Raw genomic sequence first — 144179 nt, forward strand, 5'->3', positions numbered from 1 at the left:
TTCATTCAGTGCCCAGACTGAGCCACATTCAAAGTCATAAGGACCAGCGGGTGCATTGGGAGCCCACAAAAGATTGAGAGAGAGAGTGGGTGGGAGCATCTCAGGCCATTCAACTGGTGGGGGGGGGGCAATGACCAGCACGTGGGGGTATTGGGGGTGGCAGCAGGAAGTGCTGCACTGACAGAAGGGCCTGGATCAGCAGCCCCAGGTGTTGGGATGCTCCTATACTAGCCGGGCATCATGGTAGAGTCCTGAGCTAAGGAGCCTGGGGTTCTCTGCCCAGGTCAGTTTTAGACTGGCCTCAGGCCTGTAGCCTATAGAGATCAGGAAAGAGAGAGGGATTGGGAGTCAGGAGAGGCCTGTTACCCACTCTAGGTCAAGATTATCCCTTCTTTCCCAATATTCCCGGAGGATCTCAACAGTGGGGTCTCTGAGGCCAGGTTTCTCCTTTGCTCCTGGTCATGTTAGGGTCCGGCGGAGCGTCGGAGGAGGGAGAGACCACCCAAGAGACTGACTCCATGCAACTGGCAAAAGGGGATTTATTGGGGATCCATTCCAGCGCGCTGGGACTCTGTGCTCACTCAAGAAGGGAGAACAGCCCAGAGCCCAGAGCAGAGTTCAAGTGGAGCTTAAGTACACTTTTTGGAGAGGGTGGGGGGCTTTGCATACATCAGAACAAATCATCATGAGGAAAAAATAAAAAATTAAAAAAAAAAAAATCATCATGAGGCGCGGGAAAATTGAACAACAACCCTAAGTCAGGATTAGTGCATACATTGGCGGGAACAGATTGGACAGGGGTGATTGGTGCTCCTAAGTGGGGTACACATTTAAACTGATTGGTTTAGGTCCCGCAATGCCTACGTGCCAAGCAACTCGGAACCCTTAGCTATTAAACAACCAGAAAGTCAGTGGAAATATTTACTGGGCAGTTCCAGTATTGTCCTAACAGCTACAGGGATTACAGGTTTTGGGGGTAGCAGAGGGATTTTAACAATACCTAGTCTTTTACTTTTTAACCCAAGCCCTGCACTTTGGAAACTTTAGGATGCCTGGTCTTCTTACACTTTAACTCAGGCTCTGCGGCTTAGAATCAGCTTGGAAATTTTACCTTTACAGTCACTTGTTCTCCTAATTCTGACACTCCTGCTGAAACTGGGTAATATATTATGAACAGAAATTCATTTTCTTGTAGTTCTAAAGGCTGGGAAATCCTAGAATTGAGGGGCCAGCATCTGGCAAAGGTCTTCCTGCTGTGCCATCCCATGAGAGAAGTAAAAGGGGGCCAAACTGCCCCTTTTATAATGAATCCACCTCTGTGATAATGAAGCCAGAATTAGGCAGTCAGTGTAGATAGGTAAATAGAGTCAGGTAGATAGAGTCAGGTCGGATCTAGGAGGCCAATTTTGAGTGAGTCTGGGAAGTTGGAGACTGTCCCCTGAGGGATCTTATCAAAACCCTGCCCCCCCTCCACCCTGTTGCCAAGGTAACCTGTCCCAGGAATTGCCCCTCCCTATAGGGAGCAATAATGTTGTTAATGTGTCCTGGTCTACTCCATCCTGCCCTTCCCCCTTCAGCCCACCTGTTTCCCACCTTTGGGCCCTCCCACCGAGCATTCCTGGGCCTAGTCACTTATGCAGGAAGGAGAAAGATAAGAGGGGGAAAGGCAGGAGAACAAAGGAAGCCTAGGACATATTAAAAAGGGCAGAACACCTCGCTTCTGGGGATACCAGGTTACCAGCAATGGCCCCCTTCTCCCTCGCAGGAGAAGTCTATGTTACCTCCTTTTAAATAAACCCGGCATGCTTCTCTAATGTTCAAACTTCAGTATGTGGGGAAGTTAAGACTTGTCACCAATCACCAGCGGTATATCAAAACCAAACCTGCTTTCATCAGTCCATTCATGAGGGCAGAGTCCTTCTGGACTAATCACCTCTTAAAAGTCCCACTTCTTAATACCAATGGCAGTTAAGTTTCAACGTGAGTTCGGGAGGAGATATAACCTATCATCAACTGAGGCTTCTTTTGCTCAGTTTTGACAGAGATCATGATTAGGCAAAGCACAGATCCCTTAGTGTTGTCAGCTCTGAGCTTTGAATGCCAGCAGCTCTCAACTCTTAGTGTTAGCAGCCCTGATCCTTGAGTGTCAGTGGTTCTCACCTCCCAGTGTTAGCAGCTCTCCCCGTTGATCTCCCAGTAGCCAAAGCCAGCAGTTACCGATGTAATGCCAGATTCATGGGTCCCCAATAGACCTCTAGGAGCCGAATCCGATGCAATCACACAAGAGTCTTTATTGCAAGCTCGAGCCTGGACTCACAACCGTTCCGATGCAGCGGTCCCAGGGAGTGAGTCCTGGTCCTTTGTTCAGTGAGATTGAAGTGGCACCCCCTTTCTCCACAGAAAAGCCCTCTTCACCATGGCTGATTTTAGGACTGTCAGCAAAAGAATCTCTGCAAAAGAGTTCAATGTAGATAAACTTCCTATTTTCATGTCGCTCTGTTTACTTGGCCACTGGCTGGGAAGATACCAGTGCTCCAGGTGCTGGGCACCCCCTTACTAGTTTTTCACAAACGTTTTCAGTATAGTACTTTGTAAAAATGTGCAAACAAGGCCTCTGGCCTTGAGTGGGCTTCACAGAAATATCTACGTTTTTAAGATAAGTTACAAATGGGCTCCATGGTAACAGCTGGCAGGGGAGGAAAGAAAGGGGAGAAGAAGCTCTCCCCTTCTCAGGTGTTTCCTTGAAGGGTTAACTTGCCCAGAACAGTGAAAGAAAAAGCTCCTTTTATGTGAACTTCTGTAGACTGTGAACTTCTGAGCCCCTCCCCTTACATGCTGGGTATAAAACCCTGAAACTCCCTGAACTCGGGGTTCAGGGGATTGATTGATTACAGCAAAAGCTGTGCCCCCTGAACCTGGCTGCAGCCAAATAAAACTGTTTCCTGCTATCTTCAGTGCCTTGCCTCATTTGTCCCTACAACAAGATTTTATAGGTTTTTGGGGGGATATTCTATGTGTCACAACATCACACAGCAAATCATTCCATACCAAGGGAAAATCAAACAACAACTCTTAACATTGATTAGCACACTCACTGGTGGGAACAAGTTGGGTAGGGGTGATTGGTTAATACAAGAGGGGGGGTTCGTTTGAACTGATTGGTTTAGGCCACGAGGGGTGTATATGCTAAACTACATGGTTTCCCAACATGTTATCAACCACCATAAACTACTGGGGGGGTCATCTGGCATCCCAGGTATTTTCCCTGTCTCATGTTGATTGGTGGTTGCTAGGGGGTTGCTATGGGTCCTCACCTAGCCTGACTGAGTCAGGGGCACCTGGCGCCTCAGACCTCTCCTGTTATTTGCAGACAAACAACTCAGCAGGGTGGCTATCTGCCAAGAAGGCTCTGTGGGTTTTTCCAAGGACAAGGGTCACACCCCCTTCCTTAGGACAGGCCTTGAGGTAGAAGCTGCTGTTATTTATTTATTTTCAAAAATGGAGTCACATCAGTTTCTCACCCACAGCTCTCTGGAATCCAGCTGCCCTCAGTGTTATCGGTTCCTGCTGTTGGCCATTTTTAGTACCAGCAGCCTCAGTGATACCAGCTCAGCCTGTTCTACTCAAGATAGCAATCATGAGTAGGCAAAATAAAACTATCCCAAAGAGGTTTTATTAGGATTTGTGCTGCATCATAAGAGGGAGTCGCACAATGAACTGTGCTGATAAGGTAAAGAAGACTGCTTAAGTTAAAACAAAACAAAACAGTGTGGGCTCACACACATGCACACAGTGTCCTTAGTCATGGATGGGGGAATGGCTCCTGGAAGTCCCGGGTGTGGACGGCTGAAATGGCTGCAGAGGGGTGGAGTTCTCCAGAGACACCATAGGGCAGAGCTATCTGAGATGGATATGCAACTGAACGTTGCTGCAGCCAAAGCAAATGTTTCCTGGAGGAGTCATGGGTGTCTGATGTAACCTGCTGGTTGTGAGGCAGATGTCAAAGATGGAAAAAAGAGGCTGGTATACGGTGATACATGACTGTAATTCTTGCTGCTTGGGAGGTTGAGGCAGGAGGTTCACAAGTTTGAGGCCAGAGTGGACAACTTAATGAGACCCTCTCTCAAAATAAAAAATAAAATGGGCTAGGACCATGATAGAGTCCCGCAGCTGCGTGGTAGAGTGCCCCTGGGTTCAATTCTTAGTAACAAACACACCCCACATGTGCAGGCACTCACACACAAAGATGGAAGAAAGAAAAATACAGTATCTTTTGGGGAATATGAGATCCTTCTCCTCTGTCTCAGGAATAAACCTTCAACCATAACGAATAGCAAACTGATCTTCTCCAGCTTGCTATTTCTGCACAATTGGCCGCATTGTCCAGTACTGCTGTGCTGTGAACCTCTGATAATTCAGCAGAAAAGTGTGTGGTGATCAATTTTCAATGTCTGCCCCAGGCGCAGGATGAAGGAGTAATGCACGAGTGCTATGCGGTAGCCTCTCTAACCCGCATCACAACGAGCACCAGCTTAGGAGCAGAAGCAGAAGGAAAACATATTTGTTTTGGTGTAGTCACTGTTGGCCTGATAAAGAACTCAGTGTCAGGATGCGCAGGAAGCCTGATTGTCCTCCTGCTAGGTCATCTATCTGGATCTGGATCTTCTCTGCCCTTACCCCTTTGCCTTTCTTGAGGTAAAGATAATGTTACTCCAGTTTCTTCCATTTACCAACCCTGTAATCTCCTGTAAAGCATACGAACTTTAGAAAACAGGGTTCTTTCTCAAGCCAAACATTTACCAGCACAAACATTGATTTCCCAGAAGGCCACATGAGGACTTGTGAGATCATGTTTGGCTCCTGCTCAAAGGAAAGATGTTCTGTGAATGCAGCAGCCTGGGACCAGCCCTGGGAAGAATTCCCAGGAGGGGCAAGGCAGTTGCTTGTGAAGCTTGGCACCGGCTCAGCACCATTGTCATGTGAGAGAACAAAGGCTGTGAGCTTTAGAAGTTTGGGACAGTAAGGAGGAGACATCCTCTCTCCACTTACCTGTCTTCCCTCTCCAGCTGAAGTGCCTCCCACTCTTCCTGCTTTGCTAAAGAGACTGAACCCTGTCTGAAGTGTTGGGAAATGCCTAGAGAGATCTTCCAGAGCATTCTGAGCCTTCCAGAGTATGGCAGAATACAGGGCTGCCACCAGGGCAGAGAACTTCAGCACCTGGCAGAGAGTCCAGGCCTATAGTGAGTGTGCGTGGAAGCCGTGCATCCACGAGTACATGGCTTCCCCCAGGCATTTCAGATTTTGAATCTTGGGACCAAGAGTAGGCTGAGCTAGAGATGACCAGGCGCTGCCTGTGCTAGCCCTGGCTCTGGGCCTAAGCAGATGCTTTGCACATGCCTGCCTTACTTGCCCAATTTTTGTTGACTTTAGGAATTAAGCAACTTAGGCCAAGCCCCGTTGATGTTTTCAAATTTTCCTGTAAACAAAAAATGCAGCTTATATAACATCTCTGGCTGGAGAGTTTGCTTTGCCTGGCATGACTGAGCAGCTGCTTGGGAGGAGCTCAGGAAGCAGCCTGTCCAGAGAGGCTCCAGATGACCCAAGGGCCTTGGTTGTCCCTGACTCATCACAGGACCACCCTCTCAAGCCCGCTTTTTCTATATCTTCTGCAAACTTTCTACCAACCGAAAGACATCTGGAGCCTATTTCAGATTAAGGTGTCAAGTTAGGAAGTATCTGAAACAAAAATATCAAAAATATCTCACATTCATCATCTATTGCTAAGGCAAGGTGCCAAGAGGTTTACGTGAATGATCTCATTCAATCCCCACATCACTGCTAAGAGTTAAGCATGCATAGTGTAATCAATTTGTAGAACAAGACATGGGCTCCGAGTTGCTGAGCCATGCACTAGACCTTACTCACCGCGCTGGATGTGAGAATGGGCTCCAGCATCATTCCCCATTTCTGTTCACAGCTCTCTGCGCATCAATGGTCAGAAAGCTAAAACCCACATTTCTCATACTCCCTTAAAGCCAAGGTTCTAGGTAAGAGTTAAGTTCTGCTCTTTAGAGGCACTTTTGTGAGACTTGTCTTCTCTGAGCGAATAAGGAATGGAGATGCTCTGGTCTGAATGTGGGGATCCCTTTATCCAGTCACCTCTTTTGTTGGAGTCAAAAGGAAATTAAGATGATGGTGTCCGATTCCCAGTCCCAGTTTATTGATCTTTGGGTAGTGAGTTCTTGCACTTCAGAGTTCTGGATGAACTCTGGTGGGTAGTACTGGTACAACCCAGGAACTATTCTTGGATGCCCAGCCTAGAACCTGCTGTGCCAGCCCTTCCAATGATTTTGCAGAGAGCTAAATTCCTTTTATTGAATCTCTTTCTGCTGAAAATACCTAGAGTGGTTTCTGCTCCCTTGGTGGAGCCAAGAGAACCTCAGAAGCAGAGCTGGAGATCCATGTCTAAGAACTGGCATCTACCCTCCCTCCAGACTTCTGGAGCATGAGGGAGCTGATATAGTCATAGAGCAGAAAAGAAGCACAGTTGGGAATAATGTAGGGTCTCCTAACTACAAATACCCACTGCCAGCTCTCCCATTGGATCAGAGTAAAGAGCTTGGGGGTGGTCTGAGAAAGGAGCCAGAATCAGGAGGCCTCAGAGGATACCTCCTGAGCCTGCAGGATTGGGGAAGAGGAGTCTTGGAGGGAGGACCCCCTGGGGAGCATGAGCAGAACTCTCAGAAGAAAAGTGAGCACTGTTCGGAGGACAGCAGCATAAGGAATGGGCCAAGAGGCAAGAGGAGGGGAGCAGGATACCAGTTCAGGGGAGACAGGAGATAAGAGGCAACATGTTGGCAACATGGTTGATTCCCTCCATCAGTTAAGATTCTTTCAAATGTAAATAACCTGAAAACACTTCAAAATACCTTTTTTTAAAAAAAATAGTAACAAAAAATTCAAAGATAAGGCAGTTTCAGAGCTCAGCTCTATCTTCAAAGAGCTTTGTTGTCTCCATATCTCTATCATATTATTCCCAGTTAGATCTGCTTAACCTTGGAGGTGCTGTCCTCATTGGCATAAAATGGCTGTGCTATTCCAACTGTCACATCCAGACATGCCAATTCCAGTAGAAGAGGCACCATGTTTTCTTATGCTTCTATTTTCATCAGATGCAATGGTCTAAATGTTTGTGCAGCCCCTGAAATCCATATTTTGAAGTCCTACCCCCTGATGATGATACTCAAAGGTAAGGATCTTTGTGAGATGATTGGTGTTTTCATAAAAAAACACAAACCCAAGAGAGACCCTCTCACCCCTTCTGCCACATGAGGACCCAGCAAGAAGGTGCTGTCAATGTACTGTCAGGAAGAGAGCTGTCACCAGCATACAAATCTGTCAGCACCTTGATCTTGGATATCCCAGACATCAGAATTGTGAGAAATAAATTCCTGTTGTTTATAAGCAACTGGTATAGAGAATCAGATGTAACTGTGTTACTATTACTGTCCTTGATGGAGTCTGCCTGCAATCGGGATATTCTGTCAAGATATAGATAGTAACAGCGGACATGCTTGAAAACGAGGTGTCTGCTGTCCTTGGGAGGGCCTACTTGCAAACGAGAGGCTCCTTCAAGGTTTAGATATGGTAACAGCGGACATGCTTGAAAACGAGGTGTCTGCTGTCCTTGGGAGGACTTGCCTGCAAACAGGATGTTCTGCCAAGTGGGCTAAGAGGGCACTGAGAAAAATTTTATTATCTGTGGTTAACAAAGAGCAGAGCTCAACATACTCCGAGCCGAGAATAGATTAGCCATGAGAAGCGAGTCACTTCTGATTAGAAAGTAAAACTTCTGTATGCTATGTTTAATTAGCTGAAAGACCTGATTTATTGATGTTGGAAGGCTGCCTTCTTTGTTCACAATACTATAAAAAGATTGCTTGTACACAATAAAGGACTTTTTTTCTGCTGCTGCTTTGCTTGCTCTGCTTCTTCTTTTTCTTCCTTTTCCCATGCTGACCTGCAAGTGAATTACTGCAACAACTGGAATGGATTAAAAAATTGGAGGAAGGAATCTTTTCAGACTAATCCACTACTCAAGGTGGTAGGGATTGAGACTGAAGGAAAAAGGCAGACAGATCCAGGATTGCACAAAGTGTGCAATTTACTGGGCACTTACAGACAGAAGTGCATCTTGGGCAGAAACAAGTCAGGTGAGTCCCTGCACCCCAAGGGAGGAGGAAGGGTTTAAGAGGTGCAAAAGTTGGTCACAGCCAATCAGAATGTACCTGGTCTTTCTTAAAACCTATTAACATATTTAACGCCTGTTAAGAAACAGTCTGGGCATCAGTGGCTGATGGGCACAGCACACTCAGCCAACTATCTTAATGATATTTTTGCTTTGTAGGGAAAATCCATGATCACCTGGTCTGTAAAATGGTGGTTATGACCAAGATGGCTGTAGTCATGTCAAGCTAATCTCCTACAGAAGTTTTTCCAGAATGCCTCAGTGGACACCATAGCTGGGTCATGCACTCATTTTAATTCATGAGTGGCTGGAAAGCACATTGAATTACTGACTCATACCAATCGTGGCAGCAGGTTAGAGTCACTTGAAGAATAAAAACCTCAGGATCCTAGGCATCATCGTTGTTAAAGAAAAATTCTCAAAACCGAGTTCTGTTAGCAAAGAGGAAGGAAGAATGGATTTGGCATTGACAACACTGATATCTGTCACACGCAGCTTGTCCAGACAGTCAATCCAAGCCTGTCACATTGACTCCAAAAAAATTCTGAGAAATAAAAGGATTCGGGAGAAGAGGCTACCCTGCTGTCACCCAAGGATAGTGCTGGCCCCAAGAGAAACGGAGCCGAGAAAATCGCAGAAGCAGAGCAGGAGACCTGGGTCCAAGACTGGCCTCCACATTCCCTCCAGACTTCTGGGGTGTGAGGGGACACACGCTCTCATTGTTTAACCTTTTGGAATCTGGATTTTCTGTTATTTCCAGCCTGTCCTGAGGCGTGATGATTGGGATCCCTGAGGACTCCAGTGTGGGCACAGAGAGATGACCGGGAACTGAAGTGGGCCCTGGTGGTGGTGCGCAGAACTCTAGATGTGGGCCTCCCTATTCAGAGGAGATGGTGCGGGGATGACCTGGGGTAACTGTAATGGGCAGTGAAGAGGCCAAGGTCATTTCAGGTGCATGGGTCACCTCCTCTACTGGTCATCACCATGCCAGCAGATTATTCTCTGCACAGTGTTAGGGTCTGGCAAACGTCGGAGGAAGAAACCACCAAGAGACTTGTCTCATGCAAAAGCAAAGGGTTTATTGTGGGGGGGGGGGGCGGGAACCAGCATGCTGGGGCCCAGAGTTCTCCTGAGAGAAACTGGAGCCCTGAGTACAGCTTAAGCAGAGTTTTTATACAGTGTTTAAACAGGGAAGTTCATATGGCAGTTAGGGTGCCAGAGTGCGATTGTTACAAAATAACCATTACAGAATAATCATGCGTTTTGTCAGGGGGTGTTGGGTTGGGTCAGGGTACATTTTAACATAAGTAACTGTTTTTAACATAAGTTTCGGGTTCCAGGAAAACAGAACTTAAACTTACAGAAAAGCAAAACTTAAACTTATCAGGAGAGAAAAACTTAAATTTAACCTTTACACACAGCACTGCATTTTTTGAAGGCTGTTTTCTTAACTGTCTATTTGTGTGTTCATTTCTTCCATTAATTTGCAGACATTCATTTGCTGCTCATCAAATTGCTTCTCCACATTTCCTAGCACCCGTTCAGCTCTATGGGCTGCGGTTCGGTCCTTGGGGTGTCAGTGAAGGTGACATGGAAGTGCACCCCCTCAAATTCTTCCTTCCCTTGTTTGGGTGAAGTACCCAGCCCTGCATGGAGATGGAGCCTCTAGGTGACTTGGTGAAGCAGAATTCCACCAACCTCCTGATGAAAGAGAGGAGGAAGGGCGGAGTCTCCCCCAAAGGATGTTGTTGGTGCCTGGGCCTGGGGGAGCACGCACCCCTTTGCCTGGTGTCCAGCTTCTGGGCTGACAGCTGCCGTGGTTCCAGAGTGCAGCCAGACTGCCACACCAGTCTGCTGGGCCAGGCAGGGATGGGGATCTGGCTGCCACCTGCAATGCTAATGGATCACTCAGGACCCAGATAGGGCAAGAGGCTGCGGGGGAAGCCACCATCTCTCCACCCTGTCCTTGCTGGAGACGCTGGGCACCAGAGAGAGGCTGCTGCTGAGGCTGAGGCAGCAACACTGTCATTGGCTGTGTCAGCTGCTGCTGCTCGTGCAGCTAGCCCAGAAACCACTGCTCTGACCACCACAGCCGCTGCCACCACCATGACACTTCCCCTGGGACTTCAGTGCGCTGACAGCTACTGCTGTTTCTCTCCTGCTCCCAGCTGCTGCTGCCAGACCCCGTGTGGATAGTGGTCCTCAAGGCTTGACAGGGCATCTTTGATTGGCCTCCTGGTGGTGACAGGGATCTCCTTCACCATCTCATGACAACTGAAAGCAAAGAGCCGAACTAGCATGAAGGGGCAGGCTCTCGAAAACACAGTCAGCTATTGTTTGCAGAATTTCTGCACTGTGGGGACAAATGCATGGAGTACTGCATATATGGCATACGTTAAGGGTGTCTGTGTGGCAGGCCACTCCCCCACGCTAAGTGCCAGGTGTGTGAGCCGCAAATCGCTTACCCTGTAGGCACAGCCTTGGGTGTGAGGCCACGTGTTGCAGTCCCTGACCTTGCTCCACGGTGCACTCCTCAATTGGTTGCTGTGTTGAGAGCCACAGCCAAAGGGGCCCCAGCAAACTTCCAGCTGCCAGCTGATGATTGGCTCACAGCGGCCCCAGCAACATCTAGCTGATTGGCTCCTCCACGGAGCTGCTCATTGGGTGACTTCTTTGGCTCTGCCCACGCAACCCAGCCAATCGGCCTCAAGAGGAGGAGGATTGTGGGAGGTTGAGAGGCGGGTGTGGGGGAGAGAGGCTTGTGGAAGCCGGTGCTGGCAGTTGGGCTCTGAGGGTTTTTCCCTGGAGCTGTTTTGTTTGGCGTTTGTAGTTCTAAAAATAAAGTTAGTTTCTTTTTGACAAGTGGCTCCTGATTTGTGCCAAGCCAGACTTCGGCATTGCTGCAAGGGGAATTGGCCAGAAATTGCACTGTGGCTGCCTGTAATCTGCTTAGCTGCTGCCTGAGTAGATATACATGGTAACTGTGCAATAGAATCAGCCCTACTTCCTGCTTGGTCTCTGGAAGTCTTGATTAGTGACTCCACAGCTACACTCTCCTCTGCCCGGTTCTGTGGACCTCCTCGTTGGACGAGAGAGAGCCCACACTCTGCACTATCGTTCTGCAGAATGAGCCCCCCAAAAGTCTCATATGCATGGTATTGCTTGGCCTTTTTGTGATTTACACTTTGAACGGAGTGGAGTAGCCCTCAGCTGAGCTGGTAGCTCTAAGGTCTGGTAACCTGACAGCTGGTAACACTGAGAGGGGCCAACATTTGCAGCTGAGAGCTGGTAACACCATAGGAACTAAGTTTCATTTTTTTATGATCTAAAGAGCCCTCTATTGATTGCTAACACTACTGTGTTAACCACAAATATTCTAAGTTGAACTTGTTATGACAGTGTAACTTAGCCTATCCTGACTAAATGATAAGGTCCTCAAAATGATAGCTTGTTTGCCATCCCCAGCACCTGGAACAGTCCACCCAACAAACTTTTGTTGAGTGAACAAATAAAGATGAAATCTTCCTTTCTGTTCTATAACAACAAAAGATAAAGGGTACCAGCAGAATGTAACAAAGATGGAAGCCTCCGATGGAGGGAAACTTTGCTTTTTAGTTTGTAAATTGGAAGAGACTATGATTACAAAAACAAAAACAAAAAAGTTTTAATCTGAGAATCTAAACACTAAAAGCAACAATGGAACAGTAGAATGATTTGATGAGGTTGTGGATCCTGGGCTATGAATTGGGATGATGGTATCCTCCCGTGCACTAGGCATAGCGTGTCATGGACTGTGATGGGCAATCCAGGAATGTCACCTGCTTTCCCTGGAGACTCACAGATTATGACAATTCTTGGCCATTTATGTTTGGTTGATGGCCATTGTTTAAAAGGGTGGAGTCCTAATTGTGCACATAGCTTTTTAGCCCATTCCTTAACCATGTAATGGAAAAAACAAATAGTAGTTTGAATCAGGGTACTGGGGGTAGGCTAAGTGTATTTTTTTCTCTTTAATTGTTTTATGTTCAAATCTACTTTGGAAGTAGGGATTAGTGGAGAACAGGTCAGGTTTGAAACTTTTTGACTAAAAGAGTTTATAGTATAAATTGTGTTATAATACTTATGATCAATAGGAAAAGAGAAAGAAAAGGAGGAAAAGAAGAAGAGGAAGAGAAGAGGGAGGAGGCGAGGGGGGAATGAGAGACATCTATAATCACCACCCATAGATACTACAAAACATGCAGAGGACACCCTTGGAAATCCTGAGCCTTCTCTTCTCCAGGGTGAGTATTTCCAGTTCCATCAACAGCTCTTCAGGCAGAAGTGTTGAGGAGCCACCAAGGTGTCAGCAAAGAGCAGATGCTCCTGAGCCATGGTCCCTGTGTCCAGCACAGTGAGACTGTGGCCAAGTGGCATGACTTCCTGAACCTCAGTTTCCTACTCTCTCACTGGGTCTATGTCCTTGCTGTATAGAGCTGTTGGGGGGTGGGTAAGGGTGGGGAGAGAAGGTAGAGATACCAGCCGAGACTTTCGCCTTCTCCCCATTCGACTAGGGGGCAAGTGTCATTTATCAGGGTGGTGCCTCTGGGTCTCTCGCCATGGATGGGCCTTGAGTGGCTCTGAGGAAGACAATTGAAGTGGCACCCCCTTTCTCCACAGAAAAGCCCGCTTCACCACGGCTGAGTTTAGGACTGTCAGCAAAAGAGTCCAATGTAGATAAACTTCCTATTTTCATGTGGCCCTGTTTACTTGGCCACTGGCTGAGAAGATACCAGCACTCCAGGTGCTGGGCACCCCCTTACTAGCTTTTCACAAATGTATCCAGTATAGCACTTTGAAGAAATGTGCACACAAGGCCTCTGGCCTTGAGCTGGGCTTCACAGAAATATCTATGTTTTTAAGATAAGTTACAAATGGGCTCCATGGTAACAGCTGGCAGGGGAGGAAAGAAAGGGGAGAAGAAGCTTTCCCCTTCTCAGGTGTTGTCCTTGAAGGGTTAACTTGAAAGAAAAAGCGCCTTTTATGTGAACTTCTGCAGACTGTGAACTTCTGATCCCCTCCCCTGACATGCTGGGTATAAAACCCTGAAACTCCCTGAATTCGGGGTTCAGGGGATTGATTGATTACAGCAAAAGCTGTGCCCTCTGAACCTGGCTGCAGCCAAATAAAACTGTTCCCTGCTATCTTCGGTGCCTTGACTCGTTTGTCCCTACAACACAGTAGGATACATCATCTTAGATTAAGATGTTGCCTTTTTTGTTAATATAGCTCCAAACTTCTGGGCTGGGGCTGGGGGTTTACCTCAGGGGTAGAAGTGCTTGCCTAGTTTGTGTGAGGCCCTGGATTCAATCTCCAGGACCACACACACAAAATAAATAAGTAGTAAAACGTCTGGGTTGATTCATCCCACAAAACTGGTTCATATGAAGCTTGTCATCATTGAAAATTACATAATTTCATAAAGGATGATGACATGAGGTAGAGGAGAATCAGAATAACAACAACAAAAAAGCCCCACTAGTGATACCATTTAAACACATTCACTTCTTCCTTTACTCCACAGATATGTATTAAGCACCTACTATGTGCTAGCCATAGTTCTGGCCCTTAGTTTGAACAAATCAGTATGCCAAATTAGCATATGTTTGGGTGGCATCCTCTGAACTCCTTGAGTGGTATTGGGGAAATATAATTAAAACCACAATCTCCCAACTCAGCAAAATAGTTTAGTTATTGAATAAGCATTAAAGCAATTTGTTAAGAATTTGCAAAGATAGAAAGGAAGCGTATCCCCTTATATATCATCAATTATAACCCCTTCATATATGTTTTCAAGGTGAAAAATAACTAGCCCTCAGTAAGAGGACGTAACAACATCATTTGTCACACATACTTCCTCCTGACTGATATGGGCTGAATCCTGGGATCCTCCCCCACGCCCTTCCCAAATCCATATGTTGTAGTCCTAACTCCCAATACCGCAGAATATGTCAAAATAAAATTTAAAAACCCCACAATGGCTGAGGATGTAGCTCAGTGGTAGAGCACCCTGGGTTCAATCCCCAGCACAGCAAAAGTAAATGAATAAACTGAACTCTGAAGCAGGCCACTTTTTAAAACAAACCAGGAAATTCAGAGTCACCAATCAAAATGGGCCCAATTTTCCCAACCCTTCTATAACCCTATATTGTAGAATGAGGTGTTGCCCGATTCTAGAAGTGCAAATAAAAGCCAACCAAGACCTTTAAACTTTACAACCTTTGCTTTAATTTCCTCTTTTGACACCTGCCACGGGAACTAGGAGATGGGGGCCAGTTCCTTTAATGGTTGCATTTTAAGCAAAGACTTTTCCCTGCAAGTCTCCAAAATTTGCATTTTAAAGAGATGACTCCCAGACCCTAGAGAAAGACATTAGTGGCTCTTAAACCAACCAGAGTCTTCTCTGGCTTCTAAAAGGTGTGTTCACACATTTCAAAGAGAAAGTGTTGGCAAAGACAGTTTTCCAAAGTAATCGATCCAATACAAGGCGGGGAGATCTCTTGCATTATTTTCAACAGGAGGATTATGCTTGTTACTTTTAATTTTTAAAATTGGCCCTCAGGATGTCATGGCCTGAGTTTTGTTTTAGGGGTTTCATCTGTATTCTCAGTGAAGAGCGAATCACAGGGGAGCAAGACTAGAGCAAAGATGTCCACTTGGGAAGCATGGGATGGTGCTCAGGCGAGGATGTGCTGGGGAAATGCAGAGAAGGGCACATCTTTCCTGAGAGTTTCTGAGGTCCTGGTCATGAAGGAAAGCAGTGAGGCAAGAATGACTCAGCAGCTCTCTGAGGATGGTGCCATGTTGGCAAAATGAAGAATTCTCTTTTGGAGGTAAGTGTGAAGTTCCTGTTCAGAATCCAAGTTCATATGCCAGGGAGGGAAGTTGGGTCTCAGAGTCAGGAGCTCAGAGTCAGGGCTGGAGACTTTAATTTGGCAACAGAAGCTTGTGAGGGAGGAGAATTGAAGTGTGTGGGATCCAGGAAATCAGAGAAGAGAATGTTGGGAGGAGGTGGGAAGAGGTGGCTGAGAGTATGTTACAAGGACCTAGAGTCTGCTTTGCTAAAAACACCGAGTCTTTGCTTTGACCTCAAGATGCCCAGTGGGTAACGAAAATGAGGATGAAAATTTGGCAGCTCTGCTTGCATTTTGCATCTGTCTCCTTTGCTCTGAGTCATTTTCACCCACAGTCACTTTGGATTCTGGGAACAGATCTGATTGATAAATAGCTTGTGATGAGTGGAAATTACACCCCAGGCAACAACGACTTTCTTATCTGCTGACAAGGCCCCTCTGGACCAATCCTGAGATGATGATCAACTCGACTTCAGTTTGACCAAGACTGCTTGACTGTGCATACTTCTGGCTCTCTACCATATATGACCTGGGAGCTCATGCCAGTAACCCAGGATTATAGCTATGTTGATTCACATTCCTTTCCTCCCTTCACCACTTGTTATGGTTTAGATATTAGCTGTCCCCGCAAAACTCATGTGGGAGACAATGAAAGAAAGTTTAGAGGTGAAGTGATTGAGTTATGAGAGCCTTGACATAATCAGCACGGTAATCCCCTGATAATTAATCCGCCATAGGGATTAATTTGGTGGAGTGCTTTGATTACCAAGTGTCAAGGGCTGTGTTGTATGTGAGCTATGCACCTTGGAGCGATATGAGGGGACGAGTCTGGTGCAGCGCACTGATTGGGCTGTGCGACACAGGTGTGCCTTTCCTCTTGCTCTGCCTGTGATCCCACACAGCATCTGAGATGGGTGACTTGCCAAGATGTCAATCAATCTGCTGACCACAAGGCATCACAAAGCAAAACTCCACCTTCGAAATATTATCCCCTGCCTTATCTGGCGAAGAACATTCCATCAAAACTCCTTTGTGTGTGTCCCCCAGGTAGAATAAAGAGATTCCAGGTGCATGCTCTTTCCAGCATGGTCCAGTATGGAAGCTGACCCTTAAGGTTGCAGAGCTGTCCTGCCCTTGATCTGAGAAACTCATGTCTGTGTGTTGCAGGATTTCTGCTGTTTTCTTACTTTTATGTTACAGCCAGCTCTTTTGAATCCAGCTCATGAAGATGGTGAGAACCAAGATTACCTGCTTAAACTGCACCTCCCAGATGGATGTTAATGAAGCACCCCTGAACCAACAGACAGCAGCTAATGAATGCCCCCCTGGGCTGCCACTCTCTTCCTGCCCCATCAGTCCACCTTGGCTCTTCCAGCCCACTTGTTTCTCACCTTTTGACCATCCCTCTGGCATCTCCTGGGCCTAGTCACTGCACAGGAAGGAGAGAGATTAGGGAGAAGAGAACAAGAGAACAAAGAAAGTATAAAATATATAAAAAGTGTAGGATGCTCTCACTTCTTGGGATACCAGGATACCAGCTATGCCCCACCTTCTCCCTTTTGGAAGAAGTCTGTTACGATTTTTAAACAAAACCTGCTTTATACACTTGCCTTGGGGCTTCTCTAATGTTCAAAATTCAACATTTTTCAAAATTCAACATTTGAGGAAGCAGAACTCGTAACTGGTAACCGTCACTGAGAACTGGCAGTATCAAAGCAGCAGACAAGTGGATCCAAACACCATTGTTTGTGTCTTCAAAGAGCATTTTAGGATGGATGGCAGAATTGTCTGTTGGGACCCCTGAAGCCAAATTCTTTGCCCTACAACTCCAGTAGCAGGTGCAGCAGCTGAAGGTGGCCAGGAGACTATGGGACACCCAAGCAGTGCAACCAAGGGATAACTAAACAAATCCTCGAACTTCACTTGCTTTTAGTTGACTTTTAAAAGCACTCATTTTTGAAGTCGCACAGCTGAGAACTATGTTTTTTGTTTCCCGATAGCTTTGCTGTAGATAACACTTCTGACCTGTGGGGTATGGTGATTGCTTAGGTTACTTTTCAGGACTTGAAAGTTGCTTTTGTCCCAATCCTTGACTCTTCACTTGGGTCTGCACAAGTGTCCAATTGGTGAACTTTTGAAATCAGGGGGCTGAAAATTCTATTCTCACACCATGCCAATGCTGTCATTTTCAAGAACATGAGTGCCATGAAGAGCCAAGGAATTTGATTATATGTGCACAGACTGAAACCAAAAGCTTGGTCCTTGTCCCAGATGCCCATCCGGTAACAAGGACAAAGTTTTGAGAAAAAGGAAAAAAGAGGATTTATTGCCTTTCTGGTGAAGGAGAAAGACAATGAACTCATGTTCACACAGCTGACTGCCTGTGGGGACAGAGGGCTTTAAAAGAGGGCAGTTTTCCCACATATCATTAGTGTTAGAGCTAATTAATGTTTTAACTTATATCCTTGAAAGAGCTGGAGTTCCAATTTGTAGATCCAGAGTTTTATTATTCTTGTAGAAGGGCAGATAACTTGGCTCAGGACAGGAAGAACATTCATATTGTTCCCCTCAGGGTTGGGAGGGAAAGAGGGAGAACAGGGAGCAAAAACATGTTCCTTTAAAGTTGCCCGTGGTTGAGCAGCAAGGTTATATTTAAAATATGAAGTGAACCCGTTACAATAAAGCAACCCCTGTAGCAAAACCACTGACTTTTTCACCACAAATGCCTTTCCTTGTGCCTAAATCTCTTTTCTTTCTTATTCCATAAGTGTCCTCATACCCTGTGTCAGGTCGATGGCAGTGACTTAGGAACAAAGCACCAAGCAGCCTGTGTGCGCGAAACACTGGTCAGGCACTGATGGAACAGCCTGTCAATCAGCGGGGACTCCTGGCCAATCCTGGATCTCAGCCAGTCCCCCCCACTATCAACTCCAGTGGGACAAGGGACTCCAAAAACTCCCTTTCCTGTCCCAAGCCCTCCCTTCCTGCCTATGCCCAATAAAAATTCCAGTCCGGTAGAGCCCCTGCCCTCTTCTTACTCCTCAGACCCTCTTCTTACTCTGCGGGTCTGAGAGTTCCACCTGGGAGTGAAATCTCAATAAAGCCCTGTTCAGTGGCCTTTTGGTCGCTGCTGCTGCCTGACCTTACACCCTGTCCTATGACAGGGTCTCCCCTTCCACTCTCAGCCACTTTGTGAATAAACTGCTTTGCAATACGGTGGTCTCGGTGATTGGCACACCATGCAGCAGGCAAAGTGGGTCTGGTTCAGTATCAATGGGGGTTGTGGATACACTGGGCAAGAGTGGTTGGGTAGGGTGGAGGAGATGGAGCCTCACCTGGCTGGGCTGAAGTTAGCGGAAATAAGCAAGTGACATCCAAAAATAGACCACCATTCAGTAGATTCTCACTGGGAAGGGGAGAGAGTAGAGAAATGAGGCAGTAACCAGAGGGGACTGGCTTGTGAGAAGACACTGGTTTTCCTACTATGATTCACCTTCCTGGGTATGTGTTCAGCAAGTCTCAGGTGCACATAAAAAACATTCCAACAATCAGGGCAGTTTGCTCTCTCTTACTAGAGGGAATGGAGCACAGGTAACTGCTTAAGAGTTTAGGGTGTTTGGGGGCAAGGGGGTTTTAAATATGAGGTGTGAGGTGTTACCAACAAGGAATGATCTAGCACAGGAGAGGAGAGCAATGGTGCAGGAGAGAGTGGAGGGTCAAGGGTAGGAAACAGGGAGATGGGGATAATACCACCGGTTACTGGTGACATTCTGCTCCCTCACATGTTGAAGTATAACATTAGAGAAGCACACAGAGGCAAGTATATAAAGCACAGTTTATTCAGAAAGGGGTAACCGCCATAGCTGGTGTCCTGGAATCCCAAGAAGGGAGGGTGTTTTGCCTTTTTATATGTCCTAGGCCTCCTTTATTCTCCTGCTCTCTTTCCCTTATCTCTCTCCTTCTGCATACATGGAGATGCTGGGTGGGATGGCCACAAGTTGAGAAGCAGAAGGGCTGGAGGGGCCAAGTTGGCGTGACCTGGGCAGGAAGGGGGTGTAATTAATAACTCCCTGTAGGGAGAGACAATCTTTGACACCTGTTACCTTAGCAACAGGTTGGAAAAGGGAAGGGCTCTTATGAAATTAACATTTCAATTCCTCCATTCTCTGGATCTGACCCTTGCTTATCTGCCTAATTTTGGCTTCTGGGACTGGATGTGGGCCAGGCACAGGGTTGGATTGTCTTGGGAGCAGCAATGACTGGTGTAGTCACTGGAGGGATGGCAGCATAGGGCTGCAGTGTCTTCAGGGTGACAGCTCAGTCACAGTCATTCTTACCAGTTTGAAGGAGGGACTGGCTTCCGTGATACCAGGAGGGTCTGCCACAGAAGGTCCAGCCTCATAGGTTACTGCCTTATCTGCCCAACTCATCTACCTGGCCCAGGAGGGGCTGATACTTGACTCTTGCTCTGATCTGACTTTCAGACCTTCATCCCCCTTTAGTCTTTTCTCCATGGACTCTGATTCCCCAGGACCCTAAGGATGGAACCTGGGGTGAGCTACTGTGTAACCAAAACCCTGACTTTGTCTTTCTGCCCCAATAAGCACCACTTTGACATCACCAAGGGGGCTCCCTGTTGACCACTGTGTTGTTTCATGAGGGACCCCTTCCCTAGATGCCAAATCAGATTTAAGAAGTGTAATGTCAGATTCATGGGACCCCAATAGACCTCCAGGAGCCGAATCCGATGCAGTCACACAAGAGTCTTTGTTGTAAGCTCGAGCCTGGACTCACAACCGTTCCGGAGGCAGCGGTCCCAGAGAGTGAGTCCCGATCCTTTGTTCAGTGAGATTTTATAGGTTTTGGGGGGATACTCTATGCGTCACAACGTCACACAGCAAATCATTCCATACCATGGGAAAGTCAAACAACAACTCTTAACATTGATTAGCACATTCACTGGAGGGAACAAGTTGGGTAGGGGTGATTGGTTAGTACAAGAGGGGGATTCCTTTGAACTGATTGGTTTAGGCCATGAGTGGTGTACATGCTGAACTACATGGTTTCCCAACATGTTATCTGTCAGATCAGGCAAGGCAGGCGGCGACCAAAGGAGGCAGATTTAAAAGGGCCACTGAACAGGCTTTATTGAGATATCACTCCCGGGCAGAACTCAATCAGACCCACAGTGTGGACAGGGGAAGGGTCTGAGGAGAAACCGCGTGGAAGCTCTACCAGACTGGACTTTTATGGGGCTTACAGCAGGAAGGGAAGGGCTTGGGACAGGAAAAGGTGTTTTTAGGGTCCTTTGTCCCCTTGGAGTTGGTCAGGGGAGTTGGCTAAACTCCAGGATTGGCCAGGGGGTCCTGCTAATTGAGAGGCAATAGTCAGGAGATCACTGATTGACAGGCGTTTCCACCAGCACCTGATTGATGTTCCTTTCCCATGCGGGCTGCTTTGTTCTAGGTCGCCAGCAAGTCGCCACCACTGACTAACATTATCAACCACCATAAACTACTGGGAGGCGGGTCATCTGGCATCCCAGGTATTTTCCTTGTCTCATGCTGATTGGTGGCTGCTAGGGGGCTGCTATGGGTCCTCACCTAGCCTGACTGAGTCAGGGACACCTGGTGCCACAGATCTCTTCGGTTATTTGTAGACAAACAACTCAGCAGGGTGCGTATGTGCCTAGGAGTGCTCTGTGGGTCTTTCCAAGAACAAGGGTCACGCCCCCTTCCTTAGGACAGGCCTTGAGGTAGAAGCTGCTGTTATTTATTTATTTTAAAAAATGGAGTCACATCCGTTTCTCAGAAGAGTGTGCTGGTCTCTGGTTTTGGAGCCCCTAGTTGTCAAGGCTCTGCCTCCTTATTTTCTCCACCGATGGGCTGACACCCCAACGACTGAGTGAAATACACGCCACCCCCAAACACCATGACCTCCTGCCTCAAGACCCTGGGGATTGATGTGAGGCTGTGGGGAAGGGCTCACTGGTTCACTGGAATGACCAAGTCTCAAGAGGCAGTGGGATCAGGTGGGACAGGGCCAGTGGGTGCAGGATGCAAAAGAAGCATTACCAGCATGACTTTCCGTTCAGAAACCTTTATTGGTCCCTATGTGTCTTGCAAGGGGAAGGGTCTTGGAGCGCTGGGACCTGGGGTCCATCTGGGAGTTGGGGGCTTGCCTATGAGAGCAGAGAAGCAAGAGGCCAGAGTCAGGAGCTCCAGGAGTAGGAGAGCAAGCGAGGGTGTCTCATCCTCTGGTGGCAGCACGGCACAGATAGGCCAGGTGCAGTGGCCCTCTTCAGTGCCAGGGCATCTATAAGGAAGGACAAGTGGGGGCAGTAAGGACAAGCCCTCACCCTGTCTGGCACAGCCTGCTTCCCCTGGCAGCCCCACTCTCCACCTCTCACCTTGGCTGGGCTTGGTGGGTACCTGGCCTTGTGGGCATCGTCATTCAGTAAAGACCTCACCAGGCAAGAACGGCGGTGGGAGAAGGTCTCGAAGCTCTTCCTGCCGTGGTAGGCCCCCATACCACTGTGCCCTGTGGGAGGAGCTTGCTCAGAGCCAGGATTCCACCCCCAAGTTGTGCCTACAAGCCTCTAGGGCCCCTTTTCCGAGCCTCCTACAGGTGAACCTTAGGATTTCTTCCTGGGCATCCATACTGGGGACAATATAGAGAGTGCCAGCTATGCCACTAAAAGAGGTTAAGACCCTTGACTTGGGGTCTTCATGGAACAGATTAGTGCACTAGGGATGCATTAGTGCTCCAAGGCCAAAGTCAGAAGGCCAAATAGGAGAGGTAAGTGGGAATCTATGGCTCCTGGCTGCTGATGGACTGCCTGGCCTTGTGGGAACCCTGGGCAGGGGGGAAGCAGGTGGGCTGAGAGCCAGTCCTAGACTCACCCACGCCCCCGAAGGGCAGAGAGTGCACAGTGATGTGTACGATGACGTCGTTGGCTGTCACCCCGCCACTTGATGTCTCTGAGATCATCTTCTTAATCACCTGTATGAGGACCAAGCTGCTGATTATCCACTCCTGCTGAGAGGATGCAGAGCGCTTCCCTTCCTGTTCTGTCTCAGCCACGTTCTGGAGCCACAAGGTCAGAGGCAGCAGAGGCATAGCTACCTACTATCTCATCAGCCCTTCCCAAGTATCACATGGCCCTCAGTACCACCTGGGGAGATGGTATGAACAACAGCTCCGATGACCAGGTGATGCTACTGTCTTCCTAGATACTTCTTAAAGACAAGGCTAAAGAGGTTCAGAAGGTCTAATGTCTTTCCCAATGTCACACAGTCAATGAACTAGGAAGCTATAATTTGAATTCAGGCCGGTGGATCCCTGGATCCTACTTGCATGTGACGGCTGTGCCCAGAAGCCCCAGGACCCAGGTTGGAGGACTATCGGCTCACATTGTTATTGTTGGAGAAGACATAGAGAGCCAGGGGCTTCTCACGCTGGTTGATGAACTGGATGGCTTCCTCCAGGCTGCGCACGCACACGATGGGCATCACTGGTCCAAAGATTTCCTCTTGCATCACCTGGGACTGGGGGTCCACATCCGTGAGGATGGTGGGGGCTGAGGTGGGAGAGGAGCCAGAGTTAGTGCTGAGAACCCCCTTCCACCCAGCCAGCATGTCTGACTCCTGCTTCTACTCTTTCCCAGAGGATGCTGCCCAGTGTTAGGGAAGGGGATGGATGAGAAGCTGAAGAGCTCTTCCCATGATCCATGCACCTCCTGGGGTCCATCATTGGGCTATTCTGAATTAACCTACATGGGAGTAATGGGGCAGGCACAGCAGCTGGAAGGATACAAGTATCTCCTTCTGTCTCTTCAACAAATTGGGGTCCAAATGGATCTCATCTGGTGACCCAATCCTAGGCACCAGGGGTTCTTATTATGACCTCTACTGTCCCCATCATCGACTGGCGTGCCGAGTTGAGAGGGAGCTGAAGCCCCTCTCTCTGGTCTTGTGGGAGATGGGCTTCTGGGGCTGGAATGGGGCTTCTTGGGAGGCATGGTCAGCCTTGCCTACTGAGGGCACCAGCGTCTCCCCAAGCCCATTGGTGAGAATAATCTATGCTCATCAGAGGGCTCTGCCTGGTGGTCAAGTATCTGAGCTATTTTCTGTGAACTTAGTGGGAACCTTGGAGGACCATACGCACCTATGTAGCGGGAGGCCATGTCTCCAGTGCCTCCATGGGCCACTTTCTGGCCCTCAATTAGCCCCATGACCCTCTGGAAGTGCCGGGCATTAATGATCCTTCCATAGTCACGTGACTTCTTGGCATCTTCCCCATAGAACTCCTGAGAAGAGATGGGAGGCTTCAGGGAAGGACAAAGACCCTGGTCATAGTCAAAGGCTTCCAAGCCACATGTCAGCAGACTGGGTGATGGGATTCTGGGTGCAGAGGTTTTTTTTTTTTTTTTTTTTAATGCTTTTTAAACTTTCTGAAACGGTATCTATTGTGTGTGTGTATTCCTTGAATGATCAGAAGAAAGGAGCGATTTGCTCAAGTCGAGAAGTCATTCCTGGTGTCACGCCCACCTCCTGCCTCACAGCTCCCACGCTCAGGCTCCAGGGCCCTATACTCACTTTCAGAGACTTCTTTAGTTTCTCCACGATTTGGTGCTGGATTGAGGGGTCACAAAGGATGTAATCTGGGGCCACACAGGTCTGGCCACTGTTCATGAATTTCCCCCAGGCGATGCGTCTGTGAAAATTCCAGGGTGGATTATGTCCCGCAGGCCATGGGAAGATTCCCAAGAAGGCAGGCCTTATTCCGTGCGCGCAGGGTCAAGGCATAGTGGGCTTAGCCACAGGCTGTGGAGTGGTCACAGTGAGTCTTTCTAAGCAGCCCACTCACTTCTGGACACTGGGCTGAGAGCGCCTTCTGGAGCCAATGGGTGCTAAACTCATTGGTGGCAGGTGGGGAGTTTCTGGGGGATATCTGGGGTTGGTGGGCTTTGTGCCTCTAGGATCAGCCTTTGTGGCCAGGTGTTACCTCTACTTGCACCCCCCACCCCATCTCAAAGGACCACATATGTGGTGCACAGAGGTGGCCAGAGCCCTGGCTCAGGTCGGAAGGTCAAGATACAAGTCCTGCCTTGGACTCTGAGTGTCAGCCATTCTTCTCATGGGTCACAATCTCAGCTCAATTATGGCAGAGAGCTGGTCAGGGCCAACTTCTTTGTGCCCTGAACACCCCACACTTGTTTTTCTTACAGTCTCTGCTTGGACTATTGCCTTCACTATGATGTCCACAGAGTGGTCAGAGCTCTGCCTAGAACTCTCTTCCTCTAGGAAGCCTTCCTGGACTCAATGCACCTTTTCTGTGAATGAGGTTCCTTTCCAGCTTCTACTACCGCCCACCCCCCACTGCCCCCAAGCTCCTGCTGAGGACTACTGGCCCATTGGGGAAAGAGCCCATTTGTACTATTCAGAGCAGAACTGCAGTACTTAGCCTGCAGCCTGGATGTGCTAGAGACAGCAGAAGGAATGGCCTCCTCACCGGCAGGCCACATCCAGATTGCAATCCTTGTCCACATAGCAGGGGCTCTTTCCTCCCAGTTCCAGTGTGACAGGAGTCAGGTGCTTGGCAGCAGCTGTCATAACAATCTTCCCTACGCCCGTGCTGCCCGTGTAGAAGATGTGGTCAAATCTCTCCTTGAGCACCTCTGTGGTCTCAGGGACACCCCCATTTATCACTGGGTACAGTTCCTTTCATGCAAGAAGAGAAGAAAGGCTCAGCCAAGACCAACTCCCTCCTCACCCCTGCATGTAAGGCCATGGCTGAGACCAGTGGTCCTGTGGCCCAGCAACTCACACCCCACCCTGGCTGGCCACTGGCAAGTAGAGCTCCCCATGAGGGCTCAGAGACTTTCTGTTCATCCCAGCAGGAGAGGGAAGCTCCTGGGAGCTATCCTTCCCCAACCTGAGGCTTGCTCAAGCCCCAAAGACCTGACCTCAAACAGTTATCTTTGAGCCCTGGAGGGTCCCTTACCTTATCTATGTACTGAGGGAGGATGGTGGCAAGCAGGTTTGCCATGTTCTCACTCAGCTCTGAGGGTTTGAGAACCACTGCATTCCCTGCAAAGTAAACAGACTTAGCGCCACACCAGGCCACCCCAAATGCTCTTCTCTCCTATCGACCAACCCTGGAGCCTTCCTTCCAACATCCATGTCCTCAGAGGCGTGGAGGGAAGACTTGTAGGCACATGCACAAGCACATAAACTTGCAATACACACAAGGCATAGGCTGAGGAGCACGCATGAGCAGATGCCACAGGAACAAACACAGGCACACAGGTGCACACATAGGCTCATGCTGGCTAGAACTGCAGCACCTTCCCTTCTGCAATTGCTGGGAGGCTGGGAGAGGGAAAGGACAAAGGAGAGGGAGATGCTCTTAGGCTGGTTGGGAGAGTAGTGTTAGCCCCTCCTGGTCGATTTAGCTGAGAGTTACCCTAGCCACCCACACACATGAACAGGTGGAAGCTGTTCTCGTGGTCATCTGCATCTGACCGGCCTTGGATGCAGGTACCTGGAGGCCTAAACTAAATGGTTTTGTCTCCACAGCCTCCTGTGAAAGTCACATCAATCCACTGTCTGCCACCAGGTCTCCTCTTTCCCCAGGCCTGAGCCCCTCTTGGAACGGAGCCTCTAGTACCTGCAGCAATGGCGCCCGCCATGGGCTGGACAACGAGGTTGAAGGGGTAGTTCCAGGTGCCAATGATGAGGACCACTCCCAGGGGCTCCGAGTGGATGTAGGACTCATCCTGCTGGGTCTCAGGAGTCTTTTCCACAGGCTCATCCTTGACCCACTCATGGAGATTCTTGATCATATACGCAATCTCCTCCAGAACGTACCCCACCTCCTCACCGTAGGCGGTCCATTCATTCTGTGGTGAAGACACCGTGTAAGCTCCTAGCCCAGAAGCAAGGCCAAGCTTCTGGGAGTGCAAGCTAGGCATTCCCAGTCCTTAGTTGCCAGGGCAATGGGAGTTGTACACCATGGGTTCCCCAGCCCAGGTGGGGGACCAGGAAGACAGAGTACATGGGGGTTGGGGGAGAAACAGAGGTGAGGGTCTAACAGGAGTGGTGGATCTAACTTCTGCTGGATTGGGGGCTCTGGCAGGGAGAGGGCTGGTGACTGAAAGAAAAAGCCAGGCCTGGATGGAGGAGACAGATTTGAGGGTCATTAGTGAGTTGGTGTGTGTAGTGGGGAGAGGGGGAATTGAGCCATGTGTTGTGTTGTCTGGGAAAGTTTATGGGTCAAAATAAGACCTGAACCTAGGAAGGAGCCCTCTTAAGACCACCCTGAAGAAATAGGGACAGTGAGATGGCTTCCCAAGAGAGTCAGAAGAGAAGCCAGGAGACAAGGTGACAGAAGGAATAGGCCGGGGACCGAGGGCTTCTCGGGCAGCACAGAGTGAGGAGAGAGGAGGCACAGACAGAAAATATGAGCTTTGGCTGTGAGGTCAAGAGTGAGTTTTCTCGTTTTAGTTTTAAGATGAATAGTCCTGAGCCATCTTCTAAAACTACAGAATAGGGTGGTGGGAAGGCCTTGAGACGGCAGAGGGGTGAGCTCCAAAGATCTGCACCCTGCAGAGGCACCTTTTCTCTTCTCTCAGGCAAGAGGGTGGGTGGAAACAGGCTCAGATGAGTTCTGGGCCCTATGGCGAAAGGTTTGTGAATCGAAGGAGTCTCATTCTCTCAGAGTGAGTGAAGGAGCAGCCCCAACCTCCCTGCAGCCACAGGGAGCAGGTGGCCTCCTGGCATCAGCAAGCTGTTCCTTGGCATGGAGAGCCAGGTGTTCCCATGTGGGACTCAGGGCACCAGATGCTCCAGGTGTCATGTAGGAGGAGATTGGTTGGAATGGGTGGTCTTATGTTAAGATCTGGTCAGGATGAAAAAAACTGGTGAAGAAAATTGGTCAGGAGGTAAAAGCAGGTAGACGAGGATAAGGAGTGCCCTGCACAACAGCAAAATGCACTGGGGTACGGTGGAACCCCTCTGCTGAGAGTGAGAGGAAAAGAGAGGGTGGTATGCCACTTCTCAGCTGTTGATGAACTGGGTGACTCCAAGCCGTTCCTAAATCTTTCCAAGCCTCATTTCCCCTTCTATAATATGGTCATGACACTCACGGAGGGTTTTGGGGGCCGAGCCTAGTCCTTTGTAAAATGTTGAGCACAGAACCCCATGCACGCTAGCGATACCCTACACCAAACCATAACTGTCTCCACCCTCGTGGAGGTCTCCCGGGCAGCCCTGCAGCCCTGCTAGCAGGAGAGCACCTTGTGCAGATCAGCGGCCAAAGCCTCGGTGATGTCCGCCTGGCGCTCCTGGATCATGCGCCGCAGCGCCTCCAGCTGCTGGATCCGGAACTGCAGCGGGCGGGTCAGGCCTGAGTTGAAGGCGGCCCTGGCCCTCTTGACCACGTCGCTGATCTTGCTCATGGTACCTAGGGACAGAGGGGATCTTGCAGCAAGGTGGAGGAGGTTGGAAAGAAGGCCATGTCCTTGGCTCAGAGCTGCGTCTCGGCACCTACACCAGTGTACTTGCTCACGTTACTATTCCCCCTCCCCCTGTGTTAATAGTTATAGGAAGAGAGTTATCTTCTCTGGATCCATGAAAATTGTCATTTTTACTGCGAGGTCCCCTTTTCCACGGCAAATTTCAGGATCCTTCTGGTGTTTTGAGATGTCCCAGGGCAAACTGACATCCGCAATTAGGGTGAGGAAGCCCTGATGCTGATCTTAAGCATAAGTGCTCATAGTGGGTTCTTTCTTGGCAGTGTGCTGGGGACAGGACTCTTCCTGGCATCTCTGGTGTCCCACTCCCCCCTCTACCTGCTTGCAAAGCTGGTGACACACCCCCAGGCAAACATTCCAGGAACTGTAACACACTTTCCAGATGAGATTTGATGAACATTGGTCAAGAGTCCATGCTCAGGTTGATTAAAGAAAAACTAGCATCAAAATACCTGCAAACCCTTTCTGGTGGTGACTGGTCAAGAGCTAAAGCAGGCATAAGTCGTTAAATCAGTGCATGCTAAGCCTGGGAGACACAGATCAATGCTAGCAAGGAACTCGCAGGCTTTCAGGTTTCTGTGCAGAAATATGGAGGTAATTCCTGTTACTTGTTCAAGAAACCATCTTGGCAAATTGGACTGGTTCTTCTGAGGGCAACTGGGCAATATCTAGCAAAAGGCTTCCAAAGGTATTTTACCTGCACAAAAGGTCTATATTCAGAAATTTATAGTAAATTATTAGTAATTCCTAAGCAGTCACTGAAGTCATCACAGTTTGTATAGAATAAATACTGAAGATACTCTAAAGGCCCTAAGGCAGGAGGCAGTTCAAATGAACTATGCTGCATTCATGTGGTGGTTATTGGGCAGTATTTAGGAATGAAATAAAGTTATTCAGCATGTTAATAAGGGTTCTGTGTGTGCCAGATGTGTCCCAGGTTCTAGGGACAAGGAATAGGTTATGAAATAACAGGAGTGCTAGGCTTGCATGTGTGGTGTACATGCACTTTTGCAGGCATACAAGAGAAGACCAGAAAGATAGCCTCATCATGGGGGGAGCATTGGATGGAGGTAATATTTGGTGATCTTTGTTTTCTTTTCTTTCTCTTTTATTGTGTTCTTTCTTTCTCTCCCTTCTCTCTTTCTCGTTTTGGGGATCGGAACCCAGGGCTTCCCATATGCTAAACATTCTCTACCACTGAGCTAGACCCCTGTGCCACTGCTCCAGTGATCTCTGTTTCTTCTCTAGTGTAACCTTTTTTTTTTTTTTTTTTTTGCGATGAGCTCATATTTTTAAATGTTTGGTTACGTTTTTGAATAGGCATACATGTTCATTCAAAATTTAGAAGAGACAAAAATGTCACACAGGAAAGTGTCTCTCTCTTCCCTTTTCTACCAGCTGTCAGGTCCCACCCCGGAGGTGGCCACTATTACCAGTTCCTTGCTTTCCTTTCAGAGATATTTAATCCACCCACAAACATTGCCTAACATTGGGCAGCATGGTGGAGGGAGGGGAATTTCCATATTGCAAAAATAAAAGCAAAAAAAAAAATCACTGCATATCACACGCACATAATACTTAATCATATTAGATATAGATACAGGATCCTGCTTGAATTTTTGTTCCTGATTCCTTCCACCACTTCCCTTCCCCATGAGGTGCTGACCCCAGCCCCAGGTCCAGTCCCAGGCTTTCTGCTCAGGGAAGAGGGACCCTGCTGATCTCTAGGACACCACAGGCCTGAACATGCTACTGCTCGCTCCCTATGACTTGGCAGGAGGCTGGGGAAGCCTCCTTACTGAGACCTCTTGGCTCTACCTGCCTGTAGGGCAGGATCCTCCTGCTGAACCTGACTCTAGCCGTACAGCTCCCTCCTCAGCCTTGGATGGTTGAACCAGCCACTAGCCACTAAGACCAGGAGAAGAGCCTGGGGATGAGTAGGATGGTATTGGGCTCGTGCCCCAGAGTCACCACTCAGAAGCATGTGGGCCTCATTTGTGAGCAGCCAGGGATGACCACAGAACTGCTTCCCAGATACAAAGCACCTGTCACAGTGATCGGCACCCAGATAGGAATGTCTTTTATCGCAAACTGGGATCCTTCTCCCAGAGCCAGCCCACCATCTGAGTGACACCGTGTCCTCCAGCATCCCCCAAACACACTACCCTCACTTGTGCTGACTTTGACTTTGCCCTAGCATCCCTCATCTAGGCTCCCCACCCAGCCTTCCCTTCAATCACCACCACGCTCCGTAGTAAAGAGCCCACGAAGAAGGAACAGCTATGGGTTTGTCTCACAGATGAGGAGAGTGAAGCTGAAAACTGTTTAGTTCTCTACCTTTGGTGTCACAGTTGGCAATTACCAAGGTCAGGATTTGAACACACATTCATCTCTGTCAGCCCCACTGCCTTCCAGGGGAGTGAAGAGCCCTGACAGCCCACCCAGCTCTTCCACCCAAAGACCACCTCAGTTCCTCTGCTCCACGAATTCCCAGGACCTCCACCTCCTAGTGCTAAGAATGGCAGAGCTACCAGATACCTGACCTGGGGTCCTCAGTGCGTCCAACTGGGAGGATGCTCACTCCTAAGATGATGACCCTGGGGCAGGGACCAGCCCCACTCACAGATGGATGGAGGACTTTTCGCTCTAAGGGCCCCTGTTCCCTGTGCAGGCTCTGCCCAGGTATTCCCACCTTGGAGGGGAGGGTGAAGGAAAGGGAACCTGGGGGAAGAGGATTACCTTCAACACAGTCTCTCCTGAGTGGCTGGGCCTCCTGGAATGAACAAAACCCAAGAGGGGACATATTTAAGGGCCTTTCTTCCCGCCCATTTGGCTCTTAGAGTCCCTGCCCAGGAAGTGTGCGTGACAAGGAAAAAATAATATTCAAATGTGGGGTGTAGCACAATCTGAACCTCGGCTCCTACAGCTGGGGCTGGGGCTTGGGGGATTAGGTCGTGCGTTGTCTGTTTTTGTTTTATTCTGAAAGGCGAGATGATTCTGTGAAGCCTTGGGCAGGGCTCATAGCCCGCCTTCAAAAGGAGCCTGGGATTATCATGGGCGTGGGGGCCACTGACTGATTCAGCCTGGCATGGACCTTGTCCAGATTTCCAAAGTGTGTTTGCCAGATGCTGTTTTTGGAGTTTCCTGTTATATAAGGTCAGCAGCGGGTGAGCCACAGGTCATAGCAGTGTACCACGCCATGCCCTCCCCACAATTCACATTCCCCTCTGCCCGCCCCCCCCCATGTGCACAGGTACCACGGCTCTGTTGAGGCAGAGACCCCAAACTAAAGAATGGGGCTTTCTGTGGGGGGTCCTCACTGAGATGGGGATCTGCTCTCTCATTGCCTAGCAAAGAGGGCCAGAACCTTCCCCTGCGAGGTCACCTGGGAAGGCTGTATTCCTGGAAGCCCCTTTCCCGCCCTTTAACCGACGTTTGCTGGGTGTCCACTCTGTGCCACGCGTGGGGGCACTGTATCCTGTCACTTCTCACTGCACCAGACTCTGGGCCTTCTCCTACTTGAAGCTTCCCTGATACCCTTGCCCCACGTGGAGGCTGGCCTTGGGGTGTCTTGGTCTCCCATTTACTGAGAGGAAAAGATAAGGTCCCCATCATGGCCTGTGAGCCCCTGAGGATATGGTCTTCATCTCTCCCTCTTTCTACCTGGATCAGCTCGCAGCATAGATCCATCCAGGTGGTTCAGCTCCACGTCACGTCACAGGACACCACCTGGTCCTTGTTTCCTTTTTCTCCAGAGCATCTTGATCCTTCTGAGGTGCTATCGATCCACAGTGATGTGCCACGTGACCACAACCCACATAGGATGGTGGTCGTAATGGGGTTTTAAAGTCCTACCACCTGTAATCTCACAGGGCAACACCTTGCTCCAATGTCTGCTGGTGTAAACAAATCCACTACATTGCAGTTTTTAAAGGCGCAACACAAAGAACTATATGCAGGGCATGATATAGGATGATGGTAATGAACAACTGTGACTGGTGCATGTATTTGCTTATACCATATTTTATCACCCTTATCATTTTACAGTGTATTCCTTTCACTTACAAAAAAATTCTTTTTCCTCTGAAGAGTGCGCTCTGCTGCCTCATACGTCATATGTTTACAGTGTCTTTTGATAATGTCATTTTTTCTTGTGGGAACTTAATCATCATTGCTTTGCTCATTGCGGCCCTGGGAACAATAGGTCATACCACATATGGACCACATAGTGCAGGTGTGTAGTGGATGAGACCACCTGGTTAGTGTGAGTGTGTTCTATGGTGATCACATGGTGATGAAACTGCCTAAGGATGGCTCTCAGAACACACGCCGTCATTAAGTGACACATGGTTGTACTTATTTTGTTGGCTACCTGGCCTCCCCCTTGCTGGACTCCACCAACCAGAATGTGATTTGTTCACTGCTGAAACTCTCAGCACCTGGAATATGGTTGGAATTCAGCAGGTACTCAATAAATATTTGTTGAATAGCGCAATAAAGAAAAACAATTAAGAATAAAATGAAAACTGTAGTAATAGGGGTTTGTGTGGGATGTTAGAGGGGCTCAGAAGAGGGTCCTGTGAAAAGCACATCTGAGCCGAGTGAGAGGTATTCAGGCAAGGGACAGCAAGGGACCTTGAAACAGAAAGTAAAGGTACAGAGGCAGGAAACAAGAGAAGGCTGTCCATCACAGTTTGTCACCAATAAGGTGTGATATGTACGGTGTGGCCAGCAGGAGGAGAGGAGATGGATGGTGTTCTATGGGCACAGAGGCTTGTAGGTCAGTCAGGTCAGGCTGGAGAGGTGGTGAGCAACAATGATCTTATCATACAGATACGTCTTGATACTTTTTGTTTTGCTTTTGTCATAAGTAGCAACAATAGGGGGTTATCAGACAGAGCAAGAAGCCCTGAAAGGTTTTAAATAACAGAGAACAAAACTCCCAAGGTTGTTTTTTTTTTTTTTTTTTGGTTAAAATCTTCAGTTATAGGCTTAGGTTTAGCTCAGTGGTAGACTGCTGGCCCAACACACATGAGGCCCTCTGTTCCCCAGCACTGAATAAATGAAAAGAGTTTTAGCTTTGGCATAGCTTGGGTTGTAATAGAAACTCCTGCCGATACCTGTTCGTGAGATTGGTATCTCTGCAAGCCCTAACAATCTGTTCCTGATCCTCATCCTAGACTGGGCTCCTATGCTCTTCCTCTGGGGTCACTGTCCTCACTACCTGCCTGTTCTCCCTGAAGCCTGAAATTATCTTCCGTGATGTCTTCTTTAAAAGGCTGCCTATGGGGACTCTGGACAATGAAGAAAGGCCTGAGCATATCTCTTCCCTGATTAAAAAACTTCAGTGGCTTCCTATTGCTCACAGGGAAAGAATTCCATGGCCTCCGAGTCCTGTGTATCTTGGCTCCTGGCTGCCGCACATGCTTCACTTTATACCACCAGCTGCTGTTTTCACTACCTTCAGGCCACTAGCGTTCCTCAACAGGCCAGGAGATTTCCTCCCTCAAGGCCTCTCCCCGTGCCATTCTCCCTCCCTGGGACACTTTCCCTTCTACTCTGCACCAACCTAATTCTTACCTGTGTTCAGATTTCGGCTTTCCTGATCTGCCCCCAGCCAATAATACATCCCTTACTTCTAGGAGCTTGGCAAAAATCTGTGATCAAATCTTTGTGTAACTATTTTGATCGCTTTTCTTCTCTCCTTGTCTCTCCATGAACTGGAATTCACAGGAAGGCAGCAATCTCAGCTTTTGTCCAGTACTGTAGGCCCAGCAAAGTTAGCACAGTGCGTGGGACAGAGGGAGACCTCAGAAGATATGGAAGCAGCCCAATGTGCCAAATCATCCTACATGTGGGGATGCCTGGGGTCTAAGATAAAAAGAAATTATCCATCATATTAAAAATCATCTTTTATTAGAAAGATGGTTTTCAGCAGATTTACCTAGGGACAGGAAAACCCACACATGATGCTTCTTATGGGCAGACAGAGAATGGTCTGTGAGCACGTGGTGGGAACATTCAGGAACACCTGAAACTCCATTTGATGTGGAATTCCGACAAGTGCAGGCCTGGCAGATGACCCCAAGAAGTGGGAACTTATTGATCGCTTGATTGAAAAAAAACACATGGCCAGAAGGGTCTGTTAGCCTGGAAAAGCTACCTCAGAGGCCAGCTGGCTGATAGCACCCATCATGGATGCATGGATAAGCAGGCAGCCAGCAGCCTTGGTGGGGTCTCCCTATTGCCATGGTGAGGTGCTGATGGCTGTGGAGATTGATGGGATGAGGTGGCTCTCATCCTGATATGCTGGCTTCCCCAGCCACTTGTAAGCAGGAAGAACATGCTTTGGTACCACTGACTTGGCAGCTATTCTCGTCATAGTGAAAAAGACAGACAGTCCCCAATGATGGTAAGAATGTTGGGAGCCTCCTGCATCACTGGGAGAGTATAAAATGGTGCAGCTACTTTAGAACATAGTGTGGAAGTTCCTCAAGTAGTTATACATAGAGTTACAGTATGACCTACAATTTCATTACTAAGCATGGACACAAGAGAAAGGAGAACATCTGTCCACAGAAAAATCTGGGCATGAGTGTTCCTAGCAGCATTATTCATAATAGCCAAAAAGTGGAAACAACCCAGATGTCCATCAACTGATGAATGATAAAAGAACTGTGCCCTAGTCATGTACTGGGTTACTGTTCAGCCAAAAAAAGGGAACGAGCAACTGATACATGCTCCAACATGAATGAACCTGGAAAACATAATGGTGAGTGAAAGAAGCCAGATACATATTCACATATTGCATGATTCCCCTTATATGCAATATCCAAAGAAGGCAAATTCATAGGGATGGAAAATAGATTAGTGGTTTCTGGGCCTTGGGGAGGCATTAGAGGCAAGGAATGGGAAGTGACTGCTAAGGGATATGGGCTTTCTGTTAGGGGAGATGGAAATGTTTAAAAATTGATTGTGGTGAGGGTTGCAAACAGAATTTAAAAAATCAAGTTGTACACTTTAAGTATGAAGTATGTTTTTATTATTTTAATTCATTTTCTTTTGCAATGCTGGGATGCAACCCAGGGCTTTCCATTTGCTGGGCAAGTACTCAAACACTGAGCTACATCACAGTCCCCTTATTTTAATGTACCATACTAAACTATCATTCATGTAGATCCTCTGCCCTCAAGTATCACCCCCAAGTCCTTCTGTCTGGGCAGAAATAGTGACTTCCTTCCAGAGAGAGTAAGGTACAGCAAAGAACCTGACAAACATGACCTCATGCAGAGATCAAGGTCAACACCACAGTGATGTGTCACATTGCTCCTATATGTCCTTCATATGATGAGATAAAAAGGGCACCTTCTCTGTGATCTTCCTCCTTAAGCCACCAGCCCCAGCCCCGTCATGACAGAAATATCAGACACACTCAACCGAGAGCCACTCTACGGAATACCTGACCATCCTTCCTCCAAAAGATTAAGCCATTCAAAGCAAGGAAGGTCAGAGCCAAGAGGAGCCTAAGGGGACATGGCAGCTGAATGCAATGGGGGCTCCTGGATGGATTGCTGGGACATACGGGCACTCTACTGTCTGTGTAGTTTTTCTATAAACCTAAAGAGATTCTAAAATAGCTTATATTAGGGGTGCTGGATATTAAACCCAGGGTTTGTGCATGCGAAGCATGTGCTCTACCACTGAGCTACGCCCAAGCCCCTAAAATAGTTTATTTAAAAAGCTCATGTAGAGGCAGGAGCTGGAGTGAAGTGAATTAAGCTTCACTGCTCTCTAGCCATGTGACCTGGGAAGGTGTCCTCTCTGGGCCTCACTTCCCCATCAGCTAAACCCCTTCAACAGTGGATCTGGGATCCTAATGAGGCAATAAACACCAAAAAGCTTTGCAAACTAAAATTTCTTTAAAAACAGTTGATTTTAAAAGGTAAGCTCAATCAGCTGGAAAATGTACCCTTAGGAGACCATCATCTTATATGTAGCCCATCATCTACTGAAATGTTGGGATGTGGTGCATGCTTACATATCCATAGATATTTTCCACCGGACTGAGCCTCTGACTGTTGGTGGGTTACATTTCTCTTTCTTCCTACCCAGTATTCCCTCTCACTGTGCTCCCTATCATCATTCTGCCCTTCTCACTACCTGGTGAACCATCCCAATTCCCCCATCAAAAGCTCTCCACAGCTGGAGCCTCTGTAGCACCCTCCAGCTGGCTAGGGCTCCTTCACTCACACTTCCTGATGAGACACCAGAGGTGGGGCCCGATGACCTAGGAGGCTGATGCCAGGTTTGTCTGGAATGAAGACAGTGAGGGTAAGAGGGAGTGGGGATGGGGACGCTGAACCTGGCTTCTCCCTGCTGTACCTCACTTCTGACCCAGATGGACCCCTCCTAGGCACCCTGAAATCCCTGCAGTCAGTGAGTGGCATTCTGGCCACCAACTCTTTAATGATCACAGGAGCTGCAAGATGACACAAGTTTTTAGCAATGAGTCAACTAGAGTCAACCCTCCTCAGTATCTAAGGGGATAAATAAAATCAGGGCCAAAATTATGAAATTTTGAAATTATGAAACAAAAAAATTCAAAAAATTGATGAAACAAAAAATTGGTTCTTTGAAAGAATAAAATTTATAAACCTTTAGCCAAGCTAATAAAGAAAAAGAGAGTCAAAACTCAAATTACTAAAATTCATAACAAAAAAGGAAATATCACCATGGACACTAATGAAATTTAGATGATAATCAGAAACTACATTGAAAATCTATACTCCAACAGAACAGAAAACCACAAAGACATCGACAAATTTCTAGAGATATATGACTTGCCCAAATTGAATCAGGACACAGAAAATTTAAACAGATCAATTTCAAGCAGTGAAATTGAAGATGCCATCAAAAGCCTACCAACCAAGAAAACCCTATGACCAAATGGATTCTCAGCCAAGTTCTACCAGATGTTCCTAGAAGAACTAACACCAATACTCTTCCAATTATTCCATGAAACAGAAAAGGAGGGAACCTTTCCAAACTCATTCTATGAACCTAGTATTGCCCTGATACCAAAACCAGACAAAGGCACATCATCCAAAGAAAACTTCAGATCAATATGCCTGATGGTCATAGATGCAATCATCAATAAAACACTAGGAAATCACCTGAAAACATATTAAAAATATAGCACACCATTATCAAGTGGGATTCAATCCAGGGATGCAGGGTTGGTTTGAAATATGGAAATCAATAAATGTAATTCATCACATCAATAGACTTTTAAAGACAAGAACCACATGAATATCTCAATAGATGCAGAAAAAGCATTTGACAAAATACAGCACCCATTCATGTTCAGAACACTAGGAAAAATTAGGGATAGTAGGAACATACCTCAACATAGTAAAAGCTATATATGCTAAACCCAAGGTCACCATTATAAAAATGGAGAAAAATGGAAAGAATTCTCTTTAAAAACTGGAACAAGTCAGGGGTGTCCTGTTTCACCACTCCTATTCAACATAGTCCTTGAAAACTAGCTACAGCAATTAGACAAAGAAAAAAATTTAAAGGGATACAAGTAGGAGAAGAAGCACTCAAACTATCCCTATTTGATGAAGGTAAGAGAGACTGGGGACAGGGATGCTGAACTTGGCTTAACCCTGGTGCATATCACTTCTGATCATGGTGACCCATGATTCTATACTTAGAAGAGTAAAAATCTCCACCAGAAATCTTCTAGAATTCATAAATTCAGCAAAGTACCAGGATATAAATTATTACCCATAAATCAATTATGTTCCTGTAAACCAGTGATGAGTCACCTGAAAGAAAAATCAAGAAAACTCTCCCATTCACAATATCCTCAAAACAAAAACAAAAATAAAACCAAAAATTTCTTGGGAATCAATCTAACAAAAGAAGTGAAAGAGCTTACAATGAAAAGTACAGAACACTAAAGAAAAAAAATTGAAGAAGACCTTAGAAGATGGAAAGATCTCCCCTGTTCTTGAATAGGCAGAATTAATATTGTCAAAATTGCCATTTGATGAAAAGTGTTATACAGATTTAATGCAATTACTATTAAAATTCCAATGATATTCTCCTTAGAAATATTTACTATGAAATTTACATGAAATTCCTTTGGAAAAATAAGAGGCCCAGAATAGCCAAAATAATACATATGGAAAAAAATGAAGAAGGAGATATCACAATACCAGACCTCAAACTATACTGCAGAATTATAGTAACCAGAATGGCATGGTGTTGGTCCCAAATGGGCATGAAAACCAATGAAATAGAATAGAAGACACAGAGACAGACCCACACAAATATAGTTATCTCATACTAGACAAAGGTACCATAAACATAATAAAATTATCACTAATAAACTCAAACTCAACTCAAAGCTGATCATGGATTGAGGCATTAGACCAGAGACCTTGCTTCTAGATGAAAAAGTAGGCCCAACTCTCTATCATGTAGGCTTAGGTACTGACTTCCTTAATGAGACTCCTGAAGTGCCAGATGTAAAATAAAGATTCAATAAATGGGATGGAGTCAAACTTAGAAAGCAAAGGAAACAATCAAGAACATAAAGAGAGCCCACAGAATGGGAGAAAATCTTTGCCACCCTCACCTCAGATAAAAACATTAATCTCCATGATATATAAAGAACACAATAAACTTACCACCAAAAAAACCCCCAAAACTCAATCAATAAATGGGCAAAGGAACTGAACAGGCACTTCACAAAATAAGAAATACAGGGCCTGGGGTTGTGGCTCAGCACCACATACAAAAATAAATAAATAAATAAAACGAGTGAAATAAAGGGTTATATCCAACTACAACTAAAAAATAAAAAAAGAAGAAATACAAATGGTGGAACAAATATATGAAAAAATGTCCAATATCTCCAGAAATTAGAGAAATGCTCATATGATGCTGGTGGGACTGCAAATTGGTGCAGCCAATATGGAAAGCAGTATGGAGATTTCTTGAAAAACTGGGAATGGAACCACCATTTGACCCAGCCCTCCTTCTCCTCAGTCTATACCCAAAGGATTAAAAACAGCATACTACAGCGACACAGCCACATCAATGTTTATAGAAGCACAATTCACGATAGTAAACTGTAGAACCAACCTAGATGCCCTTCAATAAATGAATGGATAAAAATGTGGCATATATACACAATGGAATATTACTCAGCAATAAAAGAGAATAAAATCATGGCATTTGCAGGTAAATGGATGGAGTTAGAGAAGATAATGCTAAGTGAAGTTAGCCAATCCCAAAAAACCAAATGCCGAATGTTTTCTCTGATATAAGGAGGCTGATTCATAGTGGGGTAGGGAGAGGGAGCATGGGAGGAATAGACGAACTCTAGATAGGGCAGAGAGGGTAGAGGGGAAAGGAGGGGGCAGAAGGTAATTAATGATGGTTGAATGTGATGATCATTATTATTCAAAGTACAGGTGTGAAGACACAAATTGTGTGAATATACTATGTAAACCACCAGAGATATGAAAAACTGTGCTCTAACAATGTAATAAGAATTATAATGCATTCCACTGTTACATATAAATAAAAAATAAATTTTAAAAAGAGAAAAAAAAAGAAGAAGAAGGAAAAGACTCTCAGACACAATTTCCAAATAATTTCACACAAATTCTTTTCTGGGCAATGAGCACAGATGTATCCTCTCAAAGATTTTTTTAAGTAGTTGTACTCATTTATTTATATGTGGTGCTGAGAATCAAACCCAGTACCGCATACATGCGAGGCAAGCGCTCTACCACTGAGTCAAAATCCCAGCCAAAGGTTTTTAACTGACTGACTCCAGTCTTCAGCTTTCTTTATAGCATTGAAAAGAGTGAAGAACAACTGAACAAATACTTGCGTCAGGGCAGGGAGCACAGCTCAGTGGCAGGGGGGTTGCCTAGCAAGTGCAAAGCCCTAGTTTCAATTCTCAGTAATGCAAAAGAGAGGGGAAAAAAAACCTTGCTTTAAAAAATAGTAAAAATGAGGGTTGAGGTTGTGGCTCAGTGTAGAGCACTTACCTGGCACATGTGAGGCACTGGGTTGGATCCTCAGCACCACCTAAAAATAAATAAAGTAAAGGCATTGTGTCCATCTACAACTTAAATTTTAAAAAATGGTGAAAATGACAGAGACTTATGAAGTTCAAATATTTTGTAATACTTCATTCAATCAATAAACTATCATCTGGAATTAATAAAAAAAAACAACACTGAGATTCCACCTCCAGTCAGAACAGCAAATATCGAGAATACAAGAAACAATAAAAGTTGGAGAGAATGTAGGGAGAAAGGTTCACTCGTGCAGTGCAGGTGGGACAGCAAATTGGTACAAAGACTCTGGAAAGCAGCATGGAGTTTCCTTAGAAAACTTGAAATGGAACCACTATTTGACATAGTTATCCCACTCCTTAGTTTATACCTAAAGGCCTTAAAATCAACATACTTCAGTGATGCAGCCACATCAATGTTTACAGCAGCTCAATTCACAATAGCCAAGCTATGGAACCAACCTAGGTGCCCTTCAACAGATGAACCGATGAAGAAAATGTGGTATACATACATGATGAAATATTATTCATCCATGTAGAAGAATAAAATGATGGCATTTGCTGGTAAATGGATGGAACTGGAAACTATCATGCTACGTGAAATAAGCCAATCCCCAAATCCAAAGGCAGAATGTTTTCTGTTATGTGGATGCTAAGCCAAATCAAGAAAGGGTGGGCAAGGGAAGAATAGAAGTTCACTGGATAAGACAAAGGGGAATGAAGGGGAGGGAGGAAAATGGGAATAGGAAAGACAGTAGAATGAATCAGACACAACTTTCCTATATTTATATATGAACACAATGCCATGAATCAGTGTAACTCCACATCACGTACAACCGCAAGAATAGGATCTTGATTAAAATAAGTTATACTCCATGTATATAAAATATGCCAAAATACACTCTACTGCCATTTATATAATAATAATAATAATAATAATAATAATAATAATAATAATAAAACAATGAAGGGCAGCCCACTGGGGCAGAAAGCAGGGAATAGGCAGTGCCAGGACTGTCCTAGCAAAAACTGCCTACTGAGAAGGGTGTGGCAAAGTACACATCACCATGAGTTAGACACCAGCCACCTGGCAGCAGGAATGCCCGGCCCACCTAGCCCAGGCAGAGTCCGCCTGAGGTAGGCTGGACCCCATCCAGATGTAGAGCCCTCCACCCATTAACCCATGCACCTGGTCGTAGGCGGCGGGCAGAGCCAAGCAGGCTAGAATGCACCAGGACATGCTTTGGTTAGCACTGCTGATCTGCCTGGGTTTGAGCAGCCCCACCCTGGATTACAGTAAACAAGTGCATCCTCATAACTCAAAAATGAACTCAAAAAACGAAAACTTTTATTTCTTTGCAAAATCACCAAGATGTCAATTAACACAGAAGCAGAGAAGTGGTACACATTTTAGCTTGAGCTTTCGCTTCATACATACTTGGTTTGCTCCTTCCTCAGCATCAGCATCTCATGACTATTCCTCTGTTTCCCAATATTTTTCTCACCACCTGTATGTGTCATGTTTCTGAAAAAGGGGCCTGGCAGGTGATATCTTCTCATGGTGATCTGTGGATGCCACTGTGGACAGTGCCAAGGTTATGATAAGTGCTCCCAAAGGCCCAAGTGTTTTAACCCTTTCAGGCTGAGGTACTATCTGGACTTGGTAGAATCACTACCAGGGAGTCCTAATTGGAAACAGGTCAGTAGGAATGTGTAAAGGTAGGGGCTATTATGACTCCTGCCTTTCTCTTTTGCTTCCTGGCTATCATTATGTCAGCAGCTTCCTCTGTCCTTGTTCCTGCCATGATGGACTGCAAAATCCTCAGGGCCAACTGAACATGGACTGAGACCTCTGAAACCATGAACCAAACAATTTTTTTCTTTATAAGCTGATTTATCTCAGGTATTTCTAATAGTCATGGAAAACTAACTAACAAAGTCAATAATACCAATGGCTCAGCAGATGCCAGGGGGGAAAAATACAATAAATGTGGTCTTACCAGACTCACTTTTCTGAATCTTCTGTTCCCACTCTGGGGAGGGGGGGGCAATCCCTTAAATGTAGTTTCTCAGCTTGACTTCATTCCTTCTCCTGGCCAATATCAACATTAATGTACAACCTGCATGTGACCACAATGTTCCTTGCTGATAGAATAATGTGCTGCCAGTTTTTGACACAATGCTCCATAAACACACTTGAATGTACTGATGTTTTTATTTCTGTGTAAGAGTTTACTGGGAATGTTTGCATTTTTCATTTTCTTGGATGCTGCCACATGGCTTTCCACCTAGGCTGATCTTGTGAGCCTGTCGTGGGTAGAGATGGCCTGATGGGTGCACAGATCCTGTCTGGTATGTCTTTAATCATCCTCCCCTGCCTGGGGGAACTGGAGTCTTGCCCAGGCATGCTCTGGATCTGTACTTAGGTCTCCTTTCTCATGCATCATCTCCTATGTGTCTGCTATTCCCTTCTTCCTTTACAAAGAAAAGTGCAACTAGTGATGAGATTGAGTTTTTGCTGCTTAACACCAACCCACGGTGGGATTGCTCACCTTTCTGTATGAGGAAAATTAAAGGAGACACAGAGACAAGATGCAGAGGCAGGAAAGAAAGACGTCAGAATGGCAGAGAGGCCAAGCTGCCAAGATTATTTATATCAACAGGTTACTTTAGGTCATTGGCATCATTAATACATACTGTTCATTGTCTTAGTAGGCAGGTTACAGACTTAGCAACATTATGCAGCTTATTCCTCAGTCACATACTAAGTTACAATGTGCAATGTTAGGAGCTTTGTTTAGCATTCAAGAAAGTCCATTGTATAAAGTTATGTGGATGGGTTTAGGTTCAGTGAAACATTGTGGTGTTCTACCAAGAGAGTTTCTTTATTCCCAGGAGCTGTGTGCCTGAGATCAAGGCTGAGGCTGATAAGACTCAGAAGGACATTGCTGCCAGGCTTCCTGTGTCTTTACACAGAAGTTTTCCCAGCAGCCAGGCATTCTGTGTCTTTGCACACAAACTTACTAGCCATTAAGCATGCCACAGTCATGAAGCTATCAGAGACCTCAATCCCAAACACAGAATCCCTACATTTCTGACATAAACGTGAATATAGATACACTTTGGTTTCCCAGCTCATTAATTTGCTTTGATTTTTATCAGTTACTTCCTCCCAGTTTCCTTTGGTACTTAAACCATGTAGGTCCTGGTATTTTGTCTTGCTATTTCAATACAGAAGTCACATAGACTTAATTTCTCTACTAAATACTGTTTTGTTTATGTCCCAGGAGTTTGAAAACAAAGGGCTTTTCTTTTTAGAGCTTTCTCAACAGATTTCAAATCTGCCTCGACAGTCAGTCCTCTTTTTAGTCTGAGGGTACTCAAGATGTGTGTTTCTTGAATTTTCTAAATGAAAATGCTACCATTTATACTAATTTTATTAGACCTTGATTAAATATATAGCTTTTTCTTCTAACTTGGTTAAGGTTTCTTTTGTGGCCAAATGTATAATTAATTTTTGCAGTGATTCTGTAGACCTACAAATAACATGTTGTTTTCTGTTGCTATTAGCAATGACCTACATACTAAATCCAAGGTATTATTCTCTATTTATCTAATTTTGATAGACATGTATTGAAGCCCCTCCCTGTCAATGTGTTTTTACTGAGCTGCCTGCCATTTCTAGCAGCGTTGGCTTTGGGAATTTGGCAATCATCTGGCTTACTCCAGGCAGGCTCCTCACTTCTTTATTTCTGCTACAACTTAGCTGTCTACCACTGCATCACATCACATGTTGGACCTGTGAGTCCACCTGTCTGATGGTAATATTGCCCATCCTGCCTTGATTTAATTTATAACTCTCTGCAAACTTAATTACTGCCAGCCCTACTTCACCATGACGGTTCATGTGCATTTTGTAAAAGAAAGGTCACTAGCATTTGTTTTAACATGGCATGCTAACATTCTCTGTACGAAGGTAGATACTCTTTTAACATTTTGCTTTTGCTTAATTATGTACTTTACCTTGGTCATTTCCTCACAAATTAATATTTATTCCTTTTTCGTGCTAATTTGTACAGACCTCTCCCCTGTCTATTGCATTGGGAGGCACCTCCCCTTCTCTGCTCTTACAATGAACCTAAGAAAAACTTGAATAAGCACTCTTATTTCACATGGTTTTATGCCCAATTCTATACCTCATACAGCTAAAAAATACAAGACTCCCACTAGCTTTGCCATAGATAACAATTCAACTATGCAGGTCACAGGTTAATGTTTGCCTAAGTTGCTTTTGAAAAACTGGCAGGTTTTTGTTTAGCTCAAAACAGCTGAAATCCCCCAGTCTTTCAATTGGGCCTGCACATGAGTCCTATGGGTGAGCATTTGATGTCAAAAGGCCAAACATTCCGCCCTCAGATCATGCTACTGTGGCCATTTTCTGAACACCTGTCCCATCAAGTGATATGTAGATTCACTATGCACACAGACAACAGAATCCCTCACCTCAAATCCTCTTTCACTGGCTCTCTTGTCACATAAAACCCCTAAGCCTCAGGGAGATGAATTTGAGTCAGCCATCTTGTGAATGAACTCTCTTTCTAGCAACTTGCAGATTCAGGGAGGATCACACTGTGAGGCAGGCATGACAGGCCTGGTTTGGTGACAGATAAACCACTGCCTAGACCCCCAGAACACTCTGTTTCGACCCCTTCATCTTGGGGTTTGGGGAAGGAAAGAGTCTGCTCTTGAACACATGATTTTCACTTTGGCCATCTCTTCAGAACTCAGACTTGGTTTCTAAGAAGACTGACAGCTTTCTTCCTCTAAGATCAATCTCTGAGAAGATTGATTCTTTCCCTCTCTCTAGGGTAAGCTACTCTCCAAGCTACAAGGCTGTTGTTCTTCACCTCTCTTGCCGGTGAGTGACCAGAGTTTAAGCTGATGAGAAGTGAGCAGAAGGAATGTGGGGACTAGGGGATCCGCTTCCATGGAGCCAATAGAGCTGTGTGGCACTTTGTCCTACCCTTTTCCCCTAAAACCCTCTGAGTCCAGGGACAGAATTGGGGATGGAATTCAGCTACAGAGAGGCTGGGTCAGCAACACAGTGAGGTCAGCATGGAGGAACACTTCCATTTCTTTTATAGAAGGAAAAAGATCAATCTCTCTCTCTCTCTGATCCGTATCTTTCTATCCCTCCCTAAGAAGACTGACAGCTTTCTTTCTCTAAGATCAATCTCTGAGAAGATCTATATCTTTCCCTCTCTTTCTCAGGTGGATAGCTTTCTCTACAAAGATTGATACTTTTCTCTCTCTCTCATCCTCTCTCCTATTATCCAACAATGCTGAGATTTCTGCAGTGCGTGGGCAAAAATATCCAAACTGAGGCCCCAGCTCACACTTAAAATACTCTGTGAACTCAGGCCATACCCTTCCCTCCTCTAGGACATACATATTTCTGTCTGATCAGGATGCAGGGCTAGGGAGGTTATGCATGATTCTCAGGATCTGGTGCTTTCACCAGATCCATCCAAGCCCACTTCTTATAGACACAGCACCTCACATTCACTTTGTGGATCCACCCCTCCCCCCAACCTCCATGTAGCTGAGAGGGGACTTATTATACATTCTGGCTTTGGTACATGGGGTGTGATGCACTCTATTTGTGGCCATCTTCAAATATTTTAATTTTCCAAATTCTGGCAAGTGTGTGATGTCTATCTGCCAAATATGGTTAGGTATCAGTCCTCTAGGATTGACTCCAAGATTAACTTGTGGTAAAAAGGTCACACAATTTTGACATTGTTTTATTTTTTGTCTAGCTTGTTCCTTAGTTATTTTAAAACGCTTTTGTAAAGTATTAGCATTGACATGGAACTTTTTATGAAAATTTGTAGCTTCTTCTAGTGTAGAGAGAATATGTATGTCATGTGTAGTTTTATCTGCTAAATCATTGCCCAAACTAAGGGCTCCAGGCAATCCTGTATGTGGCCTGATATGTCCTATAAAGAATGGATCTTTTCTGTCCCAGATTAGACTTTGTATAGTGGAAAACAAAAAGAAAACAGTAGAGGAAGGGGAAATCCTACCAGCATCTTCAAGGGATACTATAGCATTAACTATAGACTGACTATCGGAAAATACAGAATCTTTAAACATCACAAAAGCTTGTAATACTGCATTAAGCTCTACCTTTTGAGCTGATTATTTGCATACTAAAAATGTAAAGGTTTGATCAGGGGTAACTACTGTTGCTATACCATTATTTGACCCATCTTGATCAGGGGTAACTACTGCTGCTGTACATTATTTGACCCATCAGTGAATATATTTGGAGCATTCATGATAGTTTTTTTTTGTCATTTTTGGAAAAACTACAGGATGAGAAGACCAAAAAGACAATAAAGGATTAGATGGTACGTGGTTATCAAAAGAAACATTAGATTTACACATGATTATTGCCCAAGTATTTAACTCATTAGCTAACTCATCAATTTAATCCATAGTATATGGAGTAATAATTTTATTGGGAGAAATTCCTAACACTCCCTTTGCTGCTTTTATTCCTTTGAGTATTAATTGTTCTACAGCCTCAGGATATCTAGTAAGAATAATGTTAGGAGAATTATATGTATCCATAATAATGGACCTTCTTGCCAAAATACTCCTGTAGGAAAATTTTGTGTTGGTAGTACAATAAATAAAGGCAAACTTATATCAATTCTATCCAAATGCATATTTTCCATATATGTTTCAATGATTTTTAATGCCTTTCTTGCTTCAGGTGTTAACATGTGGGGTGAATTTGGATCTGATAGGCCTTTAGGATATCAAATAAAGGTCCCAACTCTCCTGTTGGTATGCCTAGATAAGGCCTTATCCAATTTATGTCTCCTAATAACTTTTGAAAGTCATTAAGTGATTTGAGTTGATCTATTCGTATTTGAATTTTTGGTGGATGGACCATGGTTGAGGATAACAGAAATCCTAAATAATTGGAAAATTTAATTGTACTTTTACATCTAGATTATAATTTTTTAATAAATTTGTAAATGTGGCATAACATTCTAGCAATGTGCTTTTATCTTTGTGTGCTAATAATCCATCATCCATATAGTGAAATATTTGTAGTTCAGGATTTTGATTTCTAAGTGTCTGGATTGCTTTGTTAACATAAATTTGACACATAATTGGGCTGTTAGCCATCCCTTGAGGGAGTACTTTCCATTCATATCTCTGATCGGGACCTTCATGATTCAGTGAAGGGATAGTAAATGCAAAACGTGGACTATCCTCAGGATGAATTGGAATTGAAAAAAAAAAAACAATCTTTAATATCTATAACTAAAACATACCAAGTTTTTGGCAAAGCAGACAATTGAGGAATCCCCAATTGAGCAAGTCCCCATAATAACCATCTCATTATTAATGGCTCTTAAATCTTGCAATAATCTCCATTTACCAGATCTTTTTGATGACAAAAATGGGAGTATTATAAGATACAGAAGGTTGTGTATGTCCTTCTGCTAATTGTTGTTTGACCAGGTCATGGGCTGCTTGTATCTTTTCTTTAGTCAGGGGCCACTGAGGAACCCATACTGGTCTTTCCGATTTCCAAGTAATTTTTGTCTCAGTGGCCCTTTCTGAAAATCCAACCCATGTCTGTCTGTTCCTTGATCTATTTGTATTGGTGCTGCTATACCTTGTTTTTCTAATCTTTTTTTCTTTCCTAAAACCTTGTCTAGCCCTAATAGTGGGTGCATTTTGATTGATGTTATTTGTTAATGTTAGTCCTAATTGATCTAGGACATCTCATCCCCATAAATTTGCAGGGAGATGATCCAATACATATGGTTGTATAGTTCCTTCACATCTTTCAGGATCCTTCCAATCTAATACCATTGCACTTCTATGGGGATTAGTCGCAACTCCTAGGCCTCGAAGTGTTTGAGTGGCTTGTTGTAATGGCCAATGTTTTGGCCTTTCTTGACGAGAGATGATGCTAAGGTCTGCACCTGTATCCATTAGTCCATTGAATTCATGTCCTTGAATATTTAGTTTTAGCATGGGGCGAAAATCTAAATTTAAAGAAAGCATAGCCCAATCTACACCTGTGGAGCCTAATCCCTTGGAACCTCTTTCTACAGTACGACTGGAAAATTTATCATGTAGGCTGGCTATTATTAGTAACTGTGCTATTCTAATTCCTGGTGAAATTACTGATATACCCTTTGGAGAACTGGCTATAATTTTTATTTCACCTTCATAATTGGGATCAATTACCCTAGGACTGCGTCCCAATAATAAGCCTATTTTTCCTTTGGGAAGAGGTCCTTTTACCCCTGTGGGAATGATTTGAACTCCCATCTCTGGAGTTAGTACTGTTCTGGCGGAGGCGCAGATGTCCAACCCTGCGCTCCCTCTGATTTGTCTGATGAGGGATGTAGTGGACAATGTGTCCTGGGCACTACCCTGATGGGATTGCTGGGTTCCTCCAGTGCTCCATATATTTGTGGTTTGGGACCCTGGAGCATTGCGCCCCCCTCTCCATTTTTTGGCAATGGAGCCTGATGCCTTTCTTCACGATATTGTGGATAAACACCAGGTTCTTGTTCATTTTTTGATAAAGGAGTACCCTCTATGGTGGTTTGAGAATGGCATTCATTAGCCCAATGTCTCCCTCTATGACATCATTGGCAAATTCTCAGTATTCTACTCCTTTGATACCTAGTTTTGTTAAACCCTCTTCCTATGGGGCAATTCCTTTTAAAATGTCCTGTTTGTTCACAATTGTATCATGTTCTTGGCCTGGCATCTAAAGCCTGTTTTACTGTAGCTGCCATGATTTGCCCTTGTTCATTAATGTCTCTGGCATCTAAAACCTGTTGTACTGCAGCTGCCACGACTTGCCCTTGTTCATTAATGTCTCTACATAATTTAATACATGTGTTTCAATGTTCATGTTTCCATGGTCTAATGACTTCTCTGCATCAACAATTCCTTGCTCATGAGCCAGTTGTTTTATTAATGGCATTGCTTGTTCTGTATTCCCCAAAACTCTAGCAGCTGTTTGAATAAGCCTATCTACAAATTCAGCATAAGGTTCATTAGCTCCTTGTATTACCTTAGATAATTGACCTTGTAAACTTCCATGTCCTTGTAACGTCTTCCATGCCCTAACCGCATCTACAGCAATTTGTATGTATACGCCAGGAATTGTGTCCAGCCAGACTGCGGCAGCAGAGGGATACTGGGCAAGCCTCAGAGACACAGTGACTTGTCCAAGGTCATATGAGAGGAAAGGAGGAGGAGCTGGGTTGAAACCTAACTGTGTATCCTCAGAGCTGGGACCCTGGCTGCACCGAGGCCTGTCAAGGGATGTGGGTTGGCTGTGTACACACATGGTTGGCTGTTGGGTTTGGCTGTGTACACACATGAAAATGTCATGGGGCTGGAGGAGAGCCAAAAGAGGGACAAACATGGGTTTATCTGGAGGATGGGTTAGGCCAGGAACCCCAAGACATGGCCTCTCCCTTCCTTGGTCATGGAACCCAGTAACCAGGAACCTACATTCTAGCAACAGCCTCCTCCTAGCTCATTTGCTGAAATCCTTTGGATGAAAAAGCATGTTTTCATGCTTCTCCTGTGGAGGCTGACTCCTTAGGAGGCCCCGTCGCCAGAGCTCCCCCCATGGCTGCACGGTCCCTTTCCCAGACCCAATCCACTGGACACCCCAAAGAACAAAATTTTGGAAATGACTGTGATGTTGCTTCAGATCCTGCTGCCAGTCCCCTGCTGGTGGTACTCCTACAAGTGGCACTCCTACAAGTGGGAGGAGTAGCTTAAGGTCCACACATGATAGCCCTGGTGAGGTATATCCAGGAGAGAACATCACTGTGAGTAGCCCTGCAGAGCCCCACCACCTTGCTCCTCAGTAGGGGAGAACAGGGACCTAAGGCAGGAATAGGTGGTGGGAGACTGTAAGCCTCCTGTCCCATCATGGTCACCCCCAGGACAGGGCTAAATATGGGGAATGAATGTGTCCAGGGTACATCCTGGGCACCCAGTGTCATTTCCAGTCCTCTCAGGGTAGAATCCTGAGACACAGCGTCTATATGAGGTCAGGGGAGCAGAAGGTCACATGGGGCAGAAATACCCTGAATGGAGGCCAGCAGGGACTGGGGCTCCTGGCCAGCTACCAGGCACTATCTTCCATTCTTTCCACAGTTTATCCTCAACAAGCGATGGAACTGCAGCTTCAGCTCCAAATCCATGTGCAGAGAGGAATATCCAGGGACAAGCACCACTGGGCAGGAGCTGGGCCTCAGGGTGAGTGCGGGACCGAGGGGACTCTACCTGCAGAGAACAGAGCAGAATAAAAGTGAATAAGAGCACAGACACCACCAGGACCACCTTCCTGGTAGGATTGTCAGGTGGAGGGGCAGAGTCCCCACTGTGAGGAATCTGAACAACAAATCCTCACCCATCCTCCTTACCCTCTCTGCCTGCCTCGTTAATGGACTCATCCAAGGTCACTGTTCCCATATTTGTGAAAACATCAGAACAGTAACGTGGAAATTATTTCATTTTAATTCTCTGATGATTTGTACTCTGTTGTGGTGAGCCGCCTCTGCCGCTTATGCAGATTATGGTCGCCATTACAAGATGGCGCTGGCTCCCCTGTGGTATGTGACAAACAACTCCTTATTTGGGAGAGTTGGCACATGGTTTTTCAGCACCCTATGAGAAAGTTCCACGTGGCAGCTTCGCATTGGGGCTTGAGATGCTATATTAAGGCTGGGAGGGGCATCCGAGGGATTAGTAGAAGAAATATCAAGGGCCTGAATAAACTGCTGAAAGAAGATTCCTGAGTTGTGTCTTCCTTGCGGGCAAGGGGTCGCGACACTCTGTCATCCAATTGACTATAATTCCTACACCCAGGCGTTCAGGTGACAATGGCCTGATGGTCCTTGCACATACTCTCCAAGTCTTACACAGCATCAGGATTACTAGGGATGAGTTTAGCTGAAATACTACAAGGCTCATGCCAATTGGTCCATTTTTCTGGGACTTGCTGTCTCAAGGAACACAGAGTGTGAAAGCAGGATCTGGGCTCCCAGGACCTCACCACCTTCCAGGGGGACCCCGGTTCCAAAGCCATTCAGCCTTTCATGGCTGTGGGACCTGGACCTCATTCCATCCTGGATCCATTTCAACAGCACCACACAGAATGATGTCCTGGGTGTCCTCACACAGGGACCCTCCTGTGTGGGATGAGCCTGTTTTCCCATCTCCAGAAGGTGATGTGCTGGTGGGACTCAGGGGATAAGCTCCTAATGCAGGGAGCTGCCACCTCTGCTCAGCTAACAAACTGGCCTGAAGCTGCTGTATTTCTGACTATCCCCTCGGCAATTCCACTGTGAACTCTGCCAGCCATTGCTCTGATGGGGCTCTCCTGTCCCTTTGTGGGACAAGCCCCTATTTGCTTTGGCTATTGCACTGGACTCCATCCCCAGACACTTCTGGTGGATCATTTTGGCACTGACTATGTTTCCTCAATGTCCCAACCAAGAAGGTGGCTACAGAGGGGATGATACCAGCATTGGATATGTGTTCCAGGCATACTCCCTGGGGGACCTGGAGGACACCCTGGAGCCCATCTTCTTCTATGATTCTTTCTCTTAGTCCTCAAACATCTCGAGTTCCTCCATCCAAGAGGAGATGGGCCAAATGTTGGGAAGGTAAGCCCTGCCCAGAGTGACAGGGTCACATACAGCTGTGAGTCCTGATACTTGCCCTAGGCCTCTCTGAGCTTCAGCCCACTCCTCTGAACTGTGGGGTGCCAAGATCACTGACCTCATGGTAGGAAAGGCCAGGACTCTCATACTGTTGCCCCCCATCCCTCTTGGCTGGTCTCCTCACTCCCTCACTTGCATTTGCCTCACTACCCACTTGGAAATGTCCACAGCCAGGTTACTGTCACAGGCCCCGAGGAGGACGACCAAGGACACCAGGTCCCAGCCTTGATAGAAAACCTTGAGCCCAAGAGGAACAGACTGAAGTTGAGGAGGACTGAGGTGGGGTTATGAGTATGTCAGAATGGGACAGGGATGGACAAGCAGAGCATACTGCACAGGAACTGGGGCAGGGCAGGAACAACCAGAGGCAGAGCTGTCATTGTCTGTGTGCATTCTGGGAACACTGCCTGGTGTTGGGTTTGTGCGTGGAATTGTATGAAAGGCAGTAGGGAATATTCTGTCCTGGACCTAACATGGATAGTCTGTGGACCTTTACTCCTCTAGCAGCTCTGGTGCTTGTGGAACCTCCCATTCGAGGTCCACCACCTTCACCATCTGATAGAGAACTGGAGCTGGATGAACCTGCAGTGGACGATCAAGGCCAAGACCCCCTGCTGGCCCTTCAGTCTGCACAGTATCCTGAGAGGATCCCTGAGCCTCTGTTCTCCCAGGCAATTGTTTATTTGTTTTTATTGTATGTGTTTATTATTTTATTATTGTTTAAAATTAAAGATTTGTTTTCATAATTAGAAGACTCAGTTATTTGCCATCAAGTGCCTTCTCTAAACTGTGCAATAATCACCAGAATCGAGTTCCAGAACATTTTCCGGAATTTGGTATCCATGATCAATGCCTCCCCACCCTCCCGCTAGTCCCCAGCAACCCCTTAACTTTCTAGTCCTGTGATATGCCAAGTCTACATTTTTCAAACCAGTGCAGTCTAATTTCTTCTGGGCTGTGTAATGTTGGAAGGGATTAATTATGTTTCCTTAGAAGGGCAAATGCCATACAGGTCTGAAAGGTTAATAAAATAGGTACTTGTCACTCCATTTTTCTGTATGCTTAACAGAACACTGTTGAAATCTTGAGAACTGTTTGCTAATCTTGTTCCCAGAATGTGCTGTCCCCAACTGCCAAACTGCAGAATGCTCTCCCTCACTGGGTTGCAGGCAAACTGCCCACTCGCCCTGACCTGTCAATGAACTTCCCTCCCTGCCCTCTCCAAGAAAAGTATACAAGCTCTGCTTGAGCTGTTCTCAGGGCTCTCTCTCTTTGCTCTATTCAAGTGAGCTCTGAGCCCCAGCATGCTGGACCCCTAATAAACACTTTGCTGTTGCATGAGACAGTCTCTTGGTGGTCTCTTCCTCTGACGCTCGTCCCACCTTTACAGGTCAATGTTTTTTATGTTTTTATTTTTATTTTTTGGTACTTGGCTTGAATCCAGGGGCACTTTACCACTGAGCTACATCCATGGTCTTTTCCTTTTTTATTTTGAAATAGGGTCTTTCTCCATTGCTGAGCCTGGCCTAATCTTAAACCTTTTTGCTCAAACAGTGTTATTTAGAAACAGAAAACATATATATATATATAAACTCTTAACTTCAATGGCTAGAGAAAAGATAAATTTACTTAGTATAGGGAACATATCCCACAGGAGAAAACAACAATGTCTAGCTCCATGTCATCAGGCAGGCAAGTCTCAACACTAGTGAAGAGTACACATATTTTATGGTAATATCAACAATAAGCCAAGAAGAATAATGAAGCACTTAGAAACATACATACAGTAGTCTGTATGGACACATAAGTTAGGATAAAGGAAGAGATAAGAAACCCCAGCTCAACTTCCATTACCACCTCCACCACCTGAGAGAGCACCAGGTCAGAACCACCTTCAACAGCAGCTTCATGCCTGTACCTCCTAGTGGCCCCACCTCTGCACCACCTACTGTGCTCCCCCTTGCACCTGTTTCTGCCCCAGAGCTGCCTTTCCCCTCTCCTCTTTCATGTTTTTCTTTTTGTATTTTTGTTGAAACTACAAGATTTTAAAATTTAAGACTTTTTTTTTTAAAAAAACATCAGCTTATTGGCTTAACTGCATCCCTTGTCCTTTATCTGGTACCCGTACCCACTCCCTCCCCTTCTCCCTCCTGCTAGTCTCCAGGTAACAGTCATTATTCTCTCCTGGGTGTTTGCCTCCTCTGAGTTTTTCACATCACTGCAGTCCAGCTTCTGTTTGACCATATAGTAGTGGAAGGGACTGTTTACACTTGAATTTTCTTTGAACAGTAAATCCCATGTAGAACTAAGTTTTTTAGGATTTGTATTATTTGCTTATTTTTGTTTTATTTGTTTTGTTTGTTTTGTATTATTTAAGTACTAGGGATTAAACTCAGGGGCACTTTAACACTATGTTAAGCAAAAATCCTTAACAAAATACTGGTCTCACTGAAAATACTGCTGAACAGCCCTGGTGAGAAGACAGGAGATAGAGGCCTGGGTAGATCCCCTGAGAGATGTGGCCACGGATACTCCTCAGAATCATTTGGCAGCACCCTTCTAAGTCCTTAGCATGTGTCCCTTTCTTCATCCGCATGTCCAAAACTAGGTACTTATGCTGCCAGCATTGTTGGAAATGGCCAGAACTGGAGCCCTCAGTAACTTCCATGTAGAGGGGGTAGATGGCCACATCTGCTCCCTACCCACCAAGGAACCCTGCGGCTGCTGAGGTGGGTCTATCTGTGCCACAAGGAGAGAAGTCAAGGAAGCTGTTACATGAACACATTGGTGTGTTCAGGGTGTCTCTATAGAGGATCTCATTTGATAGAGGACACATCAAAGATGTAAATCTGCAATGAATGCAAGTGAGAACTGCTGTGGCTTTTTCCCCACAGGATTTGGTCCAGGACTAATGGAACCAGGTGACTGGCTGAGTGCTAAGGCCTAGCCTCCTACAGTGATTGGTCAATGTATGGGTTTATCCCTGGAGCAGCAAGGAAGAATAGGTTCAGGTTCACAGAAAAGAATTAGGGTGGGACTTCTGCTCAGCTTTCTCATTCCTGTCTGAGAAGCAGCATTCTAAACACAACTTGGATGACCTTCAAATAGGTCAGACTGTAAAGTTTCTATAATATTACAAAAACCACAACAAAAACGATAGATACAGACCGATATACCTCATGTCTGCAGCCACAAAAATCCTTAACAAAATACTGGTCGAGCAAATTCAACAGAACATTCACTAAATTATATACTAGGACCAAGTGAGATTCATCCCACAATGTCACGTTCCTCATGAGTAAAACATTAAGGGTCACTCCAGGGGAACTGGGCTGCACCAAATCATCACACAAGAGAGAAAGATACCTTTTTCTTTGGGGTCCTGTGACGACTCTTCTGACCTTAAGGGTCTGCAGGAAAAGAGAGAGAGAGCATGTGCTGAATTAACCTTTTTATTAAGGAGAAGCCATTCAAATAAGGCAAAGTGTCAGGTTTCAGGGGGGGTGAGTCTAGCTTCCTGATGTCTACTGTCAGCAGGTTGACTGACATCTAGGAAGGCCACACCCAAGGGCAGAGCAAGAGAAGGGGACACTCAAAGGGTGATTTCATGGAACATTCTATCCCAAACAGGGAAAAGGGGTAGTATTAGAAAGCAATAGGTGAGTATAGCTCAGCTTCATTGGTGATTGCCTAAGTCTGAAAACAGGCCCTCAACTTCCTGGACTGGGACCATGTGAAATGCAGTGACCTGTCAAAGTCTCTTGCTTCAGGATGGAAGGCATGAATCATTCAGAGTGGCTCCCCACATATTCCGTCTTTCTTAATATTTAAAGGCAATTGGGAATTATATCTATTAGTCACTGGATTCTTTGTCCAAGTTCATTATGATCTACTATTGAAACACAAAGAAATTTGTAGAAAACATATCATTTCAATAACACAATCAACTTGGAAGATCTAGGTTATTTTTTTTTTTTTGTCTTCAAAGAAAGATGATCTATTGAAGATCTTGTGTCAATTTTTTTTTTAATTGTTGGTCGTTCAAAACATTACACAGTTCTTAATACATCATCTTTCACAGTTTGATTCAAGTGGGTTATGAACTCCCAACTTTACCCCGTATACAGATTGTTGTTTCACATCAGTTACCCTTCCATTGATTGACATATTGCCTTTCTAGTGTCTGATGTATTCTGCTGTCTGTCCTATTCTCTACTATCCCCCCTCCCCTCCCCTCCCCTCCCCTCCCCTCCCCTTTTCTCATCCCTGTTTAATGTAAATCTTCTTCTCAAGCTCTTCATCCTTGCCCTGTCCTTGTTTACTCCCCTTATATCAAAGGGGTCATTTGGTATTTGTTTTTTAACGATTGACTAGCTTCACTTAGCATAATCTGCTCTAATGCCATCCATTTCCCTCCAAATTCTATGATTTTGTCGTTCCTTAATGCAGAGTAATACTCCATTATGTATAAATGCCACATTTTTTTTTATCCATTCATCTATTGAAGGGCATCTAGGCTGATTCCATAATCTTGCTATAGTGAATTGTGCTGCTATGAACATCGTTGTAGCAGTGTCTCTGTAACATGCTCTTATTAGGTCTTTAGGGAATAGACCGAGAAGGGGAATAGCTGGGTCAAATGGTGGTTCCATTCCCAGCTTTCCAAGAAATCTCCATACTGCTTTCCAAATTGGCTGCACCAATTTGCAGTCCCACCAGCAATGAACAAGAGTGCCCTTTTCCCCGCATCCTCTCCAGCACTTATTGTTGTTTGACTTCCTAATGGCTGCCAATCTTACTGGAGTGAGGTGGTATCTTAGGGTAGTTTTGATTTGCATTTCTCTAACTGCTAGCGATGGTGAGCATTTTTTCATGTACTTATTGATTGATTGTATGTCCTCCTCTGAGAACTGTCTGTTCAGGTCCTTGGCCCATTTATTGATTGGGTTATTTGTTATCTTATTGTCTAATTTTTTGAGTTCTTTGTATATTCTGGTTATTAGGGCTCTATCTGAAGTGTGTGGATTAAAGATTTGTTCCCAGGATGTAGGCTCCCTGTTTATCTCTCTTATTGTTTCTTTTGCTGAGAAAAAACTTTTTAGTTTGAGTAAGTCCCATTTGTTGATTGCGCTATGGGTGTCCTATTGAGGAATTTGGGGCCCGATCCCACAGTATGTAGATCATAACCAACTTTTTCTTCTATCAGATGCCATGTCTCTGATTTAATATCAAGCTCCTTAATCCATTTTGAGTTAACTTTTGTGCATGGCGAGAGATAGGGGTTCAGATTCATTTTGATGCAAATGGATTTCCAGTTTTCCCAGCACCATTTGTTGAAGATGCTATCCTTCCTCCATTGCATGCTTTTAGCCCCTTTATCAAATATAAGATAGTTGTAGTTTTGTGGATTGGTTTCTGTGTCCTCTATTCTGTACCATTGGTCCACCCGCCTGTTTTGGTACCAGTACCATGCTGTTTTTGTTACTATTGCTCTGTAGTATAGTTTGAAGTCTGGTATCGCTATACCGCCTGATTCACTCTTCCTGCTTAGCATTGTTTTTGCTATTCTGGGTCTTTTATTATTCCATATGAATTTCATGATTCTTTTATCTATTTCTACAAGAAGTTCCATTGGGATTTTGATTGGCATTGCATTGAACTTATAGAGAACTTTTGGTAATATCGCCATTTTGATGATGTTAGTTCTACCTATCCATGAGCAGGGTATATTTTTCCATCTTCTAAGGTCTTCTTCTATATCTTTCTTTAGGGTTCTATAATTTTCATTATATAAATCTTTCACCTCTTTTGTTAGGTTGATTCCCAAGTATTTTATTTTTTGGGGGGATATTGTGAATGGAGTAGTTGTCCTCATTCCCGTTTCAGAGGATTTGTCACTGATATATAGGAATGCCTTTGATTTATGTGTGTTGATCTTATATCCTGCCACTTTGCTGAATTAATTTATTAGCTCTAATAGCTTCTTTGTAGACCCTTTTGGGTCTGCTAGGTATAGGATCATATCATCTGCAAATAGTGATAATTTAAGTTCTTCTTTTCCTATTTTTATGCCTTTAATTTCTTTTGTCTGTCTAATTGCTCTGGCCAGTGTTACGAGGACTATGTTGAACAGAAGTGGTGAGAGAGGGCATCCCTGTCTTGTACCAGATCTTAGAGGGAATGCCTTCAATTTTTCTCCATTCAGAATGATGCTGGCCTGTGGCTTATCGTAGATTGCTTTTACAATGTTGAGGTATGTTCCAGTTATCCCTAATTTTTCTAGAGTTTTGAACATAAAGGGATGCTGTACTTTGTCGAATGCTTTTTCTGCATCTATCGAGATGATCATATGGTTCTTATTTTTAAGTCTATTGATGTGGTGAATAACATTTATTGATTTCCGTATATTGAACCAGCCTTGCATCCCAGGGATGAATCCTACTTGATCATGATGTATAATTTTTTTGATATGTATTTGAATCCGATTCGCCAGAATTTTATTGAGGATTTTTGCGTCAAGATTCATTAGAGATATTGGTCTGTAGTTTTCTTTCTTTGAAGTGTCTTTGTCAGGTTTCGGAATCAGGGTGATGTTGGCCTCGTAGAATGAATTTGGAAGTTCTCCCTCTTTTTCTATTTCCTGAAATAGCTTGAACAGTATTGGTGTTAGTTCCTCTTTAAAGGTTTTGTAAAACTCTGCTGTATACCCATCCGGTCCTGGGCTTTTCTTAGTTGGTAATCTTTTGATGGTTTCTTCTATTTCCTCTATTGTTATTGGTCTGTTTAGGTTGTCTATATCCTCCTGACTCAATCTGGGCAGGTCATAAGACTTAAGGAATTTATCTATGCCTTCACTATCTTCTATTTTATTGGAGTATAAGGATTCAAAATAATTTCCGATTATCTTCTGTATTTCTGAAGTGTCTGTTGTGATATTACCTTTTTCATCCCGTATGTTAGTAATTTGAGTTCTCTCTCTTCTTCTCTTCGTTAGCATGGCTAAGGGTCTGTCAATTTTATTTATTTTTTCAAAGAACCAACTTTTAGTCCTGTCAATTTTTTCAATTGTTTCTTTTGTTTCAATTTCATTTATTTCAGCTCTGATTTTAATTATTTCTTGCCTTCTACTTCTTTTGCTGTTGTTTTGCTCTTCTTTTTCTAGGATTTTGAGATGAAGTATGAGATCATTTATTTGTTGGTTTTTTTCTTTTTTTGAGGAATGAACTCCAAGCAATGAATTTTCCTCTTAGAACTGCTTTCAATGTGTCCCATAGATTCCGATATGTTGTGTCTGTGTTTTCATTTAACTCTAGGAATTTTTTAATTTCCTCCTTGATGTCTTCTAAAACCCATTGATCATTCAGCAACCTATTGTTCATTCTCCAAGTGATGCTTGATTTTTCCTTCATTCTTTTATCGTTGATTTTCAGTTTTATTCCATTATGATCAGATAAGATGCATGGTATTATCTCTACCCCTTTATATTGTCTAAGAGTTGCCCTGTGACATAATATATGGTCTATTTTTGAGAAGGTTCCATGTGCTGCTGAGAAAAATGTGTAACTACTTGATTTGGGGTGGTATAGTCTATATATGTCAATTAAGTCTAGGCTGTTAATTGTGTTATTGAGTTCTATAGTTTCTTTATTTAACTTTTGTTTGTAAGATCTGTCCAGTGGTGAGAGAGGTGTGTTGAAGTCTCCCATGATTATTGTATGGTGGTCTATTAGACTCTTGAACTTGAGGAGAGTTTGCTTGATAAACACAGCTGCACCATTATTTGGGGCATATATATTTATGATTGTTATGTCTTGTTGGTGTATGGTTCCCTTGAGCAGTATGAAGTGTCCTTCTTTATCCCTTTTGATTAACTTTGGTTTGAAATCTATTTTATTAGATATGAGTATGGACACTCCTGCTTGCTTCCGCATTCCATATGAGTGGTATGATTTTTCCCAACCTTTCACCTTCAGTCTATGAATCTCTTTTTCTATCAGATGCGTCTCCTGTAGGCAGCATATTGTTGGGTCTTCTTTTGTGATCCATTCTACTAGCCTGTGTCTCTTAATTGGTGAATTTAAGCCATTAACATTTAGGGTTATTATTGAGATATGATTTGTTCTTCTAGCCATATTTGTTTATTGATGTTTCTAAACCTGATTTGTTATCCTCTTTGACTATTTTTCCCCCTTTACTGTCCTATCTCCCATTGTTGGTTTTCAGTGTTATTTTCCATTTCCTCTTCCTGTAATGTTTTGCCAAGGATTTTTTGAAGAGATGGTTTTCTAGCTGCAAATTCTTTTAACTTTTGTTTATCATGGAAGGTTTTAATTTCATCTTCTATCCTGAAGCTTAATTTCGCCGGATACACGATTCTTGGTTGGAACCCATTTTCTTTCAGTGTTTGAAATATGTTATTCCAGGATCTTCTAGCTTTCAGGGTCTGTGTTGAGAGATCAGCTGTTATCCTGATTGGTTTGCCCCTAAATGTAATCTGCTTTCTTTCTCTTGCAGCTTTTAAAATTCTCTCCTTATTCTGTATGTTGGACATCTTCATTATAATGTGTCTAGGTGTGGATCTCTTATGATTTTGCACATTCGGCGTCCTGTAGGCTTCTAGGATTTGTGATTCTGTCTCATTCTTCAAGTCTGGGAAGTTTTCTTGTATAATCTCACTGAATAGTCTGTTTATTCCTTTAGTTTGGAGCTCTGTGCCTTCCTGTATCCCAATGACTCTTAAATTTGGTCTTTTGATATTGTCCCATAATTCTTGGATGTTCTGCTCATGGTTTCTTAGCAGACTTGCTGAGCTGTCTATGTTCTTTTCCAGTTGAAATACTTTGTCTTCATTGTCTGATGTTCTCTCTTCTAAGTGATCTAATCTGCTGTTAGTATTCTCAATTGAGTTTTTAAGTTGGTTTAATGATTCCTGCATTTCCAGGATTTCAATTTGTTTGTTTTTTATTACCTCTATCTCCCTGTGAAATTGATCTTTTACTTCCTGGATTTGTTTGTCAATGTGATCTTTCATTGTCTGATTTTGCTGTCTCATGTCCTCCTTGAGACTCCAGATCATCTGAAGCATATATATCCTGTACTCTTTATCTGACATTCCATCTGTTGCAGCTATTACCTCTTCTAAAGTTGAGTTGACCTGCATTGCTTGTGGACCTTTCTTTCCTTGTCTTTTCATACTGCTCGCGTTTCTTCCTGCTTGGTGCAACTGTTGTGTTTTTGAAATTTACCTCCTATTTATTTATATTGCTCTTGTATAGTTGGGAAGTCTTCCTTGCAGGGCGGGTAGTGGCTGTGCTCCTCCCCTAATTAGGGTGGTCTGTCTACCACGCTAATTGGTCGAAGGTCTGCCCCCACTGCAGGCACTGGTGGCTGTTCTGCTCTGACCCCACTCCAATTGTGGTAACGTAACTACCACACCCTGGGGTCGTTGGTCCTGATCTGGATGTGGGTGGCGGCTCTGCTGTGCCCCCACTCCAATTGGTGTGACGTGTCTACCACGCTGGCAGACCTCTAGGCCGGTGGGTCGCAGTTCTGCACAGCCCCCACTCCCAATGGGGGTACCTGACTACCTCTCCAACGGGTCGCTGAGCCCCCTCCGGACCCGGGCGGCGACCCTGCTCCACCCCTACTACAACCAGTGTGACGCGACTGCCTCAGTGTTACGTGTCCACCACGTTGGCAAGCTACCTGGCCTGTCTTGCCAGTGGGTCGCTGGTCCTATTCTAAGCGTGGGCGGCTTCTCTCTTCAGCACCAGCTGCATTTGGGGTTTCATGGTACCACGCCGGCGGGTCACTTGGCCTGCTCTGGGCGCAGGTGGAAGCTCCACTCTGCCCCCACAGCACCCAGCAGGACCCTGGCCGAGAAGCAGTCACCGCCGGTTCCCTAGCCTTGGGCCAAAGCAGCTTAGGTAGCAAGAACCCGCCTTTCCGATCCAGATACACTCTCTCCGCTGGGAGCTGGCCCCAGCGAGCGACCCCCGGGGTTCCCCAGCCCCAGGCCAAAACTGTCCCGGGAGTCAGAACCCAGTCGCCCCAAGCTCAGCGCACGCTCCACTCGGAGCTCGCCTTCACAGGCAGTCTCCGCAGATTCCTCAGACCTGGGCCCGGTTAGCCCCGGGAACCCAAGTCCCGGGAACCCAAGGCCCGCTGCTCAGTGCCCGGCGCACGCCTTGCCAGGCACGAGCCTTCAAGGGTATTCTCCACAGGATCCCTAGTCCCGATCCTGAGCAAGAAATCTGTCTGCTAGACGCAGGCAAATACCAGCCTGAATTCACCTGTTCCGTAGCTGAATGAGCTGAGATCAGCAGAACAATGGGATGATTACATCATCTCTCCAAGATGGAGGCCGCCGTCCTCCGTGGTCAGACCGGTGACTGGAACCACCGCTTCTCTCCTCTGTCTCAAGCCGGAACTCCGCACCAAGCGCTGCCGATGTATCGCTGGCAGGAGCCCTCCGAATCCGTATCGCTGTTCTCCCTCTCCTCGCTGTTCTCCCGCTCCGGCTCCCTGCCGATCCCCAGCGCGCGCCGCAGCTCTAGGTTATTATTATTACTTTGCCAAACTCTCAACAGAAGATTCTTAATCTTTTCCCAATTTTATTGGGAGGTATTGCATTTGGCCATAGTAACACAGACATTTTTATTTGGCATGGCATTTAAGCCTTTCCACAAACCATAGAGCAGAGGGCTCATTCACAATATTTATTACATTGTCTTTTAGAGCATTTTAACTTAGCCCCATCCTTCCATCAGCACTTATATGACTATGAAGGATCTCTGAAGTAACTGAAGTCAAATATTAAGAAAGTCTGTTGTAAGTTCCACCAGGCGACCAGGACACTGGTTTCATTAAAGAGGTTCGTGGCATAGAAGTTAACTAGTGAGATCAAAATAAAACACACAGACTCAATTACCTTTTTCTATGACTAGGTCCAAGATGCTCTTACCTCTCTGGCTCACACCTCGAACCACCCAGTGGGGCAGCAAGGCTTACTCAGGGCTCGCAGGAAAGAGAGAGAGAGAGCATGCCAGGGAGTGGCCTTTTATTTGGGAACAAGAAATTCAGGGGAAAATTCCATCCAATGAAGGTCAAGGGGGGCAGCATTCCAAGGTCAAGGTCAGTGATTGGCCTCAGGGTCAGTGGTCAGTCACATCTCCACATGGACAGGCTCTCGCACCTGGAGAGGGTGGGGGAAGCTCTGACACAGTTTGGCCAGAATGCCTCACACCCAATCCGGGAGGTGCCCAATCACGTGCGAGAATGGCTACCCACAGTGTTTTAAGATATAGCCATAAAGGCTGTAACTGTGGAAGCTAGGAATAATATTTAAAGTAGTCACTTCAATGATGATGAGACCAGCAGCTTGCCTAGGTCTGGCTAATTGACATGCACCTGTTTCAAAGTCTGTACATTAACTTCAGCATATTATAGCTCTGAAATATTAGCTGGCAATAACTAGTGATTCAATAAGATAAGTTGTATTCTTACAAGCTACAGGATATTCATCATCTTTTCTCTTAATTCTCACATTTAAGGAGTCTATTAGGTTATCAGTAATGTAAATATTCTGAAGGTAGAAGTCAAACATCAAAACATCCTTTTAGGTGTCATCTTTCTGAGGGTTAGAGTTTCTAAGAATTACAGCATCCTCATGTAATTGTTCTTGTCCATTTTAGCAGACTAACCTAATATATCCATTATTTCTAGACATCTTGTGTTGTATTGACAAGACGTTTGCATAATCTATCCACTTAGAAAAGGTGTCAACTTTTATTGTAGAATGATTAAGACAATAATACATTGGTGGATATTTTATGTAAATAACTTGCCTGTATAGGAAAATTCTGTTTTAATAATCTTCATGACAATTGTCAAGATAGGTAGTCTAATTTCTAAGGACAAGCACAATTGGCTGGATTAGGTTTCTTATACACTGTCTTCTTCTCAAAAGATACTCCCAGACAGCCTGTTTACCATAGCATCAACATATAGGTATAATTGACCATTATAGTCAGTAGAATTAATCAAGTTTCACGGGTGGACTTTGCAGTCCACACTGCAAGATACATTAAAGGTGGACCTGAGAAATGGGTCCACACAAGTCTTTTCATAATTTTTACTTACCTGACAAACTCGTGAAGCTGTATGGCTAGAAACTCTGCAGTTGGAAATTTACCTTCCTGTGTCAGGTTTGTCAGTAATTTTCATGATGACTGGTTTAAACTCTACTTTGAAATCTGATTTAATTTACTGAATCAAGTTTAACAACAATGAGACTCTCAATATTACAATTAAGAAAAAAATTTTAAAATATTTTGTAAGATCCAGTGTGTGCCTCTCGGGTCCTGTCCCCTCCCTCCCTTTTTTAATTTAACAAAATTGGGTAAAGGTTTGGTTTAAGCCATTGTATCATCAGTTTAAGTTATAGATAATAGTAAAAGTATTTAAATGTTAAGAAAAGATTTACCTTTTATTGATTGAAAAATTTTGAATATTGAAAAATTACCATATAATCATGGATTATTATTATTATTATTATTATTATTATTATTATTGTAAATTTTCAAATAGATTACTTGATTCATCCTAACAATTTAGAAAGAGCCCTCAATCTCTTTTTGAGAGAAGGTCTCAAAATATCTCTATATTTCAGAATATTGTCCTTTAAATAGGTGTCTCTTAATTTATTTTAAAAAATATGATTAAGGTTACTTCCCAATGTAGGGAATAATATATAACTCCTACCATATTTTTATGGATAATAGGTCCAGTCAGAGAACTTATATAATAACAAGGAATTTCCAACAAGATTTGCAACTTCAATTTGGAGAACCTCAGCCCTAATAGAATGATCTCTCAAATCTCATAATTATCCAACAAACAAAAGTAATATGTAAGAACTAACAATGTCTTTGATTAATTTGATTGATTAATCAAATTTAGCATCCAAGGGGAATTGTCAAAATTGAGATCTAAGTCAGCAGTTAATATATTTAGTGTTTAATCAAGGATATGAATTTATTCACCAAAATTAATCCTTGGCTTAAATAGTAAGAATCATTAGACAGTAAAGACCTTCCTTAAGTAAGTTAAACTTAACATTTTAATAGGTCTTTATCATATCAAAATATGGAAAAAATCTTAGCTCATATCAGCACAGTAAAATCAGAAAAATAGCCTGGAATATCCTTGAATTAATCAGTTAAAAGTTTTGTAGTAAGTCCAGTACACATAAATCTCTTTTTTAATTGTTTTAACTTTCTATATCATCTGTCTTGATAATGATATAAAGATTTTCCTTTTTAGGAAAATACTTTTATCATCAAAATCCACAATATAACGACCTTTTCTTACTCAAAGATGATTCCTTTGTTTTTCTTAGGACCTCCAATGTGTGCTTCCTCTCTGGTGAAGCATCATTGTTTCCTTTTAGAATTTTTCCTGGTTATACTTTGAAATAATTTCTGAAAACCTTAGAATCTAACCAATTATTGTACCTTGATAAAAAATGTCTCAATGAAAATATAGTTAAAGCCTTTGGATATTTCTGTAGACAGAGTCGTATCTGTTATCATCTTATAAATGTTTGTACAATAACCTTGAGAATTAGAGATAACTTGAAGGTTGCATTTTTTTTTCTTGAAAGCAAATTTATAGTAAAATATATTTATCTCAAATATCTGTAACTAAAAGATAGAGCATCAGAGAAATGCATGTATAAATGGTATAAAGTATGAGTTTTCTGTTGAAGAAAACAATTAGATAAATATAAATTAACTAAACATTTAGACATTTTAATTATTTTATGGATTAATAAGTATAGGTTATCTAAACACCTGAAAAAGATATATTAAGAATAAGGGCATAACTTATAATTGTATTAACTTTATGTAACCACATGGTTCTTAAGATATTTGGATCTATTTCAATTTAATTTTTAACTAGGAGTGCACTCTTATATGTGATGTCATGTGATGTAGCTGAAATAAGATCCTTATGTATAAATTTGTTTTTGTAATTACATTGTTAGAAATGAAAAGAATAAGGATTTTTTTTTTGTCTATCACAAGAACATTGCTGGCTTTTGTTCCTGTGGCAAGCAAATGCATCCTCATAATCTCCAAAATTAAAAGCAAAATATAAAAAAGCATATGTTTGATATCTCTTATCAATAGAACATTGTGTTTCTCATAAGGTTGAATAACAGGAGGCTTGGTAGTAAACAGGGTTTCATGGCATTTCTCAAAGTGGTGCTGATATTGGGATCAACAAAAGTCTCATATTGACTTAAAGTACCAATATCTGGATATTCATCCAACCGAGGGCTCACAAAGTAGTCCCTTTTTTAAAAAAACGACAGCTATCACAACAGATGGGTAGACATACAAACAATATGAAAAGGCAAGGGAACCATCCCAAAAGCTTTAACAACCAATCCCATCAACTGATAATGCTTTAACAATTGATCCCATCAACACTGCAGTGGAGGATAATTTAGAGAGTTCATAGTTAAATTGTTGTATGAGCTAAAAGAAGATATATGGAGTGAGAGTAAAGAGAAAATATGGGAAGTAAAGTATCCCTTGAATAAAGAGATAGAGATTCTGAAAAAAAAAAGCTGAATGGAAATCCTGGAAATGAAAGACTCAATAAGCCACATTAAAAATTCAATGGAAAACACCACCAGCAGACTAAACCACTTTGAAGACAGGTTTGAGGCCTCAAAGACAAAGTAAATGATCTTGAAAATAAAGTGGACCATGAAGAAAGGATGTTCAGAGACCACAAAAAAAGCAACATCACACTAACTAGAGAAGAGCTGAAATCATTTTCTGTAAGGTTAGGAACAAAAGAACATGTGTATTCAATATGCTTTTGAAAGTACTGGCCATAGAAATAAGAGGTGACAAGAAAATACAAGGCATCCAAAGAGGAATGAAGGAAGTCTAAATATCCCTGTTTGCAGATGACATAATTTTATATACATAATCTCCCCTCATTATAAACATCTGGGCTGCAGGCAGCCCCTGATTTCCATGTCTCCTGGCTTCTCAAGGCTCCCATCAAGCTGGCTGCACATGGAGGTAACAGGAAGAGGCTCTCAAGAGACTAACTTCTTTGGGAAGGAAAGAGATGACCCCAATGTTGCTGAAACCAAAAAAATCAACCACAAAGTACAGAAGACATGTGGATCTTTCAGCATAATCAAAATAATAGCAATGATCAGGTAGCACTGTTGCCAAGTTTCAAGCTGTTATGAATATGAATAATGTGCTGATGCAAAAACCAAATGCTCAGAATCAACTGTAGAGCTTTGAGGTCAAGTCTGTGTTCCAAGTCCTTTATTCAACATGAATTTCTAATTTTTATTTTTTTAAACTGGGAAAAGCATGTGTTATAAAATTTAACCATCTTTATAATTTGTGTGTTTTCAATAATATTAAATACATTATTGTGCAGTAACCACCTCTGCCCACCTCTAGAAACTTTCTACTTGTAAAGCTGAAATTCTGAACCATTTGTGTACAAGGGTCCCCTCTTTGATCCATAGCCATGTTAACACTTGTTCTCTAGATTTCTTGCCAAGAGCCAGCCTAACAGGTGCTCAGTGACACCTCATTTTGGTTTTGAATCTGCATTCCCAGCCATTAGTGATGTTGAGGACCTTTTCATACCTATTGTAACCTGTACACTTCCTTTGGGAAAACGCCAAGGCAGGCCTTTTCCCCACTATTAGAGTCATTTTAACCCCTGTCAGATATGCTTTGTAAATATTTCCCCCACTTTGGACATTGCCCTTTCATTTTATGGATGGATTCCTCTGCTTTTTGTAGCCCTGCTTGTTTAGTTTTCTTCTGTTGCCCATCCTGTTGGTCTCATGTCCAAAAAATCATTGCTAGTACCCATATCAAGAGATTTCCCCTTGGTTTTCTTCTGAGAGTTTCAGGACTTGTATTTAAGTCTGTCTTCCATTTCAAGTTCCTTTCTGTGTATGGAACATAAAATAAGGGTCCAATTTCATCCTTCTGTGTGTGGGTGCCCAGTCTTTCCTTGCCCTCTCATGCACTTCTGGCCCCCTTGTCAAACATGACTTGACCCCATGTGTGGGTTGAAGTCTGGGCTCTCAGCTTGGCTCTGCTGGACTATGTGCCTGGTTTTGTCCCAGTGCCATGCTGTCTTGATATCCTAGCTTTTCATAGTTGAAATCAGCAAGTGTGATGCCTTGGAATTTTGTTCTCAATTTCCTTTGGCGTGTTACCTTTATATTCTGCAATTTTATTGAAATTATTAGTTCCAACACTTTTGTGTGACATCTTCAGGGTTTTCTACATATGTGTTATGTCTTCTGTAATGGGACATACTTTTATTTCTTCCTTCCCCATTTGGATGCCTCAATTTCATTTTCTTTCCTTATGCTTCTGGTCAGAACTTTCATTATATTGAATGGAAGGGAAAAGCAGGCATCTTGAACATTTTGCCAGTTTTACCTAACAAGCTTTCACTACTAAGTATGATGTTAGCTGTGGCTTTTCATGTAATATCTTTGTTGAGGTAGTTTCCTTCTAGTTCAACTTTGTTAACTGTAATTTTTTTTCTTCTTAAGAATCTTTTCAAACACTTCTTCTACTTTAGCAGAGATGATGATATTCCCCCTCTACTTCAGTCTGCTAATGTGGTTTATTGATTGATTGATGGTCACATGTTGAGCTATTTCTGTGTTCCTAGAATAAATTGTACTTGGTCACATTATACAGTCACTTTAATAAGCTGCTGAATTGCACTTGCTATCATTGTGAACATTTCCGCACCAGGATTCATAAGGGATAATGATCTAGAATTTCCTTCTCCTGTCAAGTCTATGCCTGGCTTCAGTGCCAGGTTATTGCTGCCCTCTAAGATGCATAACGTGTGTTTTCTTTGAATTTTGGAAAAGAAAGCTGGTAATGCTTATATAAACATTTTTAAAAATATTTTTTACCTGTTGATGGTACACAATACCTTTTTTATTTATTTTTATGTGGTGCTGATACAACCCAGGGCCTCACACATGCTCGATAAACACTCTGCCACTGAGCCACAATCCCAACCCTTATTTAAACATTTGATAGATTTTTGTTTTTTAAATATTTATTTTTGAGTTATATGTGGACACAATCTACTTTACTTTATGTGGTGCTGAGGATCAAATCTAGTGCCTCACGCATGTTAGGAGAGTGCTCTACTTCTGAGCCACAACCCCAACCCTGATACACTTCTTTAATGAAGTCATCTGGTTCCGAACCATCCATGTGGTTCAGAACCAACCATCTGGTTCACTTCATATTCTGGTCTAGAACTTTTCATTGGAAAGTTGTTTTGGATTATTAGTTTAATTTCCTTGTGAGTTTATGTATATTCTTTTTTAAATGATTTCTCAAGATTTAGTCTTTAGAAGGTGATGTGTTTCTTAGAATTTCATATTTACTACCAGTTATTCAATTTATTCGAATATACTTTTTCATAGTTTTCTCTAAAATATTTTTTGAGTCAAGGTCCATGTTGAACATGATGACCTTGAACTCCTGGGTTCAAGTGATCTGTCTGCCTTAGATTCCTGAGTAGCTATGACTGCAACCATCCCCACTGAGCACAGATAAATTTTTTATGAATGTAAAGTGAATAGTAATGTTCTCACTTTCATCATTAATAATTTGAGTCTTCCTCTTTATTATACACACAGATAAAGGACTTTCACTTTTGTTGATCTTTTTGAAAACCAGTTTTGGTTCACTAGATTTATATGCATGCTCAGTATGCATTCAGAGTTGTGATATTTTAAAAATGCTAGGCTCTAACAAAATTCTTCAGTGAAATTTTGTAGAACATTAACAGATTAATTTGTTTCTTATGTATCATCATAAAAATTGGAATAGCAAATCATAGAATGGAAACTTCAGAATGTGAACCAAGACCTTTGTAAATATTTATATGCTATAGATTATGGTATATAGCCACACATTGAAATGGAATAAATTATCAAATTCCTTTAAATATGCTCTCAAAGAGATCCAACATGGCGGCAGGCGGAGAGGCAGCGTTTTCAATACCCGCCCAGTGATGGGGTCATAAAGACGCATAGATAATGCTTAGATTCTACAATAAAGAATCTCCTAGCAAAATTCCACTGAAGAGAGACCAGCCAGGAGCTACTAGGATTTTTTTGAAGCGACAGATTGCCCCAGAGGAGCGAATCCCTGCCAGGAGACGCAGAGGTCCAGATCCGCCAGCCACAGTCCACGTGTTGCGGTGCGGCTGCCGGCCCATCTGCCAGCCCGTCTGCCAGCAGCAAATGTAACTGGGTCCCACTAGCCTCCGAGATGCAGCTTGGCTGGAAGAAGTCTTTAGCCAAGACTTAATGAAATATCGAGCTGGGAGCTGAAGCCAAACGGGGACGGACAAGTCCCACCCCTCCCTTTGGACACTCCTGCAAGGAGCCTGGGGCCCGCCATAGCAGAGAGGTGACATCATCGGAGTTCGGCCAGTGGAATTCCTTCCCAGCAGAATCCACTTTAGCAGGTGTGTGACTCCCTCCCCATCCAGATACAAGTAACCAGGAAACTTCATGGACCTCTCAGGGGTCGTGTCTGTAGGGAAGCAGAGGGGATCCCCGACCCCCAATCCCCCATATCACCAGCGGTGACGCCCAAGGTCTTAGCCGCCAGTTTACCACAGCACTGGGGCTTAAATGGACACGCGGTGGGGCTGCAAGTGTAACTAGATCTCTGGGGAACCGCTTCTGGTGAACAGGACCTGGCTGGCTGGCTGACAGGAGGAAGGCAGGTAAGGGCCAGAGAAGTGAAAAGGCTCTGGACTGACAAGTCTGAGAGACTCCCAGGAGATGCCTTACAGGGATTGCTATGGGCAGGTAGAGAGCAGAAGCTTTGCTCAGAGGGCACAGCTCTGCCTACTGGAAGAGAAGAAAATGGATCTCTAAGACTTCAATATTTTTTTTCTTCTTCTCTCTCTGTTCCTTTCTCCCCTTTTCCTTCTCTCTTTCTTTCCCATTTCAAGTTTATTGTTCTTTTCATTCTCCTCTAATCTATCTCTCTCTCCTTCTTTCTTTTTAAGAGCACCTTCATTCCCCTACCCCCAACTTTCATCCCAAGCATTACATATTCCATTATGTGTAATTGTCTAAATGCAAATAGGTGAATGTCTCGAGGCTGTCTATAGGGCTCCTAAATACCTAGCTACTACCAACACCCTGATCCAATTGCCTGTTAGTATCCACCTTCAGTAGAGCAATCTTCTAAAGTAGCCAAGACATACTAACCCTCGTACCATCATAGCACCTAACATAAACATATACTCCTAAGAACAAACAATAAATCACTATATGCATACAGAACCTGGAAGCCTTTCATGAATTGAATGAATCAGCTTTAAAGTACAATAAAGCCCAACATTTCTAGACATAATCTCCCACCACAAAGGAGAGACAACAGAGATATACAAAGCCAAAACAAATGTATAGGAGAAAGCAGATACAAAGCAGTCAAACAGAGCTGGAAAGTAACCTGAACAACATGAAAAAAAAACAAAGGAAAAAAGGACTACAAACAATGCAGGACAACTTAAATCTACAGGAAGACCTAGAAGCATCAGAAACATGGACAGGGAAAGAAATCAAGGCATACCTAACTCAGATGGAACGGAATATTAGAGAAGACATGAGACAGCAAGTCCAAGCATTGAAAGTATATTTTGAAAACGAACTAAACAAACAAATTCAAACTGCAAAGAATGAGCTTTACCAGGAGATAGAGATTTTTTTTTACAAAAACAAACAGTAATCCTAGAAATGCAGGAAACCATAAACCAGATTAAAAACTCTAACGAGAATATTACAAATAGACTAGATCAAGTAGAAATCAGAACATCAGACAATGAAGACAAAGTTTATCAACTTGAAAAGAATATAGTCAACACAGAAAAGATGCTTAAATCTCATGAGCAATCTACCCAAGAGATATGGAACCTAATAAAAAAAACAAATTTGAGAGTCATTGGGATAGAAGAAGGCACAGAGGTTCAAACCAAAGAAATGGACAACTTATTAAATGAAATAATCCTAGAAAACTTCCCAGAGATGAAAGATGGAATGGATTGCCAAATCCTGGAAGCCTACAGGACCCCAAACATCCAAAACCATAATAGACCAACTCCAAGACATATAATTATGAAGATAGATAACATACAGAACAAGGAGAGAATATTAAAAGCTACAAGAGAAAGGAGGCAGATTACATTCAGGGGTAAACCAATTAGATTAACGACTGATTTTTCATCACAGACTTTGAAAGCGAGAAGATCCTGGAACAACGTATTTCAAATGCTGAAAAATAATGGATTCCAACCAAGAATACTGTATCCAGCAAAATTAAGCTTCAGATGTGACAATGAAATTAAAATCTTTCATGATAAACAAAAGCTAAAAGAATTTGCACCCAGAAAACCAGCACTGCAAAGCATTTTGAGCAAAATACTACAAGAAGAGGAATTAAGAAATAGTGCCCAAAACTAACAGTGGGAGGTAACTCAGTAAAGGGGGAGAAAAATAACCAAAGAGGAAAAACTAGCCAAAAAAAATTTAAATAAATAAATAAACATGACTGGAAGTACAAACCATATTTCAATTGTAACCTTAAATGTTAATGGCTTAAATTCACCAATCAAGAGTAACCTGGATTAAAAAAACAAATCCAACAATATGCTGCCTTCAGGAGACTCATATGATAGGAAAAGAAAAACACAGGCTGAAGGTGAAAGGTTGGGAAAAATCATACCACTCACATGGCCCTTGGAAACAAGCAGGAGTGGCCACACTCATATCGAATAAAATCAACTTCAAACCTAAGTTAATCAAAAGGGATAAAGAAGGACAATATATACTGTTAAAAGGAACCATCCACCATCAAGACATAACAATTATCAATTTGTATACACCAAACAATGGTACTGCAACGTTCATAAAACAAACTCTCCTCAAGTTCAAGAGTCAAATAGACCACAACACAATAATTATGGGGGACTTCAACATACCGCTCTCGCCATTGGACAGATCCTCTAGACAAAAGCTGAACAAAGAAAATATAAAACTCAATAACGCAATCAATAACCTAGACTTAACCAACATATATAGAATATATCAACCATCATCAAGTGGGTACATGTTCTTCTCAGCAGCACATGGATCCTACTCAAAGAGAGACCATATATTATGCCTTAGGGCGATTCTCAGTAAATATAAAGGTGTGGAGATAATACCATGCACCATATCTGATCATAATGGAATGAAACTGGAAATCAATGATAAAAGAAGAAAGGAAAAATCCTACATCACATGGAAAATGAACAATATGTTACTGAATGATCAATGGGTTACAGAAGACATAAAGGAGGAAATAAAAAAAATTCTTAGAGACAAATGACAATACAGACACAACATACCGGAATCTATGAGACACAATGAAAGCAGTTTTAAGAGGGAAATTCATTTCTTGGAGTTCTTTCCTCAAAAAAAGAAAAAAACAACAAATAAATGAACTCACACTACACCTCAAAAACCTAGAAAAGGAAGAGCAAAACAACAGCAAATGTAGTAGAAGACAAGAAATAATTAAAATTAGAGCAGAAATCAATGAAATTGAAACAAAAAAACATTGAAAAAATTGAAAAAACTAAAAGGTGGTTCTTGGAAAAAATAAATAAGATCGACAGGCCCTTAGCCATGCTAACGAAGAGAAGAAGAGAGAGAACTCAAATTACTAACATACGGAATGAAAAAGGCAATATCACAACAGACACTACAGAAATACAGAAGATAATTAGAAAGTATTTTAAAACCCTATATTCCAATAAAATAGAGGATAACGAAGATATCGATAAATTTCTTAAATCATACGATCTGCCCAGATTGTGTCAGGAAGACACACACAATTTAAAGAGACCAATAACAAAAGAAGAAACAGAAGAAGACATCAAAAGACTACCAACCAAAAAAAGCCCTGGACCAGATGGGTATACAGCAGAGTTCTACAAAATCTTCAAAGAAGAATTAATACCAATACTTTTCAAGCTATTTCAAGAAATAGAAAAAGAAGGAGTTCTTCCAAATTCATTCTATGAGGCCAACATCACCCTGATCCCGAAACCAGACAAAGACATTTCAAAGAAAGAAAACTACAGACCAATATCTCTAATGAACTTGGATGCAAAAATTCTCAATAAAATCCTGGCGAATCGAAAACAAAAGCATATCAAAAAAAATGTGCATCATGATCAAGTAGGATTCATCCCTGGGATGCAAGGCTGGTTCAATATACGGAAATTAATAAATGTAATCCACCACATCAATAGACTTAAAGACAAGAACCATATGATAGATGCAGAAAAAGCATTCGACAAAGTACAGCATCCCTTTATGTTCAAAACACTAGAAAAACTAGGGATAACAGGAACTTACCTCAACATGGTAAAAGCTATATATGCTAAACCTCAGGCTAGCATCATCCTAAATGGAGAAAAACTGAAGGCATTCTCTCTAAAATCTGGAACAAGACAGAAATGCCCTCTATCACCATTTCTATTCAATTTAGTTCTTGAAATACTAGCCAGAGCAATTAGACAGACAAAAGAAATTAAAGGCATAAAAATAGGAAAAGAAGAACTTAAATTATCACTATTTGCAGATGACATGATAATATATTTAACAGACCCAAAAGGGTCTACAAAGAAACTGCTAGAGTTAATAAATGAATTCAGCAAAGTGGAAGGATATAAAATCAACATGCATAAATCAAAGGCATTCCTGTATATCAGCAACAAAACTTCTGAAATGGAAATGAGGAAACCACTCCATTCACAATATCCTCAAAGAAAATAAGATACTTGGGAATCAACCTAACAAAAGAGGTGAAAGATTTATACAATGAAAACTACAGAACCCTAAAGAGAGAGATAGAAGATCTTAGAAGATGGACAAATGTACCCTGTTCATAGATAGGCAGAACTAACATCATCAAAATGGCGATATTACCCAAAGTTCTCCACAGGTTTAATGCGATGCAAATCAAAATCCCAACGGCATTTCTTGTAGAAATAAAGCAATCATGAAATTCATATGGAAAAACAAAAGACCCAGAATAGCAAAAGCAATTCTAAGTAGGAAGTGTGAATCTGGAGGTATAGCGATACCAGAGTTCAAACTGTACTACAAAGCGATAGTAACAAAAACAGCGTGGTACTGGTACCAAAACAGGCAGGTGGACCAATGGTACAGAATAGAGGACACAGAAACCAATCCACAAAAGTACAACTTTCTTATATTTGATAAAGGGGCTAAAAGCATGCAATGGAGGAAGGATAGCATCTTCAACAAATGGTGCTGGGAAAATTGGAAATCCATATGCAACAAAATGAAACTGAATCCCTTTCTCTCACCATGCACAAAAGTTAACTCAAAATGGATCAAGGACCTAGATATCAAATCAGAGACACTGCGTCTGATAGAAGAAAAAGTTGGCTACGATCTACATACTGTGGGGTTGGGCTCCAAATTCCTTAATAGGACGCCCATAGCCCAAGAGTTAATAACAAGAATAAACAAATGGGACTTACTTAAACTAAAAAGTTTTTTCTCAGCAAGAGAAACAATAAGAGAGGTAAATAGAGAGCCTACATCCTGGGAACAAATTTTTACCCCTCACACTTCAGATAGAGCCCTAATATCCAGAATATACAAAGAACTCAAAAAATTAAACAATAAAATAAGAACCCAATCAACAAGTGGGCCAAGGACCCGAACAGACACTTCACAGAGGAAGACATACAATCAATCAACAAGTACATGAAAAACTGCTCACCATCTCTAGCAATCAGAGAAATGCAAATCAAAACCACCCTAAGATACCATCTCACTCCAGTAAGATTGGCAGCCATTATGAAGTCAAACAACAAGTGTTGGCGAGGATGTGGGGGAAAGGGTACACTTGTACACTGCTGGTGGGACTGCAAATTGGTGAGGCCAATTTGGAAAGCAGTATGGAGATTCCTGGGAAAGCTGGGAATGGATCCACCATTTGACCCAGCTATCGCCCTTCTCAGACTATTCCCTGAGGATCTTAAAAGAGCGTACTATAGAGATACTGCCACATCAATGACCATAGCGGCACAATTCACAATAGCTAGACTGTGTAACCAATCTAGATGCCCTTCAATAGATGAATGGATAAAAAAAATGTGGCATCTATACACAATGGAGTATTACTCGGCACTAAAAAAATGACAAAATCATATAATTTGCAGGGAAATGGATGGCATTAGAACAGATTATGCTAAGCGAGGCTAGCCAATCCTTAAAAAACAAATGCCAAATATCTTCTTTGATATAAAGAGAGCAACTAAGAAAAGAACAGGGAGGAAGAGCATGAGGAAAAGATTAACATTAAACAGAGACGAGTGGGGGGAAAGAAAGGGAGAGAGAAGGGAAATTGCATGGAAATGAAGGGAGACCCTCAATGTTACACAAAATTACATATAAGAGGTTGTGAGGGCAAATGGGGGGGGACAAGGGAGAGAATTGAACAACAGCAGATGAGGTAGAGAGGGAAGATAGGAGGGGAGTGGAGGGGGGATAGTAGGGGATAGGAAAGGCAGCAGAATACAACTGTCACTAATATGGCATTATGTAAAAATTGTGAATGTGTAACTGATGTGATTCTGCAATTTGTATTTGGGGTAAAAATGGGAGTTCATAACTCACTTGAATCAAATGTATGAAAGATGATATGTCATGAGCTTTGTAATGTTTTGAACAACCAATTAAAAAATAAATATGCTCTCAATGTATGCTTTGAAATAAATGACACAATATACATGTATTAAATTTCTTCTTTCACATCATTTGTTGGCATTTTTACAACTCCTGATGTAAAGATTAAAAATGCAATGGAGCAAGAAGTGCTTCCATAGAAAATAGAAAGTTCCTTTTCTCTTTCAGATGCAAGTGTGAGTTTTTGTCTGCCACAAAACTTGTTGTGTCTATGTGGTCATTACAATGTTTAATTCCACAGGCCACAATCCTTTGGACCGTAAAGTAGGGCCCAAATTTATTTCACTGTCTTGCTGTTGAATACACTAAGAACATCTACTGAAAAGTAGGAAAAAAACTTTGATGTGAAATAAAAATTTCATTGTACTTTAGACTTCAGAGTATTTTTTTTTCATAGAGAGGTTTTAATTTGCATGAATATGAAGAATATTATATGTATTTGCATATTAGATTTGATTTTTAAAAAATAATAGTTTTTAAAAAACTGATGTGTTTGCCTTTTGTTGTGCAGGATTAACATTCCAGAAACTCCATATTCATTTACTTGTTAATTGCATTGACAGATATTGTTATAAATGTGCCTTGGAAATGCTGGGCTACAGTAGTTAGAAATGAAAATGGGTACTTGTTAATGGTTATTTAGTATTTGCCTTCAAACATATTTTGATTCTCATTATTTAATAATATGCAGTAATCTATATATTCATGTCCTGTAACTACTAAGCATTCTCTCATTTCTATCTATTATAAATAATTTTAATTTACACGGCTCTCTTCTATTTTGGGGGATAGAATAAATTTAAAAATAACAACATATTACAACTATTTATACATGATGGTAGAAGGCCTTTTTGACACATCATACATAGATGGAGTAAAATTTCTCATTCTTCTGGTTGTACATGACAGAGTTATACCAGTTGTATAATTATACATGCACATAGAGTAATACTGTTGCTGTTTTTAATAGGCTTCATTTGTTGGAGAAGTTTTAGGTGCACCTCAAAATTGGGTAGAGATTTCCTGTACATCTCTTAGCTACCACCGGCTCCCAGTTGTCCACATCCCCCACCAAAGTGATATATTTCTTACAACAAACAAACATACATTCACTTATTTTTATCACCCAATGAATCCTGCATTCACTGGGTTTGGACAAATGTATGATGATATATACCCATTATTATTGTATCCTAAAAAACAGTTTAACTGCCCCCAAAATCCTGTGCCTCACAGATTCATCCCTCCCTCTCCTAATCCCTGGCAATCACTGATGCTTTCCTTGTCCCTATACCTTTGCCTTTGACAGAATGTCATATATCAGGGAACATATACCATGTATCTGTTCACATTTTACATACAGCTTGGATGAATTTGTAGATTTTTATATCACATTTAATCCAAGTAGCTTGTGAATTAACTAGTGAAAAATTAGACTTTATGACTCATATAAATTCTGTATATGTTTGTTCCTAATCATAATTTATGAATTTATGGGGTAATCTCTTATGGTTTTGTAAAGGCATTGAAGTATTATTGTCAAGAAGATGAGAAATATTTAACAGCTCATGAATCAGACAGTTTTTTATTACAAAGTGAAACATAAGTGATTGTTATCAGTTTACTTCAAGGGTCAACACATCAGTGGGCCATAGGGGCCTCACATATTTATAAAACCTGAGTAGGGGTGTGATTGTGAAGTTGTTTTCCATGAGAGAAACATGTGACTCAGTAGACTAAGTAAAGCAGATTGTCCTGCCCATCAGGAGGGGCCTCATCCAATCAGTTGAAGTCTTGGATAGAGAAAAACACTGAGTAAGGGTGAACTGCTCTGCTCCTGCCCAACTGCCATTGAGCCATGATGTGTATTTCATCTTCCTTCAGATGTGAACTGGAACATCACTTCCTGGGTATCAACCAACCACCTTTTCACCTCAACTACACTATTGGCTTTCTAGTGTTCAGGCCTTTAGGATCAGGCTGGAATTCCACCACTGGCTCTCCTGAGACACCAGCTTGCTGAAGACAGATCTTGGAACTCATCAGCTTTCAAGATCACATGAGCCAGTCCAGAGTCTGTTTCTCTTCCTGCTGGGAAACACCATAGTGTCCCAGGGATACAGAATTGCTAGTTGTGGGCAAGGCCTTCTCTTCTGGGAATCTGTCCCATAGCCAGAGGCACGATCCTCCCCCCCACCTCCCTCACAGACAGGACAGTTCTTACCTACACCTTGCACCTCACAGGGTGCAAATTCAACAAGCCTGGAGACAGCCCATCTGTGTGTTGCTACAGCCCCCTACCATGCACCCAGGTGACCAACTCAAGCAATCACAGTGGGAAACCTACTTGTCAATTCAAATTATGTCCCAATCCTGGACGGAGGGTCTTCTGGTAAACAATGGCAACTCTGACTTCAATGCACCTTTCACATTCCCTAGTGATTTCTATGGGTTGTGCCCCATAGAGGCACTCCCTAAATAGACCAGCTTTCCTTTGCCCCTCTGCCTCAAGATTAGGGCAGGCAACTGAGCCTGACTCCCATCAGTCAGCATGAAAACCAAATGCAGAGCAAACATGTTATTCAACCTACAAAGTTGATCTGCTTTTACCTTTTCTTAGTTTCACTGCATGTGTGCTGCAGTCACCCAGAAACCAACCAGATCTTTGTCAATCACTAGCTGTTCAAAGGGAAGAGTCCAAGTGGGGATAGAATCCCACAATTCCACAGGTTGCTCTAAAGTCAGTCCTAGGGAAAAGACCAAACTGCTCAGGAATATGTCAACTAACACTGTATCTCCTGAGAGTAGGTTTCTGCACAAGCCTTTTCATTTATTATCAGCCCTCCCCATTAAACCATGCCTCCAACATCACCTAAGCCATCATGCATATTTTGTGTTTCAGGGATATTTTCTGTTATTCAGTTACAGGGGCATTTGCAACTAATGGCAAGGGAGTAATTGCCCTTTGAATGAATGCTCTCTGGTCAAACTTCTATCAGTTATCATTGGGAGGTGCTCACAGGTTTTTGTGCAAGCACTGGGTTACACTTTACCCAGCACAATGTTATAAAGTATCTGTCCATTCTAGTACTCCAGCTTCTATCCTATGATCTTCAAATCCCATTCCCTGTGTGGGCTCAAGCAATCATCTTGTTCAAATTTAGAATGTCCAATTAATATTGCACTTTACTAGAGATAACAGGAACATATCTTAAGATCATGAAAGCTACCTGTGCTAAGCTCCAGGCCAACATCATTATAAATGCAGAAAAATTGAAAGCATTTGCTCTGAAAACTAAAACAAGAAAAGAATGCCCTCTTCCACCATTTCTATTTAACATAGTTCTTGAAACACTGGCCAGAACAATTAGACATACAAAAGAAATTAAGGGATACAGAACTCAAATTAGCACTATTTCTCAACAATATGATTCTATCCCTAGAAGATCCAAAAATTCCACCAGAAAACTTCTAGAACTCATAAATGAATTAGGCACAATAGCAGGATACAAAATAAACATCCATAACTTAAAGGGATTCCTGTATGTTTGTGACAAATCCTCTGAAAGGGAAATGAGAAAACTACACCATTTACAATAGCCTCAAAAAATTTAAAATACTTGGCAATCAACCTCTACAATGAAAACTACAGAATGCTAAAGAAAAAAATTAAATAAGACCCTAGAATACAGAAATATCTTCCTTGTTCCTGAATAGCCAGAATTAATATTGTCAAAATGACCGTACTACCAAAAGCACTATACAAACTTAATGCTTAATTCCAATCAAAATTCCAATGGCATTCCTCATAGAAATAGTAAAAGTAGTCATGATATTCATCTGGAAAAAGAAGAGATGCAGAAAAGCTAATAAAGCAATCCTTAGCAAGAAGACTGAAGCAGATGGCATCAGTATACAAGGTCTTAACTATACTACAGAGCAATAGTAACAAAAACAGCATGGTATTGGTACCAAAACAGGCTGGTAGACCAATGGTATAGAATAGAAGACACAGAGACTAACCCACAAAATTACAATTATCTTATATTAGACAAAGGTGCCAAAAACATGAACTGGAGAAAAGATAGCCTCTTCAATAAATGGTGCTGGGAAAACTGGAAATCCATATGCAACAAAATGAAAATAAACCCCTATCTCTCACCATTCTCAAAACTCAACTCAAAGTGGATCAAGGACCTAGGAATTAAACTAGGAACTCTGCATCTAACAGAAGAAAAAGTAGGCTCAAATCTCTATCATGTCGTATTCTTAATAAGACTCCCATAGCACAAGAATTAAAATCAAGAATCAAAAATGGGATGGATTCAAACTAAAAAGCTTCTTCTCAGCAAAAGAAACAATCAGTGAGGTAAATAAAAAGCCTACTTCTTGGGAGCAAATATTTACCACTCATATATCAGATAGAGCACTAATCTCTATTATACTTAAATAACTCAGAAAGCTAAACACCACAAAACAAATAACCCAATCAGTAAATGGCCCAAGGAACTGAATAGACACTTCTTAAGAGAGTATAGACAATCAACAAACACATGAAAACATGTTCAACATCTCACACAATTAGAGAAATGCAAATCAAAACTACTCTAAGATTTCATCTCACTCCAGTCAGAATGGCAGCTATTAAGAATACAAACAACAGTTAAGTGTTGGTGATAATGTGAGGGAAAATGCCCACTCACACATTGCTGGTGGGATGGCAATTTGGTGCAGCCAATCTGGAAAGCAATATAGAGATTCCTTGGAAAACTAGGAATGGAACCACCATTTGACCCAGCTGTCCCAGTCCTTGATCTATACCCAAAGGACTTTTTTTAAAAACAGCATACTACATGGACACAGCCACATCATTGTTTATAGCAGCACAACTCACAATAGCTAAACTGTGGAACCAACCGAGATGCCCTTCAGTAGATGAATGGACAAAGAAACTGTGGTATATATACACAATGGAATATTACTCAGCAGTAAAAGAGAACAAAATCATGGCATTTGCAGGCAAATAAATGGAGTTGGAGATTATAATGCTAAATGAATTTAGCAAATCTCCCCAAAAAACAAATGCTGACTATTCTCTCTGACATAGGGAGGCTGATTCATGTTGCGGTTGGGAGGGGGAACATGGGAGGATTAGATGAACTCTAGATAGGGCAAAGGAATAGGAGGGAAAGGGAGAAGGCACAGGGGTACAAAAGACAGTGGAATGAGATGGACATCATTAATCTAAGTCCATGTATAAGGACATGAATGGTGTGAATATACTTTGTACACAACCAGAGATATGACAAATTGTGCTCTATATGTGTAACTTGAATTGTAATGCATTCTGTTGTCATATATAAGAAATGAGAAGAATTTTTTAAAAAGACTATACTTACCAGCTTCTGTTGTACAACACTAGTTAAAAAAAATTCCTCAAACAGTATCTATCTCCATAAAACACTCAGTTCAATGAATCACAATATTCTCATGAAGAATTTAAAACATTTGTTTTCATCCACAATTTTCCTTTAATTCTACCAAACCTTGCAGATTTCTATCCTCTAAAGCTAAGTATTCCCTAATTAAGTATTCCCCAGTGGGTTTGGTGCATGTGGATCCTGTGTGAAAGAGTCCCAGAAATATCTATTCTCAATCTTTGGACCATTTTTTCACTCTTTTGTGTACATAAGAGACCTTCTCCTTTCCATCAGGCCTTGTACTGATCAGATGGTGGGACTATTTCCCCAGGAAACTCAAGGTCAAGTTTTCTGGATTCAAACCAACTAGGTTGGACAAAGTAGATTCTTTCTTGGGACAATCTGGGAGATCTTAGGCCACACACCTTCTAGGAGTCTTGTACTAAGCTTTACTATTTACTCCATCAATATCTGATTTCTTCATCCCATTTATTAAGAACTGTTTAAAGCCTGTTGTTATGATTCTCTCCTTGACTCTCTTGACTCTACTCTGTCCTTGCTTGTTTTCTTGGGAATTTTCCTAGCCTTCTTCTGTCTGTGAAGAAGGCTAGGAAAAAAACTATGCTGAAACTGTGAAGTAATCATCTTTCCCCAAAGGGGTTCTCAGTTAAAGGCTAGAGTTTGCTTGGGTCACCATATAAACTTGGTCCATACCTTTATTCCACTGAAGACATGACAAGTATCAATAACCAAAGCATTTTATATTTAACTCTTGTTCCTTTGCATTTCATTATGCATCCAGCAGGCCAACCTCAGGTGTTGGATTTGTCAAAAGCTACTTATCTATGGAAGGACTAAATAGAGACCTACTGGGAACAGTAGAGGAAATTGTAATTTACCAACTCAGAACTTCAAAAACAGAGCAATTAATAAGGAAAATAAGTAGCTATAGCAACCTTTCATTCTAATGATAGGAGCTTGTGGGCAGCAGTGAGGTAATTCCTGCTGCAAGTCCACCAGTGCTTTTTGATCTAGAGAGTGGTGATATTACCTGGAAACAATCCCCAAGACCTCCCTCCTAAAGAGCCAGGTTGCTTCTCAGCAGTGAGAAGGCACTGTCCTCCTGCTGAAAGGCTCTTTGGGTCCATCCCCTGAGAATGGCTGACCTTGTTCCTTCCTTCAGTACTGGTGCCCACACCCTGCAGACTCTTGGCTACTGTTTTTGTTAACACTGTTGTTGAGGTGTAACTGTGAAATTTAATTTGTACACATTGATGTACAAAACATGATGTTTGGATACACTGTGAAATGATCACCACAAACTAATGAACTTTGATCTATCAACTCAGTCACCATTTTCTTCTGAGTGTGTGTGTGTGTGTGTGTGTTGAGAATACCTAAGAGCTACCCCCTTAGCAAATTTTAAAGAGCCCATATTATTAACTGTATTCACCATGCTATTCATTAGCTCTTTAGAAATTCTCCATCGTGTATAATCTTTACAACCTTTAACCAACATCACCTACCCCTTTTCTCCTATCAACAGCCCTCATGCCCACCATGGACTCTGTGCTTCTATGAGTTTGACTATTTTAGGTTCCACACAGAAGTGAGCTTAAGCAGTATCTCTCTTTCTGTCTGCTGATCTCAGTAGCATGATGTCCTCAGGAATACATGCTGTTACAAATGAGAGGATTTTCTTTTTTAAGACTGAATAATAGCCAGGTGTTCTGGCACACTCTTATAATCCCATAAGCCTTGAAGGCTGAGGCAGGAGGATCATGAATTCAAAGCCAGCCTCGGCAACTTAGCAAGATGCTAAGTGACTTAGGGAAATCCTGTCTCTAAATAAATATTTAAAAAGGACTTGGGGGACTGGGGATGTGGCTCAAGAGGTAAAGCGCTCGCCTGGCATTCGCAGGGAGCTGGGTTCAATCCTCAGCACCACATAAAAATAAAATAAAGATGTTGTGTCCACCGAAAACTTAAAAAGAAATATTAAAAAATTCTCTCTCTCTCTTTCTCTCTCTCTCTCTCTCTATCTATCTATCTCTCCTCTTACAAAAAAGGGGGTGGGGAGCTTGGGAAGTTGCTAAGGGGTAAATTGCCCCTGGGATTAAACCCCCACTTATGAAAGAAAAACAAGATTGAATAATATTATCATTCTCACTCTCTCAATACCCACCCCATCATATGCACACATGCGTGCACGCACACACACACACACACACACACACACACACACACACACACACTCTTCACATATTCTTTATTCATACACAAACAAATGGGGGGTTGCTAGATCAATCATATGGCAATTCTTCTTTCAAGTTTTTGAAAAAATTTCATGATGTTTTCCATTATGCCTTAGGAACTTCTCTAAGAGAGGAATGTACCAGGACCCATGTCTAGCCTTACAGTAGTTTTCTTAACGTCTTTATTTCTTCATATTGTTGCTGTTGTTAAGAGAACACAAACAACAATTTAGAATATGGCTTGTTTATCCTAAATATAGAACTTCTCTTGATTTCTCTTGGTGGATAGACTAGTCTATAGCAAACCCTACTTTAATACAAGCATATATTTAGCAGTTTGGTATTTGTTAATGTTTTACATATTTAAATATTTTTACTATGAAATATAATTAATTTATCCATACATATCTATATAATTCTCTCATAATATTACAAATGTAACACTGAAACAATCATTAGCCCCACAGATCTTTCATTTTCTCAGTACTATGATATCAAAGTCCAAAATCTACTTCTACTATGCATAGATCTCTCTGCATGCAAACAAATTAAATTAGGTTTGAAGTGAAAATCAGATTACTGACACATTAAGTCTAACAATTCAACATGAGTCTTAAAGACAGCAGCACTGAGTGGTGGTGTTGCTGTGTGCTGGAATGCTTAGCTATCATGTGCATGGTCCTGGGTCCCATTCTCAGCACCTCCAAAGCAAAAACCAGGATCAGTGCTGCTAAATGTCTAGGGCTGACTAATTTTCCTCCTATTCAAGACAGTTTTGCACCTTAACTATTAACCTCTGCTTACATTTTGTTCCGGTTCCAAGGTTTCATCTTGGGAGATCAAATTTTTGGTGGTGAGAGAGAGGGTTGAGCCCTGACTTTTCTACAGTTGGAAAATTCATCACAAAAGCACCAGAACCTGCAGCCAGAAATCTGCAGTGCCTTTGAGAGTAAGAGGAAACATGTCTTCTTTTTCTGGAGGTCCCAGGAGGCACTTGGGGACACTCTGCCTCATGCAAGAGATCTGAGTATGTGAACAAGCCAAACACAATGTGGAAAAGGAAGAGGGTTTGTGATTCTTTCTCTCAGAATACTCAAGTTGGAATAACCCTCCATCAGCTCTCTGCCATCACAGATCCAAGACCTGGCCAAGCCCTCATGATGAACCTGAGCTCAGGAAGCTCATTCCCTGCTAAGGCAAGGAGGAGGCCAAGGGGAATGCCGGGCCCTTCTCAACTGCCCCTTAGTATTTCAAGTTACCTTTTTCTGGAAGCCCCTGTTCTGGCCTTCCCTGCCACTTGTGTTCTGTGAGACTTCTAACAACTCATGAGATTTCCACTGCTAACTTACCCCAGGAGCTGGATGGCTTCTCTCCCCTCCCAGACTGGCATCTTTGGTGCACTATCAAGAAGCTACAGGTCTTGAATATCTGAGGACTGAAGGTGTCTCACTGCTGCAGCTCTGAAAAAGAATGAGAGGAAACTGGCATTGGACTCCTCTAATTCAGTGTCATGCACAGTTACTTTCTTACTGATCTACTGGACTTGGGAACTCTGATGGCTTACTGACAGACACATGTTCATGTATCCTTTTCCTGTTTGGAAGTATTCATGATCCTTATAACTGAAAAAAAAATCTATTGGTATGGTGAAATTCATGCAGTTTACAACTGGGTAAGTTAAATTCATTACAAATCTCATCATAATTCATCCTTCCTACATCTCTGTTGGAAAAAATGTGCTGTGGCAGAATCCCTCAAGTCGTATACGAGGCAAAAAGGTTCTGAGTTATCAGAACTTGCAGAGGTCACAGAAACTGTTCAGTGAAAGTGAGATACTGACGAGTAAATGTCACTAGACCCTTAGCAGTAGCAAACCCAGCAGTTCACACTGCATGCTCTTGTTCACCACGTAGCTGATAGAGCTCAAAGTCTTCTTATCATAACTCACAGGATGTCTACACCTTGAAAACAAAATGTGTTTAATTGAATTTTGTTATTTCATATTCCCAACTTATTTTCCATGAGGTACAGTTAATTTTCATCTCATGGGGTATTTAAATGTTTCAGTATCTTATGGTTTAGATTTTAGGTGTCCCGCACAAGCTCATGTGTAAGATAATACAAGAAAGTTTTCAGGTGAAATGATTGGGTTATGACAAACTTAAAATAATCAGTGCATCATCAATACCCTCATAGTGATTAACAGAGTGGTGACTATAGGCAGGTAGGATGTGCCTGAAGAGGTAGGTCATCTGGGAGGGGAATCCTTTGGTATATATTTTGTTAGCTGAGCATATTCTCCATGCTTCCTGATCATGTCATGAGCCACTTTTCTCAACCACACTCTTCCAACATGATGTTCTGCCTCACCTTAACACCCAGAGAAATGGAGCTAGCCATCTATGGACTGAGACCTCTGAAACTGTGACACCCACCCACAACAAGAGGAAAAATTTTCTTCTAATTTTTCATGTCATGTTTTTGGTCCTAGCAATGAAAAAAGTCTAAATGCACCAGTTCCCTCTCATCAAATATTTCACTTTCCCATGAGTGAATAATATATGAAAATATAATCTACTGACATTAGTTCTAAGAACTAATGAAAAATAAATTTCACTTTCTATGTTTTCACTCACCCACAAGTTACTTATATAATTTAAAATCAGATATAAGCAATGTATAAGTTTTAAATTTCTCATGATTATGAATGAATGATGAAATCAGGCAATATTACTCTCTATGCTGTCCATGAACTGAATCATACTTTGTCCAATGGATTCATGCTCCTTAGGCTACCCACCCATCAGTACCTTGACAACCATCTGGCCATGAGATAAGCTGGGGAGAATTGCACTGCTTGTAGATAGGGGTCAGTACTATCTGTAGTTTCAGGCACCCACTGGAGACCTTGGAACAGATCCTCCGGGAAAAGGCAGTCTACTGTGTTCCTCAAATTACTGATGAGCTCTCCATATTTTAGGTAGTATTTGAAGTCTTTCTCTTGGAACCAAAACAAAATTGGAACATGACTTTCTTTGAGGACATTTCTTTTTCATAGGTTTCTCTGATACCTCTCAGCTGTGGAGAGAGATTTCATTTCATTACTGCTTTTCCACATAAACCACTTCCTCTGCTGGGTACCCTGAAACTATCTGCCTTTTGCCCCATTCCCAACTCTGTAGAGAAGGGAATTCATACACATCTTTCCCTCTTCCTGGTAAGCTACATGCTACACTGGAATGTCTCCTTCAGTTCACTGCTCCGACGAGCCTCCACCTGCAATAAATGGGTCATTTTGTCCAAGTCCTGCTGAAATACAGTGTGAGGAAGGAAAGAACAAACCTTTGGGAATGGCCTACTTAAGACGACGTCCACAAGCAGCGGCGAACAAAAGCGCCTTCCTCGGGCGACAGGGCCTGCAACACACCTTCTCCTCAGCATAGATGAAGCTCCCTCCACCCAAGTGGAAGACAAGCTTGCAGGGCTGGGTTCTGAGGAAACCAGGCCCAGACTCCACAGGCCTGTGCACCACCTGGGGCAGAAAGTAGGATCCAGCGCCCTCTGGTAGCCATAGGAGCTCAGGGCAGGATCCTTACCTTCATTGTGCAGGGTGACATTGTGCTCCCTGGTGGCCTCCTGCTGATTCACTGGCAGAAAATCTGGGTTTTTCATCTATTATTCACTATCTTATATTGTTCAGCGTATTCTCTTGGGATGCCTTTTCTTTCTGTAAGGCAGATGACCCCATATTCAACTCTCATAGTTTGGGTCTTACCTTTTGTTGTTGTTTCAAGGTGAAGGTTGGTTAATTTGGCTGATCTTTTTGAAAAGCCAGCTTTTGGCTTTTGATGGATTATACCACTGCTTTTCTATTCTCTAGTTCACTTTTTTCTTGTTTTTGGTAGGGTGATTGAACCCAGGAGTGCTTAACCACTGAGACACATCCCCAGACCTTCTATAATATTTTTATTTAGAATCAGGGTCTTACTGATTTCCATAGGACCTTGCTAAGTTGCTGAGGATAGATTCGAACTCATGATCCTCCCTAGCTGCAGAGGTTACAGGCATGTGCTATGGCACAAGGTCATTATTTTCATTCCTAATCTTTCTTATTTCCTTCTTTCATCTAATATTGTGTTTAGTTTGTAATTTTCCTACGCCATTATTCTGAAATTGCATTACTGCCATGAAGAAAATCCAGAGTTCAACAAGCAAAGAAGAAGATGGAAAACATATTTTGCCATTAGGAAAATATACCTTAAAATCACGAGAATCAAAGGACATAGGGGTGGCCTGTAGTCCCAGATACTCAGAATGCTGAAGCTGAAGGATCATTGGGGCCTAAGAGTAAGAGAGAAGACTGGACAACATAGCAAGACCCCATCTCAACACACACACACACACCTACTTCTTACACACCTGTAAATGTAGCTCAAATGAAAATAGTCTCCAATTTCTGCTGCTGAAGACAAAGAGATAGGATCATTCACACATTGCTAGTGATAATGTAATTATTAGAGCCACTGGGAAGCAGTTTGTCAGTTTTTTCAAAATAAAACATGCAGGCTATACTTTGGATCTTGAATGTCCTCCAAAGGCCTATGTGTTGAAGGGTTGGTCCCCAGCATGTGGTGCTGACAGTAGCTGGTGGAAGTGTTAAGAAGTGGGGCCTATTGGAAAAAAGTGTCATTAGTGACATGCCTTTGAGGGGTATATTGGAACCTCGGCCTCTTATGTCCTTTTGTGAGCAGCAACCAATACTAGGATGTATGGATAGGCCCCAAAGCCACAGAACCATCAAGCATGAACTGAAACCATGAACTAAAATAAACCATCCCTCCTTTAATGCTGATCATTTCAGGTACTTAGGCACTGAAATGGAAAGCTAACTAACAATGCAAATAATATTAGATGTGTCAATTGCACATCTGAGAATTTATTCAGAGAAATGAAGACTTTAGTGATCGCATGCCCAAATTTTTAAAATTTTCATGTAGCTGCCTCATTATAACACCAAGAACTGAATTCATCTCAAATGACATTTTGGAGATAATAAGACAAAACAACAACAACAAAAACAAGAACAGTGCCACATCTATACATTGGCAACTACTGTCATGAAAACTGATATCTGCAACAATTGTATGCATCACCAGAAGATTATCCTGAGTGAATGATGCTAATCACAAAATAGCAAATACTATGATTGATTTGATTTTTGTAAAATTCATGAAATTCTAGTAATGGAGGAACATAATAATAAACTAGCAGGAAAAAGCACAGATAGGAGGAGAAAAGTTTGTTTGGCTACAAGAAACAACTTAGTGACTCCTTCTAGTGATGGAAACATTGCATATCCTCACTATATTGAAGTCATCTTCTTGTTTGTGATATCAAATTGTGGTTTTGCAAGATGTCATCATTGGGGGAAACTGAGTACAAGGAACAGTGCATCCATTTTTACAAATGCATAAAAACAAGATGTATACTAAGATACAGAAACAACTGAAATACCTACCAGCCAACGATTATTTATTTATGATATCTCTTGCATATATGCATAAAATTCTCAAGGAAAAGAAAAAAATAATTAGGGAAGTATGATTATATGGGATTTCTGTGTTTTATTTCACTCTTTAAATGATCTCCCAGCTAAACTAGTTGTATGCAAAGCAAACAACTTATATTCACTATGATTCTGAAAAAAAAATAAAATGCTGAAAATACAATAGCATGAATTGAGAAATCTCATAGGGAAACTGAATAACTCACACACCATTGGTGGAAATACAAATTGATATACCACTTTGGGAAACAGTTTGAAAATGTTCTTAAAAGCAGAATTCAAAGCCAGGAATGTGGTGTGCACCTGTAATCCCAGCTACATAGGCAGATGAGGCAGGAGGAACACAAATTTCAGGCCAGCCTGGCCAATGTAGGAAGACCTTGCTTCAGAATAAAATGAAAAAGGACAGGAGATGTGGTTCAGTTCTCCAGCACTCACCTAGCATGCCGGAGGCCCTGGCTTCAATCCCCAGTACCAAAAAGAAAGAAAAAAGTTAAACATGTATCTATCTACCCATATGACCCGGTATTAAATGAAGGGAAATAAAAGTGTAAGTGCTTACAATGTCTTTTTCATAATGTCATAGCAACTTCTTTCAAATATGCACACAAACACAGGAAACACTGCAGACATCCATTAGGAGAGGAATGTATGAACAAACTGTAAACTACCTATGCACTGCCATTTGAGGTTGAAGTGCAGATGCAGGAAAAGCATTGAAAAACCTGAAAATAGTTGCTACAGGTGACACAAAAGGAGTGCATAGTCTATGGCTATATAAAAATGCAAATTAATCAAAAATGACAGAAAGAAGCAGCATACAGGCTTACCTCGATTCTTGACATTCTTCAGGGAAACTCTGTCCTCCTGTCCTCAGAATGAAGAATTTAGCCATGGATGCATCCGGGCCTGAGGGGACAACCATACTGTTAACTTCTGGAGCAGAGAGGAAGCCCAGGTCACCATGCTTTATAAATTATGCAGACAGGTACAAAAAAGTGTGTGCACACTTAGTGACAGAGAGCATCCAAAATAATGCATTTCTACTCAGGAATATAGAGAGCAGCCTAAAAATCCTTTTATGAAAAAGAAAATTAAAGACAGCACAAAGGAGCAATGTGACTTACCTGGCATCCCACAGTCAGAACAGTTATGTTTCCCTGGAACCTTTCCACAGAAGCCTAATTTTACAAATCTTTTCAACCCACGAAGGCCCTCACCAAATTCTGTCACCCTTGTCTCTAAGCTCCTAATAAAATGAATCCTCTTTGCTCTAGGTGAGGTCACAAGGTGCCTGCACAGGCTCTGAGATTCCCTCAAAGGGCAGTAAAGGGCCAACAATTTGTGTGAATGTCAGACACCTGTGTGGAGGCCCAGGCAGAGGCAGCTTTCAGACTCTGACAAAGTACTTGGTACTCAGCAGGTAGTAAACACAGGTTGCTGGAGGGACAGACACACACAACTTCCATGAGATGTTTGGGGCTCCAGCTACAGTAATGCACATGGCACCCAGAAGAGAAGCTCCCACATGGGCAGGTGAACAGACAACCCCAGCCAGAGAAAAAAGGAGACTGCTCCAGGACAGGAACAGCATCCCCCAGCAGAAGCAATGGTCGTGAACTGTTGTTCTGAACTCCTTTTTAATACTTGTCCCATTTTCTTCTGTCTTGATACTTTTCTGGGGCCAGAAATATTTTTTTTTCCTCAATCTATTTGAAACCCTTTCCTAGGAGGCCTCTTTTAGGACCTGGCCCTGAGGTGTTGTGAGGAAGAAGAAAGCAGCCTGGACCTCCAGGAGTTGGCCTGTCTGTCAGTGGGGCCTGCTGTTGCCAGGACCAGGTTTGACACTCGCAGCCTGGCCCTAAAATCCTAGTGAAGCACAAGCAATTTCATGGAGCATCAACATGCACCAAATTCAACGTGAAATGAGTAATCAGGACCAAAAATGAAGTCTGATCTCAAACTATGTCTGAACACAGATGAAAGGTGAATATAGATTAATTCACAGAAGTGACCAATCTTCCCCTATCTGATGAAATTAAGTGACTGCTGCTTTGCCCCCAATTAATATTCACCTCCCTCCATTCTTCCCTTTTCTGGATAAGATGTAAGAAGACCACCACCAATAGAATTCCCTGCTTCCTGACAGTGTCCACTCTAGAAGAGAGCCCCTCTGTCCTTAAAATGTCCCTCAAGTTCCAAATCTTTGTAACACTCTTTACCAAAAGCCATCCCAGTGTTCCCTTGCTGTTTTCCCTGACTGCTATGAGGACTTCACCTAAGAGTGGTGTTAAACACAGTCATGTTCTTTGGTTTGGTTTTGGTTTTGTCTGCAGGGCCTGCACAGGATGTTTGAAATCAGACTGAGATTTCAATGCAGGATGGTTAATTTTGCCAGGGATATTGAGGAATGCAGTTATTCAATGTAGTAAGAACTGAGCTGAACCTAACAAGTGAGAAGCAGCCTTGGCCACATAAAAGATAGGTTCATTTCAGAGATAAAGTTGTTGTCAGGGCCAGGGCCAGGAATCAAGGGCTATAGCAGGTTCACAGAGGGAGATGAGAACAGCCCCCACTTGGTGCACCAGGCTGTCAAGAGAGAGGAGCCAGAGCCAGGAAAGGCCCCCAAAGGAGCTCTCCTCTGCAGGCCAGCAACTCCCCTCAAGGGTGCAGTGGCTATTCCCACTGGAAAGATTGCTCTGTGTATGGACTGACCCTGCCCTACCCGGCACACATCCAGTGGGGTCCAGCCACTGTGATCATGAGAACCAAGCTTGATATTGTTAACACACGCACAAGGTGTGGGGACAATGTTCTCACAGAGATGACATGTTCAGATCTGCAAAGTCACGAAGATAGATGGGACACCGCAGGGCCACGCTATGCTTTGCCCCTTCTGTTTCTAAGAGTCTCTGGAGAGGCTTCTCGGGATATGGGGAAAAGGAAGGATGTCACAGAAGGTGCTGAGGACCCTAGATCCCCAATTCTGCTTCAACGAAGTAGATCCATTTGTGAATGATTTCTTTGGAAATGCTCCAGGGCTATGGGGGCGGGGGGGGGGGTGAGGGGGACGCTAAATACAAATCCATCAACTCAAAACAGAACCCAGAGGCCTGAAATCAGGGTACAACGGATCAGTGAGGGTGTTTCAGGAGAATTCAGGAAACCCTGGCCTGAGGAACCTGACCCTGAGGACAGAGGAGGAGCCAGACCCGACGGGGACAAGAGGTGAATTGGGCAAGCCTGAGTGACCAGGCACTAAGAGGGAGGGTCCCCTCCCCAGCCTCCTGCAAGACCTCTGGCACTCACTGGGGCTGGACAGCAGCACCTGGCTCCAGGGCGCTCCTGCGGTGCTCACCAGGTGCTGACAAGGCGCTGACTGAGCCCAGGGCTGGGGAACTGCCACACAGCGAGTCCTCAACGGCTCTCTGCGCGCGTGCAGGTCCGTTGCCAGCCTCAGCCAATCAGCGCTCAGCCCCACCGGCTGGACCAATAGCAGTTCCTTTTGCTCCCCATTCAAAATTGTGGGCGTGGAGCGTGGATGCGCGACTTCTCAGGCCAGAGCAGAGCCAGGGAGGAAGGGGAGAGTTCAGGGAAGGTCCCATGATCAGGGCTTTCCTCAGCTCTTCTACTCTTTGGGACTGAGGTGGGATCTTCAGAGACCCCTCATGGCTGGGGATGGCTCACCTTCAACTCTCTCCCTGAGTTACTAAAGTAAAATTCACGTGTAATAGTCACCCTCTGTCCATTCTGAAGGGTACAACCGAGTGTGATTTAGTAAACTTGTAACTTTGGAAAACCTTCGCCGCCATCTAGTCAAGAATGTCCTCACCATCCCAAATGGAAACATCGTTTCCATCCAGCTGCCATCCCCACTCCCCACACCAAGTCACTGATAATCACTAATCTACTTGCTGTCTCTACAGCTTGGCCTATTCTGAAGATTTCATATAAATGAACTCATGCAATAAATGGCCCCTGTGCCTCTCTTTGCATGATGGTTCCAAGGTTCATCCATGTTGTAGCATCTGTCAGGTCCTCTTACTTTTAGGGTTGGATAATCTTCCATTATATGAATGAATTATATGAATTCTAAGATCCATCAGCTAGCTCATGGTTATCTGCCATGTCTATGTGAAGTGTGTTGTCATGAAAATTCTTGGACAAGTATTTGTATAAATAGCCATTTTAATACTTTTTTAAATTAATTTTTTTAAGTTGTAGTTGGACACAATACCTTTACTTTACTTACTTATTTTTATGTGGTGCTGAGGACCAAACTCAGGATCTCACAAGTGCTAGGTGAGCCCTCTACCACTGAGCCACAACCCCAGCCACATTATAATACTTTTTAAAAACATATCTTTATTTTGTTTATTTATTTATTTTTTACCTGGTGCTTAGGATCAAACCCAGTGCCTCACATGTGTGAGGCAAGTGCTCTGCCACTATGCCACAATCCCAGCCCCACATTTTAATACTCTTTATATATGCACATAGAAGTTGAGTTGCCATTTCTAAGGTAATTATAGATTTGAATTGTTGAGGATCACATAGTTGAAGCATTTTACAATTCTCCAGGCATGTATGAGGGTTCTGATTTCTCAACATTTATGCCACACTAGTTAATTTATGGGTTTCTTTTTCTTTTTTTTTTTTTTTTAATTCCAGCCATCTTAGTGGTGGGAGGTAGTATTCCATTGTGGTTGTCATCTGCATTTCCCTAGTGACAGGAACATCTTTTCACATTTTGTTGGCCATTTTATATGTTCTTTGGACAAATGTCTAGTTCAGTCATTTGTCCATTTTTAGTTATGTTGTCTATTCTTTGTTAAGAGTCCACCCCTCCCCTCTCCCTGTGAATATAAACTCAATATTTTATTGTCTTCATAATAAAATACAAGGTAAAACTAAGAACTATACCATTTGATGTTAGGATGGCCTTAGGCCTGAGCCTAAGCAACTTCATTTTAAAAACTCCGGTTTGAAACCTGCAGTCTCACCAGGCACACCCACAGAGCCCTCCAGTATGGCCTCAAACAAGTTACTTCCCCTCACCCTGATAAACAGGGTGAAGCCCCTGGCAGGCTTCCTCCTCTGATAAGAGGGAAAGGCAAGAAGATCAGGGTGGAGATCATCAGATCAGATGTTTCTGAGCCCAGGGTAAATGATGTCACTGAGAAATCCGGTGGTAGCTGATAAGGATTGAGAGGGTGTCAAAAAATCTCCTAAATTTAGTATAAATGATAGAGCAAATGAACAGGGATTCAGCCAGCCAAAACAAGGATGCACTCGAGCTGGAGAGCCTGATGAGGACCTGACATCCCATCACTTGTCATCATTTCCTGAGCCTCTGCGTGATGCTCACCACTCTCAAACTCTACCGCCATGTCTGGACCTGGGTGAGAGCTGCAACTTCTTTGTATGACCCTCTCCTCAACTGGTCGTCCACTCCATTCCAGGAAAGGCCTGCCTTGGTTCCCGACCTGATCACTGCGGTCTGAGTGAGTGTGCATCTGCTGGACATAAAGCCTAAGGCTTAAGACTTCTGAACTTAGCATGAAGAAGGAATGTCTGTCATTAGCCTATCATGATTAAGTGTGTTTTGCAGTGCTTAGAATTAAACCAGAGATTCTGCGCCTAATAGAAGAAAAAGTAGGCCCTAATCTTCATCATGTGGGATTAGGCCCCAACTTCCTTAATAAGACTCCTATAGCACAATTATTAAAACCAAGAATCCAAAAAATGGGATGGATTCAAACTACAAAGTTTTTTCTCAGCAAAAGAAACAATCTGTGAAGTGAACAGAGAGGCTACATCCTGGGAGCAAATTTTTACCCCTCACACATCAGATAGAGCACGAATCGCTAGGGTATATAAACAATTCAAGAAGCTAAGCACCCAAAAAAACAAATAACCCAATCAACAAATGGCCCAAGAACCTGAACAGACCCTTCTCAGAAGAGGATATACAATCAATCACCAAATATATGAAAAAATGCTCATCATCTCTAGCAATCAGAGAAATGCAAATCAAAACTACTCTAAGATATCATCTCACTCCAGTCAAAATGGCAATCATTATGAAGACAAACAACAACTAGTGTTTCCAAGCATGTGGGGGGAAAAGGTACACTCATACATTGCTTGTGGGACTGCAAATTGGTGTAGCCAATTTGGAAAGCAACATGCAGATTCCTTAGAAAGCTGGGAATGGAACCACCATTTGACCCAGCTATCCTTCTCCATGGACAATACCCAAAGGACATTAAAACAGCATACTACAGGGACCACAGCCACATCAATGTTTACAGCAGCTCAATTCACAATAGCTAAACTGTGGAGCTAAACTAGATGTCCTTCAGTAGAAGAATAAATAGATAAGTGTGATAGTTATAAATAATGGAATATTACTCAGCATTATAAAAGAACAAAATCATGGCATTTGAAGGTAAATGGATGGCATTGGAGAAGATAATGCTAAGTGAAGACAGCCAATCGAAAAAAACAAATGCAGTTTGTTTTCTCTGATAGAAGGGTTGATTCATAGTGGGTAGGGAGGGAGACCATGGAAGGATTAGATTAATTCTATATATGGAAAAGGGGTGGGAGGTAAAGGGAGGGGGAAGGGGATTAGTGAGGATGGTGGAATGTGATGGTAAACATTATAAAAACTACATGTATTAAGACTTGAATTGGGTTTCAACATACTTTATATACAAACAGAGATATGAAAAATTGTGGTATATATGTGTATTAAGAATTGTAATGAAAAAAAGAATACATGAATAATGGCATAAATAGAGGTGAAAATACTTTATATACAGAGATTCAAAAAATTGTGCTCTATATGTGTAATAGGGATTTAATAATGCATTTCACTGTTGTCGTGTATTAAAAATAATAAAATCAATAAAAAACAGGAAAAAATAAAACCACACACAAAAAAATCAGTATGTTTAAACTCGATTTAATAAACTATACAACAAGGGAACACTTAAATTACAATGTTTCAGGGAATTGGACACATACATAAACACAATGGTACACATTGGGACTCACCTAAGCCACATTCCATGCTTCTACAAAAGAGTCTAGTAGCATTCTTTGACTATACAGCACTTTCTAATGCATCATTCATAACACCATACAGCCCACAATATGACCCCTAAACAGAAACCCAGACACATAACAAAATGGTGGTCATGTCTTTACAAGAACTAATAAAAGTAAAAAGACTTATGAATACATCCCATAGTACAGATGACAATAAATGCATATCCAGATTATCTTTATTCTTTATATGTGACCAAATAGCTGCAATACACATGGACAACACATTAGATTTTGAAATTCCATTAGACATAAAAACAGACAACCAACGACACATAATATCATACCCCGACAAAGGATCAGACCATAAACTTAACATAAGTGGAGCTGTATGGAGAGAATATTATGTATCACCAGCCTTACTGATGGAATCTCTACAATGGGGTGAATGTAAAAATGAATATACTTACTTCTACCACAGGTATAAGATAAAAGCAGCAGATAAAAGGCCTTTATCATGGTGGAAAACAGCAGGCATGAAACTTGATAAGGTAGCACAATATACAGTAGATCATACTAATATTTCATACTATTTCTATGCTACTACCACAATGGAACAAGCCATGGGAATTAATTCAGTATTATTTTGTGACTCACACACCTCTATTTAACTGATCTGTAATTACCAAAAGATCATAGCAGGAACAGGAACATGTATTTGTATTACCAATGTCCTTTGAAAGATGTTCCATTAAGGAATACCTCCAACCATGTATTATTGATAGAGGAGGTATTAATGCCACACATAAACTGTTTATAGCACTTTACTCATCAGGAGTGAAATAATATAGAGAAAGTCCAAGATTAACCACAATCACCAGAGCACCTTATGTAATACCAAGTATACAAATTCCTCTACAAATAATTGTAAATACCATAATTCAGAGGATCACATTAACTATTGACACAGCATTCTATATGCCAAGGAGTTATATAGGAGATGCCCTCAGAAAACAACGTGGCACATTCCAACAATGCAGAGACAGCACAGTAGGAGAACAAGGGATATTTTAGAATGGATAGCTATAGCTGGACTAGCATTAGGAGAAATTGTTAATGCAAAACATATAGAGGACTTGGATGTTAGAATTACAGCCCTGGAACACATTAGAGAAAAAGAAATTCATGGACTAAACATGATTTCTAAATTTTTATATACAATCACACAAATCATTCAACATGCTGAATTATCCCCAGACCTGGCTCCTTGCCTGGGACCCTGACCATGTTACTGGTCTCACGTGGCTTCGTGGGGTGTCCCTTGGTGTCAGGTCTGACCTGGGGGCCCCTTGCTTGGGCCCCCTAGCATTTTCCGTCTTGCCCTTTGCACCAGCCTCATTATCCTCATCCTAGCACTGCCCCTTCCTCTCCTTCCACTAGCCCTTTCCCCTGGAGCACTGGTCTCCTGCTCCTTGGATTCCTAATCCTCTTTTAGCCCCATGGTTCCATTGACAGGGCTCCTTGCTTGGGTCCTAGCTCTTGCCTCTCTCTGAACCCACTACGACCCTGCACCATGCCCTCCCGTTACCACCCTCCTGGCCCGTGGCCCTTGCCAGTCCCCCTTAGCCTGGTCCTTGGCCCTTGATTCTCATCTGGGCCAGGATACCTTATGGGAAACAGAGCACTGCTCCTCACCTGGGCCCCTTACTCTCCATGAGCCTTTGGTCCTACATCCAGAACCCTGACACCTGGCAATGGTGATGGTACTTGAGCCTGCATCCCCCCTGGGGGATCCCCTGCCTTTCCTCCTCAGTCCTGTCCACTGTCTTGAGCCCCCTACCCCAGTCCTGGCTCTTGGCTCTCCATTCCCTGGCCTGGCTCCTCGCTTGAGCATCTTGTGGCCCTTCTTGCTCTGTGCTTGGACTGTGGACCCCTCGCTTGACCACTTCCCTGCTCCCCTTGGCTTCCCTGCATTGCAGAACCCTAGTGCTGTCCTCCTGCCCAGGCCTGCCCTTCCCTTCTCTCTGCTGGCATGGGCCCTCATCTAGGTCCTTACCTGCGCTCCTTGTGGGTTTCTGGCCCCCACCTCATCAACACCTATCCCCAGGCCCTTCACACTGTGCCTTTCTTTGGCCCTCCTGTCATCCCTGTCCCTGCTGGGCCCCTTTACCTGATCCCTTTTCCGGAATTACCAGGGCCAGAGGACTGGAACAGGCCTTTTGGCACTCTGGGCTCCCTTTGGGAAAAGGTAGCCCTGCCCCTACCTGAGCCTTTGGCCTTTTTCAGCTTGGGTCCTGCTCCAGAACACTGACACCCAGCAGTGGACCTGAACCTTGAGCCCTCCAATCCCTTTGCCACCTCTCTCCCCTCCCTCTCATTCTGAGCTCTGTCTCTTTTTATGCAACACTAGCCAGGGCCAAGGCACTTGGCTCTCCATTCCTGGGCCTGATTCCTTGCTGGAGCCCCCGGATGTCCTTCTCAAAGACCCTGTCCCTGTCCCTTGATTTCAGCCTCCAATTTCAAGCCCCCTCCTGTGCCTCCCCTTAGTTACCCTTGTACTGTGGTATCATGGCACTGCCCACACCCTCTATTCCCTCTGCTTCTCCCTAGCCTGAGCTCCTTGAATGGGTCCTGGCTCCCCCCGACCACCCCCCAATTCTGGAATCAAGGGATTCCTTCACAGTGCCCTATTTCAGCCCTCCTGTGGTCTGGTCTCCCTCTGAGGATCTACTCGCCTGGGACAGAAGGGCTCTGAGCCCTGAAGACTCCCTATGGGAAACACAGTCCTGCCCCCCTCCTGGTTCCCCTTTCTGCTTTAACCTTGATACCTGGCACTGTACATGGCCTAGGGCTGACCTTGACTTGCGCAATCACCTCCCTTCCATCCCCTGCCCTCTAGCCTTGCATGCTGCCCCTACCCCAACCCAGCCCTCCCTAACCTTGACCTTTCATGCTCCAGTCCCTGTGCTTGGCCACTCAACCTGAGCCCATGACCCACTTCCTGGTGTTGCATGGCTTCATGAGTTGTCTCTTGGTATCGGGTATGACCTGAGGGCCTTTTCCTTGGGCCCCCTAGAGCTCTCCCCTGCCTGCGCTTTGCGCCGCCCTCTGTCTCCTCACCATAGCACCACCCCTTCCTCTCCTTCCCCTCTTCATTCCCCCTGAAGCACAGGCCTCCTGCTCCTTGGGTCCCCAATCCTCTGTAGGCCAGGTGGGTTGGTCCCTTGCCTAGGCTCCTTGCTTGGGTTCTGGCTCTTGCCCCACTCCACACCCACCATGACTCATGCCATGCCCTCTTGTCACTAACCTCCTGGCCCTGTCCCATGCCAAGCCCCCTTGGGTTGGTTCCTGACCCTTGATTCTCTTCTGGACCAGGGCGTGTTATGGGAAACAGAGCCCTTGCTCTCCTTGAGTCCTTGGTTCTGCACCCAGAACTCTGACACCTGGCAGTGGTGCTGGCACTCGAGCCTATTTTCCTCCTGCGGGATTCCCTGCCTTCCCTCCACAGCCTTGTCTACTGCCATGAGCCCCCTGCCCCAGCCCTTGCCCTTGGCTCTCCATTCCCTGTCCTGGCTCCTTGCTAGAGTCTCTGGTGGACTATCTTGCTCTGTGCATTCCTGGTCTTGCACTGTGGGCCCCTCGCTTGGGATGCTTCCTTGCTCCCCTTGGCTTCCCTGCCCTGCAGAACCCTAGTTCCTCTCTCCTGCCTGGACACCATTCCCTGCTCTGCCCTGGCCTGGGCCCTCCTCTAGGTTACTAGCCTGGGCTCCTTTCAGGGGTCCTGGCTCCCACCTAACCAACACTGATCCTTGGGCCCTTCATGCTGTACCTTTCTTTGGCCCTCATGTCATCCCTGTCCCTGCCTTTTCCTGATCCCTTTCCTAGGATTCTCACCAGGGCCAGGGACCTGGACCTGGCCTTTTGGCCCTGTGGGATCCCTTTGGGAAAATGTAGCCCTGCCCTTGCCTGGGCCCTTGGGTCTTTCTCAGCCTGGGCCCTGCTCCTCAGTTCTGACACCCTGCAGTGTACCTGGGCCTTCATCCTTCCTCCCTGTGCACCTCCTTCTCCTCTCTCTCACCTCCCTCCCCACTCTAGCCCTGCTGAGGTCCTTGCACTTGGCCCTCAGTTCCTGGAAGTATCCCCTTGCTTGAGCCCCTGGCCACCCTTCTTGAGGACCCTGTTTTTGCCCCTGTGCATTGGCTTCTGGGCCCTTTCTCATGCCCTTTCCTGTGCCTCCCCTCTGTTCCCTTATATTTTGGTATCCTGGCACTGCCCAGGCCCTCCGCTCCCCCTGCTTCTACCTACCCTGGGCTCCTCCAGTGGGTCCTGGCTTCCCATCCACCCCTCCCCCACCTCCACTCAACAGGTATCCCCTCACAGTGCTCTCTTTTGGCACCCCTTTGTTCCATGTCCCTCTCTGAAGATCTACTCACTTGGGGCAGAGGAATGGAATTGGCTGGCCTCTGCACTCTGAATGCTCCCTATGGGAAACTCAGCCTTGCCCCTTCCCTATGTTCCCTTAATCACCGGAACCTCTACTCCTGGTAGTGGAGGTGAGAATTGCTCCAACCTATCCCTGAGTGATCCCATTTGTTCCCTCCCCTGCCCCCTCACAGTGCCCTCTTTTGGCCCTCCTTTGGTCCAGGTCCCTCTCTGAAGATCCATTCACCTGGGGGCAGAGGAGTGGAATTGGCTTGCCTCGATGCCCTGAATGCTCCCTATGGGAAACACAGCTTTGCCCCTCTCCTGGGTCGTCTTTGCTACTGAACCTTGATGCCTGACAGTGGAGGTGGGACTTGTGCTGCCCTAGTCCTGAGCGTTCCCCACCCTTCCCTCCCCTGCCCTCTTGACTTGCATGTTGCCCCTACCCCAACCCAGCCCTCCCTAACCCTGAGCCTTTAAGCTCCAGTAGCCGGGCCTGGCACTTGCCTGAGCCTCTGAATGTGTTCTTCCTGTCACTTGTCATAGCATGGCATCACTTTGTGTCTGGTCCGACCAGGGCTCCCATTGCTTGGGCCCCCTAGTGAGCTCCCCTCAGTGCCCCTTGTGCCTCCCTCTGTCTCCTGGTACTCTCATAACCCTTTTCTCTCATTCCTCTTGCCCTTGCTCCTGGCACTGGCAGTTCTACTGCTCCTTGGGTCCCTCATCCTTGGTCGGTCGGGTTGTTGTAGGGACAAACAGGGCAAGGCACCAAAGACAGCAGGAAACAGTTTTATTTGGCTGCAGCCGGGTTCAGAAGGCACAGCTTTCACTGTAATCAATCAATCCCCTGAATCCCGAGTTTAGGTACTTTCAGAGTTTTATATCCAGCATGTAAGGGGAGGGGCTCAGAAGTTCACAGTCTGCAAAAGTTCACATAAAAGCAGCTTTTTCATTTACCGTTTTGGCCAAGTTACCCTTCAAGGACAACACCTAAGAAGGGGAGAGCTTCTTCTCCCCTTCTTTCTTCCTCCTGCCAGCTGTTACTTTGGAGCCCAATTGTAAGTTATCTTAAAAATATAGACATTTATGTGAAGCCCAGCTCAAGGCCAGAGGCCTTGTTTGCACACTTCTTCAAAGTACTATACTGGATATGTTTGTGAAAAAGTAGTAAGGGGGAGGCCAGCACCTGGAGTGCTGCTATCATTTCAGCGCAACATGAATATAGAACGTTTATCTACATTGAACTCTTTTGCAGACTCTTTTGCTGACAGTCCTAAAATCAGCCCGGTAAAGTTTTCTGGAGAAGGCCAATTAAGACCTTTCAGTGGAGAAAGGGGGTGCCACTTGAATTCCCCCCTTTAATAATGCTCCCCACAATTTAATCCTTTAAATTACAGAGCATCACTACCATCATCTTGGCTTAAATCCTTATATAATGCCAGAACTTTAGTTATTGTCCTCCTTTCAACATTGGCTTCTATAGTGGATCATATAGTTTTAATGCACAGTGGAGCCATACATGGAAGCAATAAACAGGTTAATAGCAGAATACCCGCTATACCAATTAAGCTTTTAAATCCACCAAGAGTTGAAAACCAACCCCCTAAAAGTGTATTTGGGTCCCAAACTTTAATGCCTCTTCAAGTCTGACCTGGTACGTGTGCCAGTTTTCTTACATTGTTGGCTATATTCTTGACTGCTTGTCCATTGTCATCTATTTGGATGCAACAATATGAGCTGTTGAACTTTCCACATAACCCTCCTTCTTCAGCTAGTAGGTAACCTAATGCCAAGCGGTTTTGATAGATATCCACTTACATCTGGGTCTATTGTGTGGCTATGCGGCCAAGACCTGTGACAGTCTGATTAGTTATGATTTCTAGTACAGCTTGTAAGTGGACAATTCTGTTCAGCATGTAAATAGGAGTCCTATAACTCCAACTGCCATCTTGTGCCCAGGTAGCTGGACCATAAGTGGCAATAATTCTCTGGGGTGTCCATTCATCTTCACCCCATGATTGGTGGCCTCCTAGATCAATCTGTTGCTCAATGGATCTCCTTTTTCTTGGCCCTAGATCCTCATATAAGGGGATTCCTAAGTCCTTTCCAGTAGCATTAGGCAGTAAGAAAAACCCTGGTGTAGAGAATCAAATGTAACTGCGTTACTATTACTGTTCTTGATGGAGTCTGCCTGCAAACGGGATATTCTGTCAAGGTATAGATAAGTAACAGCGGACATGCTTGCAAACGAGGTGTCTGCTGTCCTTGGGAGGGCCTGCTCGCAAACGAGAGGCTTCTTCAAGGTTTAGATAGGTAACAACAAACATGCTTGAAAACGAGGTGTCTGCTGACCTTGGGAGAACTTGCCTGCAAACGGGATGTTCTGCCAAGTGGGCTAGGAGGGCACTGAGAAAAATTTTTTTATCTGTTCTAAACAAAGAGCAGAGCTCAGCATACTCCAGGCCGAGAGTAGATTAGCCATGAGAAGCGGGTCACTTCTGATTAGAAAGTAAAACTTCTGTGTGCTATGTTTAATTAGCTGAAAGACCTGATTTATTGAAGTTGGAAGGCTGCCTTTTTTGTTCACAATACTATAAAAAGATTGCTTGTACACAATAAAGGACTTTTTTTCTGCTGCTGCTTTGCTTGCTCTGCTTCTTCTTCTTCTTTGTTTTCCCATGCTGACCTGCAAGTGAATTACTGCAACACCCTGGTTTAATAGTAACAATAGTACAAGTTCCTCTCCAATTTGTTGGGAGTTGGGTACAAGCCTTTTTTCCACAAATCCAAAATAGCCCATCAGGTGCTTTCCAGTTAGTGGGAGCTGAATTTCTCCAGAATTTATGGATTTCAGGAATTCCCCGAAAGGAACTGATTTGGTTAGTGTCTGGGCACGTACAGTGTTCTTTTCTTATGGGGCTTTTTGCATATTAGACCTCTAATCCCCAGCCAGCCTGGGTTATCTGCCCAAAACCAAGTATGTTTCTCTGGCCACCAGGTGGAGTTTCAAAACAATATTTTATTACATGGGTTTCACCAACCCTTTGTGTGTGATGGAGTCCAAATCTGCCAATACATTCTTCACCAAATATTTCTGAAGTGAGAATTCAGCCTTGGGGCCTTTAATTTTTTAGTTCCACTTGTGTTTTATTCCACAGTAGTAGGGAGTAAGCATCTAGACTTATTCCTGTTCATGGCCATTCCTCACTCATAAGGGTTCCCCCACAGACTCAGCAATTTTTAACCCCAAATTCTATCAGAATTCTTTCTGATAGATCCAGAAAGAAATCCTTTCCTAAGGGAGGTAGGTTGAGATTTGGGCTAAACTCCTCATAACAGTTTAGCTTTAGGGTTAGGACTTAGTGTAGGTCTCAAGGCAGCTGGTTTTTAATCACTTTTTATAAAAACTTTTCCATGTCAGTGGCTTGGAATCTAGTGGCCAAAAATACCAAATTCTACCAGTAAAGGAGAAATTTCCTGGGCAAGTTATTTTTTCCCTTAAATTGTGATTCAATCCAGAGGCAAACCATCATCCACCTATAGCATTCCTCTGGTGGGACAGGTCCTAAGTATATCTTTTTTAACCACCTTTTGGTTATAGTAGATTGGCTTGACACATGGTTCACATGATCTCCACTTTTTGGGTAGGAGTAGGGCAGAACTTCTTAAGATTATCCAAAGAAACCATACTAAATGATAGACTAACATTTTGGTTAGCATAGGTTGGACAACGTAAATTAACAAAGCCAAACTAATAACACCAAACAAATCCTAGAAACTTATATAAGCAAGATAAAGAATATAAGTGAATTTTGTTACTCAGAGTCCAGAGTAGGAGTTATTGTTTGTCATCAAACCTGTAGCAAAAAACCAAACAGAGAACTATGCATATATCTAGAAACTAGGGGTGGCAAAGCATTACACTATAGGAAATATCTTAGAGGTTGAAAGAGTCCATTAGTCCTGGTGAGAAGTTTATCTTTCACTATGCATTGATCGGCCAATCCCTCCTGTGTGGCTGAAACGGGGCTGTAGACTCCTCAAGCTTTGGTCGTGCGTAGACCACTCAGCTTCTGGAGTGACTGGAGCAGGGCTGTTGTCCTTCTGATCCTCAAGCTTCTCTGATGCTCCTTTTCTTTGGATGGTCAGCTTTAAGGGTGTTGTGGTATCTGGAGAGCATTCCCAGTCTGCAGCTGCAGGCTTGAGTCTTGTGTAATGAATCCAGGGGCCTATCTCTGCAACCTTTACTACAGTTGGGGTGGATAAAATAATAGTGAAAGGGCCCTTCCAAGGGGGTTTTAAGGGTTGAATATTCCATTCTTTGATCCAGACTGAATCTCCTGGCTTGAAGGAGTGTGCATCTGTGGTTAAACGTACTGGAAACCTTTCTCTAACCCATTGGTTGAGAACCTGTAAAGTTTTTCCTGAGTCCTGAAGCTGTCATCTCAGGGTGAATATTCCTATCTCTCTTAAGTCTCCCTATAGCCCCCTAATAAAAGGGGGAGGCTTTCCAAACATTATCTACTAAGGAGAGAATCCAGTCCTCCTAGTAGGAGTGGATATAATCCTCAAAAGTATAATAGGAAGAAGTTCATCCCAATGTAAGTATGTCTTCTGACACAGCTTACCCAATTGAGTCTTTAAAGTCCTATTCATCCTTTCAGCTTTACCAGAACTCTGAGGCCTATAGGTGGTATGTAACTTCCATCTGATTTTTAAAATTTTTGCCAGTATTTGTATGACCTCAGCCACAAAAGCTGGCCCATTTTCTGAGCCAAATCTGGGAATAATTTCCTGGAGGAGCATCCTGGCTACCTCCCTAGCCTTTTCAGTGAGGGTTAGAAAAGCTTCCACCCAGCCAGAGTATGAGCACACAAACACCAGAAGATATTTATAGCCCCATGAGCATGGTAGTTCTGTGAAGTCTACTTCCAAATCCTCAAAAGGAGCTCCTCCTATAGTTTGAATTTCTGGTAAAAGTCTTGGCCCCTGGTGGGGATTGTTAAATGCACACACCTCACATTGTTCACAAATCACCCAGGTAATGCTTTTGAGCTGGGGGATAGAGAAATGTTGGCTCAGAATTGCCTCAAGTACTGTACATCCAATATGTGTTCCCCTATTGAACTGTCTGATAAAGGCTGGGGCTACAATCTCAGGAATGGCTATGTGGCCATCAGAAAATCTCCACCATCCACCTGGGTGATAGCTTCCTTCCTCAGTCTTAAACCAATTACTTTCATGAGGGGAATATTTTGGCTCCCCTTGTGTTAGTGGGTCTGGCAGGAGAGCAGCATTTAAATCCAGGACTGGATTACCTTTCCATTTGTAGGCAGCTAATCTGGCCTCTCTGTCAGCTCTCTGGTTGTCCTGAGCAACCACAGTATTTCCTTTTTGATGACCCAGCAATGCATAGCTGAAACCCTTTTGGGAGTCCACACTGCATCTAAAAATCTAAAAATTTCCTGCCCATATTTTATGAATTTTTTTCCTCCTGAGTTAATTAGCCCCTTTTCTTTATATAAGGCCACATGAACGTGAAGGGTAGTGAATGCATATTTTGAGTCTGGGTAAATATTTTCATAGACTCCGGCTGCCAACAGAAGTGTTTGAGTCAGTGCAATAAGCTCTGCCTTTTGTGCGAAGTTCCCTGAGGCAGAGGTTCCACCTCAACAGTAAAGTCCAAAGTGACCACTGCATATCCAGCAAAATGAATCCCATCTTTTATAAAACTGCTTCCATCTGTGAAATACTCTGCATCAGCATCCTTGAGAGGCTGGTCTGTTAGGTCTGGTCTGCTGGAGAACACTTCATCCATGACTTCAACACATTTGTGATCAGGTGTTCCAGGTCCAATGGGCAGCAAAGTTGCTAGGTTTAGAGTTCTGATGACCTCAATGCGGATATGTGGGTTTTCACATAACATGCCCTGATATTTGACCATTCTTTCATTAGTCAACCAATAGTGTCCTTTATATTCTAACAATGTCAAAATTGAATGAGGAACTCTGACAACCAGTTCTTGTCCCATGACCAGTTTATCAGCTTCCAACACCAGAAGAGCTGTGGCTGCAAGTGCCCATAAACAAGGTGGCCAGCCCTGGGCTACAGAGTTCAGCTGTTTGGACAAATAGGCCACTGGATGATACCATGTCCCCAGCATCTGAGTCAAAACTTCCACAGCCACTCCAGACCGATCATGGACATACAGAAAGAAACTCTTTGTGAGGTCAGGGAGCCCTAATCCAGGTGCACTGGTGAGTGCTTGTTTAATGTCCTCAAAGGCCTTTTGTTGTTTTGGCCCCCACATCAGAGGATCTCATTCTCCCCACTTTGTGGCTTCATAGAGGGGTTTTGCCATGACTGAAAAGTTAGGGATCCTTACATGGCAGAATCCAGCAGCTCCCCCAAATACGCTAATTTGATGGTGGGTTGAAGGGACTGGACTTGAGCAGATCACCTGTTTTCTTTCAGAGCCCAGTTGCCATTGCCCTTGAGTCAGATAGAAACCAAGGTATTTGACCTTTTCCTGACAGATCTGGGCTTTTTTCTTTGAAAATTTGTAACCAGCCTTGTAAAGGAGAGTGAGAAGCAATTGTGTCCCTTTCATACAGTCCTCTTTGGTTGCTCCAGCCAGCAACAGATCATCTACATATTGGAGCAGTGTGCACCCACACTGTCTTGCAGGAAAGGCTTTTAAGTCAGAGGTCAGTGCTGTCTCAAAGATAGTGGGTGAGTTTTTAAAACCTTGTGGTAATCTAGTCCAGGTCAATTGGCCTTTGTTTCCATTGGAATCTCCTCACTGAAAGGCAAAGAGTGGCTGACTTTGTGGTGCCACTTGAATGCAATAGAAGGCATCTTTAAGATCCCAGCATGTGAAATAGGCTGCTTCAGCTGGGAGCAGACTTAAGAGAGTATATGGATTAAGGACCACAGGATGTAAGGTGACTGTGGCTTGATTTACTACATGTAAATCTTGTACTGGTCTGTAATCATTAGTTCCTGGTTTTTGAATAGGCAGAAGAGGTGTATTTCATGGCATGGCCTGAGAATGCCATGTTGCAAAAGTCTGTCCAAATGTTTTTGAATCCTGAGTTGTGCCTTATGAGGAATATGATATTGCCTCAGGCATATTGGCATGGCTCCCGGTTTTAATTCCACTATTACTGGGGCAAATTTTTCCCGGTTTTAATTCCACTATTACTGGGGCTAGTCCAGGTGGTTTGTCCTCTGCCCATACTCCTGGCACTTGGAAAGGAAGCTCTGGCTCCTGTTTTGGTGCCTCTACTAGGCTGAAGAGATTCCATTCCTCTTCTTGGGGAATGGTGAGGGTTAAAATTTTTGCCTCAGGGTTTCCCAATGATAAAGCTGGTGACCTCTTACATCAAAAGTTATTTGGGCCCAGAGTTTTCCTGGCAGGTCTTGACCCATCAATGGTACTGGGCAATCTGGCATATACAGAAACCCATGAGTCCCTTCAAGACCTGCTAAATTGCATCGCCGGGGCAGCAGGAAAGGATGAAGAGCTTTGTTGCCTGTGGCCTCAATAATTGTAGTCTTTTTCTTTGAAAGTGAGCCCACCGGTCTGGTCACCACTGAGTGGTGAGCCTCAGTGTCCACCATAAAGTCCATGAGTTGGCCCCCTTCAAACATTCAGACCATAGGCTCCTGGGGCCCCAAAGGAATGGAGCCTGGTCGGTCCTAGTCCTCACCATAACTTTCCATGGCTGACAGTCCCAAGAAATCCTTTTCAGGGGTATCAGGTGGGTATTAGTAGTGTTGAGCTTCATGGAGGACCCTTTTGTAGGACTGGTATCACCCTCTAATGACTTCATCTCTCTTGTCCTGGTAAGAGTAGCAGCAGCCCAGTTGTCTTTCTTCAGCTGGGGACATTTAATCTTCCAATGGCCCTCTAGATGGCAGTAGCTGCACTGGTTTGGTCTCAGCTTAATTCCAGGATGAGATTTCTTTGGCTTTGCATTTGACCCCAATTTTGAATACTGTTTTGGCTTTGTTCTGGCAGGACCCCCCCTTTGAGTGAATTCACAATAAAGGCAGCTGCAAGTAAATCCATTTTATTTTTCATCTTTCTGTTTGCTTCTCATTGGGCCTCTTGGTATCAATTGATAAACACTGTAATGTCAACTCAATCAGCTCATTGGCACACTTTCCAGCAAAACCCTCTAGTTTTTGTAATTTTTGCAAAATGTCACCCTGAGCTTGTCCCACAAAGGCTGTGTTGATCATCTACTGATTGGTGCCTCAGGATCAAAGGGAGTAAAGAATAAGAATGCCACACACAGTCATTCGTAGAATTGACTGGGGCTTTCATCAGCTTTCTGGATCACTTCTGGTATTCATATTTAGGGCTTTCTTTCTCCCTTCCTTTAGGCTTCCTATAAAAGCTTCTTGATATCTCTTTATCTTTTGGAGCTTCTCCTCATTTTGGGGGTCCCACCCAGGGTCAGTGTCCAGGAACTGGGCCTGGGCTAGGCTTGGATATTGCCTTGTTCATCTGGAGCATGTTCCTCTAGCCATTTTAAAGCTGCTTGGGTTACCCATCTATGCACCTCTTATTAAACAGAGTCAGAAAAAGATGGTGACAGTCCACCCAGGTAGGCTGGTGAGTTTATATAATGGATTGTATCAAATCAATCATGGCCTGAGGCTTTTCTGTATAGGAGGGAGTATGATTTTTCCAATTTAAAAAGTCAGTGGAGGAGAAAGGCTGATACACACAAATGCATTGCCCCCCTCGAATATTTCCTTCCTGGTCAACATAGGCTGGTCCTCTAGCCTCTCTTAAAGGCATCTGGAGTGCTCTCCTTGAGTAATGGCTCTAGTCTTAGGATGGGTTCCCATTCTGGTCTCAGGAGGTGGAAGAGGAGACTTAGATTCAGGGGAAGTTTCTGTCTCTGAGGACGAATTGGAGGAAGGAGTAGCAGGTGCTGGAGAATTATCATCTGTTACCTCTGAAGATGAGAGGGCTGTGGGAGCAGGCTGTTGTTCCAGTGGTCTTGGTAAGGTTGGGTAGAGTGGTATATACAGTGGTGGAGTCTCTTCTGGCTCACTGGGCAAAACTTGAGTTTTCTTCTGGCTCATGGGGCAAAACTAGCTTCTCTTCTGGCTTTTCTTTTGGTCAGTTTCTCTCCATCTAGTTCCCTTTTGCTGGGTCTTAGAGGCTGCTATGGTTCCTGCTAACATCAGCTTGGACTGTCCATCTAGACAGACTCTCAATAAAGGAGCTGTTTCTATACTATTTCTTGCCAGCAATAAATATAAAGGAACTGGTCTGGGTGCCCAGGAGTACCAACAAATATTAAAAGGACCTCAGCAATGATATGCTCATTTAAAGATGCCGCAGTCTGGCTGGGCCAAATAACCGGGAGGTGACAAGCAACTTGAAAGTTGAAGCGGGAACTGATTTATTGCAGGGAAACTCAGCGGGAACTGAGTGGGAACTCAAGGTAGCAGGCACCAAAAGTAGCGGGAGCCGCCTTATTGAAAAACAGCAGAGGAAGTGGGGGGGTTCCAACATGGCGGCCGACGAGCATGCAGCACTTTCAATACCTCCACAGTAACGGGATCAGAGAGACCCATAAATACACTTGCATGCGACCTGCTGAGGAACTTCAAGCAAAATTCCGCTGAAAGGAGACCTGCCGAGAACTAGTAAGTCTGTTTGAGGGGTCAGTTTGTCTCAGGCGACGCGGATCAGGGACACAATCCCTCCGGCCGCCACAGAACTGCAGCGAACATACGAACGGCCGCGGCCTGACTGGGCCCCGCCGGCCTGAGTCTGTGAACTGCCTCTGATGGTTTGGCACTGCAAACAACACCCCCACCGTCCCCCACCCCCCGCCAGTTCAGAGCTGCAAACGACAACCCCACCACACCCACCCCCGCTCCTGTGAACAACTCCCACCGGGCTCTGCAAAAGGCCCTGACCACACGGCAAACAGACAAACGTGCCCTGCCCGCCCGGCACTTCGAACAGCCCTGCCCACACGGGGGAATCAGGAGTGGCATGGGACCCACCGCGCGGAACTCCCGGCTACGGCTCCCACCAGTGATAACAACTGAGGTCTCTTGCACCAGTTTCCGGGGGCGTGACTACCAGAGGGCAAGCAAATTTGCTGGGGGTCCTCAGCCCCAAACCCTACAAACTTAGGATCCAAGGGAATGGCAAACAGGGAGAGTGTGCCCAGGTGTCCATGAAAATAGGGCTCACAGGAGCAGCAGACCTGGCGTGTAGCCAGTATTGTGGTGAGTGTTACCGGTGGGCAGACCTGCCCAGACTGGGAGGAAAAGCTGCTGCACTGTGACAGGCTCCCGCCTACTGAGAAGAGAAGCTTAGCCCGGTGGGCACAGCTCCACCTAATGGAAGAATAGTGAATTGGACTCTAAGACTGCATTTATTAAATTTTTCTCTTTTTTTTTTTTGTTGTTGTTATTGATGTTGTTGTCTTAAAAAAAGTTTTTTTAAAAATTCATTTTATTTTATTTTTTAATTTTAATCCTCATCTCTATTATTACTATTGTTATTTTTCAAAATTCTTTTTAATTTTCTATTTTTCTTTCTCTTTCTTCTCTTCCTCTGTCTTTCCATTTCTTTTCAATTCTCTTATTCCCCCTTCCTTGAATTCTACCTGCTTACTCTCATTCTCTTTGGTTACTTCTTCCCTTCCCTGCTAATACCTTTCCTCCCAAGCATCAAATAAATTTATAGGAGTAGACAGTAACTCAACAGTCAAACAGAAAAAGAAGCAAAATGAGCAGTATGAAAAAGCAAGGAAGAAAAGGAGTACAAACAATGCAGGATAGCCTAAATATTCAGGACAACATAGAGTCATCAGAAAAATGGTCATATAAAGAACTCAGGGAACACCTTAGACAGATGGAATGGAACCTTAAAGAGGACACGAGACAGCATATTCAAGCAGTGAAAGAACACATTGAGAATGAATTACAGAAACAGATAAAAGAAGAAGTTAAGCATCTTTATCAGGAGATAGAGATTATAAAAAAGAATCAAACAATAATCTTAGAAATGAAGGAAATTATAAACCAAATTAAAATCTCAAATGAGAGTATCACTAATAGAGTGGAGCAAGTAGAAGCCAGAACATCCGATAATGAAGACAAAATATATCAACTTGAAAAGAGTCTAGCCAACTCAGATAGGCTGGTTAAAAATCATGAGAGAAACATACAAGAGATATGCGATAATATAAAAAAACCAAATTTAAGAGTCATTGGGATAGAGGAAGGGATAGAGATTGAAACCAGGGGAATGAGTAATTTAATAAATGAAATAATTACAGAAAACTTTCCAGAAATAAAAAAGGAAACAGATATACAAATTGTAGATGCATGCAGGACACCGAGCATACAAAATCACAGTAGACCAACGCCAAGACACATTGTTATGAAGATATTCAATATACAGAACAAAAAGAAAATATTAAAAGCTACAATAGAAAGGAGAAAGATTACATTCAGGGGTAAACCAATAAGGTTAACAACGGATTTTTCAACACAGACGCTGAAAGCGAGAAGATCCTGGAACAACGTATTTCAAACACTGAAAGACAATGGATGCCAACCAAGAATTCTGTATCCAGCAAAATTAAGCTTCAGGGATGACAAGGAAATAAAAATCTTTCACGATAAACAAAAGCTAAAAGAATTTGCAGCCAGAAAACCAGCATTGCAAAGCATCTTGAGCAAAACACTTCACGAGGAAGAAATGAAAAACAATAACTGAAGTCAACAGTGGGAAGTACCTCAGTAAAGACAGATGGAGGGGGGAAAGCTAATCATGGAGAAACAAACTAAATTTAAAAAAAAAGAGATAAATAATCAAACACAGCTGGAAGTACAAACCATACATCAATAGTAACTCTAAACAGCAATGGTTTAAACACTCCAATAAAGTGACATAGGCTGGTAACATGGATTAAAAAAAACAAACCCAACAATATGCTGCCTCCAGGAGACACATCTGACTGGAAAAGACATACACAGGCTGAAGGTGAAAGGTTGGGAAAAAATATATCACGCACATGGTCCTTGGAAGCAAGCAGGGGTGGCCATCCTCATATCGAATAAAATCGACTTCAAGACTAAATTAATCCAAAGGGATAAGGAAGGACATTATATACTGTTAAAAGGAACCATTAAACAACAAGATATAACAATGATCAATATTTATGCACCAAATAATGGTGCTGCGAAGTTCATAAAACAAATTCTCCTCAAGTTCAAGAATCAAATAGACCACAACACAATAATTATGGGTGACTTCAACACACCTCTCTCACCATTGGATAGATCCTCCAAACAAAAGTTGAATAAAGAAACTATAGAACTCAATACCACAATCAATAACCTAGACTTAACTGACATATATAGAATATATCAACCATAATCGAATGGATATACTTTTTTCTCAGCAGCACATGGATCCTTCTCAAAAATAGACCATATAATATGCCATAGGGCAACCCTCAGTAAATATAAAGGGGTGGAGATAATACCATGCATTTTATCTAATCATAATGGAATGAAACTGGAAATCAATGATAAAAGAAGGAAGGGAAAATCCAATATCACATGGAAAATGAACAATATGTTACTGAATGATCAAGGGGTTACAGAAGACATAAAGGAGGAAATCAAAAAATTCTTAGAGATAAATGAAAATACAGACACAACCTATTGGAATCTATGGGACACAATGAAAGCAGTTTTAAGAGGGAAATTCATCGCCTGGAGGTCATTCCTCAAAAAAAGGAAAAACCAATAAATAAATGAGCTCACACTTCATCTCAAAGCCCTAGAAAAGGAAGAGCAAAACAACAGCAAATGCAGCAGAAAGCAAGAAATAATTAAAATCAGAGTGGAAATCAACGAAATCGAAACAAAAGAAACTATTGAAAAAATTAACAAAACTAAAAGTTGGTTCTTGGAAAAAATAAACAAGATTGACAGACCCTTAGCCATGCTAATGAAGAGAAGAAGAGAGAGAACTCAAATTACTAACATAAGGGATGAAAAAGGCAATATCACAACAGATGCCACAGAAATACAGAAGACAATATATGGTTGATATATTCTATATATGAAAACTATTGAAAAAATTAACAAAACTAAAAGTTGGTTCTTGGAAAAAATAAACAAGATTGACAGACCCTTAGCCATGCTAATGAAGAGAAGAAGAGAGAGAACTCAAATTACTAACATAAGGGATGAAAAAGGCAATATCACAACAGATGCCACAGAAATACAGAAGACAATTAGAAATTATTTTGAAAAACTATATTCCAATAAAATAGAAGATAGTGAAGACATCGATAAATTTCTTAAGACATATGATTTGTCCAGACTGAGTCAGGAGGACACACACACTTTGAACAGACCAATATCAATGGATGAAATTGAAGAAGCAATCAAAAGACTACTAACCAAGAAAAGCTCAGGACCGGATGGGTATACAGCGGAGTTTTACAAAACCTCTAAAGAAGAATTAATACCAATACTTTTCAAGTTATTCCAGGAAATAGAAAAAGAGGGAGCTCTTCCAAATTCATTCTATGAGGCCAACATCACATTGATTCTGAACTAGACAAAGACACCTCAAAGAAAGAAAACTACAGACCAATATCTCTGATGAACCTAGATGCAAAAATCCTCAATAAAATTCTGGTGAATCGGATACAAAGGCACATCAAAAAAATTGTGCATCATGATCAAGTAGGATTCATCTCTGGGATGCAAGGATGGTTCAATATACAGAAATCAATAAATGTTATTCACCATATCAATAGACTTAAAGATAAGAAACATATGATCATCTCGATAAATGCAGAAAAAGCATTCGACAAAGTACAGCATCCCTTTATGTTCAAAACATTAGAAAAACTAGGGATAACAGGAACTTACCTTGACATTGTAAATGCTATCTATGCTAAGCCCCAGGCTAGCATCATTCTGAATGGAGAAAAATTGAAGGCATTCCCTCTAAAATCTGGAACAAGACAGGGATGCCCTCTATCACCACTTCTATTCAATATAGTCTCGAAACACTGGCCAGAGCAATTAGACAAACGAAAGAAATTAAAGGCATAAAAATTGGAAAAGAAGAACTTAAATTATCACTATTTTCAGATGACATGATTCTATACCTAGAAGACCCAAAAGGGTCTACAAAAAAACTACTAGAACTAATAAATGAATTCAGCAAAGTGGCAGGATATAAAATCAACACGCACAAATAAAAGGCATTTCTGTATATCAACAACAAAACTTCTGAAATGGAAATAAGGAAAAACACTCCATTCACAATATCCTCAAAAAAAAAAAATAAAATACTTGGGAATCAACCTAACAAAAGAGGTGAAAGATTTATACAATGAAAACTACAGAACTCTAAAAAGAGACGTAGAAGATCTTAGAAGTTGGAAAAATATACCCTGTTCATGGATAGGCAGAACTAACATCATCAAAATGGGGACATTACCAAAAGTTCTCTATAGGTTTAATGCAATGCCAATCAAAATACCAATGGCATTGCTTGTAGAAATAGATAAAGCAATCATGAAATTCATATGGAAAAATAAAAGACCCAGAATAGCAAAAGCAATTCTAAGCAGGAAGTGTGAATCAGGTGGTATAGCAATACCAGATTTCAAACTATACTACAGAGCAATAGTAACAAAAACAGCATGGTACTGGTACCAAAACAGGCGGGTGGACCAATGGTACAGAATAGAGGATACAGAGACTAATCCACAAAGTTACAACTATCTTATATTTGATAAAGGGGCTAAAAGCATGCAATGGAGGAAGGATAGCATCTTCAACAAATGGTGCTAGGAAAACTGGAAATCCATATGCAACAAAATGAAACTGAATCCCCTCCTCTCGCCATGCACAAAAGTTAACTCAAAATGGATCTTCATATCAAATCAGAGACTCTGCATATGATAGAAGAAAAAGTTGGCTCCGATCTACATATTGTGGGGTGGGGCTCCAAATTCCTTAACAGGACACCCATAGCTCAAGAGTTAATAGCAAGAATCAACAAATGGGACTTACTCAAACTAAAAAGTTTTTTCACAGCAAGAGAAACAATAAGAGAAGTAAATAGGGAGCCTACATCATGGGAACAAATTTTTACCCCTCACACTTCAGATAGAGCCCTAATATCCAGAGTATACAAAGAACTCAAAAAAGACAATAAGACAACAAATAACCCAATCAACAAATGGGCCAAGGACCTGAACAGACACTTCTCAGAGGAGGACATACAATCAATCAACAAGTACATGAAAAAATGCTCACCATCTCTAGCAGTCAGAGAAATGCAAATCAAAACCACCCTAAGATACCATCTCACTCCAGTAAGATTGGCAGCCATTATGAAGTCAAACAACAACAAGTGCTGGAGAGGATGTGAGGAAAAGGGTACTCTTGTACATTGCTGGTGGGACTGCAAATTGGTTGGGCCAATTTGGAAAGCAGTATGGAGATTTCTTGGAAAGCTGGGAATGGAACCACCATTTGACCTAGCTATTGCCCTTCTCGGATTATTCCTTGAAGACCTTAAAAGAGCGTACTACAGGGATACTGCCACATCGATGTTCATAGCAGCACAATTCACAATAGCTAGACTGTGGAACCAACCCAGATGTCCTTCAATGGATGAATGGATTTTAAAAATGTGGCATTTATACACCATGGAGTATTACACAGCACTAAAAAATGACAAAATCATGGAATTCGCAGGGAAATGGATGGCACTAGAACAGATTATGCTTAGTGAAGCTAGCCAATCCCTAAAAAACAAATATCAAATGTCTTCTTTGATATAATGAGAGCAACTAAGAATAGAGCAGGGAGGAAGAGCAGGAAGAAAAGATTAACATTAAACAGAGACACGAGGTGTGAGGGAAAGGGAGAAAAAGGGGGAATTGCATGGAAATGAAAAGAGACCCTCATTGTTATAAAAAACTACATATAAGAGGTTGTGAGGGGAATTGGGAAAAAAACAAGGAGAGAAAAGAATTATAGTAGATGGGATAGAAAGAGAAGATGGGGGAGGGGGGATAGTAGAGGATAGGAAAGGTAGCAGAATATAACAGTTACTAGTATGGCATTATGTAAAAATGTGTATGTGTAACCGATGTGATTCTGCAATCTGTATTTGGGGTAAAAATGGGAGTTCATAACTCACTTGAAACTAATGTTTGAAATATGATATGTGAAGAGCTTTGTAATGTTTTGAACAACCAATAAAAAAAAAGAAAAACAGCAGAGGTATATATACCTAACTGATTACACACACATTGACTCAATTAGTATTATCCAGTTACAGCAGTCAGCCAATAAGGAATCCATACCATCTTAATGGCTCAGTGGTGTTGCCTCACAAACCACTCCTCCTGGCAAACTGCCAGGCACCATCTTGACTTGATTTGTGGTCCCCAACATCTCCTCCCTTTTGTTTTATTAAACAACAAGTATGTGGTTTAGGGACTGTGCCTGTTTTAGTTTGTCCAATACTACATATGGTCCTTACCCATCATTGGATGGTCTGACCTCAAATCGTCAGCCTCCTGGCTTAGGTTGGTAGCATTGTAATTGGATCTTACCCGTCTATGACTACAGGCCCAACATATTTACCCATACTTGTGGATAACGGCCATAGTGGTTTTTATACAAACACCATAAACAACCTGCCACAAGCAGAAGGAGGAGGATACAAAATGCCATGATACCAAGCCATTGACCGCTCCAAGTGAAAAGCCCTTGGGAAAATTGTACCACTGATGACACCATCAGAAAAGATACCCTGGTACTAATACAAAGTTCATAATGCATATAAGTGAACTTACAGGTAAGTTCTGTAAGCAGCTTAAAGCAGAGGAATCCATTAATATGTCTATTTCTTTTTAAAGTAAATCGACTCTTTGATTGAGCATTACTTGTTGAGTTACATTATTCATTGATGCATCATTTTCTATAGTTTGTTGGGATAGCTATCGCTGAAGCTGTAGTGGCAGCAGCAGAAACAGCAACAGGTGTGATGATGGTAGCTGTAATTTTGAAGTCTCATTTGGTTTCTATTTTTGTCTTCACTGGTACTGGGATGAAGGTAGGAATTGTGGCAATGATTGCTAAAGAAAATTGTGTAGCATTCCAGCAGGCACTAAGAAAACAATTTTCTGAACAATTTAGTACATTATCCTGAACAAAATTATTAGATATAATGAAAAGGAAAGGTGAAGGTAAACAAACAGATCTGTTAATCTTCTTTTTTGTTCACATTTTAAAACAATCCTTGTAAATTTCTGAATTTAGGTAGATTATTTCATAGACATCAACATTTTGAACACCTAGAAAAAGTTGTAAGCTTAATTTTAAAGATATGTTTACTTTCATCTGTTTACCCAATTTAAATTAAACTGTTTAAATCATGTGAATAAAAGATATTTGGATCCATTTTTTAAATTTTCATGAGCGCTCCTTATAAAAGATATATGGACATATGCACATACAGACATACAACACATAACACAAGTGTGCACACATAACAAAATAGAAGAGGCCTTGTAGCTTTTCACAGGTGAAATCTCCATTGCATTGTTTAAAAACTCAACAGTTGATCAAAAAAATAAAACTGATCAGAAAAACATTAACCTAGGTCTGTATGAGCTCAACAAATAAAATAGAAAAAAGCATTCTGGCTATCACCTGGGTTTGACTCTTCTTTTGATATCTCATCTTTCTTCCTGTAACTTGCATATGAGATTGAAGGTATTCCCACAAGTAAACCTCAAGGTTTTTTACATTTGAAATAGGCCTTAATGGTGCTCATTATTCATTAGCCTCCAGGTGTGGGAGAACCATTGTCTTAGATGTAAGGATAGCTAAACTGGAGTTCTGGATATCAGCTATTATGAATTTGAGCCAACTCATCTTTTTGGTCTGTAGAAATCGCTTTAGTTAGTCTCTCTGGAATCCAAATTGGCTACTATTCTCCCTGTGGAAACACACAAACAGACCCCCAACTTCAGACAATCAGTGGGCCAGAACCTTTCCATTGTCCATTTAAAATACCTTTGGCTTATTTACATTTTTTGGACACATGTGCCTTGCCGCAGCACTAAGCTCTGATGAATCCAAATTTAAAAAGTTTAAAGTAAAAAGGGTTATGTTAAGTTTATCTCTGAGGGGATTTATATCCCTTCCCAATTCCGTCTTTTTGTTTTAGTAAGTACATTTTAATAGTTTGATGGGCTCTTTCAACTATGCCTTGTCCCTGTGGATTGTATGGGATTCCTGTTATATAAGTAATGCCAAATGGTGAGCAAAAATTGTTTAAAGCCAGGGCCGTTATCTGTTTTTAACTGTTTTGGAATGCCCACAGTGGCAAAATATTGTAGACAATGAGATATAATATCTTTGGTTTTTCTCCGGCATGAAGGGAAAACATCAAATATCCAGAAGTATCAATTGTAACATGCAAATATTTTAATTTTCCAAATGTGTGACATCCATTTGCCATATATGATTAGATATCAGTCCTCTAGAATTGATTCCAATATTAACTTGTGGTAAAAAGGTCACACAAATTTGACATTGTTTTATTATATGTCTAGCTTGTTCCTTAGTTATTTTTAAATGCTTTTATAAAGAATTAGCATTGACATGGAAGGATTTGTGAAAATTTGTAGCTTCTTCTGGTATTTAAAAAACATGTATGTCATGTGTAGTTTTATCTTTTAAATCATTGCCCAAACTAAGGGCTCCAGGCAATCCTGTATGTGCCCTGATATGTCCTATAAAGAATGGATCTTTTCTGTCCCAGATTAGACTTTGTATAGCAGAAAACAAAGAGAAAACAGTAGAGGAAGGGGAAATCCTAACAGCATCTTCAAGGGAATTCATAGCATTAACTATATATTGACTGTCAGAAAATAAATTAAATACAGAATCTTTAAACATCACAAAAGCTTGTAATACTGCATTAAGCTCTACCTTTTGAGCTGATTGTTTGGATACTAAAAATGTAAAAGCTTGATCAGGGGTAACTACTGCTGCTGTACCATTATTTGACCCATCAGTAAATATTATTGGAGCATTCATGATAGGTGTTTTTCTTGTCATTTTTGGAAAAACTATAGGATTCAAGGACCAAAAAGACAACAAAGGATTAGATGGTAAGTGGTTATCAAATGAACAAATTGATTTGCACATGATTATTGCCCAAGTATTTAACTCATTAGCTAACTCATTAATTTGATCCATAGTATATGGAGTAATAACTTTATTAGGAGAAATTCCAAACACTCCCTTTGCTGCTTTTATTCCAATGAGTATTAATTGTCCTACAGCCTCAGGATACCTAGTAAGAATAGTGTTAGGAGAATAAGATAAATGTATCCACAATAATGGACCTTCTTGCCAAAATACTCCTGTAGGAATATTTTTAGCTGGTAATACAATAAATAAAAGAGGCAAACTTATATCAATTCTATCCAAATGCATATTTTCCATATATGTTTCAATGAGTTTTAATGTTTTTCTTGCTTCAGGCATTAACATGCGGGGTGAATTTGGATCCGATGGACCTTTTAGGATATCAAATAAAGGTCGCAACTCTCCTGTTGGTGTGCCTAGATAAGGCCTTATCCAATTTATGTCTCCCAACAATATTTGAAAGTCGTTAAGTGTTTTAAGTTGATCTACTCGTATTTGAATTTTTGGTGGGCGGACCATGGTCGAGGTTAATAGAACTAAATAATTAATTGGAAAATTTAATTGTACTTTATCTATTGCTATCTCTAGATTATAATTCTTTAATAAGTTTGTAAGTGTGGCAGAACATTCTAGCAATGTATTTTTATCTTTGTGTGCTAATAATACATCATCCATATAATGAAATACTTGTAATTCAGAATTTTGATTTCTAAATAGCTGGATTGCTTTGTCAACATAAATTTGACACATAGTATGGCTGTTTGCCCTCCCTTGAGGGAGTACTTTCCGTTCATATCTCTGATCAGGACCTTCATGATTCAGTGCAGGGACAGTAAATGCAAAACGTGGACTATCCTCAGGATGAATTGGAATTGAAAAAAAAAACAATCTTTAATATCTATAACTAAAACATACCAGGTTTTTGGCAAAGCAGACAATTGATGAAGCCCCGATTGAGCAGGTCCCATGATAACCATCTCGTTATTAATAGTTCTATATCCTGTAATAGTATCCATTTACCAGATTTCTTTTTGATGACAAAAATGGGAGTATTATGGGGAGATACAGAAGGTTGTATATGTCCTTCTGCTAATTGTTGTTTGACCAGGTCATGGGCTGCTTGTATCTTTTCTTTAGTCAGGGGCCACTGAGGAACCCAAAGTGGTCTTTCTGATTTCCAAGTAAATTTTATTGTTTCAGTGGCCCTTTCTGAAAATCCAACCCATGTCTGTCCGTTCCTTGATCTCTTTGTATTGGTGCTGCTATACTTTGTTCTTGTTTTTCTAATCTTTTTTCTTTCCTAAAACCTTGTCTAGCCCTAACAGTGGGTGCATTTTGATTGATGTTATTTGTCAATATTAGTCCTAATTGATCTAGAACATCTCATCCCCATAAATTTTCAGGGAGATGATCCAATACATATGGTTGTATAGTTCCTTCGCATCTTTCAGGATCCTTCCAATCTAATACCATTGCACTTCTATGGGGATTAGTCGCCACTCCTAGGCCTTGAAGCGTTTGAGTGGCTTGTTGTAATGGCCAATGTTTTGGCCATTCTTGACGAGAGATGATTTTAAGGTCTGCACCTGTATGCATTAGCCCATTAAATTCATGTCCTTGAATATTTAGTTTTAGCATGGGGTGGAAATCTAAATTTAAAGAAAGCATAGCCCAATCTACACCTGTGGAGCCTAATCCCTTGGAACCTCTTTCTACAGTACGACTGGAAAATTTATCATGTAGGCTGGCTATTATTAGTAACTGTGCTATTCTAATTCCTGGTGAAATTACTGATATACCCTTTGGAGAACTGGCTATAATTTTTATTTCACCTTCATAATTGGGATCAATTACCCCAGGACTTATCATAAGTCCTTTTAGAGTAGAAGAACTGTACAGAATAGAGGACACAGAAACCAACCCACAAAACTACAACTTTCTTATATTTGATAAAGGGGCTAAAAGCATGCAATGGAGGAAGGATAGCATCTTCAGCAAATGGTGCTGGGAAAACTGGAAATCCATATGCAACAAAATGAAACTGAATCCCTTTCTCTCACCATGCACAAAAGTTAACTCAAAATGGATCAAGGAGCTTGATATCAAATCAGAGACACGGCATCTGATAGAAGAAAAAGTTGGCTACAACCTACATACTGTGGGGTCGGGCTCCAAATTCCTCAATAGGACACCCATAGCACAAGAGTTAATATCTAGAATCAACAAAAGGGACTTACTCAAACTAAAAAGTTTTTTCTCAGCAAAAGAAACAATAAGAGAGGTAAATAGGGAGCCTACATTATGGGAACAAATCTTTACTCCTCACACTTCAGATAGAGCCCTAATATCCAGAGTATATAAAGAACTCAAAAAATTAGACAATAAGATAACAAATAACCCAATCAACAAATGGGCCAAGGACCTGAACAGACCCTTCTCAGAGGAGGACATACAATCAATCAACAAGTACATGAAAAAATGCTCACCATCTCTAGCAGTCAGAGAAATGCAAATCAAAACCACCCTAAGATACCATCTCACTCCAGTAAGATTGGCAGCCATTATGAAGTCAAACAACAACAAGTGCTGGCGAGGATGTGGGGAAAAGGGTACACTTTTACATTGTTGGTGGGACTGCAAATTGGTGCAGCCAATTTGGAAAGCAGTATGGAGATTTCTTGGAAAGCTGGGAATGGAACCACCATTTGACCCAGCTATTCCCCTTCTCGGTCTATTCCCTAAAGACCTAAAAAGAGCATGATACAGGGACACTGCTACATCAATGTTCATAGCATCACTATTCACAATAGCAAGACTGTGGAATCAACCTAGATGCCCTTCAATAGATGAATGGATAAAAAAAATGTGGCATCTTTACACAATGGAGTACTATGCAGCAATAAAAAATGACAAAATCATAGAATTTGCAGGGAAATGGATGGCACTAGAGCAGATTATGCTTAGTGAAGCTAGTCAATCCCTAAAAAACAAATACCAAGTGTCTTCTTTGATATAATGAGAGCAACTATGAACAGAGCAAGGAGGAAGAGCAGGAAGAAAGACTAACATTTAACAGAGTCATGAGATGGGAGGGAAAGGGAGAGAAAAGGGAAATTGCATGGAAATGAAGGGAGACCCTCATTGCTATACAAAATTACATATAAGAGGTTGTGAGGGGAATGGGAAAATAAACAAGGAGAGTAATGAATTACAGTAGATGGGGTAGAGAGAGAAGAAGGGAGGGGAGGGGAGGGGGGATAGTATGGGATAGGAAAGGTAGCAGAATACAACAATTACTAATTGAGCATTATGTAAAATTGTGGATGTATAACCGACGTGATTCTGCAATCTGCATTTGGGGTAAAATTGGGAGTTTATAACCCACTTCAATCTAATGTATGAAATATGATATGTCAAGAGCTTTGTAATGTTGTGAACAACGAATAAAAAAAAAATTTAAAAATAAATAAATAAATAATTAAAAATCTAAAAAAAAATACTAAAAAAAAAAGGAGAGTAACTAAGAACAGAGTAGGGAAGAAGAGCATGAGAAGAAGACTAACATTAAACAGGGATGAGAGGTGGGAGGGAAAGAGAGAGAGAAGGGAAATTGCATGGAAATGGAAGGAGACCCTCAGGGTTATACAAAATTACATACAAGAGGAAGTGAGGGGAAAAGGGGAAAATAATACAAGAGGGAGAAATGAATTACAGTAGAGGGGGTAGAGAGAGAAGAGGGGAGGGGGAGGGGAGGGGGAGAGTAGAGGATAGGAAAGGCAGCAGAATACAACAGACTTGAGTATGTCAATATGTAAATCAATAGAAGTGTAACTGATGTGATTCTGCAATCTGTGTTTGGGGTAAAAATGGGAGTTCATAACCCACTTGAATCAAAGTGTGAAATATGATATATTAAGAACTATGTAATGTTTTGAACAACCAATTAAAAAAAAGAAAAAATAAATAAAATTTAAAAATTTAAAAAAAAATAAAATAAAAATAGAGTAGAAGAACTGTGTCCCAATAATAAGCCTACTGTTCCTTTGGGAAGAGGTCCTTTTACCCCTGTGGGAATGATTTGAACTCCCATCTCTGAAGTTAGTACTGTTCTGACAGAGGCACAGATGTCCAACCCTGTGCTCCCTCTGGTTTGTCTGATGAGGGATCTAATGGACAATGTGTCCTGGGCACTACCCTGATGGGATTGCTGGGTTCCTCCAGTGCTCCATATATTTGTGGTTTTGGGCCCTGGAGCATTGGGCCCCCCTGTCCATTTTTTGGCAATGGAGCCCGATGCCTTTCTCCACGATATCGTGGATAAACACCAGGTTCTTGTTCATTTTTTGATAATGTGGTGGTTTGAGAATGGCATTCATTAGCCCAATGTCTCCCTCTATGGCATTGTGGGCAAATATCCAGTATTCTACTCCTTTGATACCTAGTTTTGACTCTTGAACTTGAGAAGAGTTTGTTTGATGAACATATCTGCACCATTGTTTGAGGTATATATATTTATGATTGTTATGTCTTGTTGGTGTATGATTCCCTTGAGCAGTATTTAAGGTCCATCTTTATTCTTTCTGATTAACTTTGGCTTAAAGTCTACTTTATTTGATATGAGTATGGAATCCCCTGTTTGCTTCTGCAGTCCATGTGAGTGGTGTGATTTTTTTCAACCTTTCACCTTCGTTCTGTGTATGTCTTTTTCTATAGATGAGTGTCCTGTAAGCAGCATATTTTTGGATCTTTTTAAAAAAATCCAATCTGCTAGCCTATGTTTTTTGATTGTTTAGCTCAAGCCATTAACATTTAGGGTTACTATTGAGACATGGTTTGTATTTCCAGCCAAATTTTTTTATTTTTGTTATTTAACTTGACTTGGTTTTCCTCTTTGATTAGTTTTTCCTTTAGTGTGCTACCTCCCTCTGCTGGTTTTCATTGTTGTTTTTCTTTTCCTCTTCATGAAATATTTTGCCAAGGATGTTATGTAATGCCAGTTTTCTTTGAAATAATTAGTTTTTATTTCATCTTCTAATCTGAAGCATAGTTTTGCTGGATACAAGATTCTTGGTTGGAACCCATTATCTTTCAGAGTTTGAAATATGTTGTTCCAGGATCTTCTGGCTTTCAGGGTCTGTGTTGAAAAATCTGCCGTTATCCTAATTGGTTACCCCTATATGTAATCTGATTCCTTTGTGTTGTGGCTTTTAAAATTCTCTCCTTATTCTGTATGGTGGTCTTTTTTATTATAATGTGTCTTGATGTGGATCTGTCATGATTTTGCACCTTTGGCATCCTGTAGGCTTCTTGGATTTGGATTTCCATTTCATTTTTCATGTCTGGAAAGTTTTCTGATATTATTTCATTGGATAGCTTGCTCATTTCTTTGGATTGGACCTCTATGCCTTTCTCTATCCCAATAACTCTTAAATTTGGTCTTTCTATGCTATCCCATATTTTTTGGATTTTCTGCTTTGGTTTATTCTCATTTTTGCTATGCTGTATATGTTCTTTTCAAGATGATATACTTTGTCTTCATTGTCTGATGTCCTATCTTCTAAGCTATCTACTCTGCTGTTGATGCTCTCATTTGTGGTTTTAATTTGGTTTATTATTTTTTTTCATTTCAAGGATTTCTGTTTTCTATTTCAGGAAAAGGAGAGTTAAAACTCACCAAAATAAAAGACATATAACAATAAGCACCCATACTATGGTAAATTTAACTTGCTACGAGGACATCAGATTTTAAGATAGATAATGACTCATTTCCAACAGCTGAAACATGTAGAGCTAATCTTTTGCTTCTTGGATTTGTTTATGTAGCTCATTGTCAAAGTGATCTTTCACAGTCTGTATTTGTTGTATAATGTCTTTGAGATTCCAAAACGTCTGAATCATGTAAATCCTGAAATCTTTCTCTGTCACTTTTTCTGCTAATTCTTCTAATGATGTATTGTCTTGAATTGTTTGTGGTACTTTCTTCCCTTGTCTTTTCATGTTGCTTACATTTCTTTCCTGCTCTGTGGGACTGGTGTGTTTTTGCTTTTACCCTACAGATTTGTAGTGCTCTTGTATAGTTCCAAGATAACTCCTTTGTGGGGAATGACAATGTTGACATTTCCCAATATCAACAATACATCACTTGTTCAGTCGCAGATCCTTGCTGGTAGCCATGCTCACCAAAAGATGGCAAGAAAGGATTTCCAAGATGGAGTCGGTCTGTTTCCCACAACGGGGTTTCTGGTGAAGTGTGTGGGGGAGCTGGGATGTCCTCATGTTGTGGCTAGAATAGCTTTCTTGGATTCATGCACAGAACAGCCAGAACTGGTATCTCCTCTACTCTGCCATCTTGGACCCACCCTATACATGCTGATTCTAATGTATAGTTTTCCTTCTTATCCTTGCAAAGATATGATTTATTAGCATAATGTGTGAAATTATTGAAATGTGTGAAGGTGGTATCTTGTGCTATTTTTCTTAAGAAATTATATTTGGTATCTATAGCTTGAAGTATACCTCCAACATTGTTTGTTTTTATGCTCCTATACATAGTTAAATTCTTATGATTGTAGTTAAAGCAAGAGTATTCTAAGAATGCTTGTGAGGTTTCTCTTATGTAAGGCTGTCCATCAGGGGTGTGTGAGGGTAGAAACTGTGAAGTGTACCTCTCAATGAACATTGTTTTGAAGCAAAGGTAATCCCAATGTAGGCATCCCTGTTTTGGAGATGGCCAAATTTGTTTCACCATTTTTTAAGTCTGAGGTATGGAATCTGTAATAATTATAAGATATTTATATGTTTGTGTACCTAATGCCATGTCTCAGCTGTTGGAAATGACCATGTCTCAGCTGTTGGAAATGAGTCATTATCTATCTTAAAATTTGATGTCCTTGTAGCAAGTCAAATTTACCATAGTATGGGTGCTTATTGGTATATGTCTTTTATTTTGGTGAGTTTTAACTCTCCTTTTCCTGATGTTGTCCACATAGTATTTTTCTGTGCCTTGTGCTATGATTTCTCCTGGTGTAGTGCTAGCATCTTTCCTATCTCTCCTGTTTCTTTTGTATGGTAATAATATGGGGTTATCCTGTGTATTGAAAGTGAGGGGAATATCTTGTCTAGCTATAGCTTCCTCAACTGGGGAAAGTCTGTTTCTCCTAGGTCTATTGTTTAAATTCATTGTAGCTTCTTGTAGGGCTTTCTGTAAGTGTTCATCTTTGTGTGAAAGCAGTTCATTTTTAAGTAACCCATTTCATCTTTTTATATTGCCTGCTGCTGTTGAATTGTATGCCAGATGATAATTCCATTGTATATCAAGAGTTGTTATTAGGTTTTTGACTAGTTTTCCTGTGAAATGGGTGCCCTGATCAGATTCTGTGATAGTGGGTATGCCATAAGCTGCTATCCAACATAGGATAAGTTCTATACTGATGTATTGTGTTGGTTTGTTGGCTGCAAGTGTCATCCCAATACCTGTACATGTGTCCACCAATGTGGCAACATACTTTTCTGGAAATCCTTAAGAGGTCCTATGAAGTCAATTTGTATTCTATAATTAAAGATTTTATATTCTAAATCTGGTTGGGGAATTTTATGTAGATTAAATCTCAATTTTATTTTTGGGCATGTGGTGCACCTGTGTAAAACAGTTTTGATGGCATTCCATGTTACATCTAAGTTCTGCCTTTGGAACTAGTCATATAATACATGTACTCCTATATGACCTAATTGCTCATGTAACTTTATAATGTCATGTTCAGTAATGTTTATTACTGTATTATCAGGTTTGATGTTTTTCCATGTTCCTTTAAATTTAAATTTAAAAGGATCTTTGGTGGTTTTAGTTCCCAATTCCTTTGTAGCTTGATTGTGGCTATTTTTGATAATTTGTCTACTGTGTTGTTAAGTGTACTGGTGTCTGTGTCCCTGTTTTGTATGTGCATCTACATGTGTAACTTTTATGTTAATTTTTGTACTGGCTTCATATAGTTCTTTCCATATATCTCTTGACCATAAAAGTTTTCCATTGATATGGAAGTCTGAAGAAGCCCATTTCCCTGACCATGGTGCTATGCCATTTGCAACACACCATGAATCTATATAAATATATATTTCTTTGCATTTTGTTAACAAGGCCTCTCTAAAGACTAATGCAACCGCTATTAGTTCTGCATGTTGAGCTGATTTGTGTTCTCCTTGCTCTGTCAAGATCTTCCCTGTCTTAGAGTTATATACTGCTGCTTTCCTCTTAGTAACTCCTTTCACTTCTGTACTTGATCCACCTGTAAGCCATGCATTTTGTATATTTTTATTGTATTCAGGTCTCCATGTGCCTATATTTTTCAGTGTGGGTTGTGTTGGTATAGCAGGCACTGGTAAAAATGGTAGTTTCGCTACTTCTTCTGTGATTTTATATGTGCCTACTTTTTGATCCTCCTCTTGTAGAAATTGTTGTAGGTACCATTGCCACATCAGGACTTTCTTTCCCATCCAATATTTTGTGTCTCTTTGAGGGTGAGTTTACACCAGTCCTTAAGAGAAATTGGAGTTCTTAATATAATGTGATCATTGGTCATGGTTTTAGCTTGTTTTAGTGCCTCAAAGGGAACCCATGCCAATTTTTCAAATGATGAATATCTATTGGATGCATATGGGAATCTTTTACAAAAGAATCCTATTGGTTGGGACTTAGTTTTGTTATTATAAAATTCCCATATACCATAGTTCTACGTGAAAATGATATCCACAATCAGTTCCTTGGAGGTTATGCAATTTTCTAAATTCCATTATATATTGTTTTAATATAAATAAAGCTTTTTGGTGATGTGATTACCAGATAAAATTCTGTGATTTCCTTGTTATTGCATATACTGGTTGTAAAATAAGATTTAAATATGGTGTATGGTTGCACCAATGTGCTAATATTCCTATCAATTGTTGTGCTTCTTTCTTATTGGTAGGAAGTTGTAGTCCCAATATTCTATCCATAATTATATCTGGGACTTGCCTTCCTTCTACTGTGGTCATAAGTCCTAAAAATTTTACTGTTTGATCTGGTCCCTGTACTTTCTCTCTGTTGATTGTCCATCGTTTTGCTGTCAGGAGTTTAATTACTTTCTCTGACATTTTGTGCAGGTGTTGTTTATCATATCCTGCTATTAGTATATCATCTACATATGCATATATTGAGATATCTTTAATTTTAAGATCTTAAGGGATTCTGATAGTGCAATATGTGTTATTAGTGGGCTATTATTATAGCCTTGTCTTATTCTTTTGAAGCGATACTGCATGGAATTCCACATAATTGTGGTAACCTCTCTGGATTCTTCTGCTATGGGGATAGCAAAGAACAAATCTATAGTTACAAAAAAATTTAAAATTGGTGGAGTGTATTTGTTGTAATATTGTGGTAATATCTGGCATCTGTGGTGTCAGTGCATTGACTGCTCTATAATCTACTGTAAATCTCCATTTACCATTAGGTTTTAAGATAGGCCAAACTGGGCTATTATAGTCAAATGAGATAGTTCTTTCTATGATGTCTTCCCTCAATAATTCTTCAATTTTATTAGTTATTTCGGTGTCCTCCTGTTATTGGGTATTGCTTTGTGAAGTTATGTTTAATTTTAGGTAGGACTATGGGGTCTATTAGTAAAGAAACTAAGTGTTTCTGAGACTTGGTCATATTATTTTTAAACTTTTTATAAGTTATCCTTGATGGAAAATTTCAGGTATCAGCTCCATTCTTAGGACCTTAAAAGGAGTTTCAGCTAAAAGTATCTTGGTTTCAACGATTTCTCTGTCCCATAAAGGGATAGTTACATTTTTCCATTTTGCATTAATTTCTATGTTCCCTATTCATATGATCTTATGATCACCTTGCACAATATTATATTTTATTCCCAAAATAATTACTTGGTTTCCTATATCTGTTAGGAATTTATGTATTTCTATTTTCCTGCTTTTTTTCTGAGAGTATTAAAGGTTAATCTATATATATTCTATTATCCCTAATATTGAAAATGCTGTCTGACTTCTGGGTTTCCTTGTCTGTTGAATGTCATGTTCTTGTTGTAAATTGTTATGTTTGTGTGCCTGGAGTTGCTGTTGTGTTTGGGGAAGTTGTTATTTTGTGTTCTTTTTTTTGTTGTTTGCTGTGGGTCGTCTGTTTGAATGAAATCTGCCTCCTGATTGGCATATCTGTCCTTGTCCTCTGAATGGTGTACTGCTCCTGGGCCTCCTGGGTGTGGAACTCCATCCTGATGGGACCCTTCATCTGGGAGGCTCCATGTTTACCCAAGGCTGCCTTTGCTGTCTGTTGTTATAATTAGGGAATCTGATATGGTTTTGTGAGAACTGAGGTGGAAAACTAAACTGGTGTGGTGAGGGTTGAATTGGGAAAGAAAAAGATCTAGCACTATCCAGCTCTTTGTCTTCTTTAAAATAAGTAACCACATCTTGTAACCATACCTTGTAATGCTAATGTTACAGTTAATCTGACTAATTATTAGTCTTTTCATCCAAGGTAACAGCTCTGCCTGTAATGGCGTGTTACATGTGTGTATATTGTATATTGTAAAGTATATTTCTAATTTTCGAGCTAATTTATTAGCCTGTTGATATGTAGTCCATTGTATCTGTGATTTAAAACTGCTTATATCTATCACAGGAAATGCCCTCTCCTAAGCTAGTGCTACCCATTACAGAACAGTGTGTTTCTGCAATCTTTTCTCACTAGTTTTTAGCCTCTAAAGCCTCATATATAGATTCATTTTCTAGTATAGATCTTATTGTATGCATTTCATCTCCATGAACTCTGATGGCATGGGCTCCATGTTCCCACAGTCTTAATAAAAATTCTACATCTTGCTCCACTTTCTGGGCAAATTCATTCCTTGACTGCTGCAGCTCTATTCTACTAAAAGTTTTTGCTTTCACTTCCTCTTCATTATCACTATCTTCTGACCCCCTTTTCCTTGGCATTTTGGTCACCTTTCGTGTAGTTACCTATAAAACTTCACGATTATCTGGGTGACTTTTTTGCCTTTCTAGGGCCTTTCTTACAGGGTTTACCTTTAGTTCTATCTTCATCTATGTCATTAATAGTTTTAACTGGGATTTCTTTTGGAGTGGCTCTAGCAATGATTGGCTGAACTACCTCTGGGTGGGATAGGGGGATATCAATTCCTTTAGTTTTCTTGTTAAATCCTGGCAGTTTCCCTTGCACTATTCTCTCTAATTCTCTCCAGGGACTAGCAGAGCTAAGTTTCTGGTTACTTACTTTCTTTTTAAAGATGTTCTGTAATTTCTTTATTTTGTCAATATGCTATAGATCAATTTAATATACTTTTTCCTACAATACCACATGAAAGATGTGTTTGTGTCTATCTGCTTTACTGCTTATGCAATTTGATTTTCTAGATGTCTTCGGATGCACTTTTTCATCCAGTTCATGTGTTATCGTATGTATCTGTCTAGGAGGCAGATTGTGTAGATTGCTATATGATGGTGTATCTGTGTGGTGTTATTACCAATTTGGTATATGTCTTTGCAGAAAGTGTAATGTCCTATTAGGTTTACTGCTATAATTGTCAATGAAAATATTATAAGTTTCACTGTGTTTAGAAAAAGTTTCTGAATTCTATATGTGGTTGTCACACAGGCAGGACAAGACAATTCTCACAGACATTATGTATCTCTTTCCTTGACTGCCGACTATGCCAACTGTCGCAAGGGGGCAAAATTGCAACGTATGCAGTCAAGGGGAGAAATAAAGAATGTTTACACACTTCTGCCACTTTTAATGCTTTTTTCACTCAAATTACTCAATAAGTTTCACTCTATATGTTTTTAATCAAGAAAATGACAATCCTTAATGATAGGCACTGCAATAGACAAAATCACTTCACAACAAACAATTTTAGATTAATTCTAAGGACTGCAAGACACACTTAATCATGATAGGCTAATGACAGACATTTTCTCTTCATGCTAACTTCAAAAGTCTTCGCCTTAGGCCTTATGTCCAGCAGATGCACACTCACTCAGACCGCAGTGTTCAGGTCCAGAACCAAGGCAGACCTTTCCTGGAATGGAGTGGACGACCAGTTGAGGAGAGGGTCATATGAAGAAGTTACGGCTCTCAACCAGGTCCAAAAAGGTGGTAGAGTTTGAGAGTGGTGAGCATCACGCAGAAGCTCAGGAAATGATGACAAGTGATGAGATGTCAGGTCCTCATAAGGCTCTCCAGCTGCATCCTTGGTTTGGCTGGCTGAATCCCTGTTCATTTGCTCTATCATTTACACTAGATTTGGGAGCTATTTTGACACTTTTTTAAATTCTTATCCACTACCACTGAATTTATTAGTGTCATCATTAATTCCTGGGGTCAGAAACATCTGGTCTGGTGGTCTCCACCCTGATCTTCTTTCCTTTCCCTCTTATCAGGGGAGGACAGCCTGCCCCATACCTTTACTCTGTTTATCAGGGTGAGGGAAAGTAACTTGTTTGTGGCCATACTGGAGGGCTCTGTGGGTGTGCCTGGTGAGACTGCAGTTTAAAACTCCATTTTAAAAACTGGAGTTTTTAAAATAGATTTGCTTAGGCTCAGGCCTAAGGCCATCCTAACATCAAATGATACAGTTCTTAGTTTTATCTTGTATTTTATTATGAAGACAATAAAATATTGAGTTTATATTCACAGGGAGAGGGGAGGGGTGGACTCTTAACAAAGAATAGACAACGTAACTAAAAATGGACAAATGACTGAACTAGACATTTGTCCAAAGAACATATAAAATGGCCAACAAAATGTGAAAAGATGTTCCTGTCACTAGGGAAATGCAGATGACAACCACAATGGAATACTACATCCCACCACTAAGATGGCTGGAATTAAAATAAAAAAAGAAAAAGAAACCCATAAATTAACTAGTGTGGCATAAATGTGGAGAAATCAGAACCCTCATACATGCCTGGAGAATTGTAAAATGCTTCAACTATGTGATCCTCAACAATTCAAATATATAATTACCTTAGAACTGGCAACTCAACTTCTATGTGCATATATAAAGAGTATTAAAATGTGGGGCTGGGATTGTGGCATAGTGGCAGAGCACTTGCCTCACACATGTGAGGCACTGGGTTTGATCCTAAGCACCAGGTAAAAAATAAATAAATAAACAAAATAAAGATATGTTTTTAAAAAGTATTGTAATGTGGCTGGGGTTGTGGCTCAGTGGTAGAGGGCTCACCTAGCACTTGTGAGATCCTGAGTTTGGTCCTCAGCACCACATAAAAATAAGTAAGTAAAGTAAAGGTATTGTGTCCAACTACAACTTAAAAAAATTAATTTAAAAAAGTATTAAAATGGCTATTTATACAAATACTTGTCCAAGAATTTTCATGGCAACACACTTCACATAGACATGGCAGATAACCATGAGCTGATGGATCTTAGAATTCATATAATTCATTCATATAATGGAAGATTATCCAACCCTAAAACTAAGAGGACCTGACAGATGCTACAACATGGATGAACCTTGGAACCATCATGCAAAGAGAGGCACAGGGGCCATTTATTCCATGAGTTCATTTATACGAAATCTCCAGAATAGGCCAAGCTGTAGAGACAGCAAGCAGATTAGTGATTAGCAGTGACTTGGTGTGGGGAGTGGGGATGGCAGCTGGATGGGAACGAGGTTTCCATTTGGGATGGTGAGGACATTCTTGACTAGATGGCGGTGAAGGTTTTCCAAAGTTACAAGTTTTAAATCACACTGGGTTGTACCCTTCAGAATGGACAGAGGGTGACTATTACACGTGAATTTTACTTTAGTAACTCAGGGAGAGAGTTGAAGGTGAGCGATCCCCAGCCACGAGAGGGTCTATGAAGATCCCACCTCAGTCCCAAAGAGTAGAAGAGCTGAGGAAAGCCCTGATCATGGGACCTTCCCTGAACTCTCCCCTTCCTCCCTGGCTCTGCTCTGGCCTGAGAAGTCGCGCATCCGTGCTCCACGCCCACTATTTTGAATGGGGAGCAAAAGGAACTGCTATTGGTCCAGCCGGTGGGGCTGAGCGCTGATTGGCTGAGGCTGGCAACGGACCTGCACGCGCGCAGAGAGCCGTTGAGGACTCGCTGTGTGGCAGTTCCCCAGCCCTGGGCTCAGTCAGCGCCTTTTCAGCACCTGGTGAGCACCGCAGGAGCGCCCTGGAGCCAGGTGCTGCTGTCCAGCCCCAGTGAGTGCCAGAGGTCTTGCAGGAGGCTGGGGAGGGGACCCTCCCTCTTAGTGCCTGGTCACTCAGGCTTGCCCAATTCACCTGTTGTCCCCGTCGGGTCTGGCTCCTCCTCTGTCCTCAGGGTCAGGTTCCTCAGTCCAGGGTTTCCTGAATTCTCCTGAAACACCCTCACTGATCCCTTGTACCCTGATTCCAGGCCTCTGGGTTCTGTTTTGAGTCGATGGTTTTGCATTTAAAGCCTTCTCCGTCCCCACAGCCCCTGATCATTTCCAAAGAAATCATTTACCAGTGGATCTACTTCGTTGAAGCAGAATTGGGGATCTAGGGTCCTCAGCACCTTCTGTGACATCCTTCCTCTTCCCCATATCCCGAGAAGCCTCTCCAGAGACTCTTAGAAACAGAAGGGGCAAAGCGTAGCGTGGCCCTGCGGTGTCCCATCTATCTTCGTGACTTTGCAGATCTGAACATGTCATCTCTGTGAGAACATTGTCCCCACACCTTGTGCGTGTGTTAACAATATCAAGCTTGGTTCTCATGATCACAGTGGCTGGACCCCACTGGATGTGTGCCGGGTAGGGCAGGGTCAGTCCATACACAGAGCAATCTTTCCAGTGGGAATAGCCACTGCACCCTTGAGGGGAGTTGCTGGCCTGCAGAGGAGAGCTCCTCTGGGGGCCTTTCCTGGCTCTGGCTCCTCTCTCTTGACAGCCTGGTGCACCAAGTGGGGGCTGTTCTCATCTCCCTCTGTGGACCTGCTCTAGCCCTTGATTCCTGGCCCTGGCCCTGACAACAACTTTATCTCTGAAATGAACCTATCTTTTATGTGGCCAAGGCTGCTTCTCACTTGTTAGGTTCAGCTCAGTTCTTACTACATTGAATAACTGCATTCCTCAATATCCCTGGCAAAATTAACCATCCTGCATTGAGATCTCAGTCTGATTTCAAACATCCTGTGCAGGCCCTGCAGACAAAACCAAAACCAAACCAAAGAACATGACTGTGTTTAACACCACTCTTAGGTGAAGTCCTCATAGCAATCAGGGAAAACAGCAAGGGAACACTGGGATGGCTTTTGGTAAAGAGTGTTACAAAGATTTGGAACTTGAGGGACATTTTAAGGACAGAGGGGCTCTCTTCTAGAGTGGACACTGTCAGGAAGCAGGGAATTCTATTGGTGGTGGTCTTCTTACATCTTATCCAGAAAAGGGAAGAATGGAGGGAGGTGAATATTAATTGGGGGCAAAGCAGCAGTCACTTAATTTCATCAGATAGGGGAAGATTGGTCACTTCTGTGAATTAATCTATATTCACCTTTCATCTGTGTTCAGACATAGTTTGAGATCAGACTTCATTTTTGGTCCTGATTACTCATTTCACGTTGAATTTGGTGCATGTTGATGCTCCATGAAATTGCTTGTGCTTCACTAGGATTTTAGGGCCAGGCTTTGTGTGTCAAACCTGGTCCTGGCAACAGCAGGCCCCACTGACAGACAGGCCAACTCCTGGAGGTCCAGGCTGCTTTCTTCTTCCTCACAACACCTCAGGGCCAGGTCCTAAAAGAGGCCTCCTAGGAAAGGGTTTCAAATAGATTGAGGAAAAAAAAATATTTCTGGCCCCAGAAAAGTATCAAGACAGAAGAAAATGGGACAAGTATTAAAAAGGAGTTCAGAACAACAGTTCGCGACCATTGCTTCTGCTGGGGGATGCTGTTCCTGTCCTGGAGCAGTCTCCTTTTTTCTCTGGCTGGGGTTGTCTGTTCACCTGCCCATGTGGGAGCTTCTCTTCTGGGTGCCATGTGCATTACTGTAGCTGGAGCCCCAAACATCTCATGGAAGTTGTGTCTGTCCCTCCAGCAACCTGTGTTTACTACCTGCTGAGTACCAAGTACTTTGTCAGAGTCTGAAAGCTGCCTCTGCCTGGGCCTCCACACAGGTGTCTGACATTCACACAAATTGTTGGCCCTTTACTGCCCTTTGAGGGAATCTCAGAGCCTGTGCAGGCACCTTGTGACCTCACCTAGAGCAAAGAGGATTCATTTTATTAGGAGCTTAGAGACAAGGGTGACAGAATTTGGGTTGAAAAGATTTGTAAAATTAGGCTTCTGTGGAAAGGTTCCAGGGAAACATAACTGTTCTGACTGTGGGATGCCAGGTAAGTCACATTGCTCCTTTGTGCTGTCTTTAATTTTCTTTTTCATAAAAGGATTTTTAGGCTGCTCTCTATATTCCTGAGTAGAAATGCATTATTTTGGATGTTCTCTGTCACTAAGTATGCACACACTTTTTTGTACCTGTCTGCATAATTTATAAAGCATGGTGACCTGGGCTTCCTCTCTGCTCGAGAAGTTAACAATATGGTTGTCCCCTCAGGCCCGGATGCATCCATGGCTAAATTCTTCATTCTGAGGACAGGAGGACAGAGTTTCCCTGAAGAATGTCAAGGATCGAGGTAAGCCTGTATGCTGCTTCTTTCTGTCATTTTTGATTAATTTGCATTTTTATATAACCATAGACTATGCACTCCTTTTGTGTCACCTGTAGCAACTATTTTCAGGTTTTTCAATGCTTTTCCTGCATCTGCACTTCAACCTCAAATGGCAGTGCATAGGTAGTTTACAGTTTGTTCAAACATTCCTCTCCTAATGGATGTCTGCAGTGTTTCCTGTGTTTGTGTGCATATTTGAAAGAAGTTGCTATGACATTATGAAAAAGACATTGTAAGCACTTACACTTTTATTTCCCTTCATTTAATACCGGGTCATATGGGTAGATAGATACATGTTTAACTTTTTTCTTTCTTTTTGGTACTGGGGATTGAAGCCAGGGCCTCCGGCATGCTAGGTGAGTGCTGGAGAACTGAACCACATCTCCTGTCCTTTTTCATTTTATTCTGAAGCAAGGTCTTCCTACATTGGCCAGGCTGGCCTGAAATTTGTGTTCCTCCTGCCTCATCTGCCTATGTAGCTGGGATTACAGGTGCACACCACATTCCTGGCTTTGAATTCTGCTTTTAAAAACATTTTCAAACTGTTTCCCAAAGTGGTATATCAATTTGTATTTCCACCAATGGTGTGTGAGTTATTCAGTTTCCCTGTGAGATTTCTCAATTCATGCTATTGTATTTTCAGCATATTATTTTTTTTTTCAGAATCATAGTGAATATAAGTTGTTTGCTTTGCATACAACTAGTTTAGCTGGGAGATCATTTAAAGAGTGAAATAAAACACAGAAATCCCATATAATCATACTTCCCTAATTATTTTTGTCTTGTCCTTGAGAATTTCATGCATATATGCAAGAGACATCATAAATAATCGTTGGCTGGTAGGTATTTCAGTTGTTTCTGTATCTTAGTATACATCTTGTTTTTATGCATTTGTAAAAATGAATGGATGCACTGTTCCTTGTACTCAGTTTCCCCCAATGATGACATCTTGCAAAACCACAATTTGATATCACAACCAAGAAGATGACTTCAATATAGTGAGGATATGCAATGTTTCCATCACTAGAAGGAGTCATTAAGTTGTTTCTTGTAGCCAAACAAACTTTTCTCCTCCTATCTGTGCTTTTTCCTGCTAGTTTATTATTATGTTCCTCCATTACTAGAATTTCATGAATTTTACAAAAATCAAATCAATCGTAGTATTTGCTATTTTGTGATTAGCATCATTCACTCAGGATAATCTTCTGGTGATGCATACAAATTGTTGCAGATATCAGTTTTCATGACAGTAGTTGCCAATGTGGCACTGTTTTTGTTTTTGTTGTTGTTGTTTTGTCTTATTATCTCCAAAATGTCATTTGAGATGAATTCAGTTCTTGGTGTTACAATGAGGCAGCTACATGAAAATTTTAAAAATTTGGGCATGCGATCACTAAAGTCTTCATTTCTCTGAATAAATTCTCAGATGTGCAATTGACACATCTAATATTATTTGCATTGTTAGTTAGCTTTCCATTTCAGTGCCTAAGTACCTGAAATGATCAGCATTAAAGGAGGGATGGTTTATTTTAGTTCATGGTTTCAGTTCATGCTTGATGGTTCTGTGACTTTGGGGCCTCTCCATACATCCTAGTATTGGTTGCTGCTCACAAAAGGACATAAGAGGCCGAGGTTCCAATATACTCCTCAAAGGCATGTCACTAATGACACTTTTTTCCAATAGGCCCTACTTCTTAACACTTCCACCAGCTACTGTCAGCACCACATGCTGGGGACCAACCCTTCAACACATGGGCCTTTGGAGGACATTCAAGATCCATCCAAAGTATAGCCTGCATGTTTTATTTTGAAGAAACTGACAAACTACTTCCCAGTGGCTCTAATAATTACATTATCACTAGCAATGTGTGAATGATCCTATCTCTTTGTCTTCAGCAGCAGAAATTGGAGACTATTTTCATTTGAGCTACATTTACAGGTGTGTAAGAAGTAGGTGTGTGTGTGTGTTGAGATGGGGACTTGCTATGTTGTCCTGTCTTCTCTCTTACTCTTAGGCCCCAATGATCCTTCAGCTTCAGCATTCTGAGTATCTGGGACTAGAGGCCACCCCTATGTCCTTTGATTCTCGTGATTTTAAGGTATATTTTCCTAATGGCAAAATATGTTTTCCATCTTCTTCTTTGCTTGTTGAACTCTGGATTTTCTTCATGGCAGTAATGCAATTTCAGAATAATGGCGTAGGAAAATTACAAACTAAACACAATATTAGATGAAAGAAGGAAATAAGAAAGATTAGGAATGAAAATAATGACCTTGTGCCATAGCACATGCCTGTAACCTCTGCAGCTAGGGAGGATCATGAGTTCGAATCTATCCTCAGCAACTTAGCAAGGTCCTATGGAAATCAGTAAGACCCTGATTCTAAATAAAAATATTATAGAAGGTCTGGGGATGTGTCTCAGTGGTTAAGCACTCCTGGGTTCAATCACCTACCAAAAACAAGGAAAAAGTGAACTAGAGAATAGAAAAGCAGTGGTATAATCCATCAAAAGCCAAAAGCTGGCTTTTCAAAAAGATCAGCCAAATTAACCAACCTTCACCTTGAAACAACAACAAAAGGTAAGACCCAAACTATGAGAGTTGAATATGGGGTCATCTGCCTTACAGAAAGAAAAGGCATCCCAAGAGAATACGCTGAACAATATAAGATAGTGAATAATATAGATGAAAAACCCAGATTTTCTGCCAGTGAATCAGGAGGAGGCCACCAGGGAGCACAATGTCACCCTGCACAATGAAGGTAAGGATCCTGCCCTGAGCTCCTATGGCCACCAGAGGGCGCTGGATCCTACTTTCTGCCCCAGGTGGTGCACAGGCCTGTGGAGTCTGGGCCTGGTTTCCTCAGAACCCAGCCCTGCAAGCTTGTCTTCCACTTGGGTGGAGGGAGCTTCATCTATGCTGAGGAGAAGGTGTGTTGCAGGCCCTGTCGCCCGAGGAAGGCGCTTTTGTTCGCCGCTGCTCGTGGACGTCGTCTTAAGTAGGCCATTCCCAAAGGTTTGTTCTTTCCTTCCTCACACTGTATTTCAGCAGGACTTGGACAAAATGACCCATTTATTGCAGGTGGAGGCTCGTCGTAGCAGAGGAGGAAGGTGAGGTTTTGTGCAGACACAGGTGGTTTTGCGGGAAAAATTGTCAGGACACACACAGAGAAAGGGACAGAATGCACTGAGCCCTGTAGGTGTACTGATGAGGTGAGGCGGTGGGGAAGGCCAGGGGGAAGGATCATGAATAGTGGTCCATGTATTTTTGTAATTAATTGTTTTTAACCCTCAGGTAAAAGTAGTTGAAAAATACGTGGCGAATTGAAAGGGGTCAATTAAAACTCATGACATTTTGGTTTCACTATTGCCTATTAAAACTAGAATTCATTACAAATGTGATTCCCCGGCTTTTATGAAAGCAAATCATACGTTTAAAAAGATACTTATTAGTTCTTCTCATTTTCCACTGAGAGACTTGTCATATTTGATCATTGCTCATGACCAGTGATGACCTTAAATAATTTCATATTAATTTGCACTGGCTAAATCATCTTTCACAGGACCCTGTGTTGACTAGTGATGTTTTAAAATAATACATCAATGTGACTTCTAAGTGCGGGTAGTACTGCTCTGAGCAAAATTTGTCAATCACATTTAGAAGATCCCCCCAAAATGGTGATGTTTTGTGGTGCAAAAGGCCATTTATATGAAATATCTACAGAATTTAATACAAGATCCAGTGGTGGAGTTTTTTGCATGAGATGTTTGTTGAATTAGATTTTCCCTTTTTATTATTCAATATCTGAATATATTTAATTTTCTATATCTCCAAAGCAATGGGGAAAATTAGGATCAATGTAACATTCTTTAAAAATTTGTTATGTAAAAAAAATCGCAGGCTGAGGTTGTTGCTCAGTGGTTGAGTGCTAGAGTAGCACATGTAAGGCACTGGGTTAGCCCTCAGCACCACAGTACAAATAAATAATGTTATTATGTCTAAAAACAACTAGAATAGTGTACTTTAAAAGTCATGTTTATCTCCCCCAAATAATTGAAATTTTCATCCTTGAATCTGACATTATTAATTTTTATTTATATTTTTCTTTGTTCATTTTCTCATTTGGAAAGTATATTCATGTCTTATAACAGTTTTTCTTCAAACATTCTTGAAGTTACTTTCTTTTCTTGTGATTAAAGTTCTCCTATTATGGAATGCAGGTTTGTTTCTTTATCAGTTGTTTTGTTGTATTGGAAAGTCTATTTCACTTTCTCTACTTTTTTTCCCAAATATCAGCCCATATTTATGAGTTGTAGAAAATTTCTAATGTATTTCCTCAAGGAAGGATTTGATTTTGGTTTAGGGAATTTCTTCAATTGAATGATATATCTGATGTATATTTCATGCAATACAAAGTTTAATATATATTTCATGTGTATGAGCATATGATCAATGTTGTTAATTTTGGGAGGAAATGTTTTGATTATTACAACTGTGTCTCCTAGGGCCACATGGATGGGGAAATCCCAGTCTCTCCTAATCTCTGAGCACTCTCCATACTGTACATCTTTGCCGCAATCAAGTGAGTCCCTTGTAGCTTTACACACCTGAACAAGCCAGTAGAATCTCATAGAGCAGAAGTCAGAATGAAGCAATAAACTCTGTCTTTCTGCTGTCCTCTGATGAACACAGGTGTGAACAGACTCAATCAAATTAGGCCTAGGATGAAAGTTAGAACCGATGCTAGAACTATCTTCTGCAGTCATGGAGAGTGAACTGAAGGAGACATTCCAGTGTAGCATGTAGCTTACCAGGAAGAGGGAAAGATGTGTATGAATTCCCTTCTCTACAGAGTTGGGAATGGGGCAAAAGGCAGATAGTTTCAGGGTACCCAGCAGAGGAAGTGGTTTATGTGGAAAAGCAGTAATGAAATGAAATCTCTCTCCACAGCTGAGAGGTATCAGAGAAACCTATGAAAAAGAAATGTCCTCAAAGAAAGTCATGTTCCAATTTTGTTTTGGTTCCAAGAGAAAGACTTCAAATACTACCTAAAATATGGAGAGCTCATCAGTAATTTGAGGAACACAGTAGACTGCCTTTTCCCGGAGGATCTGTTCCAAGGTCTCCAGTGGGTGCCTGAAACTACAGATAGTACTGACCCCTATCTACAAGCAGTGCAATTCTCCCCAGCTTATCTCATGGCCAGATGGTTGTCAAGGTACTGATGGGTGGGTAGCCTAAGGAGCATGAATCCATTGGACAAAATATGATTCAGTTCATGGACAGCATAGAGAGTAATATTGCCTGATTTCATCATTCATTCATAATCATGAGAAATTTAAAACTTATACATTGCTTATATCTGATTTTAAATTATATAAGTAACTTATGGGTGAGTGAAAACATAGAAAGTGAAATTTATTTTTCATTAGTTCTTCTCAGAACTAATGTCAGTAGATTATATTTTCATATATTATTCACTCATGGGAAAGTGAAATATTTGATGAGAGGGAACTGGTGCATTTAGACTTTTTTCATTGCTAGGACCAAAAACATGACATGAAAAATTAGAAGAAAATTTTTCCTCTTGTTGTGGGTGGGTGTCACAGTTTCAGAGGTCTCAGTCCATAGATGGCTAGCTCCATTTCTCTGGGTGTTAAGGTGAGGCAGAACATCATGTTGGAAGAGTGTGGTTGAGAAAAGTGGCTCATGACATGATCAGGAAGCATGGAGAATATGCTCAGCTAACAAAATATATACCAAAGGATTCCCCTCCCAGATGACCTACCTCTTCAGGCACATCCTACCTGCCTATAGTCACCACTCTGTTAATCACTATGAGGGTATTGATGATGCACTGATTATTTTAAGTTTGTCATAACCCAATCATTTCACCTGAAAACTTTCTTGTATTATCTTACACATGAGCTTGTGCGGGACACCTAAAATCTAAACCATAAGATACTGAAACATTTAAATATCCCATGAGATGAAAATTAACTGTACCTCATGGAAAATAAGTTGGGAATATGAAATAACAAAATTCAATTAAACACATTTTGTTTTCAAGGTGTAGACATCCTGTGAGTTATGATAAGAAGACTTTGAGCTCTATCAGCTACGTGGTGAACAAGAGCATGCAGTGTGAACTGCTGGGTTTGCTACTGCTAAGGGTCTAGTGACATTTACTCATCAGTATCTCACTTTCACTGAACAGTTTCTGTGACCTCTGCAAGTTCTGATAACTCAGAACCTTTTTGCCTCGTATACTACTTGAGGGATTCTGCCACAGCACATTTTTTCCAACAGAGATGTAGGAAGGATGAATTATGATGAGATTTGTAATGAATTTAACTTACCCAGTTGTAAACTGCATGAATTTCACCATACCAATAGATTTTTTTTTTCAGTTATAAGGATCATGAATACTTCCAAACAGGAAAAGGATACATGAACATGTGTCTGTCAGTAAGCCATCAGAGTTCCCAAGTCCAGTAGATCAGTAAGAAAGTAACTGTGCATGACACTGAATTAGAGGAGTCCAATGCCAGTTTCCTCTCATTCTTTTTCAGAGCTGCAGCAATGAGACACCTTCAGTCCTCAGATATTCAAGACCTGTAGCTTCTTGATAGTGCACCAAAGATGCCAGTCTGGGAGGGGAGAGAAGCCATCCAGCTCCTGGGGTAAGTTAGCAGTGGAAATCTCATGAGTTGTTAGAAGTCTCACAGAACACAAGTGGCAGGGAAGGCCAGAACAGGGGCTTCCAGAAAAAGGTAACTTGAAATACTTAGGGGCAGTTGAGAAGGGCCCGGCATTCCCCTTGGCCTCCTCCTTGCCTCAGCAGGGAATGAGCTTCCTGAGCTCAGGTTCATCATGAGGGCTTGGCCAGGTCTTGGATCTGTGATGGCAGAGAGCTGATGGAGGGTTATTCCAACTTGAGTATTCTGAGAGAAAGAATCACAAACCCTCTTCCTTTTCCACATTGTGTTTGGCTTGTTCACATACT

At 42.3% G+C, this 144179-nt stretch overlaps 1 protein-coding gene and 2 long non-coding RNA genes across 7 annotated transcripts in view; 1 reads left to right on the forward strand and 2 right to left on the reverse strand.

Annotated features, from left to right (window-relative positions):
- Positions 1-21224: 21224 nt before the first annotated feature.
- Positions 21225-30474, reverse strand: LOC101970529 (aldehyde dehydrogenase, dimeric NADP-preferring). The gene is made up of 11 exons (XM_078041279.1): positions 30416-30474; positions 27440-27606; positions 25813-26044; positions 25147-25232; positions 24655-24863; positions 23739-23856; positions 23308-23449; positions 22554-22720; positions 22044-22143; positions 21551-21681; positions 21225-21456 (listed from the first exon to the last, which is right to left on the reverse strand). Exons 2-11 carry the CDS (start codon positions 27599-27601, stop codon positions 21442-21444), a joined length of 1362 nt encoding a protein of 453 aa, XP_077897405.1. The 5' UTR covers positions 27602-27606; positions 30416-30474; the 3' UTR covers positions 21225-21441.
- Positions 30475-41105: 10631 nt separating this feature from the next.
- On the reverse strand, positions 41106-99054 carry LOC144376197 (uncharacterized). 3 transcript variants are annotated; one of them, XR_013436406.1, is made up of 5 exons: positions 98928-99054; positions 90535-90613; positions 85488-85598; positions 54941-54984; positions 41106-50132 (listed from the first exon to the last, which is right to left on the reverse strand). It is a non-coding gene; the product is annotated as an uncharacterized LOC144376197 (long non-coding RNA). The 3 variants fall into 3 exon arrangements; XR_013436405.1 differs by lacking the exon at positions 54941-54984; XR_013436404.1 differs by lacking the exons at positions 41106-50132; positions 54941-54984 and adding an exon at positions 65459-68313.
- A 38005-nt stretch (positions 99055-137059) lies between these two features.
- LOC120884240 (uncharacterized) overlaps positions 137060-144179 on the forward strand; it is a 25092-nt gene continuing 17972 nt past the window's right edge. Inside the window, exons 1-2 of one of the 3 annotated variants that reach the window (XR_013435686.1) lie at positions 137060-137137; positions 143746-143856. This is a non-coding gene — a long non-coding RNA (uncharacterized LOC120884240). Of the gene's footprint in view, positions 137138-140015; positions 140189-141627; positions 141756-143745; positions 143857-144179 lie in introns of those variants that run through there. The other 2 variants (XR_013435685.1, XR_013435687.1) reach the window with 2 other exon arrangements.

Source organism: Ictidomys tridecemlineatus, chromosome 3 (assembly GCF_052094955.1).
Source record: "Ictidomys tridecemlineatus isolate mIctTri1 chromosome 3, mIctTri1.hap1, whole genome shotgun sequence".
In the NCBI taxonomy this organism is placed as follows: domain Eukaryota; kingdom Metazoa; phylum Chordata; class Mammalia; order Rodentia; family Sciuridae; genus Ictidomys; species Ictidomys tridecemlineatus.

Coding starts and splice junctions, on each gene's coding strand:
- LOC101970529 (XM_078041279.1), bottom strand. CDS start 27,601: ATGAGCAAGATCAGCGACGTGGTCAAGAGGGCCAGGGCCGCCTTCAAC. Junction 26,045..27,439: donor TGGCCGCTGATCTGCACAAG/GTGCTCTCCTGC, acceptor TCTTCACCACAG/AATGAATGGACCGCCTACGG. Junction 24,864..25,146: donor TCCCTCAGTACATAGATAAG/GTAAGGGACCCT, acceptor CTTGCATGAAAG/GAACTGTACCCAGTGATAAA.